Source organism: Trichomycterus rosablanca, chromosome 10 (genome assembly GCF_030014385.1).
Source record: "Trichomycterus rosablanca isolate fTriRos1 chromosome 10, fTriRos1.hap1, whole genome shotgun sequence".
Taxonomy (NCBI): domain Eukaryota; kingdom Metazoa; phylum Chordata; class Actinopteri; order Siluriformes; family Trichomycteridae; genus Trichomycterus; species Trichomycterus rosablanca.
Window position 1 is genome coordinate 36147843 of NC_085997.1, and position 141407 is coordinate 36289249.

General features: G+C 39.9%; 12 protein-coding genes and 2 long non-coding RNA genes across 22 annotated transcripts in view; 11 read left to right on the top strand and 3 right to left on the bottom strand.

Moving 5' to 3' along the window:
• The first annotated feature begins 3312 nt into the window (after window positions 1–3312).
• On the top strand, window positions 3313–19613 carry rundc3ab (RUN domain containing 3Ab). The gene is made up of 11 exons (XM_063003875.1): window positions 3313–3531; window positions 8089–8204; window positions 8736–8863; window positions 9122–9207; window positions 10270–10359; window positions 11146–11226; window positions 12022–12187; window positions 13251–13408; window positions 15372–15491; window positions 17087–17190; window positions 18289–19613. The coding sequence occupies exons 1-11, from the start codon at window positions 3452–3454 to the stop codon at window positions 18429–18431; spliced, it is 1272 nt and encodes a 423-aa protein (XP_062859945.1). The 5' UTR covers window positions 3313–3451; the 3' UTR covers window positions 18432–19613.
• A 2107-nt stretch (window positions 19614–21720) lies between these two features.
• LOC134322007 (cytochrome c oxidase subunit NDUFA4) lies at window positions 21721–24195 on the top strand. The gene is made up of 4 exons (XM_063003876.1): window positions 21721–21860; window positions 22444–22532; window positions 22757–22817; window positions 23891–24195. The coding sequence occupies exons 1-4, from the start codon at window positions 21819–21821 to the stop codon at window positions 23945–23947; spliced, it is 249 nt and encodes an 82-aa protein (XP_062859946.1). The 5' UTR covers window positions 21721–21818; the 3' UTR covers window positions 23948–24195.
• Window positions 24196–26535: 2340 nt separating this feature from the next.
• On the top strand, window positions 26536–39724 carry mto1 (mitochondrial tRNA translation optimization 1). The gene is made up of 13 exons (XM_063003251.1): window positions 26536–26613; window positions 27521–27755; window positions 28852–29051; window positions 29811–29928; window positions 30017–30315; window positions 31560–31672; window positions 32253–32443; window positions 34471–34601; window positions 34682–34886; window positions 35876–36047; window positions 36280–36389; window positions 37684–37841; window positions 39003–39724. The coding sequence occupies exons 2-13, from the start codon at window positions 27560–27562 to the stop codon at window positions 39102–39104; spliced, it is 1995 nt and encodes a 664-aa protein (XP_062859321.1). The 5' UTR covers window positions 26536–26613; window positions 27521–27559; the 3' UTR covers window positions 39105–39724.
• Window positions 39725–45505: 5781 nt separating this feature from the next.
• Window positions 45506–61931, top strand: LOC134321481 (WD repeat-containing protein 38-like). 4 transcript variants are annotated; one of them, XM_063003255.1, is made up of 12 exons: window positions 45506–45578; window positions 46714–46994; window positions 48077–48161; window positions 49977–50106; window positions 54882–55104; window positions 56159–56267; window positions 56360–56391; window positions 57574–57673; window positions 58951–59016; window positions 59164–59256; window positions 59920–60084; window positions 61598–61931. In XM_063003255.1, exons 2-11 carry the CDS (start codon window positions 46714–46716, stop codon window positions 60058–60060), a joined length of 1260 nt encoding a protein of 419 aa, XP_062859325.1. In that variant the 5' UTR covers window positions 45506–45578; the 3' UTR covers window positions 60061–60084; window positions 61598–61931. The 4 variants fall into 4 exon arrangements, with proteins under 4 accessions (XP_062859325.1, XP_062859324.1, XP_062859322.1 ...); XM_063003254.1 differs by having other exon boundaries at window positions 59920–60078; XM_063003252.1 differs by lacking the exon at window positions 61598–61931 and having other exon boundaries at window positions 59920–60111.
• Window positions 61932–63834: 1903 nt separating this feature from the next.
• On the top strand, window positions 63835–77637 carry LOC134321482 (sulfotransferase 1C1-like). The gene is made up of 7 exons (XM_063003257.1): window positions 63835–64481; window positions 68841–68963; window positions 69603–69706; window positions 71530–71656; window positions 71748–71842; window positions 74312–74492; window positions 76890–77637. Exons 1-7 carry the CDS (start codon window positions 64292–64294, stop codon window positions 77000–77002), a joined length of 933 nt encoding a protein of 310 aa, XP_062859327.1. The 5' UTR covers window positions 63835–64291; the 3' UTR covers window positions 77003–77637.
• LOC134321487 (uncharacterized) lies at window positions 68332–69807 on the bottom strand. The gene is made up of 4 exons (XR_010013862.1): window positions 69335–69807; window positions 68848–68963; window positions 68648–68687; window positions 68332–68450 (listed from the first exon to the last, which is right to left on the bottom strand). It is a non-coding gene; the product is annotated as an uncharacterized LOC134321487 (long non-coding RNA).
• Window positions 77638–79835: 2198 nt separating the features above from the next.
• On the top strand, window positions 79836–91187 carry LOC134321486 (sulfotransferase 1B1-like). The gene is made up of 7 exons (XM_063003262.1): window positions 79836–80045; window positions 84203–84331; window positions 84815–84912; window positions 88386–88512; window positions 88604–88698; window positions 89769–89949; window positions 90832–91187. Exons 1-7 carry the CDS (start codon window positions 79856–79858, stop codon window positions 90942–90944), a joined length of 933 nt encoding a protein of 310 aa, XP_062859332.1. The 5' UTR covers window positions 79836–79855; the 3' UTR covers window positions 90945–91187.
• Window positions 82526–85548, bottom strand: LOC134321489 (uncharacterized). The gene is made up of 4 exons (XR_010013863.1): window positions 85205–85548; window positions 84827–84893; window positions 84210–84325; window positions 82526–82645 (listed from the first exon to the last, which is right to left on the bottom strand). It is a non-coding gene; the product is annotated as an uncharacterized LOC134321489 (long non-coding RNA).
• Window positions 91188–95272: 4085 nt separating the features above from the next.
• On the top strand, window positions 95273–103439 carry LOC134321484 (sulfotransferase 1B1-like). Its single transcript, XM_063003260.1, has 6 exons — window positions 95273–95419; window positions 98845–98948; window positions 99459–99585; window positions 99677–99771; window positions 100040–100220; window positions 102605–103439. The coding sequence occupies exons 2-6, from the start codon at window positions 98871–98873 to the stop codon at window positions 102715–102717; spliced, it is 594 nt and encodes a 197-aa protein (XP_062859330.1). The 5' UTR covers window positions 95273–95419; window positions 98845–98870; the 3' UTR covers window positions 102718–103439.
• A 1069-nt stretch (window positions 103440–104508) lies between these two features.
• LOC134321483 (sulfotransferase 1B1-like) lies at window positions 104509–110307 on the top strand. Of its 2 annotated transcripts, XM_063003259.1 has the most exons (8): window positions 104509–105118; window positions 105386–105493; window positions 106578–106706; window positions 107786–107883; window positions 108488–108614; window positions 108706–108800; window positions 109090–109270; window positions 109584–110307. In XM_063003259.1, the coding sequence occupies exons 2-8, from the start codon at window positions 105406–105408 to the stop codon at window positions 109694–109696; spliced, it is 831 nt and encodes a 276-aa protein (XP_062859329.1). In that variant the 5' UTR covers window positions 104509–105118; window positions 105386–105405; the 3' UTR covers window positions 109697–110307. The 2 variants fall into 2 exon arrangements, with proteins under 2 accessions (XP_062859329.1, XP_062859328.1); XM_063003258.1 differs by lacking the exon at window positions 104509–105118 and having other exon boundaries at window positions 105242–105493.
• A 1426-nt stretch (window positions 110308–111733) lies between these two features.
• On the top strand, window positions 111734–120477 carry LOC134321485 (sulfotransferase 1B1-like). Its single transcript, XM_063003261.1, has 7 exons — window positions 111734–112683; window positions 115671–115793; window positions 117174–117277; window positions 117829–117955; window positions 118047–118141; window positions 118448–118628; window positions 119477–120477. Exons 1-7 carry the CDS (start codon window positions 112494–112496, stop codon window positions 119587–119589), a joined length of 933 nt encoding a protein of 310 aa, XP_062859331.1. The 5' UTR covers window positions 111734–112493; the 3' UTR covers window positions 119590–120477.
• Window positions 120478–121616: 1139 nt separating this feature from the next.
• LOC134321490 (sulfotransferase 1B1-like) lies at window positions 121617–130142 on the top strand. 5 transcript variants are annotated; one of them, XR_010013866.1, is made up of 10 exons: window positions 121617–121699; window positions 122166–122656; window positions 123621–123743; window positions 125317–125420; window positions 126278–126404; window positions 126496–126590; window positions 126896–127078; window positions 127667–127807; window positions 129669–129785; window positions 130054–130142. XR_010013866.1 is itself a non-coding variant. In XM_063003264.1 (7 exons), the coding sequence occupies exons 1-7, from the start codon at window positions 122467–122469 to the stop codon at window positions 127777–127779; spliced, it is 930 nt and encodes a 309-aa protein (XP_062859334.1). In that variant the 5' UTR covers window positions 121622–122466. The 5 variants fall into 5 exon arrangements, 2 of the variants coding, with proteins under 2 accessions (XP_062859334.1, XP_062859333.1); XR_010013865.1 differs by having other exon boundaries at window positions 121622–122282; window positions 122363–122656; XR_010013864.1 differs by having other exon boundaries at window positions 121622–122656.
• LOC134321491 (sulfotransferase 1B1-like) lies at window positions 129854–134833 on the top strand. Its single transcript, XM_063003266.1, has 7 exons — window positions 129854–130161; window positions 132262–132384; window positions 132652–132755; window positions 133032–133158; window positions 133250–133344; window positions 133847–134027; window positions 134558–134833. The coding sequence occupies exons 1-7, from the start codon at window positions 129972–129974 to the stop codon at window positions 134668–134670; spliced, it is 933 nt and encodes a 310-aa protein (XP_062859336.1). The 5' UTR covers window positions 129854–129971; the 3' UTR covers window positions 134671–134833.
• Window positions 134834–137167: 2334 nt separating this feature from the next.
• Window positions 137168–141407, bottom strand: part of atp2a1l (ATPase sarcoplasmic/endoplasmic reticulum Ca2+ transporting 1, like) — a 20430-nt gene continuing 16190 nt past the window's right edge. Inside the window, exons 18-23 of the mRNA XM_063003267.1 lie at window positions 141329–141407; window positions 140758–140843; window positions 140536–140669; window positions 139497–139614; window positions 139258–139375; window positions 137168–137462 (exon numbers count right to left, since the gene is read on the bottom strand). The exon at window positions 141329–141407 is cut by the window's right edge and continues 124 nt beyond it. Of these exons, the coding sequence (XP_062859337.1) occupies window positions 137452–137462; window positions 139258–139375; window positions 139497–139614; window positions 140536–140669; window positions 140758–140843; window positions 141329–141407 (546 nt within the window). The 3' untranslated portion in view covers window positions 137168–137451. The remainder of the gene's footprint in view (window positions 137463–139257; window positions 139376–139496; window positions 139615–140535; window positions 140670–140757; window positions 140844–141328) is intronic.

Sequence of the window (141407 nt, forward strand, 5' to 3'; positions counted from 1 at the left end):
GTAACATAAAAGCCTCCACAAGGGGGCGCTCATGTACAAGTTCATTTTGTGTTTATGTGCCTGTTAAACTTTTTTTATTTAATCATTTTTTTTAACCCTGCTGTAATATATTCAGACCTGTTTTAGTTCTGATTTGTGTCTTCATGCTGGAACTGTGTTTGTTCACTGTGTGAATATCAGAGGCGTTCGAGTTCTCGCTGGGTTCCTCTGCTGATCAGAATTCATTAGTCGTGGATATTTATTTCCTTCTGAGCTACAAATGAACCTGCAACATAGTTGTAATAAAAAGTTTGTTCTGCTTTAGCAAATCGATGCTGCTTGCTAAAAATTCTATTTTACAGGGATGTAATGATACACTCTACCCACAATGCGATACAATTCACAATACTGGATTCATGACAAATTGAAATTGAAGACAAATTATGACAACGTTTCCTTTTATTATTTCTTTTTAAAAATAAAGTAAAATACTGTATCTGTGATTATCTTTTATTTATCTAAGGTAAGGTAGGTACAAACTATGCAAAATAATGCTTATTGTGTAAAAAAACTGAAATGAAATTTAAAAACAAATCCAACATTATATAAATAAATGAATAATACAAATAAAGAAAGTATCCTCACATAAATACATATGGTTGGAAAATCCCCTACCTGGCAACTTTGTGAAGTGCCGTCAACCAGGCGACGTGAATAGCGCTACTGCCCTCTGCTGTTCAAAGTGAATATTGATTCATCCTAAATGAGTAACCGATTCACCTTACCATCACAGGATCCCACCGGTCCAGCAGGTCACCTTACCATCACAAGATCCCACCGGTCCAGCAGGTCACCTTACCATCACAAGATCCCACCGCTCCAGCAGGTCACCTTACCATCACAAGATCCCACCGTTCCAGCAGGTCACCTTACCATCACAAGATCCCACCGTTCCAGCAGGTCACCTTACCATCACAGGATCCCACCGTTCCAGCAGGTCACCTACCATCACAGGATCCCACCGGTCCAGCAGGTCACCTACCATCACAGGATCCCACCGGTCCAGCAGGTCACGTCACCAGATTTCTTTACTACTCGACTGAAACTGTGAGTGCTGTTATTGTAAAGTGGAAACACAGAGGAGCAACAACAGCTCAGCCATAAAACCACACAGACTCACAGAGCAGGAGCATCATGTACCAAGTTATGTAAGTCAAAACAATCTTACAATACAATACAATACAAGTACAGAAGTATAGACCTGGTACTCTCTGTGGATGATGTAGTGCCCTATGTAGTGGAGAGGGGTTGATTTGGGACAGACCCTGTAAAGGCAATTATGTAGTGCCCTGTGTAGAGAAGAGGGGGTAATTTGTTGAAGCAGTTATGTAGTGCTATATGTAGTAGACAGGCCCTGTTAAAGCAATTTTGCACTAGTAGTGTAGAGAGTATGATTTGGGACAAACCCTGTTAAAGTGATGATGTAGCGATGATGCAGTGCCCTGGGTAGTGGAGAGGATGTGATTTGGAACAGACCCTGTTGCAGAGATGATGTAGTGCGGTAGGGAGGAGGAGGTGATTTGGGACAGACCCTGTGAGGAGATGATGTAGTGCGGTAGGGAGGAGGAGGTGATTTGGGACAGACTCTGTAGAAGAGATGATGTAGTGCGGTAGGGAGGAAGAGGTGATTCGAGACAGATCCTGTAGAAGAGATGATGTAGTGGTAGGGAGGAGGAGGTAGAGGAGGTAGGGAGGAAGAGGTGATTCGAGACAGACCCTGTTGAGGAGATGATGTAGTGCGGTAGGGAGGAGGAGGTGATTTGGGACAGACCCTGTTGAGGAGATGATGTAGTGCGGTAGGGAGGAGGAGGTGATTTGGGACAGACCCTGTTGAGGAGATGATGTAGTGCGGTAGGGAGGAGGTAGGGAGGAGGAGGTGATTTGGGACAGACCCTGTTGAGGAGATGATGTAGTGCGGTAGGAGGAGGTGATTTGGGACAGACCCTGTTGAGGAGATGATGTAGTGCAGTAGGGAGGAGGTAGGGAGGAGGAGGTGATTTGGGACAGACCCTGTAGAAGAGATGATGTAGTGCGGTAGGGAGGAGGTAGGGAGGAGGAGGTGATTTGGGACAGACCCTGTAGAAGAGATGATGTAGTGCGGTAGGGAGGAGGTAGGGAGGAGGAGGTGATTTGGGACAGACCCTGTTGAGGAGATGATGTAGTGCGGTAGGGAGGAGGTAGGGAGGAGGAGTTGATTTGGGACAGACCCTGTTGAGGAGATGATGTAGTGCGGTAGGGAGGAGGAGGTGATTTGGGACAGACCCTGTTGAGGAGATGATGTAGTGCGGTAGGGAGGAGGTAGGGAGGAGGAGGTGATTTGGGACAGACCCTGTTGAGGAGATGATGTAGTGCGGTAGGGAGGAGGAGGTGATTTGGGACAGACCCTGTTGAGGAGATGATGTAGTGCGGTAGGGAGGAGGTAGGGAGGAGGAGGTGATTTGGGACAGACCCTGTTGAGGAGATGATGTAGTGCGGTAGGGAGGAGGTAGGGAGGAGGAGGTGATTTGGGACAGACCCTGTTGAGGAGATGATGTAGTGCGGTAGGGAGGAGGTAGGGAGGAGGAGGTGATTTGGGACAGACCCTGTTGAGGAGATGATGTAGTGCGGTAGGGAGGAGGTAGGGAGGAAGAGGTGATTTGGGACAGACCCTGTAGAAGAGATGATGTAGTGCGGTAGGGAGGAGGAGGTGATTTGGGACAGACCCTGTTGAGGAGATGATGTAGTGCGGTAGGGAGGAGGTAGGGAGGAGGAGGTGATTTGGGACAGACCCTGTTGAGGAGATGATGTAGTGCGGTAGGGAGGAGGAGGTGATTTGGGACAGACCCTGTTGAGGAGATGATGTAGTGCGGTAGGGAGGAGGTAGGGAGGAGGAGGTGATTTGGGACAGACCCTGTTGAGGAGATGATGTAGTGCGGTAGGGAGGAGGTAGGGAGGAGGAGGTGATTTGGGACAGACCCTGTTGAGGAGATGATGTAGTGCGGTAGGGAGGAGGTAGGGAGGAGGAGGTGATTTGGGACAGACCCTGTTGAGGAGATGATGTAGTGCGGTAGGGAGGAGGAGGTGATTTGGGACAGACCCTGTTGAGGAGATGATGTAGTGCGGTAGGGAGGAGGTAGGGAGGAGGAGGTGATTTGGGACAGACCCTGTTGAGGAGATGATGTAGTGCGGTAGGGAGGAGGTAGGGAGGAGGAGGTGATTTGGGACAGACCCTGTTGAGGAGATGATGTAGTGCGGTAGGGAGGAGGTAGGGAGGAGGAGGTGATTTGGGACAGACCCTGTTGAGGAGATGATGTAGTGCGGTAGGGAGGAGGAGGTTGAGCTGCTGGTGCTTGGTGGAAGTCGGCGGTGCTGAACGGACGGAGCGCGGCTGTCGGTGCCGCTGTGACCGCTGGATTCCCCCGCTGTACCCGCCATGGCGATGGGCGCTCAGGGTAAGAAGGCTGGTTCCAGGAACGTGGCTGTGGAGAGGAAGAACCTCATCACCGTCTGCAGGTGCGTTCCAGTTCATCCTCTCTGATTCATCTCTGCGTTTCTAGATACGCGTTCCCAACCCAAACACGCCACAATACATGAGATCATTTCATATTGTAACTGGTTCCGGAACCCTTCTGATTCCCTACGGTGCCAGGATGTCCTGGCACAGGATGGGCAGCCTGTGTTGTTTGGGGTACATCGTTTGAACACAGCTATTGTGGTGCACAAGGATGTCTAGAATTTTGGGGGGCACCGAGGACACCCCTACAGCGCATGACACATTTGGGATAATCAGCTGGACCTTCATTTGTTAGACCTTTTATGTACTATAGGGATGTCCAAAACCACACCCTGTTCACTACCTAGTGCACTACTTGTCTTAGGATAGCCCAACATTGTATTTACACTACATACTGTGGGTGTAAATGGGCTTGTTTGGGTTTCTGTTCGGGGGTTGTTCTGTACCTTACGCACAGTGTTTTCAGATGGCACCTGACACACCAAGACCCTGATCAGAATGAAGTGATTAGTGACAAATGCAGTGCATCAGGTCCTACGTGAAAGAATGTTTGGTTGCGGTCACATTGGGTTCTTCCACCCAAAAACACTGAGGTGAAGGACATCACACACCTGAGAGCAATTTATACCAGTCAATTCACTTCACATAATTTAGGGAGGAGAAAGGAAGAACATTCCAAACTCTGGTGGCAGATAGTGACCAGAAGTGAGGCGCTGATTTATATTATATGACACTGTATATACCTAGTGGTTAAGCTACTGGACTAGTAATCAAAAGGTCGCTGGTTCAAGCCCCATCACTGCCAGGTTGCGACTGTCGGGGCCTGAACCATCGATTGCTTACATAATATAATGTCACAGTTTTTTTTTTTTAATCAAAGCGTCTGCTAAATGCCGAAAATGTAAATATAAAGGTGGCACAGCTGGTAGTTTGGGTGTCACAAAGCAAGAGAGTCGTGGGTTCAAATATTGCCTTAATATTGTACAACATTCCATGATTTTTACTATGTTCTATCAGTTTGGGGAAGGCCCTTTGTGTTTCCAGCATTTCCAGAAAGACATGGTTCTCCAGTTTGGTGTGGAGGAACTCCAGTGACCTGTACAGAGCCCTTATATTAACTCTACTGAACACCTTTGGGATGAATCGGATGCCCAACCTCACAAGTGCACTTTTAATCAAACTGGCACAAATTCCCACAGACACAATGTCAAAAATGTTGTTGAAATCCTTACTAGAAATGTGCTGCCTTAAAAAAAGGATGGGTGGGGGTATAGCTGTAGACCTCTCTTCGTACTCAGGGGCATAATCATGCAGAAAGAGAAAGGGGAATTCCCCAAACTGTTGCCACAATGTTAAACAATGTAAAACAAAATATGTGGCAGAAATAACTCATTTTGATCATTAGGAGGGGTGTCCACATTCTTTTGGTCATCTATCAGATCAGGGTTGTCTAAACTTTTCTTGTTGGGGTCCAGATGGAGTAAAAAATAAAAATAATAAACACGGGGCCACAAAGTCTTTTGTAATAAAGCAAATAAAAATATAACAGAGCTTTAATTAAACTGGCACAAATTCCCACAGACGCATGTCAAAATGTGGTTGAAATCCATCCTAGAAATGTGCTGGCTTAAAAAAGGATGGGGGGCTCTACATTAGTAGTCATGGTTTTAGAAAAAAATAAACAAGCGAATGATCGGGTGTCCACATACTTTTGGCAGTGTGATGTATTTGGTGTATTTTCACGTTAGGCCACACAAAAGCTCACGGTTCGCGGGGATGCGTCACTAGCAGGCGACTCCTGGCTGCTCCCCGATGAGGTCGTTTCCATGACGACAACCTTCCCTCTTAGGGCAGAAGGACAGGCGCCGTCGGTGCCAGCTGAGACGCAAGGCGGTGGGCTGTGTCCCAAATCGTGCACTGCTCCCTACTCCCTACAGACTCCACAGAGTAAATCAGACAGTCCCAGCTGCGTGTGTGCTTTATTAGATAGTCTTTGTTCCCACATATATATTCACCGCTTGCACGTTCATGTATCTGTCCAGACTGCCGGTCATGTGGCAGCAGCTCAGTGTATAAAACCATCCAGACGTGGGTCCGAATCTGAGCATTTTATTTAAAATAATCTTCATTATTAATAATATTATTAACAATGCAATTGGAATCATGGTAGGTCTATCCCATGCTCAGGTGTCCATATACATTTGGCTATATAGTGTAGTTCCTCCAGTGTATGCGCAAGGCATGAGCTTTAGTGGAAGCATTTAGAAGCAGCTTGAAAATACAGGGCTGTATTCCAAATTGCTTTTTACTTCGATTACAGTTCAGGATGGCGCCTTAAGAAGATGAGATGAGAACAAATTACTCAGTCACTATTGGCCCACTTAGATTTTGTAAATCATCTGTGTGCAATTTACACCTTCAAGGTTGGCAGGTTTTCCCGGTGTGGAGCGCTCCGAGTCACAAGTTTGAGGTTTCTATTAAAAAGGACCCACATGTACGCTCAACAAAGAGCTGGTGACAGAAGATATAAGTTAATAAATTGTGTCAAATTGTATAAATGAAATTAGATTTTAGTAATCACAGGGTACTAATCCAACTACGAAGCTCGGAGAACACAGTTCAGTTATTTCCAAAAACAAAAAAACTTAGACAAAAGCAAAGTTGGACATCAGTCAATTTGAAGTCTGATGAGTTTAAGTTCAGAGAAGTCAACTGCATTTCGGAATGTTGTTGATATTTGGCTTCTGTTTTGTGTCAAACAATCAACCTGAATTTGCAGAAGCAGCAAGAATCTGTGTTTACTGACGACGGTTTTCCGAAGTGTTCTCAAATCCTTGTGGTTACATTAATTACAGAAGCATGTCTGTACCGGTCATTATTGGGTTTTGACCGTCATTTTTATGCCAGTGACCCCTCTTACTGTCTCAAGCTGCGTTCGAAATCACATAATTCCATAGTGAACAGTATGTGAAAGCAGTACGCGTGAGCGGGTACTGTGTCCGAATACGTAATGTTAATTAAACAGTACGCGAAAAGTACCCGGATGACCTACTGCATGGCCAGCCATTTTTGAGTATGCAAATGATGCACACTGTGGTTCGATAATCTATCCTATAATTCCACTGGAGCAAAAATTAAAAATGTTATGATTAAGTAGATTTTAAATAACGTTATGAGCAGCTTTGTGAAAAACGACAGAATTCATTTTGTCTGATTTTAAAATTGTTATAACTGTGGTGATGTGACGTCATGCATCACGTGACGTTGGTGAGATGGCAAACGTAGTACGTACAAGGTCGCGTGCATACTGCACACTTGCTGTTTGAGAGAGCGTACTGCTTTATCAGCCAAGCAGTGAGCACCGCCTCGAATTTAGTACGTACCGTTTAAGTACAGTACCAGTCAAAAGTTTGGACACACCTTCCCTTCAATGGTTTTTCTTGATTATTTTTATTTTCCACATTGTAGATTAATACTGAAGACATTCAACTATGAAGGAACACATATGGAATTATGTAGTGAACAAAAAAGTATTAAACAAACCAGAATATGTTTTATATTTTACCAACTCTACCTCTGCACAACACAACTGATGGTCTCAAACACATTAAAAAAGCAAGAAATTCCAGAAATTAACTCTTGACAAGGCACAAACGTTAATTGAAAACCATTCCAGGTGGCTACCTCATGAAGCTGATTGAAATGCCAAAAGTGTGCAAAGCTGTCATTAGAGCAAAAGGTGGCTACTTTGAAGAATCTAAAATATAAAACATATTCTGGTTTGTTTAACACTTTTTTGTTCACTACATAATTCCATAAACGTTCCTTCATAGTTTGGATGTCTTTAGTATTAATCTACAATGTAGAAAATAAAAAAAAAATCAAGAAAAACCACTGAATGAGAAAGCGTGTCCAAACTTTTGACTGGTACTGTATGTGATTTCGGACACAGCCTCAGAGATGCTTCAACCCGGCATATGACCAGAACGATTTGATTCATTTCATTTGATTGAAATGTTTACTATGGAAGCACTTCTGTAAGTCGCTCTGGATAAGAGCGTCTGCGAAATGCAGAAAATGTAAATGTAATGTAAAATGATTCATATAAAAGTACTTCAGGTTGTTATGCTGATCAGATCTGCTGCATTCAACACCTGAATTATAAGGGACCACCATCAGCCCCAATGTTAAACAGATCCCTCACTCTCACGCTCACCAGTGCTGCCAAACAGGCATCACCAGCACATATCTGGGCGCGGTTTAAATGTTTTGGCTCATCTGTACATTATATTACATGCACAACTTTGGAGAATCACTCACTTTCTAAGCCACTTATCCTAAATAGGGTCATGGGAGGTGCTGGAGTCTATGCCAGCTCTCAATAGGTGCATGGCACACAAAAACATCACGGGGAGAACATGCAAACTCCACACAGAAAGGACCCGGACCGCTCCACCTGGGAACCGAACCCAGGACCTTCTTGCTGTGAGGCGACCGAGCCGCTGTGCTGGTTTGAATATTGAGAAACTGACGTGACGTCTTTTGCATGTTTTTAGGTTTTCAGTGAAGACGTTGTTGGAGAGGTACACAGCAGAACCAATCGACGACTCATCTGAGGAATTCATCAACTTTGCTTTCATCCTGGAACACATCCTCAGCCACAGATTTAAAGGTACTTTATTATATCATATTTTTAATGAAATAAAAAATTGATAAGTGAACCGTAAAGGGATGTAAAATGTAGAGGAAAATGTTTTACTACTCACTAATATCAGTACTGTAGCTTTTTACATCATATCCACACACGGGGCACCAACTGCGTAGGAATATTCATCATAATTATGATAATTACTAGAGCTCATTAGGATTTAACATCATGTTTTACACACTTTGGTTACATTCATGACAGGACAGGTAGTTACTGCTTACACAAGATTCATTACTTTACAAGTTTTAATGTCACAGTCATGGACAATTTTGTATCTCTGATTCACCTCACTTGAACGTCTTTGGACTGTGGGAGAAAACCGGAGCTCTTGGAGGAAACCCACACAGACACGGGGAGAACATGCAAACTCCACACAGAAAGGACCCGGATCGCTCCACCTGGGAATTGAACCTAGCCACTGTGCCGCCCCATGTCCCCTACATAAAAATATTCTAGTTAAAATCATATATTTGTTTTGATGATTTTGTCCCTCAGGTGCAGGCAGCTGGTTTGATGGTCAGCGCAGTTTCTGGGACTTTGTTCGTCTGGCCTGCAGTAAAGTGCAGAACAGCTGCATCGGCAGCATCGAAAACATGGAGAACATCAACTCATCACGAGCAAAGGTGGGTTTCAGGAGTAATACGGTAAAATGGTTTCCTTTGTAATAGGCGGTAATATCATCCATTCTTTTCCGGAAGCTTTTCTACAAAACTTGGAGTGAATCTAAAGCAGTTTTTAAAAGAAATGTTGAGCACAAATTCCTCCACAGTCTTCAACTCAAATGTCATAACTGAGGCATGTAGAAAGGGGGGTAAATACTTTTTCACATCACTGTGTTTGCTTTGATGATGAAACTGAATGACTGCTGGTGTTGTTTGTAGGGCAGAGCGTGGATAAGAGTGGCGCTGATGGAGAAACGTCTATCCGAATACATCGCCACGGCTCTGAGAGACAGTCGCACCACCAGGTCAGACGCTGTTATATATAAATAATAATGTCAGATCTACTTTACAGTCTGCACTTCATGGGGTCCACATGTTGTGCCCTTTACACACCTTTGCACATTAATGAATTTGTGAAGCCAACACCCTACAGTTTTTGTTAAGACTTTGTTATTGCCGCTCTGTGTTCTGGGCACTGTGGGTATTTTAGGGATGGTACCACCACAACTTCAATCCATTGTTCCTCTTTGCTAATGATGCTTGTCCGTGTTTCAGATATTTTGTCCACGTCCTGCACACTGTTTTATGTTTGTGTGTGTGTATGTATGTATTTGTGTGTGTATGTGTGTGTATGTACAGGGCAGTTGTAGCTTAGCAGTTGAAGTACTAGACTATTAATCAAAAGGTTACTGGTTCAAATCCCACCCTTGAGCAAGGCCCTTAACCCTCAGGTGTTTAGACTGTGTACTATCACAGTACTGTAAGTGGCTTTGGATGTGTGTATGTGTGTTTATATTGTGAATGGAAATTTTATATTTTGTTAGTTATTTGCATTAAACTCATAAGTTTCTGCTTTCTTAGTTCAATTAGCAGAGGTAGAAGAGACTTTTGGAAGGTTTCTTAGGTCCAGAGATATGTTGACCTTGGCATGGGCTTCTTGCTTCCGTGGGAATGCATGGGTGTCAGGATTGTGTGTGCGGGGGTGCACGCGGGGTTTTGATAGTGGTGCGTTCTTGTGGAAGTACGCCATGTTTCTAACAAACTGACTATTCTTGTAGGATGATAAACAAGTTTAGTTTGGGAAGTTGACCTTGAGCTGGGTTGCTGAGCAGAGTTAGCCTGAAGGGGCAGTAAGCGGGGTATAAATACTGTGATAGGGCAGACAGAGTCGCCCTTTCTCTCCTGTAAAGGCATGTGTGCGTTTGCATTGAGATTGGCCCTCAGCTGAGTAATAAATTGATTATTTGCTTTTATCACTATCCCGGTTGTCTGTGTCAATCTTTAAGGGTTATTTTGAATTCCCACAACAATGTGTGCATGTATGTTTGTGTGTATGTGTATTTATGTGAGTGTGTGTGTGTGTTCAGGAGATTCTATGATGAAGGAGCCATCATGTTAAGAGAAGAAGCGTCTGTGCTGACAGGAATGCTGATCGGACTCGGAGCGATTGACTTCAGGTGAGAGGAGGGAACGATCAGAAGCATGTGGACACCTGTACATGTACACACACTCACCAGACACTTTAATAGGTACACCTGATTGTTCATGTCATCCTGTCAGCCAGTCATGTAACACCAGCAGCATAAAATCATACGGTCATGGATCAAGAGCTTCAGTTCCTGTTCCTAACAAACAAAAAAAACATCCAAAAGTTTGGGTAGAATGTTGTGGAAAAAGAAAAACATCCAGTGAGCTGCAGTTCTGCAGGAAGAGGAGAATGGCCAGGATGATTAGGGTAACTTATCATAACTTAGCCACAGGACAGCTACCTTAATAGTTGAATGTAAACCTAGAACATCCAGCGGCGATGTCTCAACGAAACTTCTCGCCCGTGTTTTGACCCCCTTGACATCTTGGACGTTTTGACTAAGCGATTGCTAACTGAATTGTTGTAGGATTGCTAGGACGCCTCATATTGCGAATTAACCAGTAAATGTGAGACACTTGGATGCTAAACGGATGAAAAAAGTTAAATCGTTAAATACAAACATTAAAGTCTGGATTTCACAGCAGATTGCACATTACACAGGAAACGTCTCATTTCACGGCCCATAAAACAATTTTCATGCCAGTGAATTAGGTAGGACCTTACGTATGACTGGCTAGCTATATAGGGACAAGGGCGTGTGTTTCTGATAAAGTGTCCAGCGAGTGTGTGTGGTGTGTACAAGTGTGTGTAGTGTGTATGGAAACGTGTTGAGATGATGAGACACTGACTCGGTTCTCCTCTTCCACTTCTCCAGTTTCTGTTTGAAAGGTGAAGCTCTGGATGGAAAAACGGAAGCGGTGATCGACTACACTCCCTATCTCAAGTTCACTCAGAGGTGAGGGTCGCGTTTACACCCCTCCTGCTTTGTCCTGCCAAACTAACATGGACTCTGTGTAATGTGGTAGGCCGAAAGTATGTGGACACCAGATTATAAAATTGCTCAGCATTCTTTTCAAAAATTAACATGCTAAATCAGCCTCCACTTCTCTGGAAAAGCTGTTGTATAAGATAATACAAGATTTTGTATCGTGTCTGTGGGGATTTGTGCCCATTTAGTCGAGAGAGTGTTTAATAGGTCAGGCAATGCATGTTCTGATGCATCTCAAACCTGTTTAGTGGGGTTGAGGGGCTCTATCTGGTCAAATCAGGTTTTTATGGACCTTGCTTTTTGCACAAGTCATGCTGGAACTGTAAAGGACCTTCCCTAAACTGTTGCCACATATTTGAAAGCATTTTATTGATTTTATACACCTGTTGGCGATGAATGTGGCTGAAACAACTTAACAATCAAAAGTAATGTCCATATATCTTCGGACATACACCAAGAGAACGGTACAGGTGTTAATGATTGACCTCTACAGTGTAAAAAGAATGTAAAAAGTTCTACATAGTTTGAACAGCCTTCGTGGCTGAACTTCTAACTCCTTATTGGTGATTATGTCCATATAGATAGGGTTAGTCTGCATCTAGTGACTGTACCCTTAAACTAAGTCACCAGCATTACAACGAGAAAGTCCAAGCTCTCAAGTCATAGGTTTTAAAAATGAGAAGTAGACAATGTGGCATACACCAAGAGGACGGTACAGGCCTGAATGCTAGACACCATACATTGTTTTTGTGTGTTTTTTAGCTACGATTACCTGAGTGACGACGAAGACTGTCGTAGCGTGGACAGCAGTAACAGCGACGACAGCGTTCCGGAACACCCCTACATCCCGTTACTGACGGACGACGAGAGCTGGAGTCACAAATGTCGCAGAATGGAGCAGAGGTTCAAGATCGTCAACGCCCAGAAGGTTAGAGCCGGTCAGCTCCGAAAATACTGGCACCCTTGGTAAAGATCAGTAAAAGGGGGCACGGAAAATGTACTCACAATGATGTTTTCAAATACATTTATTAGCTGCTTAATTATGATCAAGGCTGCAGTGGGTCCAGTGCCACCTGGACAAACTAGGCGCAAGGATGGAACGCAGGGCATCAGACGTTCACTCACTTACCCACTTACAGCAAGGGACAGTTTAGAGCAGCCTGTTCACCTTTTACATTGAGGTGAGGGAGAACTGGAGAACATACCAAACTACTAACAGATACTAACCAGAGACGAGGTTTAAACCCAAGACCGATCCCCGCTCTGATTGAGGAGAACGAAGCTAACGCACGCCCCCTCTGACATGTGGGCAGCAGCCGTATGCATGTTATCACCTACACTTTGACGAGTGCAGTGCAGCTCAACGTTGTGTACAGAGACACACACCCTGAGAGCACTCTTTTCTCATCTCTGTGCAGGCGCCATCAATCAGCCAGCAGAGGTCGTAATTGCACCTGTCATGAGAGAGAGACCCCATCCGGCTTAGTCCCGCCCATATCTGAACAACAGGCCAATCGTTGTTCATGTGGCCGCTCAGCCTTAGCCGGCAGGCAGAGCTGAGATTTGATACGATGTATTCGAGATCCCAGCTCTGGTTCCAGCGTGTGTTTTTACCGCTGCGCCACCTGAGCGGCCCTAAACCCAAGACTCTTTTGACTATATTGCCAAAAAATATGCAGACACCTAACCATGAGCTTGCTTCCACTTTGCGGCTGTACCGTCCGTCAAAGGCAGGACCCTCCCCAAACTGTTGGCCCAAAGTTGGAAGCATGTTCAATTTACAAGATTGATGTTGGCAGTCAAACCCAGCACTTGGAGAGGCGCATAGATTATTTCAGCCAGATAGTACATGTGAGTGTGATGCTGTGGAATTGATTGGCACTGGGCCCACTGTAACCCTGACCAGGATGTGTCCCTCGTTAAAAATGAATGAAAGAAAAAGCAGTACCTTTGGTTGATGTTTGCCCCTCACCCCCATCACTCTGGTGCAGGGTTACCTGGAGGAGCTGGTGCGGCTGAGGGAGTCCCAGCTGAAGAACCTGGAGATGGAGAACAAGAAGCTGAACAGGAAGCTGGAGGAGCTTCAGCTGCAGAACCATCAGGAGAAGAAGGAACTGGAGGGAGTTATACTGGAACTGCAGGAACAGCTGTAAGAACCACCAATCATCTTAAAATTACATACAGGGGTGTAAACAAGTATTTGCACCCTCTTCCTTCCTTTCTGGTTGCCGCTGTAGTTGCACATTTTAAACCCAACATGATTTTAACTAGGAAACATAATTCAACATAATATATATATATTAGGGTTGTCATATGGGAACTGAAACATAATTTATTAATATTTACACTGATCAGCCATAACATTAAAACCACCTCCTTGTTTCTACACTCACTGTCCATTTTATCAGCTCCACTTACCATATAGAAGCACTTTGTACTTCTACAATTACTGACTGTAGTCCATCTGTTACACTGCATGCTTTGTTAGCCCCCTTTCATGCTGTTCTTCAATGGTCAGGACCCCCACAGGACCACCACAGAGCAGGTATTATTTAGGTGGTGGATCATTCTCAGCACTGCAGTGACACTGTCATGATGGTGGTGTGTTAGTGTGTGTTGTGCTGGTATGAGTGGATCAGACACAGCAGCGCTGCTGGAGTTTTTAAACACCTCACTGTCACTGCTGGACTGAGAATAGTCCACCAACCAAAAATATCCAGCCAACAGCGCCCCGTGGGCAGCATCCTGTGACCACTGATGAAGGTCTAGAAGACGACCGACTCAAACAGCAGCGATAGATGAGCGATCGTCTCTGACTTTATATCTACAAGGTGGACCGACTAGGTAGGAGTGTCTAATAGAGTGGACAGTGAGTGGACACGGTGTTTAAAAACTCCAGCAGCGCTGCTGTGTCTGATCCACTCATACCAGCACAACACACACTAACACACCACCACCATGTCAGTGTCACTGCAGTGCTGAGAATGATCCACCACCTAAATAATACCTGCTCTGTGGGGGTCCTGACCATTGAAGAACAGGGTGAAAGCAGGATAAAAAAGTATGTAGAGAAACAGATGGACTACAGTCAGTAATTGTAGAACTACAAAGTGCTTCCATATGGTAAGTGAAGCTGATAAAATGGACAGTGAGTGTAAAAACAAGGAGGTGGTTTTAATGTTATGGCTGATCGGTGTATATATGAATCAATATTTTACAACAACCATGTGACCCTCAGGAAAAAGTATGTGCCCTCTAATAGGGCAGCAACAGCTGCAACTAAAGACGTGCAATAATTAAAGCTCATTGTTTCACGTCACTGTGGAGAAGCTTCAGCTTCACTTTTCTTTCCGAAACTGCTTCGTTGCTTCACACCGCCAGTATGTGCTGGGTTCCAATCTTGATTTCGGCTCAGCCACTCTAAACCCATTTCCACCTCAGCTTCAGCTCATGGACAGATGACCTCATGTGTTTTGTAATGATTTTCATTCCAATAGAAAGTGGGATTCTGGGCGCTTAGGTGGCGCGGCGGTAAAAACACGCTAGCACACCTGAGCTGACATCTCGAACTTGTGAGTTCGAATCTCAGCTCTGCTACCGGCAGGCTGGGCGCCTATACGGACACTGATTGGCTCGTCCATTAGGGTTGGATGCTTAATTCATATTTAAATTTTTAAAAGAAAGTGGAATTAGTCAAGGTCCTCAAGCAGTGAAGCAGTCTGACGTAGCAATAAGAACAGCCGATAATTGTGTCCATCACATTCGTCAGTGTCCTTGTTTTATTTTTACATTTTCTGCATTTAGCAGACGCTTTTTATCCAAAGCTACTTACAGTACTGTGCCAGTATACTGTCTAAGCAATTGAGTGTTAAGGGCCTTGCTCAGGGGCCCAGCCTGGCAATGGTAGGGCTTGAACCAGCTCCTTTTTGATTACTAGTCCAGTACTACAGTATAACCACTAGGCTACAACTGCCCATCAATTTGAATCCATTTTAAGGTGATTAAAAAGCGCATCACCTCTTTCAAAGCTGCCGGTGGGATGTAGACCAGTTTTAAGTGGCCAGCGTCACCCCACTATTATGTCTGTCTGTCTGTGTGTGTTTATTTATTAGGACCAACCTTATTCCGGGTGAAAGTCATCCTTTGTCTAAGGACATGTCCATTCCTCTGGTTAACCAGTGGCCATCGCTTCACACCTACAACAATCAGGAAGATTGCAAACTCTACAGAAGGTGAGAACTTCACCAGGGTTTGATATGGTGCATGAGTAGGGATGTAACGATACACTCTACCCACGATGCGATACGATTGACGATACTGAGTTCACGATATGATTTTTCCCGATTTTTTTAAACAAAATGAAATTGAAGACAAATTATGACAAAATTTCCTTTTATTATTTCTCTTAAAAAAATAAATAAAATCTTTTATTTATCTAAATAATGAATGTCCTTTTATTTCTGAGGTAGGTACAAACTATGTAAAACAATACTGCACATTTCCTTTTTTGTGTAAAAACAAACTGAAATGAAATTTTAAAATAAATCCCACATTAAATAAATAAATGAATAATAAGAAAAAAGTAAAGAAAGTCTTCTCACATAAATACATTTGGCTGGAAAATTCCGAACCTGGCAACCCTGTAGTGACGTCAACCAGGCGAGGTGAATAGCGCCAGCGCCCTCTGCTGTTTAAAGTGAATATCGCTTCATTGTACATGTAAACCGATTTGAATTGTTACACATGTGAATCGATTTGTAACTGTCTTGTGGTGCATCGTTACATCCCTATGCATGACAGAACCACAGAGCTCCACCTGATCTGTTACTGCTTAAAACTATGATTATTTTAGAGTATTGTTTGTACATACTATGTTTGTTTATTAGGATTTTAACGTCATGTTTTACACTTTTGGTTACATTCATGACAGGAACGGTAGTTACTCATTACACAAGATTCATCAGTTCACAAGTTTAATATCAAACACAGGCATGGACAATTCAGTATCTCCAATTCACCTCACTTGCATGTCTTTGGACTGTGGGAGGAAACCGGAGCTCCCGGAGGAAACCCACGCGGACACAGGGAGAACATGCAAACTCCACACAGAAAGGACCTGGATAGCCCCACCTGGGGATCGAACCTAGGACCTTCTTGCTGCGAGGCGACAGTGTTACTCACTTAGCCACTGTGCCGCCCCTACATAGTATGTACAATTAGTGCACTAATAATGGCGACACTACATTGATGAGCCAAAACAGCAGATATAAAAAGGCATTAAGACTTGAGGCTAGAGATGTGGGTTGAAGTGTGTCTGAAAGAGCGAGGGGTGTCAGAAGCAGCCGTGGTGAGCACCCACCATGTCTGAGGCACCAAACCACGAATTATTGATGCCAGAAGCCATGAAGGTTATAGCATCTGGTCAGAACTAACAGGATGCACCAAAGGACCACCTCACAGCGTAGAGAAGTTGTGGCCTCCTGAAACCAGAGACCACAGGACACATTTAAAGGTCTTGAAGAGTCCATGTACTGGTGGGGCAGAACTGTTCTGACAGCGTATTAGGCGGCTGGTCATTATGTTTCGGCTCATTGCGCTATGTAGTATGTGATTTGGGATGCAGCCTGTTAGTATTAGCATAGTAAGAATGCCATATTTTTGTGTCAGTCTTGGTTGTTTGTAACTGAATTTGATGGATTTAAGATCTTTGGTTTAATTTAATCAGATGAATATGATGAAGCTCTGTTAGGGTTCGAGCTGTGAAAGGGGTTTGGGGTCTCCAGCTGAAATGTCACAAACTCTCTACATTTCTGTCTAAATCTAACAGGGGGAGCTTCCCGAGCTCCGAACTTCTCTCGCCTCATGTCAGCTTGGACTCTGATTCCCAGAAGGCTGAGGGGAAGCCAAACGGCCAGCCCTGGTGTAAAGCAGGTACATCTTCAGAGATCGTCTGGACAGAAACCACAGTACTAATCGTAGTTTAATATAAATTGTTATTATAAATATGTTTTCTTATATGCTAACTGAACCACAAAAGCTGACCATTTATGGCTAAAATTGCTCCCAGGTCTTAGTTTAGAAACAGAAACACAAGAACTCGCTAAACCTTTTAATAATGTTATGGACTGTAGATGGTGAATTTAATATATTTATTGCGTTGTACATGTACATAAGGAAAACAGTGAGGTGTTTTGACCCAACTAAGTCTATTATAAATGTACTTTTTCACCCAATCATGACAGTACAGTAGACCCTTGACTTACGAATTTAATGGGTTCTGAAGGGCTGTATTTTTCCCATAAGAAATAAGAATTAATCTGTGCCAGACCTCCCAACCTTTTTTTATCTATTTTTCCCCTTGTGTCTCCCAATTTAGCGTAGCCAACCCACTTCTGGGGACTCCGACTGCATCCAAGGAGGGTGTGACTCCCTCTGATGTGTGTGCATCCACCAATCCTTTCTTATTCACCAATACTTGGATTTGCTGGATTTGCACATGAGGTCGGCTTCCTGTACGGAGAGCCACGCCCCGATCTCTGCACTCCTCCACTTTTTGTATAGGCGCCCTGGGCAACCAAAGTCCTTAGTCTGGCCTTTTCCCACACAGCAGACTAAAAGGCAATTTTGTCTGCTGCAGGCATTAGCCAGTTGTGCCTGCCAGAGGGCGCCCAGCCAACCGGTAGCAGAGCTGAGATTCGAACCCGGGAGCTCAGAATCTCAGCGCTGGTGTGCTAGCCCTTGCTTTCTGTTTCTATTTGCATTTTACGAATGGTTGGTATTCTGTCATTGGTAAATACAGCAAGATTCTTACTCTGTGTTCGTGTTAGTAAACATGGACTAGATGGTCAAAAGTATGTGGACACCTAATCATGAATTTGTTAGACGGCTTTTTATAAGATTTTGGAGTATGCTTATGGGAAGTAGTGCTGCCCAGTGATGTTTGACTGGATGGTCTGGCTTGCAGTTGATGTACCAGTCCTGTATGTTATTCCTAACAGATCCTTCTCTCTGTTTCCTGTCTCTCTGCAGATAAGGAGTACACTCCGTCCATTCTGGGTCTCTGTGGTTCCTTGGCTTCGTTACCCAGCTGTAAGTCACTTCCCAGCCTGAGGTCCACTGAGTGCCTGGTGAACATCAGCGCCGAGCCCAGTCCTGCTCTGACGCCCAGTTAGAACCCAGTATACACTCGTCCAGTTTCTTTAGCAGAAAGAACATTCAAAGACTAACGGCTACGCACTGTACACCATTCATTTGCCCTCTGTCAGTGTCTTTCACTTGCTTAATTGTATTTATTTTACCATGATTTCTACCTTCTAGCTGCTATCAATGTCTTTTAGTGTCTCAGTGTCTTTGCTTTCCGGGTTTCTCTGGACTGTGGACTATGCACCACCGACTAGCCTGACTCGCACCTCAAGCTAAAGAATGGCCACTTTATTAGCTGTTAGCATCTACTGGATGTTCTCCCTTTATGACGTCAATCTATAGTCGAAAACGTATGACAAAAAATGCACATAATTATCAAAATGTGGAGCTAAAAAAGAAAAACTGCCAAGAACTGCTGCCTTTTCTCTTTCAGATCATTCCTTTTCTTAATCCTTCCAACGTTAGGGGGTTTTGCTGATAGAAAGGGACCTGCCAGCCAATAGGACACCACATAAAGTCGTAAATTAACATCTTACCATCATCTCACAGACTACATATATACACAATATGACCGAAAGTATCTGGACACCAATTCTTATGAATAAGTTTAGGTGTTTAGGCCACCCACATCCATTGCAACAGTTCGAAGACTCTTTTCTGTTCCAGCAAAGTACATAAAGACATGGTCTGACCAATTTGGTGTGGAAAAACTACACACAGCCCTGACCTCAACCCCACTGAACAGCACTGAAATGCCAAATGTGTGCCAATCCTGCCAGACACACTCCAACATTACACTCCATATTAATGCCAATTGTTTTGAAATGGGATGTCCAAGATCATGGTCTGGGGGTCACATACTTCACGGCATATAGAGTAAATAATCTGGTCCAAATCCTGCTCTTTCCGAGTGTATGTTTGTATCATTATAACCTCCTTATGAACACGATCTCACAACATGAAGGTTTTCATCAGCAAATGAATGAATGAAGCTTTTCTTTCCGTCGCCGCATGATTGAAGGTTCTGTTGTGTTCTGTGTGAGGTAGAGGGAGTCACAAATTTGTTTTTCTTTTTTCAGTCATTGTTCTTAATGTTTATTAACTAACATACTTACAATTTGTAAATGATGTTAAAATGCTGTAATATTTATCACACCACTGGAAACTGCTGCAATAAAAAACTGCCTCTTTTTGGTTCCGTTTTCCTGTTACAGATGTGCAGTTTTATTTAAACACGTTCTTAATTTCTGATAATTAGCACTTTCTTATGTGGAATTTCTAAGCAACATGAAGCAACTGAGTTCCAATGACTTAATATTCGGTGTTCAGATTGCAGCTATGTCAGTAACAAAACATAGAAAATAATATAATGTCATACAAGGACAGACAGCATCAGCAAAGAGGAACAGTGGGTGCAAGTGGAAGCTCATTGACAGGGATCGAAACACTCACGCAGACATAGGGCCAATTTAGTGCAATTAATCCACCTTCTGCATTTTCATAGAAAAACAGAGTACTTAGCGGAAACCATCAACTACAGGAGCAACATATGCCAAATGATTCACAGATCGAACCCAGTTCCCTAGAATAAGATGCTCTGTGACAACTTGGGTCTGTTGTAGCCTAGTGGTTAAGGTACTAGTAATCGAAAGGTCATTGGTTCAAGCCCTTAAGCAAGGCCCTTTACCTTTTATTGCTTAAACAATATACTATCAAAATGCTGTTAGTCGCTTTGGATAAAAGTGTCAAAAGTAAATGACACCCACACTACCAGCTCGACAGCTGCACTTTGGGTACACACAGTATTAAACCATACAGGGGTTGGACAAAATAACTGAAACACCTGTCATTTTAGTGTGGGAGGTTTCATGGCTAAATTGGACCAGTCTGGTGGCCAATTTTCATTAATTGCACATTGCACCAGTAAGAGCAGAGTGTGAAGGTTCAATTAGCAGGGTAAGAGCACAGTTTTGCTCAAAATATTGCAATGTACACAACATTATGGGTGACATACCAGAGTTCAAAAGAGGACAAATTGTTGGTGCACGTCTTGCTGGCGCATCTGTGACCAAGACAGCAAGTCTTTGTGATGTATCAAGAGCCACGGTATCCAGGGTAATGTCAGCATACCACCAAGAAGGACAAACCACATCCAACAGGATTAACTGTGGATGCAAGAGGAAGCTGTCTGAAAGGGATGTTCGGGTGCTAACCCGGATTGTATCCAAAAAACATAAAACCACGGCTGCCCAAATCACGGCAGAATTAAATGTGCACCTCGACTCTCCTGTTTCCACCAGAACTGTCCGTCGGGAGCTCCACAGGGTCAATATACACGGCCGGGCTGCTATAGCCAAACCTTTGATCACTCGTGCCAATGCCAAACGTCGGTTTCAATGGTGCAAGGAGCGCAAATCTTGGGCTGTGGACAATGTGAAACATGTATTGTTCTCTGATGAGTCCACCTTTACTGTTTTCCCCACATCCGGGAGAGTTACGGTGTGGAGAAGCCCCAAAGAAGCGTACCACCCAGACTGTTGCATGCCCAGAGTGAAGCATGGGGGTGGATCAGTGATGGTTTGGGCTGCCATATCATGGCATTCCCTTGGCCCAATACTTGTGCTAGATGGGCGCGTCACTGCCAAGGACTACCGAACCATTCTGGAGGACCATGTGCATCCAATGGCGGTGCCGTGTATCAGGATGACAATGCACCAATACACACAGCAAGACTGGTGAAAGATTGGTTTGATGAACATGAAAGTGAAGTTGAACATCTCCCATGGCCTGCACAGTCACCAGATCTAAATATTATTGAGCCACTTTGGGGTGTTTTGGAGAAGCGAGTCAGGAAACGTTTTCCTCCACCAGCATCACGTAGTGACCTGGCCACTATCCTGCAAGAAGAATGGCTTAAAATCCCTCTGACCACTGTGCAGGACTTGTATATGTCATTTCCAAGACGAATTGACGCTGTATTGGCCGCAAAAGGAGGCCCTACACCATACTAATAAATTATTGTGGTCTAAAACCAGGTGTTTCAGTTATTTTGTCCAACCCCTGTATATAACCAATAATTCATTATTTTTAAATATTTGCTTTATTTTGATCAGGGTTGCAAATGGGGGTCTCATATTCTCTCATTTTCAAACAGGAGCAACCAGCGGAAACGAAGAACATACCAAACTCGCAGCCACCCACGCTATCTGTTTATCGATACGACAGAATCTGCACTGTATCGACTCCGAGCGATTCGGCTCTGAATCATTTACATATAATTTAAAGAATCGGTTCCGATTCGACTCGCTGTCAGCACGCTTTCAGACTCAGAGCAGGTCGCGGGTGGAATGGTCTACCTCTACCTTTTAAATAAATAAAATCTAATCATTAAAATCTTGTAATAATTTACAGACAGGATGCTGAACGTTGTGGCTAAACAGCTCAGAAGTCACCCGGCTGTAAGTATTCAGTATTTTTAATGTTTTTTTTTTTTTTTTATTTATTGTTGTAACCTGATTGACATTGAAACGTATAGATGTCAACATAATGAATGAATCATAGTAATATTAATTTATTAAATATTTAAATGAACATATTTTCATTGAAACGTTTTACATTTGTGTTATTTTCATGGTGGCTTTAATGTGAATAACTGAACAATATGCATTGCGGGGCGGTCACAGGAGGAAATTAAAGGCCGTATCACAAATGACTCTGTGCTCCCTACACTAGTGCACTACAGGAATACACTGGATTATGTAAATAGTAGGACCCCACTGGTCAAATTCCATGTTGTTGATTTTGAATGTGACCATAAAGTAAAAAATCCTCTACAGCAAGTAAAATGCATATTTACTGCAAAACTGTTGTTTATTTGCTGTATTTAGCATATTGAATAAAATAAATGATAGATTTTGGTATGCGCATAAATCATTTTAAACCATATTTTAAAGCCATTTTTATTTCTTTAATTTTTATCTGTGCCTCTATGTTCTGACTGCATCTAGACTGTCTGATTTTTAATTTTCATTTCTCTTTCAGCTGATCCCTCTGTTTGTGTTCATCGGTGGTGGAGCCACCATGTCCATGATGTATCTTGCCCGCCTGGCCCTAAAGAACCCAGAATGCTCGTGAGTGCTTACACTGTTTCTAGGGCCCAATACAATACACCTACTCTTATTACTTTTACATTACATTTCAAGGGTGTCTGTGTGTGATTTAGCAGTGTGCTTTAGTTACAGCATGAGCAGCTGAAAAAATCAATTACAATAGCGCTATAATAGCTGAGATAAATTAAGTACCCGATACAGCTTGATATAATCTCATGTTTTTAATCATATAATCTGTACCACAGATGGGATCGTACCAACAACCCCGAACCCTGGAACAAAATGGGACCAAACGAGCAGTACAAGGTGAGAAGAATCGTTTATTATACTAAACACATGTGACCAACTCATCATTTTTTACTTATTATTTAACCTTTATATTTAATTTAGCTCAGAATGTCCCAGTGGTGAAAGTCAATGAAGCTTCTAGGTATTACTGTTCTTAAAAAAAAAGTAATTGTCCCCTTTACTCCATAGCTGCTGGCACCTTTTCAACAGAAATGACCAAAACTGTAATACAAAAACACCTCATATAATATTAATCTTTAACATCACTGTATAGAATTTTAGTTCCATTGTTTCTCAAATCAGACACACTGTTGGTTTTGGGTGAGCACTTCTTGTTTCAGGTCTCGCCCTGCCATCTGACTAGTTTGTTCCAAATGCGATGCAAATCTACTTTTCCCAACCATTCAGATGTCATCTTGCTTTTGTATTTTTTATCTTTGTCCTGCTGCATAACCTAGTTTTCACCTCAGCTTCTCCTCACAGACACATGACCTCATGTTCTTCTACTGGGTCCCTATCAGGACTTTGACTAGAACCATCAGCCTTGTGAAAATGCTTTGTATTTTGGATCACTGTCCTGCTGCATAACACATTTAACTTCAGCTTTATCTCATGGACAGATGATTTTACATTCATCTTGGGAGTTTATCATGAAATACTAATAATTGGAATGAATTGGAATTGGGTCTTTAGACTAGATGGGTACACACAGTTACACTCCAAAATCTTGTGACGGGCCCTTCTTGCGGAATGAAACCTGTTGTAGCCAGAAAGTAGCACAACTCTGTGTTTACATTTACATTTTTGGCATTTAGCAGACACTTTTATCCAAAGCAACTTACTGTACTGTGACAGTATATATTGCCCAAGGAATTGAAGATTAAGGGCCTTGCTCAAGGCAGTGTTGGGGCTTGAATGAGCGACCTTTAGATTACTAGTCCAGTACCGCTGAGCTAAAACTGCCCTGTGTTAATGCCCAGTGATTTTGTAATAGAATGCCTAATCACGCTCATGATCCAGTCTCCACATACTCGTGCTCACATAGTGAAGAAATGATTTTTTAACGTGATGTTTTATTTTCTTCTCTGCAGCTCTTCTCAGTAAACATGGACTATTCCAAGTTGAAGAAGGACAGACCAGACTTCTAAACGACTTCTAAACCAATCTATATACTTGAAGTTCCTCAGAAACCAATCTGTATAAAATGTGTGTAAATTGTGGAATCATTCCAGCCACCCCTGTATACATCAATGTTTACCAGATGTTCTCATAGGTATAGGTACCAAGGAACCAGATGTTGGACATAAGAGAGACGGTTTGCTTTGATGTGTTGAACCTTCACTACTGAAACAACGGTGCATTAAAATGTATTATACATTAAAAACTTTTAATCTCAGTCACTTCTCAGGCTGATGTGTTTTGTCTAAGATAATGTATTTGTCAGAGCATCCTGGATCTAATTGTACATTTTATGTTGTATGAAACAGTAATGGCACCCGTTCTGTTTTTTTTTATTTATTTCAAACTGAATTATTTTATTTATTTGAGGAACAAACTTTTCAAACACCCACACTACCCTTGTGTAAAATGATTGTTTCCAGGCACATTCCAGCTCTCACTGCAGCATCCTAACTCATGACTGTGACTAGACGGCTCCAAAAAAATCAATTCTCATTTGTGTCATTTTGCTCTCGTATTTTAGCTCTCTCTCCTGCTACATAATCCAGTTCCACATCAGTTTAAGAGATTATATAATAAGAGAGTGAAATGTGTTGTTCCCTAACAGCAAGTCATTCATGTCACAAGGCAGGAAGTTTCCCTGGATTATCAAGCTTCCATCACCATGTTTAAGTGTTCCTAAAATGTTCCAACTATAAACTGCTGTATTTGCTTTGCACTAAACATAATGGGATTTTCCAATCCACCCGTCTGTACAAAATTACCCTTAAAGGATTGGGGATCATCAATGACTGATCAGTATTGATGTTTTTCATTAATGTTGGTTAGTAGTTTTTCTTTAGGTGTTTTGAGGACTCTTTTATGACATGATATTTCAGCTGGTCCTTTCTGTGTGGAGTTTGCATGTTCTCTCCGTGTCCGCATGGGTTTCCTCGGGGAGCTCCGGTTTCCTCCCACAGTCCAAAGACGTGCAATGAGGTGAATTGGAGATAATGAATGGTCCATGACTGTGTTCGATATAAACTTGTGAACTGATGAATCTTGTGTAATGAGTAACTATCGTTCCTGTCATGAATGTAACCAAAGTGTAAAACATGACGTTAAAATCCTAATAAACAAACAAACATATTGTGGAATATCTTTGAGTCTGTTGCGATGTTTGAACAGCTTCTAAAATGCACAAATCTGCATAAGAAAGAATTGAAAGTCTTAATATTTTGACTAGTGTGCTTATTTTTAAAAAGACATTCTCTGAACATGGCCATTTATAGCACATAGCGGGTGGCACAGTGGCTCAGCTGGTACAGCTGACCCACAGCTAAAGGGGTCTTGAGGACCTGGGTTTAACTCTCGCCTTTGGTCACTGTATAAACGGTCTTCCACAGTGTCTTCAAGTGTGTCATGATGAGCGATAAATTGGTGTCCTGTCTAGGTTGTATTTTGCCCAGTGATTCTGGATGGCTTCATACTCACTGCAAACCTGTTTAGGTTTAAGAGGTTAGTAAAAATAAATGAATTCCTTATTTAGTGTTAAAATATTTTCATGGGCTAGGAACAGAAAGATTGCAGTTATACCAGTGGTTTCCAGTTTCAGGTTTAGACCCACTAGAACCCTTAAAGGATGAACAGGGGACTGAATGAATGAATGAATAAATAACACCTGCTTTGACAATTTGACAACAGTTTGATAAATGTTGAATTAGAAGTAAAAAATGTCCAATCTGGAAACCCCAACTAGCATGGAAAGAAAATAATCTTGAGGTGTCTTGGTGCGTTGACGATGAAATGACGACTCCGCGGACACTACTTTATGTTCAATTAAGAAGTTTATTCATATCAAGATAGTGTCATACAAGCATTTCGCGATCATGCTCGGAGTAGGGCAGCCGATTCCCTCTCTGCCTTCCTTACGCCAACCTTAGGTTTAAATACCCCAGCGATTTACATACAGCACATCTGTTTCCACTTTGATCTCTCAAATACTGAGAGAGAGCTAAGCCCTTTGTCCATAGGAACACTGGCTCCCAACTTCCAACAGCACCAGGAGAACCTTATAGTTCACATACTTTGAAGTCAGAAAGGCCTCCCAATGATGTGTTCCATATGTGGGGACATTCCTATACGGGCCTCTCTATGGAATGCTCACTACAACTCACTAACCCCTACTAATTCAACTAGAAATGAATATCACATATGAACTAATATTAATAATAAGAAATAGAAATAAAATATTTCATATAAAACTTCCAGATACATCAATCTGTTGACTGATTATTTAAATTAAATTAATTAACTCTTATGAATTAAATACTGCTTTCATTACAAACAAATAATAAACCAAATTGAAAGCATACAAGGGCAAAACGTCTCGACACCTTCTACTACATGTATTACGGTAACAACAACACTATAATGGCGGCCTGCAGCATGTGCTTCTGAGGCGGCGGTGTTTCAAACAGACCCATAATCCCTACATCAGCACACTACATTATGCATTATACAATATCCTTCTACACCCTATCTAGTGTGCCTCTAGTGCAATTGTTATTCTGGACGCGTTTTCGGAACACTGTGCAACGAAAGAATCCTGTCACAAGGAGATTTAAAAACATGACCCGACCGGATGATTTCTGAGGTATAAAATACTTAAAACGAACTTATTTTGGTTCAAGGTACACATGTCCTGTGGTAAAATTAAAGTAATAATGATGTAGACTGTGTCTCACTGTAATTGACCGGTTTGTCGTATACAGTAGGTTCACAGTGTTCCGCACACTTTTATACTTTTAAGCACTAGGGTGGGTCACTTAGTTGTGTTTTAAATTTTATTTTAAATTTGCCTACTTTCGAGCAGTCACATTCAAAAGCAAATATACACACGCTGACTGGTAACTGTTACAGTCATTAAAACTGTAAAACTAAAATGAAAACTGTGTGACTGTTGTTCCTGCTGCTTTCCGGTCGTCCTGTAATTGCCTGCTGGCTTCTTCCCCTTATATCTCCCTTACTATGAGTCTTAGAGGGCATTGTGCTGGTAAAGTAACTAAGGGGGGCGTTTATTTTTTCACAGCACCAGTTAACTTCTTGTCCTTCACTCCTGACCAAGGAGAGCCGTAACTAACACACGTCCCCTCCAAGACGTGTGCACGTCTTTTCACCTGCATGATGCTGGTTCATATGGGGATCCGTATAGTGCACGGAGAGACACGCACCGATCCCTGTTATTCCATGTCTCTGTGCAGCACCGTTGATCAGCCAGCAGGGGTCGTAATTGCAGCAGTTATGAGGAGTCCCTACGGCATCCCTTCCTTGAACTGCCCAGTGTTTGAACCATTAGCAGAGCTGAGATTTGAACTCGATATTTTTGTGGTTTCTGAGGTTTTTTAAGTCTAAATAGATCTAGATAAAACGTAGCTGTAAGATCTGTAACCTTTAAGTTTGACAAATGTGCAAAATACTTTTCAACAGCATGTGAAAGACCTCACAAGGTGTAACAACACTAATAACCGACTTGTTCTTTCTTTCTCTCTTTCTCTTTTAAGCCTTCAATCTCCATGATGACAGTTCAGTAGCAGTTTCCCATGATACAAATACAGAGGCTCCTTTTCCGACATCATTTCCTGCCCTGCTGCCTCATTCGGCAAGCCAGTGTCATCGCTCGCCGAAAATATGATGTGGTCGTTGTGGGCGGTGGCCACGCTGGGACAGAGGCGGCAGCCGCAGCGACGAGGATCGGAGCCGAGACGCTGCTCATCACACAGAAAATACAAACCATCGGTGGGTCAAGAGCTGATCATGTCAAAGCATAATAATCAGTTTATTTCTATGCAGTGAGGTGCCAATATTTATTCACACTGTATACTGCACATATAGTGTACTGTATATCACAATATATATCAGTGGAAAACCCTTAATGATATACCTTAGAGACTGGATTCTGAGTTGAAAAGAGTTTTACTGTTGTCTGCAGAGAAGGATTGCACTCACATGTAGACCCACATATAGACTCTGTAAATGCGATAAGACGGAAAGAAAATAATCACCCTTTATACTCCCATCAGTTGAAGATTACACCGTTCACAGATATTTCTTAGCTAGAACAGGAACTAAACCAGCTAGGACTGGGTTTTGGACGTCATACAATGTAATTGATGCTCTTCAGTGTAATTCCATTGTAGCAGTATTCTTGGAATATTGGAATATGACTACTGGCAGTCATGCCCTAAGTATATCTACATGTTCTAGTGTGAATTAACATTTTTTTCTCCCACACAATAGTGAGCCAGACTTTCTCCTTCAAACATCAGTGCCTGACCTCACAAATGGTCTTTGAACTGAAAGTGCACAAATTCCCACAGACACAGTCCAACATATTGTAAAATGCCTTTTAGAAGAGCGGAGGCTCCTACAGTCACTTCATATTTTGCTCATGAAATCCAATGAGCTGATGGTCAGTTACACTATATGGCCAAAAGTATGTAGACACCTGACCATACGTGTTTCAAAAACTACTGGCTAATAATATGGAGTTTGTGGAATATATCTGTGTGCACATTCAGTTACAAGAGCATTTGTGAGGTCAGTCCTGGCTCTCAGTCTAGGGTCCAGAGGTCATGGCTCTGTGAAGGCCACTGGAGTTTCTCCTCATCCAGTCACATCTTTATGGACCTCGGTTTGTTCACAGGGGCCCAGTCATGCTGCAACAGGAAAGGGCCTTCCCCACACTGTTGCACACATTACAGTTATTCTGTATTATTGATTGTATAAACCTGTTAGCCATGGACAGACTCAGTCATTAGGAGCTGTGTCCGCATACTTTTGACATCGTGAGAACATAATCAGACCCGTGTTTCATTCTGGTTTTTTTTTACAGGGGCGCTTTCGTGCAACCCATCACTGGGAGGAGTGGGTAAAGGGCAGCTGGTGAAGGAGGTGGACGCTCTGGATGGCCTGATGGGTCGAGCAGGAGACCACGCCGGAGTTCACTTCACCATCCTCAATCGTAGTAAAGGGCCTGCAGTGTGGGGCCCGAGGGCCCAGCTTGACCGCGTCCGGTACAGAGAATTCATACAGGTAGCAATCTAAGGATTTAAGTCCTGTGTATCCGCATGAACACTTGAGCCATTCTGGTGAGGTACCTCAAAGGTGTATCCTGGGCTCTTTTTATCTAGCTTTTTTTAAGTTTCTACATGTGAGGTATCATACAGGGTTGAAATGTGTCCACCACATGCCTCTCAGGTGGAACAGTGGTCCAGTGTGCTTGCCCGCCACCTCTGAGATCCAAATTTGAATGATGATTGGCTGTGTCTGTCGGGAGGGGCGGTCGAAGGGATTCCTGTAACTGCTGCAACAGCGGCATCCACTGGCTGGCTGAGGCAACTGTACCGAGATGGTAAATAATAAAAAGCAACGCGTGACTGAACGCAAAGCTGCTCTCTGTGTAATATCATCCCTGGCAGGTAAAAAGAAGTGGTTGGAAGCTGCACGGCCCTTCTCGGCTGGGGTCGGGGTCTGCAACAGTAGAGAAAAGATACATCTGGGGAATTAGATACGACTAATTCAGACTAATTGCTGAGTAGTGATTACAAGTGTACACACCCAAATTTTGTGTGATGATTTTTAATAGAAGTGGATTGTTGGGATACCTCAATGGTGTATTCTAGGCCTCCTTTTGTTCCAGTTTTTTTTCACGAAGTTTCAAGTGAGGTATTGATACAGGGTTCAAAATTGTCCTTCGCACATACATCTGATGATTATTACCAAAAATGGCTTGGCGGGGTACCCCAGGGGTGTATCTTGGGCCTGTTTTCAAATCTAATCTTACTTTTTCAGTCAGAGTTGTTGAACATGCCCAGACTGACTGTGATCGAGGGATCAGTGGAGGATCTGATACTGTCCCCCGCTGATCCAGAAAAGCCCGGGAAGCACAGAGTGAGCGGAGTTCGAATGGGTGAGGAACGACCCCTGAATTACGCTCCCGAAATTACGTATTTCGCATTGGGTAACGAACACGGACGTAATTCTTTTCTTTGTTTCAGCTGGTGGAGGCGGTGAAGTCCGTTCCAGTTCGGTCGTCATCACCACCGGCACTTTCCTCTCCGGCTCCCTCTTCATGGGCAGGACCACGTCTCCGGGAGGAAGGATGGGTGAAGCGCCGTCCTGCGCTGGCCTCTCGCACACTCTGAGAGAAGTGCTGGGGTTAAAACTCGGCCGGCTGAGGACAGGAACTCCGCCTCGGATTCTTAAAGACACGGTCGATTTCTCGCTGGCCGAGCTTCGCCTTCCTGACCGGCAGCCAACGCCGTTCAGTTTCGTCAACAAACACACCTACTGCAAGGTAACTTGTGTTGTTCACACAGACATACATGTGAGGCTAGCACACCAGAACTCTAATTGGAGTGCTAAGTCCACCAGAGTTGCATGTAGGTCGCACACACAGCGACTTCAGACTCGACTCGGACTCGTTTCAAATGACTCGGACTCGACTCGTGACTCGCAAAAAATGACTCGTGAACAACAAGAGTCACTAGCGTCAGCATGTGTTAACATTAGTTACGTGTGACTATTATTATTATTATAAATATTTTGCTCTCTAATAACGCTCCGGCCGTCTTAAGCCGCAACGCACGCAATGGGTAAATGTTCCAGCCAGCTTCCGGCGTAGTGATGAAGCGTCACTCCCTACTCCCTACACAGTTCACTTCATTTGAACATTTTCGTTACCTTTGGATTGGAATCTCACTTAAAATGGTGGAATACCCCACGTAGTGCACTTCACTGGAACAACCGGGGTGAATGGAACGCTCCTACAGAATTGGCGCTAATGATTGTAAGAACGCTTTCTGAACCAATCAGAGCTTCTGATTGTAATTGTTAGTAAGAAATGCTGTTATTTGCATGTATTCAGTTTGCATCACACAGATGATTGTTAATGAAACGCTCGATCGGCTTTCTAACGAGTTTTACTTCACAACCGGGAAAAGTTTGGAGGTTTTTAATTATAAGCACATTTACAAAATAACGGATTCTATTCCTAATGGGACACACGCTTATAAATGTAATAGCATCTGGAGGAACAGAAGCTCAGGTAAGCAGTATTATGGATTTTTTGCTGTGTTTTGGATTTTGGCCGCTGTGCTGTGATTTATCGCCGCTTTTGGAACCTTCTCGTTGCGGAAATTCTTGTTACATTCATTTGCACAATGACTAGGAAAGTAAAGGCACGAAGTAAAACAGCTAAATACAGTCGCTAATCTGTTGTTGTTTTTTTATCTGAACTTACAGATTATTTGTTTATTTCCACGCTACATTTCCAATATATTTTATAGATTATATTATATGTTTTGTGTAGATTATATTGACTTGTGACTTGACTGGGACTCGTATTTTGTGACTTGTGAACATCTCTGCTGTCCACAAACTTTTGCCCCTATAGTGTAGCTCAGAGGTGCACAACTCCGGTTCTGGAGTGCTGGTGTTCAGTCTAGCTTGATAACCAGGTTTAACGTGTGTCCGAACAGGGAAATCTCTCTAGGACTCCTGTATTCCTGTCATGCTAATTTTTCTTCTTTTGGTTTGAAGCCTGAAGAGCAGCTGCCCTGTCACCTCACCTTCACCACACCCGGGGTGGAGCAAGTGGTTCAAGAGAGTCTAGACGTGAACTCGCACATACAGCAGGACACCAAAGGACCCAGGTACTCGTAAACCCATCCACATACACTACATGGCCAAAAGTATGTGGACGTTCCTTTTAATGATTACATTTACGTTCAGCCACGCGTATTGCTAAGAGGTGAATAAAATCAATTTTGGGAAAAGAAATAATACACTTTAGGGCAAACAATATGGGGAAGGCTCTTTCCTCTTCCATCATAATTTGGCCATGTGGACAAAGCAACGTTCGGGAAGAATTGAAATGTCGATTCCAAGCCTGACCCCACTTCAGGTCACACAGACACCCTTCAGAATCTAGTGAAAGCTCAGTGGTGTAGGTGGGACTAGTAATTATAAGACTGCTGGTTCAAGCCCCACCACTGCCAAGTTGGCACTGTTGGGCCTCTGAGCAAGGCGCTTAACCCTTAATTGCATTAAAAAAAAGCATCTGCTAAATGTAAATGTAACGTAAATGTAAAATCCAGTGGCCTTCCTAAAAGAGTAGAGGCTGTTATAGCTACAAATGAAGGGTGGTCCAGGTGTCCACATACTTCTGAGCATATTGAGTTCAAACAACGTATTTGTACGTCACTGCACTCTAACGGATCTCTGTTCTCTTAGGTACTGTCCATCTATAGAGTCCAGGGTGTCGCGCTTCCCAGGACGCCAGCACCAGGTGTGGCTGGAGCCGGAGGGTTTGACCTCTGACCTGGTGTACCCCCAGGGTCTGTCCATGACGATGCCCCCGGATGTGCAGCTCCGCCTCCTGCGGGAGATTCCTCCACTGCGGCGGGTGGAGATTCATACACCAGGTACCCGTTCAATCTTTTACATTCCAGAGCACCGTGAAGGGCCGATACAGAATACCCAGAATGCATTGTGCTGTTTGTATTATGCATGACTGTGTGCCATACAACTTTTGTGCCAACACTTTGAGGAAGCTCCTTTTCTGTTTCCTCATGACAAGCTTATGTGGCCTATGTATTGCATAGGGTGTGTGATTTAGGACACTTCCACATTGAACTGATGATGGTTTGTAATGCTGTTTATGTGGCCTGTATAGTTAATAGGATGTAATTTGGGACACGTCTACAGTAGGATGATGATGGGTCGTGATGTTGTTTATGTGCCCTATGTAGTGAATTGAGTGTGTGATTTGGGACACATCCACAATGAACTAAAGATGGTTTGTGATGCTGTTTATGTGCCCCATGTAGTGAATCGAGTGTAATTTAGGACACCTTAATAAACTGAGAATGGTTTGTGGTAGAGATGGGACGATCGATCGGCTATGAATCGGTATCGGCCGATTTTTAATCAAAATATGCTATCGGCGATCGGCCGATATTTCCTAAAAGTAGCCGATCCGATCGTGTGATATATAAAGATCATGTTAAGTTAACAGCTCAGTGGATCGATCCAGACTTTGAGCTACGAAGCACCAACCATCACATCACCATTCATCAACCATCGTACAGAAACCACAGTGAAAGCTCTTCATGACCTAAAATAACATCATTAACGTTGTGCATCATACATACGATGTAATTTTGCTGATTGTAATATTTACTTTAAAAAGATAATTCAACCCGGTCACATCTGAGTCGATTCTATCAGCACGTTATATAAACTCCTGGTTCACTTTGGTAAATCGTAAGCGGTTCTTACTTGTGATGTAGATGAGAACAGAAAACGTTACAGAGCCAATCAGAGGCAAAAGTTTATTCATTACCAAATTCGTTAGTTCAGGATCATCTGCTGAACTTTTAGCTCCTTAGACGGAACGAGTCTGACGGTCGGTTACAGATCTGTGGTAATAGCAGTTTAATTAAGCTTTTTAATGAAGCTTTTTAATGTAAGAGAGTCACACAGAATGTTCTGTAGTAGTTGGTGTTTATTTAAAACCACGACATTTAATTAATAACAGTAAACACGGAGAGATAACTGAGAAGAGAAACTTACGCTTCGCGAAAAATGACTCGTGAATCAATGAATCACTTATAGAGATACTGTGAACAAAGCGTCTGAACAAAACACACACACACACACACACACACACGCGCGCGCGCGCTGCTCCGGTTTATCTTCACTGTGAGGCTCTTTTTAAGTTTATTTATTTTATTTACCCCCCCCCCCTTGTCCCTGAAAGGAGATCGGAGATCGGAATCGGTGCCAAAAACCCCGATCGGTACATCTCTAGTTTGTGGTGTTTATGTGACCTGTGTAGTGAACCGGATGTTATTTGGGACACATTCACAGTGGACTGATGATGGTTTGTGTCGCCTGTACAGTGAATAGGATGTGTGATTTGGGACACGTCCGCAGTAGACTGGTGATGGTCGTGGTGTTTGTGTGGCCTCTGTAGTGAATAGTGCGCGTGATTTGGGACACGTCCGCAGTAGACTGGTTATGGTTTGTGATGTTGTTTATGTGCCCCATGTAGTGAATGGTTTGTGGTGTTTATGTGACCTGTGTAGTGAACAGGATGTAATTTGGGACACGTCTACAGCGAACTACAGAAGGTTTGTGATGCTGTTTATGTTTCCTATGTAGTGAATAGGGTGTGTAATTTGGGACATATCCACGATAAACAGAGAATGTTTGTGGTGTGTGTGTGGCCTATAAAGTATGGTGGTTTGTGGTGTTTATGTGACCTGTGTAGTGAATAGGGTATGTAATTTGGGACATGTCCACAGTAAACATAAGATGGTTTGTTATGCTGTTTATGTGGCCTGAGTGGTGAGTGAATAGTGCATGTGATTTGGGACACGTCCACAGTAAACAGTTGGTGGTTTGACCCGTGTCAGACAGTGTGATGTGTTTGTACTCATTTCGGCAGGTTACGGGGTGCAGTACGACTTTGTGTGCCCCATGCAGCTCTTCCCTTGGCTGCAGGTGAAGAGCGTTCAGGGACTCTTCCTGGCCGGTCAGATTAACGGCACCACCGGCTACGAGGAGGCAGCAGCACAGGTAAACGTCTCACCGGATCCATCGAGAAGCCTTCAGAGATCCATCGAGATGAATCCACTTATCTGTTTGTTTCTGATCAGGGCCTGTGGGCGGGAGTCAATGCAGGGAGGACGGCCCGCTCTCTCCCCCCGGTGTCTCTGTCCCGCACTGAGAGCTACATCGGGGTTCTGATCGATGACCTGGTGAGTCGCGGGGTGACCGAACCCTACCGCATGTTCACCAGCCGCGCCGAGTTCAGAACCTCGCTCAGACCGGATAACGCTGACCTCCGACTCACACCCAGAGGTACTGTGTGTTTACTGGTCCAGAACGTTTATTAAGTCCATTTTGCTATTCGCTTCATCCTGGTCAGGGTCTCAGGGGGTTTAGGGCTTCCCAAAAAGACTCAACAAGTCAATGAAAAATCTAAATGATTTACTACTCAAATAGTTTATTAGGGTATGGTACTGGACTAGTAATCGAAAGGTTGCTGGTTAAAGCCCCACCACTGCCAGGTTGCTGCTGTTGGGCCCTTGAGCAAGGCCCTTAACCCTCAATTTCTTAGCCAGTATACTGTCACACTACTGTAAGTCGCTTTGGATAAAAGCGTCCGCTAAATGCTGAAAATGTAAAATGTAAATATGAGTTGTGGAATGCATGGGGATGCAGCTGGCAGAGTGGGTGCCACATAAAAATGGGGGTCCTAGGATTCTGGGTTTGAGCTTTGGCTCTAGTCACTGTGAGGAGTTTCCTTGGAACTGGTTCTCTAGGTTCCTCTCACCTCTCTAAATATTTCTGCGTTCCTGATGTATTTCCTTATATTTTGGAGAAGGGGCACGGTGGCTCACAGCAAGAAGGTCCTGGGTTCGATTCCCAGGTGGAGCGGTCCGGGTCCTTTCTGTGTGGAGTTTGCATGTTCTCCCCGTGTCTGCGTGTGTTTCCTTCAGGAGCTCCGGTTTCCTCCCACAGTCCAAAGACGTGCAAGTGAAGTGAACTGGAGATACAAAATTGTCCATGACTGTGTTTGACATTAAACTTGAACTGGTGAATCTTGTGTAATGAGTAACTACCGTTCCTGTCATGAATGTAACCAAAGTGTAAAACATGACGTTATAATCCTAATAAATAAATAAAAATAACTAAATATATCTTGGAGAAGGGGTTTCATGGTAGCTGGACCCACCTCTCCCCTGACCAGCTTGATGCGGTTGGTAAAAGTGAATAAATAAATAAACAGACCTAAAGGTAGTGAGAACAACCAGTGGAGTCGAGATGATGCGTGTGGTTTCTTTCAGGGTTTGAGGAGGTGGGTTGTGTATCCTCGCGTCGCTACGATGAGGCTGTTAGAGTGAGCGGCCGTCTGACCGATGCTCTCGCAGCCCTGCGGTCACTCTCGCTCTCGTGCGTCCGGTGGACGGAGAAACTGGGAGACGTTGGGATCAGCCAGGCTAAAAGCACGCTCATCAGGTAATAATACTGGGTGTATCGCACTAACCCACAATCGCTGAGACCGGGGTTCGAATCTCAGCAGTGCTGTCGGCCAGCCAGTCTTCTACACAGACACGATTGGCTATGTCTTACGGAGGAGGGTAGGCTAAGCTCTGTGATAGGTTGACGCCCTGTCCAGGGTTTTTTTTCCCCCATTTTCCCATAATGCATTGTTGCAGCTGTAAATGCGCCTCTGGTGTGTGTTGTGCAGTGGAGAAGAGATGCTGCAGTATAAAGACGTGACGTTTGAGATGCTGGCTGCTGCTTTCCCTCACATCCTCTCTCCATATCTAGAATTCTCACCACGGATCAAAATTGAAGGTGAGTGTTTTTTTGGGGATCGTTCCTGCTTTGATGCACCACACACACACACTCATTAACACACACAGACACACACACACACTGTCGGCTGAGCGAGGTCTAAACCAGGTAGTGTGGGTGGTCTCTATGGTCTTGACACGACCTGGGTTCTGACTATGCCTCCAGTCGCTCTCCACATGCCCACAATGGTTTCCTCTAAGGACATGCAGAAGGTGGATTGGCTGCTGTAAATTCCTCGTTGGTGCGCAAGTAAATAAACAAACGAGTGTGTAAAGCCTTGCGATTTATTTGTACCTGTCGGGGCTGTTCTTCCAACTGCGGAACAAATAAAACCGAAATAAAGAAGCCACACAAGATGACCAAAAGTATGTGGACACCTAATTAGGAAAGTTTTAAACGTTCCATTTCAAAACTACACCCTAAGGGCGCATTTACATCATTTATAGTGACAATAAAGTACATGAGAAGTGGCAAAACCGCTTTGGCGCCGGTCGTGCTGTTGTTTCCTATGGAGTGTGGCTTGCTGTGTTATACTCGAGATTTTTGCACTTGCTGTGCCGCTTATAGTTCATCTGATTGAACTTTGACCCAGTTTGCCACGGACCTTTTCAAAGCTCCTCCAATGAGACGAACTGTTTGATACGATGCGATAAAAGCGTCTCGGGTCATATGAACAACGCTTAACGTGAACATTGCTTAACGTGACTTATTGTACTAAAACAGCGAGTGAGGAATTTCATTAGTGGAGAGAAACTTCTGAGCAGTAATAATGAAGAGAAGTTTAGTGCCCCTGTCTCCTTCTTTTACTACATTAAACCATTTTAGACTCTGGGAGAAGTTGATTCTGATTCTCACAATTTCTCAGAACCTCGAGTAACTCAAGTTTAAAAGTGAAACAGTGAGGAAAATCCAGATAAACACAGATACACGTGGAGCTTTCAGACTGGATCTGATGGTTATTTCACACAACGTCTTACCGCACCGCTCAAGACAGAGCAAAACGCAAAACGCTTCTCATATGAATGCACCCTAACTCCACTCCCCCTCTTTCCAACTTTGCCTGTGAATTTGTGGCTGTTCGGTCAAATAATCGCTTGTGAGGTTGCGCACTGACGTAGGCGAGTGGGTTTGATTCACAACAGACGTTCACGTTTGGGATGTGTGTGTATCTACAAAAGTTTGTGAACCCCTGGATTGAATACGGGATGTCTACATATTTACATACAACTAATGTAAATGACTTCATATGATTGTTTTCCCCGTGATTCACATGTGCCGTGTTCTTTTCCTGCAGCGGTGTATCGTCCACACTGTGAGATCCAGAAAAGAGAAATGGAGAGGATGAGAGAGGAGGAAAGTCTGTCTCTACCACAGGATATAGACTACCTCTCACTTCCTGTCTCTCTGTCGGACGAGGTGAGAGAGGTACTGGACCGAGCTCGGCCCGACACGGTGAGAGACGACGTTCTGGTAACGATTCGGCAGCGCTTTGGTTAGAAATGCGGTGTTTAGTATTACAGAAGATCAGTGGTCAGAGATTTCACCTTTATATTCAGACGACTGGATCTAAAAGGAGGCAAAAATGTGTCCATTAAAAGTTTTGACTCCCTGGAAAAGGTGAAAAATGTCACTGTTAATGTTGTATAAAACCTCAGAACTTTAAGACAGTAATGATTATTGTGCTTAATTTCATGTTTACATTTGAATGAACTGGCTGTATGTGATCGTTGAGTGAAGGGGATGTATGATGATGCCTAATTGCTGCCTACTGGGCTGATATACTCATGAGTTTTCACTTTGTGTTATAAAAACACTGGTGTGATGAGATTTTTTTCCCCAAATGGAAGGAAACAAACTTTTGAAATGGAAAACTACAGAGGAACCTCGATTTAACGGACAAATTCTGGTCCGATTGTTCAGAATTCCTGTGAGAAGCGAACCAAGACCAGTAGTTCAGTAACCGTCTGCTAGCTGGCGCACGTCTCTTTGTTTACATGAGTAAAAGGCTTTCTTTTGTCGGGAGGCACGTTTTGTTCTCGCCCTTTTCTCTGTGTTTTATGCTTAATTTTTGCAAGTTCTAGTGCTTAGTTGTGGCTTTGAAAGACAAGGAAAGTGTTAAGCAAAGAAGGGAGCATCTAGCTATTGCGGAAAAGTTAGAACTTTGACTCGCATATGTGAGGAATTTGTTGTAAAGAAACAGACAGTGAGTGATATACTTCACTTTTTTTTTTTTTTTAAGTATGTCTGATGTCAATCAAAAAAGCCACAAATGTTTCAGTTTATCCTGAGGCTGTTTAGTGGGGTGAGGTCCGGGCTTTAAACCGAGCTTTTCTTTATGTCTTTATAGAGCTTGCTGAAACAGGAAAGGGCCTTCCTTAAACTATTGCTGCAAAGTTTGAAGCATATAGTTTTCTTTTGATTTATTACACCTGTTAGCAATTGTTGCTGCTAAAATACATGAATTCCAATATTAGAAGGGGTGTTTCAGTACTTTTGTCCATATTGTGTATGTAAACAAGGCATGAATGAGTTCCAACTTTTCATTTGACGTTGCACCACATGTTTCTGCGTGTTCACCTCCTTTTTACTCTCTGTGTGTGTTTTTTCTTTAAGCTTGGAGCGGCTACACGTCTGCCGGGCGTCACTCCAGCCGCCATCGTCCACCTGCTCAACTACGTCAGCAAAACGGAGCGCAAAAAGACTCAGAAAGCATAAAAAGCTTTAAACCCAATGCACACAAACGGGACATGAACCTGATTAACCACAGACACGGAGACTCTGGTACTCTGGTGTTGCTGGTTACAGCGAGGCTGCACAATAGAACTAAAAGTTCTCAGTGAGGTAGAAGAACAAGAGTTCATTTAATCCTGCTTTACTCCACATCCAGTTCATCTGCACCTCCGGAGAAAAACCCAAACGGGAACTTCCATTCAGGACGGGGCTCAGCCCTGGGGGGTTCTGGGTAAATGCTGGTATCGGAGAAAATCACCTCAGTGGTGAGAGGGAGAGCAGAAATGATGGGACACTAGAACAACAAGACAAAGTGGATCAGCTCAAAAAGTTTTGGACAATTTCAGCTATTTTATTTTACATTTATTTGAATGACATCATGTAGCTAAACTAGTGATGGTGGTCTTTATTTGAAAACGGACACAAATAAATGTCTGGTCAAAGCTGGTTGTATAAAAAATTGATTTTATTTAACAGTAAACAATTAAAATATAAATTGAGATCCAATCTGCCAACGAAAAAAGGTGCAACACCAACAGTATAAAACAATTTCAGAAAAGTTGGGACAGGATGTACAATGCAAATAAAAAACAAGACATTTAAAACTGTTATTTTACCAACTTTTAATTGTTCTAAGCAAGATATGGCAATGTAAGTGTAGACACTTTGTAAAACGTCCTAAACACAGTTCACAGTAATGCATGTTGACCTGATCGTCATCAGTGTTTTATAATTCTTTTATCTAGATGTTCGTGTACATGATTATTTAATGGGATTAAATGATGAATTCCTTCTAAAGACCCCTGAGGAACAGAATCAGATGCACTGTAGAACATGAAGTTTTACTGTAGACAATACATACTTTAATTGTATTTTAACTGTAGAGAGAGGGCAGAGAAAATCAAGTTTTCACCCATAAATTCCTACCTAATTTGTGTTCCAATCAAAAGTTTGTGTCAGTTTTTAAATTATTCTATGCTTTTTTTTTTTTATTGGATTTTATTGCAGGCAAATTAGGAATTTACACTCACAGCACTTCATTAGAAACATCTACTGGTACTTACAATCAATTATTTATTACCCCGTTTATCAATTAAAACATCAAAATAAGACATTTGAAATGAGCTAGATTGAAGTTTTGCTTCCCACATTTACAGGACGATAAATAAAAAAACACAAATAAAACATCCAAAATTGTTTAAACACACAAGCAAAGCTCTAAAACGTTTAAATATAATTTGTAAAAAGTTACAATAACTAATTAGCTAACTGAGTATTAAACTCCTGAGTGTCTAATTTAATAAAATATATGCTCAGTTAGCTTGTATTGAGGGCGGCACGGTGGCACTGTCACCTCACAGCAAGAAGGTCCTGGGTCCTTTCTGTGTGGAGTTTGCATGTTCTCCCCGTGTCTGTGTGGGTTTCCTCTGGGAGCTCCGGTTTCCTCCCACAGTCCAAAAACGTGCAGCCAGGTTAATTGGAGACACTGAATTGCCCTATAGGTGAATGTGTGTGTGTGTGTATGTGTGTCTCCCCTGCAATGGACTGGCGCCCCGTCCAGGGTGTTACTGTGTGCCTTGCGCCCATTGAAAAGCTGCGATAGGCTCCAGCAGCGACCCTGATTGTATAAGTGGTAGTGATGGGTCGGTCGCGAACGATCCGGCTCTAAGAGCCGGCTCTTTAAAGTGAACGACGGGGGGGTTTTTTCTGTCAAAACCGCACGGTCAAGATACGTGGTGGTGTTTGTGTGTTTACACTGAGCAGGAGGGGAGGGGTTACACACACACACAGACAAACAGCGTGCACACGAACAGGAGGGAGAGAGAACTCAGCGCTTTACACAAATCAAATCACTTTACTGTCACGTCACATTAACACAGGTGTGAAAGGTGAGTGAAATGCTCAGGTGCTCAGTCCCCTCACAGTTCCAATACACATTAATTACAAAAAATATACACGTTAACTTACACAGCCAGACATTACGCGCTGGAAAGGTGAGGAAAATGAGTGAGAGGAGACATAGTAAAGTTTGGACACGAGAAGCCCCACTGAGCTGGTGGGAGACCATGTGATCAGTCTACCCACATCTTCTACATGTGATGGCACATAGACTGTGTATCTGTCCCCTCAGAGAGAATCTTTTTTAACAGGGCAGATCATAACAGAAAAGAGAAACAGGATCATCAAAGATGAGCTCCTTGGTTTTTCTGAATGCTAATCTTCACTAAATACTTACAAATACTGTCACCTGGATGCTGATTTTTCTTTTTGTTTTGTTTTATTTTGTTGAGTGATGCTTCGTTGATGTTGTGTTGTTTCACTCTAGATCAGGGGTCACCAACCTTTTTGAGACCGAGAGCTACTTCAAGGCTACTGAATAATGCGAAGGGCTACTTGGTGATACAAACTTCCTGAATAACATAAAGTTGCACGGTTCACCTTTAATGATATTATTATTATTTTTATTATTATTATCAATATTCATATATATGAAGAGACTGTCTGATATGTTAATGTTAATGATTCCTCAGAATAATTATTAACAACGATTTACCATGGTAGGAAACATATTTCAACATGTAACATTATTTATCTCTATTAATCTAGATCTGTCAGAGCTATCACATCTTTGATATTTTTGTAAATATCTGTCTTGACAGTTTTTTATGAATGAGCACATACAGGGGTTGGACAAAATAACTGAAACACCTGTCATTTTAGTGTGGGAGGTTTCATGGCTAAATTGGACCAGTCTGGTGGCCAATCTTCATTAATTGCACATTGCACCAGTAAGAGCAGAGTGTGAAGGTTCAATTAGCAGGGTAAGAGCACAGTTTTGCTCAAAATATTGCAATGCACACAACATTATGGGTGACATACCAGAGTTCAAAAGAGGACAAATTGTTGGTGCACGTCTTGCTGGCGCATCTGTGACCAAGACAGCAAGTCTTTGTGATGTATCAAGAGCCACGGTATCCAGGGTAATGTCAGCATACCACCAAGAAGGACAAACCACATCCAACAGGATTAACTGTGGACGCAAGAGGAAGCTGTCTGAAAGGGATGTTCGGGTGCTGACCCGGATTGTATCCAAAAAACATAAAACCACGGCTGCCCAAATCACGGCAGAATTAAATGTGCACCTCAACTCTCCTGTTTCCACCAGAACTGTCCGTCGGGAGCTCCACAGGGTCAATATACACGGCCGGGCTGCTATAGCCAAACCTTTGGTCACTCGTGCCAATGCCAAACGTCGGTTTCAATGGTGCAAGGAGCGCAAATCTTGGGCTGTGGACAATGTGAAACATGTATTGTTCTCTGATGAGTCCACCTTTACTGTTTTCCCCACATCCGGGAGAGTTACGGTGTGGAGAAGCCCCAAAGAAGCGTACCACCCAGACTGTTGCATGCCCAGAGTGAAGCATGGGGGTGGATCAGTGATGGTTTGGGCTGCCATATCATGGCATTCCCTTGGCCCGATACTTGTGCTAGATGGGCACGTCACTGCCAAGGACTACCGAACCATTCTGGAGGACCATGTGCATCCAATGGCGGTGCCGTGTATCAGGATGACAATGCACCAATACACACAGCAAGACTGGTGAAAGATTGGTTTGATGAACATGAAAGTGAAGTTGAACATCTCCCATGGCCTGCACAGTCACCAGATCTAAATATTATTGAGCCACTTTGGGGTGTTTTGGAGAAGCGAGTCAGGAAACGTTTTCCTCCACCAGCATCACGTAGTGACCTGGCCACTATCCTGCAAGAAGAATGGCTTAAAATCCCTCTGACCACTGTGCAGGACTTGTATATGTCATTTCCAAGACGAATTGACGCTGTATTGGCCGCAAAAGGAGGCCCTACACCATACTAATAAATTATTGTGGTCTAAAACCAGGTGTTTCAGTTATTTTGTCCAACCCCTGTATGTAGCATTTTGATCAAGCATTTTTTTTTTTACAAATGATCATCACACTTATTATGGATTTACTGATCTTTATTATATTTTAATATAAAATAAATATAAAAGGATTTTTAAAAAAACAATGTTTGTAGGAGGTAAGGGACGTTAATTTTGTATATAAAAATAGTTTTACGTTAATTCATGAAATTATACAAGATAAGATTATTATTATATAAGATTTTAATAGATTAATTTATTTGCACAGTAAAATTATTATAAAATAAATATAAAAAATAATTTAAAAACAAGGTTTGTAGTAGGTGAGGAAGATTGATTGTATATAAAAATGCTAAAAAAAAATTCTTGAGATCTTTATAGATTTATTTATCTCCATTATACATTTTTGACAATTTTTTTTCATACTTTATTGATACTTTAAAATTAATGGAAAATTAATACAAACGTTATTTTTGAAAAAATATCATTACAAGACTTTAATGGATTTATTTGTCTGTAATAAGTGATAGCTCAGTGGTTAAGGTACTGGACTAGTAAACAGAAGGTTGCCGGTTCAAGCCCCACCACCACCAAGTTGCCACTGTTGGGTCCCTGGGCAAGGCCCTTAACCCTCAATTGCTCATCGTGTTCAGCTCATTGTCTTTGGATAAAAGCATCTGCTAAATGCTGAAAATGTAAATGTAATAAGTGCAGAGTAAATGTCTCCTACGTGTTTCTGTTAGTTTGATGACGCTCCCTAACTCGATGGATGAAGTGGGAGCTTGATAAACGGTTTCATTATAACCTTTCTGTAAATAAATACATGTAATCTTAAAATTACCATAAAATAGCTTTTGTAGTATGTTACCTACTTTTATCTGTGTATGAAATCATAAATAAAGTAGGTGTTAGGTGTTTTTTCAACCATTTATAAAGATCGAAATGATCGAATGTCAAACGAATGTTGAATATTAAACTTTACCGCAGTAAATACTGTCCTGTTTGTACTTCTCACCTTTACAACATTTTAGAACAAATCATGTTTATTATCAGTTATGTACGATTTAAAAAAAAATCTGCGGTTTACAGGGAAGTTTTTGTAACACGTACTGAAGTGTCTCTCCACATTCCTCCCAATCATTGTGAAAATATTAAGTTTTTTTTCGCTTTTCTTGTGTTTTTTATTATTATTTTTTCATGGTAAAACCCGCATCTCGCTCCGTGTCGTAGCTGCGCATGCGTAGCTCGCTCGTCTCAGCGTTATGCGAACGTTTTAAAACTCCGCACTCCGAGATCAGAGCTCAAATAAACATCAAACAGTTTTGTTTTTTAAATGTTATATTCAGTATTGTCATTTTAAAATGTACATCAATGCAAGTGTTATTGATTCAAAAAGAACAGCAACACAAATACAATTTTTAGACGGAGCTCCATAGTCACTAGTGCTATTTTGGAACATGCCCGCGGGCACCGTGTTGGTGACCCCTGCTCTAGATGCTTGTTTATTTTGTTTTGTTTATTAGGATTTTAACATCACGTTTTACACTTTGGTTACATTCATGACAGGAACGTTCACCTCACTTGCATGTCTTTGGCTGTGGGAGGAAACCGGAGCACCCGGAGGAAACCCACGCGGACACGGGAAAGACATGCAAACTCCACACAGAAAGGACCTTCACCTGGGGATCGAACCCAGGACCTTCTTGCCGTGAGGCGACAGTGCTACCCACTTAGCCCCACTCTAGATGCAAATTTACAAATAATATACACAATCAGATCTTTTTGTCTAATTGAGATTGGTCTTTGTTTTTGTATTTTATAATTTATTGTTGGAGCACTCTGTTCCATGTTGAGTATATAAATAAAGCCATTTAAATAATAAACATTTGATACAATGTTTTTTTTACATTAGTAATTCATTTTACATGTAATTTGGCAATAAATTAATTTAAGCAACAAAAAAATCTAAGAAGCCACTTGGGAGCCGAAAGAGCCGGCTCTTTTTAGTGAGCCGAGCCAAAAGAACCGGCTCTCTAAAAGGAGCCGAAATTCCCATCACTAATAAGCGGTTAAGAAAGTTAGTGAGTGAGCTGGTATCGATTCAAACCAGACGCCCAACCGTCATCATGGTAATGCTAAGGCTGTGTTCCAAATGTACTCTACCGTACTATATAGTAGCCGTCTCATTGCTGGAACATCAGCATCAGTAGTGCACTAATATAGCACACTAAGTAGTGCAGTAGTATGAGATTTAAGACGCAACCGATGACTCCTAATCTAGAGTTCTCCACAAATTAACAGGTTTTTATATTCCGATACGTTCGTTTGATTAATACATTTGGGATATATTATCAATAAACGATTAAAATGAGTAAAAAATAAGTTAATAAATATGTTTTTATGAAAAAAGCGAGAAAGTCCGTTGCAGCCCGAATCAAACCACGTGACCGTGTTGCTAAGCAACTGTTGTTGTTGACGAGTTTAAATCTTCTGCTCGATATTAGAAAGAAAAACAAAATAAAAGCAGCAGAACCAAAACTAAGATTTCTTTACAGGTAAGTGAGCTAAGTACTTAAAATCAGGGTCGCGGTGCGTCTGGCGCCCCCTTAAACACTAGGTGCAAGGCAGAAATACACCTTGGAACGGGCACTTAGAGTTAAAACCGAAGAAACTCACACTGACGTAGGGTGAACATGCAAAACTCCATACAGACAGTTATCAGGGGCGAGGATCAACAGGACTCGTGTTGCTGTATGTAGCTATCCTGATCAAAAAAACATTATATAGCACTATAGAGCATAATATGATTTGATGCCTCCATACAGTCTCCACTCTTCTTAAAAGGCACCAGGTTCACAAGATTTTGGAGTGTATCTGTGCAAATTTGTGCCCATTGAGTCAAAAAAGCAGCTCAGTGTTCCAGTGTATTCCAAAAAATGTTTAATGGGCAATCAGTGGGGTTGAGGTCAGGGCTCTGATGGCTCTGATGACATAAAGCCAAATAATATAGGCTTTATAAATAAATGATGCTGATGGTATGTAGTGTTTATATTTGATCTCAGACTTACCTTATCATAATTTCAATGTGACGGTTGTGAATGTTTGTTCTTGACCAGCTGTAGTTGTGGCAACATAACTCGTATTTGTCTCGTCTGAAGTTTAATTAACTGCATAAAGCCCAGACAATAAAATCTAGGAAATACATGACGGGCCACATTTGATTGAGCGGAGGGCCGTATACGGCCCGCGGGCCGGAGGTTCCCCACCCCTGCTCTACACCATGACCTTGCTTTGTGCACAGTGACAGTCATGCTGGTACAGAATAGGTTTTTCCTGATTTACATTTATTTACAGTACTGGGACAGTACACAGTCTGAGCAATTGTGGTTTAAGGGCCTTGCTCAAGGGTCCAACAGCAGCAACCTGGCAGTGGTGGGTCTCAAACCAGTAACCTTCTGATTACTAGTCCAGTAACTTAACCGCTAGGCTACACCTGCCTTTTCCTCAAACCGATGCCACAAAGTTGGATGCATATTGTTTATATAATTAAATCTTTACACATGTTAACAATGTGCGTGGCAAAAAACGGCAAATTTAATAAATAAGGAGGTGTCCACATACTTTTGGCAGTCTTTTATAGCATTTTCATTTTGCCGCTTCATATACAGGTATCTGATTTAATCCACCCAGATGTCAAACAGCAGGCCAGAACATCCAGCAGCTGAAGACGAGGACCAGAAATGGACAAACGTCAAAGCCGCTTATCCAGATCTTCTCAGCATGTCGGATTCTGATTCAGACGAGGTGGAAACAGACGGAGAACCTGAGAGCGAGACTGAGAGCGACTCAGAAACCGAGACGCGAATCCCTCGGTCCACTCCAGATCTCAGCTCTGCCAGCACCCACAGAGAAGAACCTGGTGCTCAAACCCAGCCTGAAACTGATGGAGATCTCCACATACATGCTGTCCTGTGAGTATAACCTGAAGCTAACTGTGTTTAGATTCCTCCATCTCTACCTGTAGATGTTTTAAGGGAGTAAAAAGCATACAGTTGAGATCAAAAGTTTACATACTCGTGAGGGACATGAATGTTCTGCTGGAACACAGATCAGTTGCGTCCAAGATTCAAGATTTTGAAGGTAATCGTTGTTCTTTGTTATTCATGGCAAAACAACCCCAAGGTTTAGTACTACCACCATCATGCTTTACGGTAGCCACAGTGCTGTTGGGTTTGAATGTGTCCTTCTTGCTCTGATGATGTGAAGTCTGCTTGACTGTGGACATTAAAACTTGTGATCCAGCATTTCCAGTTGATAGCAGATCTATTTTATATGGTTCTTGGATGACACTGGATTAATGGGAGAAAATTCCTAATATATAGCATAAGGTGGCAGTTTGTTTTCTGCCTGGCTATCCTGGCATAGAGACCACTGTTCCATGCATGTTATGGATAGATGTTTGTACAGATGCTCTTCCTGAGAATTGGCTTGAAGTAGGAAAAAAATCCCTTGGGATTAATAAAGTTCTGTCTGTCTATTTTGGATCTCTGACCCGCTTTCCAACAGAAACATTCCTCATCAAACTAGCCCTGTTTGTATGGGCACAGAGAAGACACCAACTATAGTTGGTATAATCACTAGAGAAAAATGACATGTTCATGTTCGGCATTTAGCAGACGTTTTTATCCAAAGCAACTTACAGTATACAGTCTAAGCAATTCAGTGTTCAGGGCCTTGCTCAAGTGCCCAGCAGTGGCAACCTGGCAGTGGTGGGGTTTGAACCAGCAACCATCTGATTCTAGTCCAGTACCTTAACCGTTCGGCTACAACTGCCCATAAATAATTATGAGATTATTGCCCAAAAGAAAATGTTAGACTAAAAAAGCTCAGATTTGTGAAGGTTTGTTCCATTCATTCATCCAGTCTTTCAGTCACAGAAAAAGTACTGATGCAGAAATCACTCACATACCATGACAAGTGTATGTAGACTTTTGACCATTAACATCCACACCCTAACATTTTGGATTCACATCCACTCTTGGTTCTGTTGCAGAAAGTGCGGCTGTGATGTCATGACCTGTCAGTTTAGTAACGATGGGACTCTGCTGGCTGTCGGACTCTCTGATGGCTCCATCAAGGTTTGTGTGACGTTCCTAAACACTGAACACTAAACATTGTGGCAGAAGATTTAAGTGTGGTGATGGACAGAATAATGAAAACATTACGGGAATAAAAAAAAAAAAAGAGCTTCAAAAGAGCTCTGATAATTAGCACTTGAATGTTTGATATTTTAAAACAGCATGTGGTGTGGGCACTAGGGTGGCATAGTGGCAAACCAGGGTAACTGGATATGACTAGATTGGGAGAAAGAGGGCAAAATGCTTAAATAGAATTTTTTACAGAGTTCCCCGAGGCTCAATAGTGAGGGCTTAAACTGTTCAAGTATTAAAATGTGTGGCAGTGAATGTCAAACACTGACAGACCGCGTCAGCAACATGGAACAGTTGGAGCACTTGGAGGCTGACTGACGGGGACAGGAGTGTTCGGATTAAGTCTGGTTTTACAGGGCAGCGCACCCTATGGCGCACTCTGATAATGTTCCCATATTCCAGATGTTACTGTGCCTATACTCCTCAGTCAGCTGATTTAAAAACCATTACAGCTTTGTAGAAGTTCTGAAGTGCAGACTGTGAAGTAGACCCCCTCCCCTTCATTTCTCTAACAACTGCAAGATTTTCTTCTTAAAGAAGCACCAACGTCCCATCTTCAACTAATACTTTTTAACAATTTTTATGGTTGCACAGAAGTCTTACGGCTCTTTTGGAGGTAAATGAACCGAATCCTCGTCAGGTCTTTAAAATACAGCGGCACCTTGAAACTCAACATCAGTTGGTTCTGGGAGTGGCGTCGAGTTTAAAAAGACGTTGAGTTTCAAGGTATTTTTCCCCTTAAGGATGTTTGGGAAACCTGTTAATGCGTCCATGGTCCCGTGGACCTGCATATATTTTAGGCTAATGTAAAATAATGAGTTTTTTTTTTTTACACATATACACTGAAAATAACACAAATATAATATAAAAACACTGAAATACAATTAAAAACAGTTAAGTACAATAAAAGCTGCTCTTTAGTTACTTCTTTATTGTTTCCTTATGCTTCTTAATGGTGGTGATGCTTGATCTTGGAATACCGTATTCCGTTCAGTACCGGCGCATTCATATGAGAAGTGACAAAACTGCTTTTGCGCTGCTGTGCCGAGTGTGACGGCGGTGCACAAAACTTAACGTGACTTATTGTAGTAAAACAGCGGGTGAGGAATTTCATTAGTGGAGGAACTTATGAGCAGTAATAATGAAGAGAAGTTTAGTGCTCCTGTCTCCTTTTACTACATTAAACCACGTTAAGCTTTATTTTAACGATAAATGTTTTAGAGTCTGGGAGAAGCTGATTCTGATTCTCACAGTTTCTCAGAAGCTCGAGCTGTAACACAAGTTTAAAAGTGAAACAGTGAGGAAACTACAGATAAACACAGATACATGTGGGGCTTTCAGACTGGATCTGATGGTTATTTCACACTAATATATAAGATTCGTCTCATATTCACACTTTGATGACGTTTTACTGCACCGCTCAAGCCAAGCGCTTAAGGGAGTTTCAAAGATTTCGAATTTAGTTGACGTAGAGCTACAAGGTACCACTGTAAATACACTTTATGACCAAAAGTATTCCGACACCTAACCCTGAGCTGGTTGGACATGGCATTCTACCAGAAAGGCTTTTCACAAGATTTCTCTGTGTCTGTTGCAATTTCACTCAGTCAAAAGAGCAAAGATCAGCAGGACCAGGCACTGATGTTGGACCCAAAGATGCTCAGTAGGGTTGAAAGTCACTGAAAGTCCATCACACCAAACCTGTCAGACTTTTTTGATCGCCTATATGTTTTGTGTGTGAAGGTGTACAGCATCGAGCAAGGTGAGCTGGTCCAGACTCTGAGAGACAGAGAAGGCGTCGTTTTATCCCTGCCAGTCACCGGTTTACGCTTCGTACACACCGGGCAAACACACTGCACCCTGCTGGCCAGCTGTGAGTACAACATCAGCAATACACATCAGCACATGTGCTCCTTCATACATCCACATACAACCATACAGCTTAACACACCTGGGCGGGACATAAATATGTGGACACCTATTCTGATTATCAAGGCCCGGTTCCAGCACGACTGAGGTCCAAAGACACGTTTGGGAGGTTTGGTGTGGTGGACCTGCACAAGGTGTTGAACTGAACCCTACTGAACACCTTTGGGATCAATTGGAAAGTTGATTGCTGGCAAGACATTCTTGCAAATGCTTCTTTGACTGAATGGGCACACATTCCCATAGATACACTCCTGTGACTCGGACCAACCGCCATCTGCACAGGTTCTTTCCTCAGGCCATCACCCTCCTAAACAAGGACCATTTCTACATCCCTCTGTTTTCAACCACTGCACATGCACTCGCTGTGTGTACATATGTAACGTCTGTATACATCATGCCATAATTCTCCTGAACACATATGGGTCATTCCTACAATTCAGTGCCTTTTGCGTCCCCAGTACTGATCACTGTATTTATTAGGTAAATTCTAAACAATACAATTTCTAAACATCTTATTGAAATAATGAACACATTTAAATACTAAACAAAATGTTTTCTACCCCCCCCCCCACCAAATAAAATAAAATAAAATGACTTTATACATACTGTTTTTATCTGTTAAATAGCAGAGGTTTCCCCATGATCCCCAGTGCTGTACATTCTGATTTAGTGATGATATATGAGGTTAAATCATGAAAATATCTCAGTCTTTCAATACTGTTTAAAAGGTTTGCTTAAGTTCCTCTAAACCCTGGATTGTTTTTCTTTATGACTTGATTTTATTGCTGATTTTAAGGGTTTTTCACACGTCCCTCAAGTTGCCATCTACCCTGTTATTTCTTACTACTGTCTCTTAAAATGAAGAGCTGTTTTACATACTGACATCATTTCCCAGAGCTCACATGATCTTTTTGGAGGGAACACCACTGTGGAAGATGAGCAGCTTATTAAACTCCTCATTTTAATGTTGTTTTTTCCACATTTTATCCTAAAAGTCTTATATGGTCAATTATATGGTCAATTATTATGTCCACCCTGTTATGGGATATATGCGAAAAGCAACACGATTTGATCATTTTAAAAATAATCACACTAAAAAGCAGAGAATTCTTTGTCTGAATTCACTTTTATGCTAGCATGGTTTTGCTCACTCGCTAGCTAATGGCTAACTTTATGTCAGAATGTCCACCCTGTTATGGTCCACCCTGTTACAACCTAATACGTAACAGGGTGGACGTCACAGTGTATACTGTTATAATAATAACAGAAATATTGATATTATGAGTGCATCCTTAAAGAATACCCTTAAGTGCAGCTGAAAGACAGAAACACAACAGTTATGCATTTGTCCGTAACAGGGTGAACATCCTGGGTCAGAGACTGCATAAATATAAATAAAACCTACAGTTTGTGTGCTTGAACTTGACCAATATTAGTTTGGGAAAGTATAACACATGCTTTTTATAATAAAACTTGAAAAACAAATAAAAACTGTGTTTCATTTTCAAAAAGTTTTAAGGTCCAAAAGGCACCCAATCCCAGGAATGACCCATGTGCACCTTACCTACTACTTAAAATAATAATTACTTCAATATCTACAGTGCACAGTTTTCTACTTTGTTAGTTTACGGTGGGGTTACAGGGAGAGGCCCTGAATTGGTTCATATCTTATTTTAAGAATAGAACCTTTTCAGTGAATATTAGCAGCTATTTCTCTTCTTCTGCTGATGTCTCTTGTGGTGTTCCACAAGGGTCCATACTAGGGCCCCTCCTTTTTTCTCTCTATATGCTGCCATTGGGTCAAATAATTAGGAAGCACAATGTCAGCTTTCACCTGTATGCTGATGACATACAGCTTTATCTTCCCATTAGACCGAATGACAAGGGCTCGTTAACGTCTCTTAGCAGTTGTCTTGAGGACATAAAGAGGTGGATGGCTGACAATTAGCTGAATGAAAGCAAGTCAGAGGTTATCATTTTTGGGGGTCCTCATCACATCAATAGTGTCTCCAATAACCTTGGTCACTTGTCTACATGTGTCAAAACATCTGTGAGAAATCTTGGTGTTATCTTTGACTCTGACCTCCGATTTGATAAACAAATCAACTCTGTGGTAAGGAATAGCTTCTTCCAGCTCAGAAATATTGCGAAGATTAAGCCTTTTCTCTGCTATTCTGACCTGGAAAAAGTTATTCATGCATTCATTTCTGCAAGAATTGACTACTGTAATTCTCTGTATATTGGGATTAGTCAGTCTCTGTTGCGGCGCTTACAGGTGGTCCAGAATGCAGCAGCAAGGTTACTGACTAATACCAAGAAAAGAAACCATATTACACCAGTCCTTGCCTCACTACATTGGCTGCCTGTTCAGCACAGGATTCAGTTTAAAGTGCTTTTATTTGTTTTTAAAGCGCTTAATGGTCAAGCCCCGGCTTATCTCAGTGGTACGCTTTCTCCCGCAACCGCACAGCGATCTTTAAGATCAGCCACTCAGAACCTGTTGACTGTTCCTAGGGCTCGTTTGAAGCTAAAAGGTGATCGTGCATTTGCAGTTTATGCTCCAAGGCTATGGAACACTCTACCTCCTAATATTCGACAAGCACCTTCGGCCGCTGTTTTTAAATCACTCCTAAAAACATACCTTTATAAGCTGGCATTTGAACAGTGAGGAGCCGTGGTAATTATAATTGTTTAGTCTATTAAACATAATGGTGTCTTATGTATGCTTGTTCGATGTACAGCACTTTGGTCAATGTAAGTTGTTTTAAGAGTGCTTTATAAATAAAATTTACTTACTTACTTTTATATTTCCATTCCTATGTTTCTTTTTAACTTAAAGTGTGTTAGTGTACTGTATTTATGTTTAAATAAATGTTTATATAGTACAGGTCCTTCTCAAAAAATTAGCATATTGTGATAAAGTTCATTATTTTCCATAATGTAATGATAAAAATTAAACTTTCATATATTTTAGATTCATTGCACACCAACTGAAATATTTCAGGTCTTTTATTGTTTTAATACTGATGATTTTGGCATACAGCTCATGAAAACCCAAAATTCCTATCTCAAAAAATTAGCATATCATGAAAAGGTTCTCTAAACGAGCTATTAACCTAATCATCTGAATCAACGAATTAACTCTAAACACCTGCAAAAGATTCCTGAGGCTTTTAAAAACTCCCAGCCTGGTTCATTACTCAAAACTGCAATCATGGGTAAGACTGCCGACCTGACTGCTGTCCAGAAGGCCATCATTGACACCCTCAAGCAAGAGGGTAAGACACAGAAAGAAATTTCTGAACGAATAGGCTGTTCCCAGAGTGCTGTATCAAGGCACCTCAGTGGGAAGTCTGTGGGAAGGAAAAAGTGTTACAGAAAACGCTGCACAACGAGAAGAGGTGACCGGACCCTGAGGAAGATTGTGGAGAAGGGCCGATTCCAGACCTTGGGGGACCTGCGGAAGCAGTGGACTGAGTCTGGAGTAGAAACATCCAGAGCCACCGTGCACAGGCGTGTGCAGGAAATGGGCTACAGGTGCCGCATTCCCCAGGTCAAGCCACTTTTGAACCAGAAACAGCGGCAGAAGCGCCTGACCTGGGCTACAGAGAAGCAGCACTGGACTGTTGCTCAGTGGTCCAAAGTACTGTTTTCGGAAATCAAGGTGCCAGAGTCTGGAGGAAGACTGGGGAGAAGGAAATGCCAAAATGCCTGAAGTCCAGTGTCAAGTACCCACAGTCAGTGATGGTCTGGGGTGCCATGTCAGCTGCTGGTGTTGGTCCACTGTGTTTTATCAAGGGCAGGGTCAATGCAGCTAGCTATCAGGAGATTTTGGAGCACTTCATGCTTCCATCTGCTGAAAAGCTTTATGGAGATGAAGATTTCATTTTTCAGCATGACCTGGCACCTGCTCACAGTGCCAAAACCACTGGTGAATGGTTTACTGACCATGGTATTACTGTGCTCAATTGGCCTGCCAACTCTCCTGACCTGAACCCCATAGAGAATCTGTGGGATATTGTGAAGAGAAAGTTGAGAGACACAAGACCCAACACTCTGGATGAGCTTAAGGCCGCTATCGAAGCATCCTGGGCCTCCATAACACCTCAGCAGTGCCACAGGCTGATTGCCTCCACGCCACGCCGCATTGAAGCAGTCATTTCTGCAAAAGGATTCCCGACCAAGTATTGAGTGCATAACTGAACATAATTATTTGAAGGTTGACTTTTTTTGTATTAAAAACACTTTTCTTTTATTGGTCGGATGAAATATGCTAATTTTTTTAGATAGGAATTTTGGGTTTTCATGAGCTGTATGCCAAAATCATCAGTATTAAAACAATAAAAGACCTGAAATATTTCAGTTGGTGTGCAATGAATCTAAAATATATGAAAGTTAAATTTTTATCATTACATTATGGAAAATAATGAACTTTATCACAATATGCTAATTTTTTGAGAAGGACCTGTATATCTTTATCTATATTATTTTACTACATCTAAATATTGACACCTGCACCAAGAGAAATTCTTGTACACCTGGTACTTGGCGAATAAATAAAGATTCTGATTCTGAAAAGCCTTCTCAGTGAATGGTTTTGGAACGAGATGTTCAGCAAACACATGACCAGGTGTCCTCTTATTTTTGGCCATTTAGTATATACGTGACAGAATTGTATCCTCAAGGCCACCGTGTATACTGTACTGTACTCTTTTGCAGATGCCAGGGGGATGGTACGGTGTTGGTACTTGTGGGGTGGGCAGTGTGTGTGGTGGCAGAAAGAAACGACAGATGACGGAGCAGGAGAAAGAGAGGCGCAGCGCCAAACCCTCTCCTTATCTGTCTCACCCTCCGAGGACCGAGCACTCACCGGCGGCTCAGATTCAGCCATCCATCTGTACGATCTCAACACTCACCAGAGACTGCAGATCTTCACGGCCAGGTGGGTGTCCGAGGATTAGCCTATTATAACAATTCATTAAAACGGTCAGGTGTCCACATACTTTCGGCTTTTCCTGGATTTTATTATAGCATTAAAAGACATTTGTTTTTTTACTGGACAGTAAATGTAGAGGTGTTAGCTACACCAAACCCTGGGTGGAGCCGGAAAAAATGGGTCATAGAGAAAAAATAATAATTAAATAAACTTGTACGTGGACGCCCCCCTAGTGGAGGCTTTATGTTACAACCCACAGTAGGACCAGATTGTACAGTAAGATGCATTGTTTGTGTTGACTGAGTCGTGTGAAAAATCATGGACAAAATGTGGGTCACTTGAAGTTTGAAAAACCCTGATGTACACTATATAGTCAAAAGTATCTAGACACCTAACCATAAGCTTGTTGGACGTCCCATTTCAAAACTACAGACATGAATGTGTACAGACTTCACTCTTTTGAAAAGACTTTCCACAAGGTTTTAGGGTGTGTCTGTCAAAATTTGTGCCTATTCATTCAAAAGAGCATTTATGAGAGTTGGTACTTGTTGAACTAGAAGGCCTGGCTCACAATCGACGTTCTATTTCATCCCAAAGGTGATTTACAAGGTTGAGTTGGACAGGGTTATACAGGCCACTGGAGTTCCTTCACACCCAAACAATGTCTTTGTGCATAGAAGCACAGTATTGCTGAAACAGGCAAGGGCCTTCCCCATACTGTTACCTCAAAGCTACAGGCATATCATTTGTTTGACATAATTGATTCTATACATGTGAGCAATGGATGTGGCTAAAATAAGTGAACTTAATCATTAAGACGGGAAGAATTGTATTATACTGCTCTGACATGACGAGCTGGAGATAAACACACTAAAACTCTATTTCAAACATTATAAATAGTTCCCTGAGACATTTTGGAATGCAGTATAGCATAAAATAGCATTAGGGATCTGTGTGATTGTGTTTTATTATGTTCCTAGCCTAACATTAGTGAAGAATAAATAATAAACATCAATTTGATCAATTTGTGAGAAATATAATTTTTAACCCAATTTTAAAGCTCGAGCAAGACTGTGATGGATGGTCACTGCCTTCGAGTCTTTTCCGTGACCTTTCATCCTGACAGAGAGACACAGTTCATATCAGGAGGATGGGACAGCACTGTTCAGGTGGATAATATTTAAGTTATATGTACTGTAGCATTTTCATTCTAATGTCAGAGTAAAAGATTCACATTGTGCTTTGTTTTGTTCTTTTTTAGTTTTGGGACACCAGGCAGCAGCACTCAGTCAGGTACGTCACATTTAACATGTTTATAATGTTCTAATGCAGGTAGGGGGGTGGCACGGTGGCTCGGTGGGTAGCACTGTTGCCTCACAGCAAGAAGGTCCTGGGTTTGATCCCTAGGTGGAGCGGTCCAGGTTTTTTTCTGTGTGGAGTTTGCTTGTTCTCCCCGTGTCTGTGTTTCCTCTGGGAGCTCCGTTTTCCTCCGACAGTACAAAGACTTTCAAGTGAGGTAAATTGGAGACACTAAATTGTCCATGACTGTGTTTGATATTAAACTTGTGAACTGATGAATCTTGTGTAATGAGTAACTACCGTTTCTGTCATGAATGTAACCAAAGTGTAAAACATGACGTTAAAATCCTAATACACACTTTGCTTACATTCATGACAGGACAAGTAGTTACGGCTTACACAAGATTAATCAGTTTAAGTCTTTAATATCTCTAATTCTCCTCACTTGCACGTCTTTGGACTGTGGGAGGAAACTGGAGCTTCCGGAGGAAACCCACACAAACACAGGGAGAACATGCACAGTCGCACAGAAAGGACCTGGACCAACCCACCTGGGAATTAAAAATAGAATATAAAAGAATAGAATAGAATAGAATAGAATAGAAAAGTATAGAATAGTATAGAATAGAATCTTTATTGTCACTATACACAGGTACAATTAAATTTTGTATGGCATCTCTCCAATAGAGGTAATAGCAGCAGTAAAGAAAATAGTAGCAGTAAAATTAATAATAAAATAAATAAATAAATAAAATTATTTACAGTCTTCAAGATTAAAAAAGTAAGAAATTACACGCTGCAAAAGTAATGTACATGTGCATTTATAAATATTAAATATTGTATTAAACCCAGGACCATCTTGCTGTGAGGTGACAGTGCTACCCACCGAGCTGCCTTTATGTTTTATATGCTGTATGTGTAATAAGTAAAGCTTGTCTGAATGTGGACAGTGACACCTGTGTTCCAACAGCTTCTAATTCATGGCAGACCAATACTGTGTGTGTATGTGTGTGTAGTTCTTTGATTATGTGTCCATTCTGACAAATTAATGAATTGGGTTTTATTTGTGACCTTGGCAAGCAGACCACCGTTCCACATAGATCATTTATTTTGTTAAAGAAATGTCACACTAATGTAGCGCTGCTTACTGAGACGTTTGGTTTCTTTGTCTCTCAGAATGTTGTCCGGGCCACATGTGTGTGGTGACGCCCTTCACATCCACCCATCAGACAATCAGATTCTGTCTGGTTCCTGGAGAAAAAACAACACACTGGAGGTAGGAAACATCAGCACAGTTTATGTGGTGCATTTAAACCAGGTCTGAAACTATATAACAGTATTTAATGCTATAAAGTGGCCTGTTATTAGAGCTCAACAGTGAGGTTCTTAAAATATAATATTATTTATTTACCCCAGGGAGGGCGGCACGGTGGCTAAGTGGGTAGCACTGTCGCCTCACAGCAAGAAGGTCCTGGGTTCGAACCCCAGGTGGGGCGGCCCGGGTCCTTTCTGTGTGGAGTTTGCATGTTCTCCCCGTGTATGCGTGGGTTTACTCCGGGTGCTCCGGTTTCCTCCCACAGTCCAAAGACATGCAAGTGAGGTGAATTGAAGATACTAAGTTGTCCATGACTGTGTTTGATATAACCTTGTGAACCGAAGAAACTTGTGTAATGAGTAACTACCGTTCCTGTCATGAATGTAACCGAAGTGTAAAACATGACGTTAAAATCCTAATAAACAAAAACCCCAGGGAAAATTTTTATATTAGTAGTTTTATTTTTTTTATATAATACATGTATGTATATTTTTTAATATAATGTATTTTATATTAGTATTTTTTAATATTTGTATTTTCATATTCGAAAAATCTTATCTGTCTGTCTGTCTGTCTGGCCGGCCGGCGTCCGGCTATTTATCAGTATGTCTGTCTGTCTGTCTGTCTGTCTGTCTGTCTGTCTGTCTATCTATCTATCTATCTATCTATCTATCTATCTATCTATCTATCTATCTATCTATCTGTCTGTCTGTCTGTCTGTCTATCTATATGCTCTTTCAATTTGGACATTTTCATATCTCTAAAGCACTTGCAACCTCCTCCTCTACATGTACTTCACCCATGCTGGCAGAAAAGGTCCAGGGGCTAGCACACATCTCCTCCTTCATGAGTAAAGCTGCTGACCAGTGAAATGAACCTTCCTACAGTGAGCTTTAACAAGTGTGGAGGAACACGCTGCATGCTGCTTTCCCCCACCACCTGAGCTTCTTAACCTAGTACAGGATACATTGTTGTTGTGGCAAAGAAGTGACATCCAAGCTATCATTTTCTCCCTCAGACACAGCCAATCATGTCTGTAGAGCTCCTGTTTAAACTGGTGACCTGCTGAGACCTAAACTGGGTCTCCCTGATTGTGGGCTAGCACATCACACCAGTGCATTACACTGAGCGTCTGATGGTTTTGCTTTGTTACTGTCCAAGAAATAACATTTTAAAACAGAATTGATTCATTTTGTATATTTATTTAATAAATAAATGACTCGGGCTTTCTCTTGCAGGTGTGGGATTATGATTCAGGTAAAAAAGTAGCAGATGTTCCACCAGACCCTCATGGGGAGAGCAGAGTGAGTGTTGGAAACTTCGAAATTAAACCCAATAAATAAGAACTGAGCTGAATTTGCTGATGCACAAATAAGAAGCTTTTTAATGTAAACCAGTTGACACAAATCATCCGGGGACTGACCGATATTCATTTCTGAACCTAAATCCAGATCTACACGTGTCAGTGGTTCGATCAGGATCGCATCATAGCTGCAGGAGGTCACATCAACATGCTGAGGATCATCAATCGCCACAGTCTGACGGTCAGCGTCATTTACTCTGATAAGATCTAACATTAGGTTTAAGGTGTGTGAATATACATTATGTTGCCAAAAGTATGTGGACACTTCATTACTGCCCACTGCCACCAGCTGTAACACCATGAATGTGTCTCTATGCTTTTAGTGGGACATGGTTTGTCAAACCCACTGAACACAGTTTGGATGAATTGGAATGTTGATTGTGAGCCAGGCCATCTCATCCAACAACAGTGCCCAACCTCACATATGCACCTTTGAGTAAACATGCAGAGATTTTCATAGACACAGTCCAAAATCTTGTGAAAAGTCTACCTATAAGAATAGAGGCTGTGACAAGGGGGGGGAGGGCAACTGTGTAATAATGCGCATGGTTTTGAATGAGATGTCCAACAAGCTGTCAGTCAGGTGTCCACATATTTTCGGCTATGTAGTGAGTACGTACACCTACGTAGTACATTCATTTATTAGCTGTTTTATATTTTGGAAAGGGGCCGGCACGGTGGCTTAGTGTGTAGCACTGTCGCCTCACAGCAAGAAGGTCCTGGGTTCGATCCCCAAAGAATGAATGAATGAATGAAGATTTTATAAAAGGGGGTTGCCAGGTTTCTCCTGTGTGGAGCTCTCAAGAAATGACTTTTCATCTTGTTTTTTGTTCCTCTCACTCAGACGGAGTCGAAGTTGTTCGGTCTGTCCTCTGCCGTATTCAGCTCCTCTACCTGTCCTGCTGGGAAATGGGCGGGGCTTATAGCAGCCACATCAGGAGACAGAGTGTTCCTATTGGACAGAAAGAAGAAACGGCCCCAATGAGAACCTCACAGATACACAGTAATCGTAATACAACTGACATTCATGACCTTACCACTGAATCAACTTATACTCTCACTCACTCACTTTCTTAACTGCTTATCCAATTAGGGTCGTGGGGGGGGGTGTTGGTGCTGGAGCCTATCCCAGCTTTTCAATGAGCGCAAGGCACACAGTAACACCCTGGACAGTCCATCACAGGCCAGACACACGTACACACCCCCCCATTCACCTATAGGGCAATTTAGTGTCTCCAATTAACCTGACTGCATGTCAGGACTCTTCCAGGACCACCACAGAGCAGGTATTATTTAGGTGACATGGTGGTGGTGTCACTGCAGCGCTGTACCAATTCATTTCAGAGTTGTTCAGGTGTTAAGTTTGGACTCTGTGCAGGCAGACCCTCCACACCAAACTCGTCCAGTTATGTCTTTATGGACCTTGCATTGGGCACAGCTGCGCATTTATACTGACAGAGAAAAGGGCCTTCCCAAAACTGTTGCCATAAACCTAGACATACATCATTTTCTCTGTGTCTGATTGATTTTAGATACCTTTTTTAAATGAGTGGCGGAGACACCTACAATCAATAATTAAGATAATACTTTTGACCATATAGTGATTGTACAATTGCTGGCCACAAGACATAAATACACCCTGGACATGGTACTGATACATCCCACAACAATATACACTGATCAGCCATAACATTAAAACCACCTCCTTGTTTCTACACTCACTGTTCATTTTATCAGCTCCACTTACCATATAGAAGCACTTTGTAGTTCTACAATTACTGACTGTAGTCCATCTGTTTCTCTACACACTTTTTTAACCTGCTTTCACCCTGTTCTTCAATGGTCAGGACCCCCACAGGACCACCACAGAGCAGGTATTATTTAGGTGGTGGATGATTCTCAGCACTGCAGTGACACTGACATGGTGGTGGTGTGTTAGTGTGTGTTGTGCTGGTATGAGTGGACCAGACACAGCAGCGCTGCTGGAGTTTTTAAATACCGTGTCCACTCACTGTCCACTCTATTAGACACTCCTATTTAGTTGGTCCACCTTGTAGATGTAAAGTCAGAGACGATCGCTCATCTATTGCTGCTGTTTGGGTTGGTCATCTTCTAGACCTTCATCAGTGGTTACAGGACTTGGTGTACTATTCTCTGTCCAGCAGTGACAGTGAGGTGTTTAAAAACTCCAGCAGCGCTGCTGTGTCTGATCCACTCATACCAGCACAACACACACTAACACACCACCACCATGTCACTGCAGTGCTGAGAATGATCCACAACCCAAATAATACCTGCTCTGTGGGGGTCCTGTGGGGGTCCTGACCATTGAAGAACAGCGTGAAAGCAGGTTAAAAAAGTATGCAGAGAAACAGATGGACTACAGTCAGTAATTGTAGAACTACAAAGTGCTTCTATATGGTAAGTGGAGCTGATAAAATGGACAGTGAGTGTAGAAACAAGGAGGTGGTTTTAATGTTATGGCTGATCGGTGTATATTCATAGACTCAATCTGTTACTAGTCTTTGTGTAGGAGGAGCAACTAACAGAGGTCGTCAGAGTGCACAGGGAATTTCTGCATACCAAACTGGGCCAGAACAAAAAGGAGGAAAAGAAAAAACACTTAATTTTAAACATGTGTAATACGATATATATATATATATATATATATGATCTGTTTTTATTGCTGTTATAAACTGTATGATTCTCTCACGATTACAGGCTCTGAGTGTAGTGTGTAGGTTCTGACTTTATTTCTTCACCACCCATAAAAAAATTCCTCTCTTTCTATTTCATTAATTTTTCTTCTTTTTTTTCTTCACATGGCTGAAATAAAGAACGTCGTTGGATGTGGTACGTGCTTGTGTGTTTGGCAGCCTGTTCTTTTTCCTGTAAGGGAGGGGAGTTCGACTTTTTGTCACCTCTCCTGGGATGGTAAATTTGCTGATTGTTCAAACAGTTCAAAGATCAGCCTGCACCAGGGACGGTCTGCAAAATGCGTTAAACTCTAGAAACTAGACTCCTGGAATTGTTTGCGGCTTCAGCATGGTTTAATAATTCAGCATTCCGCTATTGGAAACCAGAACTTTTTAAATCGTTAGAACCAAACTTTACTTCTGAAGGGTTTTTATTCAAAAACAAGGAGTTGCTGTATGTACATGATCAGGCATAACATTATGACCACCTCCATTTTATCATCTCCACTTACCATATAGAAGCACTTTGTAGTTCTACAATTACTGACTGTACTCCATCTGTTTCTTTACATACTTTTTTAACCTGCTTTCACCCTGTTCTTCAATGGTCAGGACCCCCACAGGACCACCACAGAGCAGGTATTATTTAGGTGGTGGATCATTCTCAGCACTGCAGTGACAGTGACATGGTGGTGGTGTGTTAGTGTGTGTTGTGCTGGTAAGAGGGGATCAGACACAGCAACGCTGCTGGAGTTTTTAAACACCTCACTGTCACTGCTGGACTGAGAATAGTCCACCAACCAAATATATCCAGCCAACAACGCCATGTGGGCAGCGTCCTGTGACCATTGATGAAGGTCTAGAAGATGACCAACTCAAACAGCAGCAACAGATTCGCGATCGTCTCTGACTTTACATCTACAAGGTGGACCAACTAGGTAGGCGTGTCTAATAGAGTGGACAGTGAGTGGACACGGTATTAAAAAACTCCAGCAGCTCTGCTGTGTCTTATTCACTCATACCAGCACAACACACACTAACACACCACCACCATGTCAGTGTCACTGCAGTGCTGAGAATGACCCACCACCTAAATAATACCTGCTCTGTGGGGGTCCTGACCATTGCAGAACAGGGTGAAAGCAGGTTAAAAAGGTATGTAGAGAAACAGATGGACTACAGTCAGTAATTGTAGAACTACAAAGTGCTTCTATATGGTAAGTGGAGCTGATTAAATGGACAGTGAGTGTAGAAACAAGGAGGTGGTTTTAATGTTATGGCTGATCAGTGTATATTTGTGACCCAGCATATTTAAAAAAACAGCCAAAGATCTTTTAACAGTGGATAAAGGGAATAACAGTGATTATAAAACGGATAGTTCCGGTTCTAAAATCTGATTGGCTGAGCCGCATTCAAAGCTGTTGTAAAATCCCTGATAAACGCACACCTTGGACCACCTCACATCATTCCATATTAATACGCCACTGAAAAGAAAAAGTGAATGTTATGTTCGCCCTCATGTTGCCTAGCAACACTGTTAACGGACTACGTGATTTCGCGGAAGAATGCTTTTTGTAAGTGTTTTTGTAAATAAAAAACATTTATTTATTGAACATTGTTGTATTTTATTATATTTTATGTTGACCACCATTTTATAAAAGCAATAAGCCACTCAAGACCGTGCATTACTGCTGTGATTTTATCATGGGGAAAGACGTTTAAAACCACCTTCCCCGTGATAAAATCGCAGTAACGCTCCCGTGGTTTATTGCTTTATTAATAACCAGTTGGATTTAATTCAACCACAATTCCAAAAATGTTGGGACATGCAGTAAAATGCTAATAAAAACTGAAAATGTTGATTTATAAACTTGGTTTTTAACTGATTTTAACTTGGAATTTAACTGATAACAGCACAAAGAAGGAATATAATTTTTAACCTTGCTTGATTTTCACTAAGTGAGCAGCACTTTGCTTATCATGTGTACTCAGCTAGAGGCCAAAGCAGATAAACATTGTCAAACTGAGCCTTGTTCAGGAACCCAGCAGTGGCGAACTGGTGTTGGTGAGGCTTAAACCAGCAACGTTCAGCCAGGTCTGTATCAGGAAATCAACATTAAAATTAGCTTGAACTCGAGCAGGACTTTTCTGGCAGGACTTTGTTTTAGTAGTGTGTGAAAGTTGTCTTGCACTGGCGTGTCTGTATATGCTGATGAGCTGACCTGTGGGACCTGACTGGCTCCAGTGTGGATGTCTTGCTAAACTTTAGGACGGAGGAGTTTCTGCACTTATCTCTGAGCTGCAGGATGTCAGACACTCCCTAAACTCCAGACTAAAAGAAAAAACCATACATGTACTGTGTTTGGAGAAAATGGGACGTTGGTAAAGAACTGAAGGACTGTGAGGTTTATGACAGAAAAAAGACCTGCAACTGAATCCTGAAAAATTCCCAAGCTTAGATAAGGAACCACGAGAAGAATCAGAAGCCGGATTTATTTTAGAAACTCTGAGAGATACGAGATGGATAAGAAGGAGGAACCCATGAGTTATTCAGAAGCTATAAGCAAGGCTGCCAGTGCAATCTATCGTTTTCCTTTAATAGAGGTGCAGGGCGTCCCCCTCATGAACTGGATCACCAACAGCTGGAGCCTGATTTCAGCCTTCCAACCAGATCCATCCGATTTACTCATCGCTACCTACCCCAAAGCAGGTAAATACACCAACACATCCAAACAAAAACAAAAAAATACCCAGATCTCGGTCCCATTTCTTATACTTGTCAATAATTTAATCTATTTCTAAATATTTACCCTCTTTAAAAATAGTTACAAATATTTTATATCACTTGCAGATTAAAAAAAAAATACATTAAAAGCTTGATTATCTGCCAACAGAAGATTATTTACTATATGATATGCAGGGGCGGAGCCAAGGGGTGGCCAGTGGTGGCCATGGCCACCATAAATGAATCTTCGGCCACCCCTCCGGCCCCCCCATCACCGGCAACTTTTTTTGCGGAAGCATTTCTGCACGCAGGTGTTCTCACAGGGACGCAATTCAACAGCGCACCTCAAAGAAGTAGTTCTCCACCAAAACAGTGCAGTAATACACTGGACATAAATATCAACCACCAACACAATTACAGAAGAAGTACTACTTAGTGCTACTAGTACTACTATTACTATTTAGTAGTATTTGTGGCGAGCTACGAGTAAAGGCGCCAGCTGGCTCTGCGCGTTCCAGTGTTGCCAGATTGGGCGGTTATCATCCTAATTGGGCGGATTTGGTTGGAAAACAATTTAATAGCAGTTAAATAACACTTCTATTTAAAAGAATATATTCCGTTTAAAGAAGCTCCAGCATTGTAGAAGGCTATTAAAAGTAAAGTCTATTTTTAATGCTGATTTGGCTTAATAGTGTTGGTCAGTCTGTATCATATTCTTGAAAGAAAATTAAAATTTGTTTTCCATGCATTCACACTAGCATGTTCTGGGGTTCAAATGAGTCTCATCAGTACACACAAGTTGGCAGCCAAATGATAAAGTATTGCAAAGGAATATCTTTCCTCATAACGTTAAGGTTATAGGCTATTTTGGTTTTTCACTTGTCAGAGAAAATGAAGAGAGGAAAAAAAGCTTATTATTCTTCGTGATGTAATTCTACATGGCACTTACTGCCTGTATAGGTAAATGAGTGAGTGACCACATAAAAAAAAGGTATCAGTTTCTGTGCCACCCCTGTGTGAGCAATGGTCTCAGTCTGGCCACCCCTATGAAAATTGTCTGGCTCCGCCACTGATGATATGGTAAGTAAAAATGTCTTGAAATGGTTTCAACTAATAACAAATGATTTGGGGTGACTTCGGGGATCATATCACCTGACTGTGTAAACTTAACCACAATGAAAACATCTCAGACATAAATCACTCATCATACGTTCTTGGGTTTTATGGTGGAATCACCTAACACTCTCAGACTTTCCACAAACCGACTGTTGTAGAATAACGTCATAATTTGATACATTTAATTAAAGAAAATAATGGATACGTTTTATTACATTTCTTTAAATTCTTATGGAAAAATTTGGACACACTTTTATTGATTTTTGATGTGAAGTTGATGTGGTTTACAGTACTGCAGAAGGGTTTGAAGGCTATGATTTGGGGTTAGGATTAGAGATCGAGATCGGGTTAGAGTTACAGTGGGGCCAAAAAGTATTTAGTCAGCCACTGATTGTGCAAGTTCTCCTACTTAGAAAGATGAGAGAGGTCTGTAATTTTCATCATAGCTACACTTCAACTATGAGAGACAAAATGAGAAAATCCAGGAAATCACATTGTAGGATTTTTAAATAATTTTTTTGTAAATTATGGTGGAAAATAAGTATTTGGTCAATAACAAAAGTTCAACTCAATACTTTGTAACATGACCTTTGTTGGCAATGACAGAGGTCAAACGTTTCCTGTAAGTCTTCACCAGGTTTGCACACACTGTAGCTGGTATTTTGGCCCATTCCTCCATGCAGATCTCCTCTAGAGCAGTGATGTTTTGGGGCTGTTGCTGGGCAACACGGACTCCACAAATTGTCTATGGGGTTGAGGTCTGGAGACTGGCTAGGCCACTCCAGGACCTTGAAATGCTTTTTACAGAGCCACTCCTTCGTTGCCCGAGCGGTGTGTTTGGGATCATTGTCATGCTGGAAGACCCAGCCACGTTCCATCTTCAATGCTCTCACTGATGGAAGGAGGTTTTGGCTTAAAATCTCACGATACATGGCCCCGTTCATTCTTCCCTTAACATGGATCAGTCGTCCTGTCCCCTTTGCAGAAAAACAGCCCCAAAGCATGATGTTTCCACCAGCATGCTTTACAGTAGGTATGGTGTTCTTGGGTTCTTCTTCTTCCTCCAAACACGACGAGTTGAGTTTTTACCAAAAAGTTCCATTTTGGTTTCATCTGACCACATGATATTCTCCCAATCCTCTTCTGGATCATCCATATGCTCTCTGGCAAACTTCAGACGGGCCTGGACATGTACTGGCTTAAGCAGGGGGACACGCCTGGCACTGCAGGATTTGAGTCCCTCTCTGTGTAGTGTGTATACTGATGGTAGCCTTTGTTACTTTTTGACCCCACTGTAGCTAGGTTAGGGTTAGTGGTAGGAACTATGGTACGGACTAGTGGTTTGAGGTTCAGATTATTTAAGACATTTATCCAAATCGATTTACAGTTGTCTCTGAATACAACTTGAGCAACTGAGGGTTAAGGGCCTTGCTTAGGGGCCCAACAGTGGCACTTTTCCTGTGGTGGGGCTTGAACTAACAATCTTTTGATTACTAGCCCAGTACCTAAACTGCCAAGCTACCACTGCCCACTAAAGATTTATGTAATTTAAGCATGTCTGGGATTTGAACCCTGGATCTAGATCTCAGCAGTAGTGGTATAGAATACTTTACAGATGTGCCACCCAAACACAACCCAAGTTTAGAGGTTAAGATTAAGAGTTTGAGGTGTGTTAGAAATTAGTATGAAGTATGGCTAGGCCTTATGTGTTTGGGGTTTTGGATGTGTTAGGTTTAGGAGTTTGGATTTAAAGTAATGTTAAGGTTACAGCTAGGGGGTTAGGCTAGAGCAGGGGTGGGGAACCTCCGGCCCGTGGGCCATATACGGCCCCCCGCTCAATCAAATGTGGCCCGCCATATATTTCCTAGATTTTATTGTCTGAGCTTTATGCATTTAATTAAACTTTAGATGAGACAACAGACATAACAAATACGAGTTATGTTGCCACATACCATTTGCGCATTGCCACGACGTCATTGCCCCCAGATATTCCACAGCTGGTCAAGACCAAACATTCACAACCGTCACATTGAAATTATGATAAGGTAAGTCTGAGATCAAATATAAACACTACATACCATCAGCATCATGTATTTATAAAGCCTATATTATCTGGCTGTATGTTGCGTCATTGTAGTCTGTGGCCCGTGACCAGATATGTAATTATTAATCTGGCCCTCAGTGGGTAAAAGGTTCCCCACCCCTGGGCTAGAGGATTATTGTTTAGATCAGGTGTTACGGTTAACAGTAGGCTCTGGGGCTTGGAAGTTATGCTTGGGTTAGATGATAGGATTAGGAGTTTGGGTTTAGGGTTATGTTAAGTTTATAGTTAGAGAGTTGAGTTAGAAGGGTATTTTTTGGGTGTTAGGGCTAAGGGTAGGCTTTAGGAGTTTGAGGTTATGCTTTGTTAGGAATTAATGTTAGGGCCAGTGATAGCTCAGTGGTTAAGGTACTGGACTAGTAAACAGAAGGTTGCCGGTTCAAGCCCCGCCACCACCAAGTTGCCACTGTTGGGTCCCTGAGCAAGGCCCTTAACCCTCAGTTGCTCATTGTGTAAGTCGCTTTGGATAAAAGTGTCTGCTAAATGCTGAAAATGTAATGTTGATGGTTATTCTTGAAAATAGTTCAATATTATTTCCTGTAAGGAGTTTAGGTTAAACTGCTCAGGTTATATCTGCATGTTTAAATATCAGCATGTTTAAAATATCACCTACCAATTCAGAGGTTTCATCTTCACAAATCAATAAAATCAACCAAATACAAATGTGGATGTATTTGTACTGACTTTCTGATCTTCTGGCTCAGTAGGTTGCTTACTAAAATCAGTGTATTATCATTCTGAAATCATAAGTAAACAAATCATAGATTACAAAGTAATATCTAGTAGCTTTAAAATAAACTTCTTAAATGTTTAACTCTACTGTCAGCACTTTAACTGACGCTTTAAGAAATAAAGGTAACATAAATCACATTCAGAACTGTAGCATGGAAAAACCTGGCTTGGAATGATACAGTTAGAGGAACAATGAACAAACCATTAGAAAGCCAGAAGATCCACACCAAAAACAGGATCATCTGGAGGAACACAAATCCCACCAGGAGTGAAATCAACATGGAATAATAATAACAGGTGACACATTAGCAAGTAAAATCTCTTTTTTTTTCTCTACAGTTTTTTATTCATGTGATTTATTAACAAGTTCTTATATTTTTGTTTTTTTAAAACAGGAACTACCTGGACTCAGGAGATTGTGGATCTGCTGCTGCATGATGGAGATGCCGAGGTTTGTAAGCGAGCACCTACTGCTGTACGCATCCCGTTCCTGGAGATCCAATCTCCTCCACCAATTCCTTCAGGTAGATCAACAAGATCAAATATTACTTCTTTTATTAAACAGCTGAGTATTACATGCTATAAAACCCTAAATCTAGACCTGTTCACACCTTGGTTTGTCTGCTCACAAAATGAAAAGAAGTAAATTTTTTTGTTCTTCACTACAAATACTGTTATGAAATCATTTGGAATTCGGCAGGCTGTACATGATTTATCTAATTAAAATCCTCTACTGGACTTTGTGGAGGCCAGTCCATGACTGTCAGTCTTTTATTAACAGTGTGGTTGGGATCATTATTATGTTTAAAAATAAAACCATTCCCAATCAGGCGCTTTCCAGAAAGAGCGACATGATGAATTAAAACCTGTTCAGCACTCATGCAAGCACCTATTCTTCCTTCTCTCTCCATGTCTTTAGCATATCTTAGCATTTTCTCTTTGTCCCCCTTTGGTATATGTGGTTTCTTGGCTGCTCCCCTTCCAGAAAGACCATTCCTGACCAAGCTTCTTCAGATCGTAGAAGTTGCCAGATAGCTGCTATACAGTAGCTCAAGTATAATGGGAGGTTCCATTGGGAGGCACATTCTTTTAGCTATGCAGTGTCTGTAAAAAAGTATGTTACACTCAGATCAGATTGAAATCCATTTCCCACCCACCTTCAGGTCTGGACTTACTCAAAACAATGAAACCTCCAAGAGTCATCAAGACACACCTGCCCATACAGCTAGTGCCTAAAGGATTCTGGGAAAATAAATGCAAGGTCAGTATGAACACTAATGCTGGTTTGGGATCTAGAAGGATCTGTCACATCTGCACCCAGAGTTTACATGATATGATTAAGATTTACCCCGTCTCAGATCTGCATATAATGGTTATGGAGAATAAATCATTTTAATAATTGCTAGGAAATAAGCATAGAGAAGTGTTAAATAAAGAAGTGTTAAATAAAGAAGTGTTAAATAACGAAGAAGTGTTAATTATAGAAGTGTTAAATATAGAAGTGTTAAATAACGAAGTGTTAATTATAGAAGTGTTAAATATAGAAGTGTTAAATAGAGAAGTGTTAAATAAAGAAGTGTTAAATAGAGAAGTGTTAAAAATAGAAGTGTTAAATAAAGAAGTGTTAAATAAAGAAGTGTTAAATAAAGAAGTGTTAAATAAAGAAGTGTTAAATAAAGAAGTGTTAAATAGCGAAGTATAAAATAAAGAAGTGTTAAATATAGAAGTGTTAAATAGAGAAGTGTTAAATAGAGAAGTGTTAAATAAAGAAGTGTTAAATAAAGAAGTGTTAAATAGAGAAGTGTTAAATAGAGAAGTGTTAAATAAAGAAGTGTTAAATAAAGAAGTGTTAAATATAGAAGTGTTAAATAAAGAAGTGTTAAATAAAGAAGTGTTAAATATAGAAGTGTTAAATAAAGAAGTGTTAAATAAAGAAGTGTTAAATAAAGAAGTGTTAAATAGCGAAGTATAAAATAAAGAAGTGTTAAATAGAGAAGTGTTAAATAAAGAAGTGTTAAATAAAGAAGTGTTAAATATAGAAGTGTTAAATATAGAAGTGTTAAATATAGAAGTGTTAAATAAAGAAGTGTTAAATAAAGAAGTGTTAAATAAAGAAGTGTTAAATAAAGAAGTGTTAAATATAGAAGTGTTAAATAAAGAAGTGTTAAATAAAGAGGTGTTAAATATAGAAGTGTCAAATAAAGAAGTGTCAAATAAAGACGTGTTAAATAAAGAAGTGTTAAATAAAGAAGTGTTCAATAGAGACGTGTTAAATAAACACGTGTTAAATAAACACGTGTTAAATAAAGAAGTGTTAAATATAGAAGTGTTAAATAAAGAAGTGTTAAATATAGAAGTGTTCACTAAAAACGTGTTCAATAAAGAAGTGTTAAATAAAGAAGTGTTAAATAAAGACGTGTTAAATATAGAAGTGTTCAATAGAGAAGTGTTCAATAAAGAAGTGTTAAATAAAGAAGTGTTAAATAAAGAAGTGTTCAATAGAGATGTGTTAAATAAACACGTGTTAAATAAAGAAGTGTTAAATAAAGAAGTGTTCAATAGAGAAGTGTTCAATAGAGAAGTGTTCAATAGAGAAGTGTTCAATAGAGAAGTGTTCAATAGAGAAGTGTTAAATAAAGAAGTGTTCAATAAAGAAGTGTTCAATAGAGAAGTGTTCAATAGAGAAGTGTTAAATAAAGAAGTGTTAAATAAAGAAGTGTTCAATAAAGCAGTGTTAAATAAAGAAGTGTTCAATAAAGCAGTGTTAAATAAGTATGACATGGAACTCATGTTTAGGCACAAGAGATTCTTTACATTTAGCCAGTATACATAGACTTATCTAATCAAACTAACTTTGTTCTTTTCCAAAGTTCCTTTGTTTTCATCAACACTTCAGACACCAAATATTTCAGACTTTAATCTGGTGAAGGTTTAAATCTAATCGAGAACAGTCCAGTAAGCTTTAACTTTGTTTAATATTAAACAGAAATCGAGACCCAGAGAATTATCTCAGGATGTTCAGTCACCTGTAATCATAAGACACGATGTTCTTCTTAATTTTCACCTTCATCACGTTTTTTTTAGGTGATTTATGTGGCTCGGAACGCAAAGGACAACCTGGTCAGCTATTACTACTTTGATCGAATGAATCAGACTCAGCCTGAACCAGGTCCATGGGACCAATACATCCACAAGTTCATGAGGGGAAAATGTAAGATTTAGAAAATGCTGTAAAATTCAGAAACATCAGGGATTACTACATTAGTTCTTTAGGGGTTTTGTTTCTTCTTCCTTACCCACAGTGCCATGGGGCTCCTGGTACGACCATGTGAAAGGATACTGGAGGGAAAAAGAAAACAGGAACATCCTCTACCTGTTCTTTGAGGACATAAAAGAGGTACAACATGTTTTAGACATCAGTTCAATACATTTCATTTTTTCAAGTAAAACTTTCATAATTATTTACATTTCCTAAGCAATTGAGGGTTAAGGGCCTTGTTCAAGGGCCCAACAGTGACAACCTGGCAGTGGTGGGGTTTGAACCAGTGACCTTCTGATTACTACTCCAGTACCTTAACCACTAAGCTACAGCTGCCCTGTATTATACAATAATAATTATGATAGAGGAAGGCCGTGGCTGCCTCACGCCCCCACAAGCCTCAACCTGCCATCCAAGATCGTGCAGACGCCTCGATCCGTTGGCACAGATTGTAATCATAAAAAGCAATGAGGAACCCTGTTTTGACCACTGTCCCTCCCCCTACAGACACGTAGCCAATCATGTGTCTGTGTAGGTGCCAGGCTGACTGATAGCAGAACTGATATTTGAACTCGGCTCTGTATTTTGTAATGTTTTCTTTTGTATTTTTTAAATAACCTTAGCTTTGAGTAAGAACTAAAAAACACTTATAAGATTGTTATGGAATGAAGTAAAGTACAATTACTGTAACCTCTGTATTTTTTTTAAAACAAGTATGTTGGGTAACAGTAATTTTTTTTATTTTTTTTTTTATTGAGAAGTAAAATAGACATTACAATAAAATGACAAATTGTATAACAAACAATAGGCATTACAGTAAATAAAATAAGCTTAGCCTCTGAATTTTAAACTACCTCAAAAAAAAATTTTTTAGTGAAACATTAAACCCTAAAGCTACTACCACACGCGCTCACACACACACACAGACACAGACACACACAAACACAACAAAGGAGGGGAGAGGGGAATCAGTCAGCCGGCACTGTTTCAAGCAAGTTGAAGAATAAAAGAAAATAATTCCATTTAAAATAAAATGCGGCAGTGTTACCTTTCAGCGTGAGTCTTATCTTTTCCAATTTTAGAAAGTGCAAAACATCATGGAGCCACTGTGATATTGAAGGTGGTTTTGCAGATTTCCACAATATTAATATACGTCGTCTTGCCAATAGAGAAGTAAAGGCTAAAATGTCTGCTTGAACACGAGTTAATGAACACGATCCGGCAGGTAAACCAAATATTGCAACAGAAGGGCAGGGAGAGATGCTAATACCTAAAACCTTTGAGATAACCTCAAAGTAGTCTGACCAAAATTTGTGTAATGAAGGACAGAAAAAAAACATATGACTTAAGTGACATGGTGAGGCAGAGCATCTGTCACACTGATCATTAAAGGCATTTGGATAAAATTTGGAAAGTTAGAGCGATGGATCCTGTGCAGAACCTTAAATTGGATCAGCTGAAGTCTAGCACAGGGTGCACTGAAACGTATTTTATTAATTACCTTGTCCCACCACCACTCTGGAAACACTGTAGCTAATTCTTGTTCCCAAGCACTTTTAACTTTTTTAAGGCAGTTTGCATCCCAAGTCATGAGATTTATATATATCTTGGATATAAGTGACTTTTGGGAAAAGTCCATACTCATAAAATCATCCCATAGCTGCCCATTAGGAAGACATGTGTAATTCGAAAACTGGGAAGAAACAAAGTGCCTCACTTGAAAATATCGGAACACGTGTGAGGAGGGCAAATTAAACTCAGTAGATAGTTGGGCAAAACTTCGAAATGTGCCATCTTCATACAGATCAGAGATAGATCTAATACCTCTATTGCACCACACTTTAAAAGCAGGATCACTCAACCCAGGGGGGAACAGATGGTTGTCTAAAATAGGCATTTTGGTGGATGATGACATAAACTTAAAATGACGTCTAAACTGAAACCAAATACGTAAAGTGGAAAGTACCAATGGGTTGCTAGAGCACTTTGATAGCTTATGTGACAAGGGGGATGTGAGCAGTGCAAGAACAGAAGATGGCGAACAAGAATGTGTCTCTAACCTGCACCATAGCAACTCTGGTGTATGAAGCCAATGGAGTGCTTTTTGAATGTGAGCCGACCAGTAGTAAAATAGAAAATTGGGAAGGGAAAGCCCAGCATCGGACCTAAATCTCTGTAAAAGTGAATTTTTTACTCTTGGGACCCTCCCATCCCAGGGTAACAGTAATTTTACTGAAATAATTATGTTAAATTTATTTACTCAAACATTTATTTAAACAATTATTTTTACACAGCAGCAATTTCACTATTACTTTTATAAGCAACAGCACTTTTTCTTGTTTCATTTTAGTGTACCACAAAGTTCTGTACTTTTACTTCAGTGTTTTTTAGTGTATTAAAATAATAATCGAGTTTATCTTTTTAAATAATGATACATTTACAAGTAATTTTTAAACAGCAGAACTTTTAGTTGAGTTGTTATTTTTATGTTATTTTTGAGTAACGTTTTGGCTCCTTTGCTGACGTTTCCAACTTTGAGTCCAGATCTGGGACAGACACCTGTGTTCAGCTCATAATCTAGCTCGTGTTTTTCACTCCTGAATCCAGAACCCTCGTCGAGAGATATTAAGGATCATGCACTACCTGGACTTGTCACTACCTGATGACATAATTAACAAGATTGTGCAGTTGACATCTTTTGAAGTGATGAAGGACAATCCAATGGTCAACTACACCTTCATTCCAAATACAGTGTTTGACAGTTCCATCTCTCCCTTCATGAGAAAAGGTCTGTATGAACTACAGTGTATCACAAAAGTGAGTACACCCCTCACATTTCTGCAAATATTTCATTATATCTTTTCATGGGACAACACTATAGACATGAAACTTGGATATAACTTAGAGTAGTCAGTGTACAGCTTGTATAGCAGTGTAGATTTACTGTCTTCTGAAAATAACTCAACACACAGCCATTAATGTCTAAATAGCTGCAACATAAGTGAGTACACCCCACAGTGAACATGTCCAAATTGTGCCAAAAGTGTCAATATTTTGTGTGACCACCATTATTATCCAGCACTGCCTTAACCCTCCTGGGCATGGAATTCATCAGAGCTGCACAGGTTGCTACTGGAATCCTCTTCCACTCCTCCATGATGACATCACGGAGCTGGTGGATGTTAGACACCTTGAACTCCTCCACCTTCCACTTGAGGATGCGCCACAGGTGCTCAATTGGGTTTAGTCCATCACCTTTACCTTCAGCTTCCTCAGCAAGGCAGTTGTCATCTTGGAGGTTGTGTTTGGGGTCGTTATCCTGTTGGAAAACTGCCATGAGGCCCAGTTTTCGAAGGGAGGGGATCATGCTCTGTTTCAGAATGTCACAGTACATGTTGGAATTCATGTTTCCCTCAATGAACTGCAGCTCCCCAGTGCCAGCAACACTCATGCAGCCCAAGACCATGATGCTACCACCACCATGCTTGACTGTAGGCAAGATACAGTTGTCTTGGTACTTCTCACCAGGGCGCCGCCACACATGCTGGACACCATCTGAGCCAAACAAGTTTATCTTGGTCTCGTCAGACCACAGGGCATTCCAGTAATCCATTTTCTTGGACTGCTTGTCTTCAGCAAACTGTTTGCGGGCTTTCTTGTGCGTCAGCTTCCTTCTGGGATGACGACCATGCAGACTGAGTTGATGCAGTGTGCGGTGTATGGTCTGAGCACTGACAGGCTGACCTCCCACGTCTTCAACCTCTGCAGCAGTGCTGGCAGCACTCATGTGTCTATTTTTTAAAGCCAACCTCTGGATATGACGCCGAACACGTGGACTCAACTTCTTTGGTCGACCCTGGCGAAGCCTGTTCCGAGTGGAACCTGTCCTGGAAAACCGCCGTATGACCTTGGCCACCATGCTGTAGCTCAGTTTCAGGGTGTTAGAAATCTTCTTATAGCCCAGGCCATCTTTGTGGAGAGCAACAATTCTATTTCTCACATCCTCAGAGAGTTCTTTGCCATGAGGTGCCATGTTGAATATCCAGTGGCCAGTATGAGAGAATTGTACCCAAAACACCAAATTTAACAGCCCTGCTCCCCATTTACACCTGGGACCTTGACACATGACACCAGGGAGGGACAACGACACATTTGGGCACAATTTGGACATGTTCACTGTGGGGTGTACTCACTTATGTTGCCAGCTATTTAGACATTAATGGCTGTGTGTTGAGTTATTTTCAGAAGACAGTAAATCTACACTGCTATACAAGCTGTACACTGACTACTCTAAGTTATATCCAAGTTTCATGTCTATAGTGTTGTCCCATGAAAAGATATAATGAAATATTTGCAGAAATGTGAGGGGTGTACTCACTTTTGTGATACACTGTATATTAATAACATGTAACCTGGTACTTCCAGTATTCTTAACTACAGGCAAGTCAACCCTGCAAATACGCTATATGGCAAAAATTATGTAATTCAGGCAAGAATACAGCCATGGTTTCTCATGCACAAGCACAGACAGTAGAACAAGTCAAACTGAAAAGCACAGTGGCTTTTGGTGTGGTAGTGTCACATGAATCAATCTGTCAATTTCTGCTTCGATAAAATATAAGTTCTGTTGTTGTAAATTAGAAACCTCCAGGAGCAACAACAGCTCAGCTGTAGAAGAGAACAAGACCACTGAGTATTGTATAGCATAAAACTTAGGTCACCTCAGTCGTAACACACTCCATACCAAGTTCCAAACTGCTTTTGAAGGTTTAGTTGGATGGATTTGGCTTTCATGGCCAAGCAGTTACATACAAGCCTAATATCACCATGTACAACACCAAGACTTGACTAGCGTGGCACAAAACACCATTATTGGTCTCTAAGTTGTGGAAGTCTAATAAACAAATCTGGATTTGGGTAGTTGTAATTGAAATGGCTTGGTGAGTTTGGTTTGGAAGAACTTGGTCTGCACATAACCTTGAAATGACCGAGATCCAACATTTATGTGATGAATCTACTGCAAGTCTTGTTCAACATCTGTAATTTATTTTTCTAATGGCTGAATAGAATAAATCCATGGTCCAAAGGAGTTTATCTGGGTTAATGTCTGTGGATTATATAATGTTTAGGTGTGCACAAACAAAATGTTGAAGAACTCACTAGTCCCGCTTGATGTGTTTTCTAGGCGAGGTTGGAGACTGGATTATTCATTTCACCCCGGCTCAATCCAAAATGTTTGATGAGGACTACACAAGACAAATGGCGGATGTGGACATTCCCTTCCGTACTAGCATATAATTCAGGGACAGATGATGAGCGGTTAGCATCAACAATGTACGCTGGATATACAATCACAGACGTGATGTTATTTGTGATATCACATGACATCACATGCTTTATTTCACCAAATCAATAACAGGAAAAAGCAAAGAAACCAAAACAACTAAAATATCTATTAAAGAGATGTAGTTCCAAAAGTTGCTTTTGCTGTTTAACAAAACAACATAAACAAATACAGTGTTAATTGTTCCTTCATTTTTCTAATTACTTAATTTGCTGCAATTTCCTTTCGGGGATCAATGAAGTTATCAATCAATCAATTAATAGAGTAATGTCATATAAGTACAGTATAAGGGTCTTAAATAATATGTGTAGCCTAAAATAAAAAAGGAAATGCAGTGCATCTTAAACATCTTAATCCTCTCAAGGTTTCTTCCTGTAATTTTAAGGGAGTTTTTCCTTGCCACTGTCGCCCTCGGCTTGCTCAACAAGGTTTTGGTCTGTTGGTCCTAGATTCTGTAAAGTTGCTTTGAGACAATGTCTATTGTAAAAGCGCTATACAAATAAAGTTGACTTGACTTGAAACAGCAAGTTTCAGAAATATGAAATCCTGTCTGATTATTTTGATGAAATAAAATCTGGACACCCCTGTTCGATGTCTTTGCGTGATTTCACCGCCAGGTGGCGCTAATATAGTTCTCTATATTGTGTCCGTTCTCTGAATAAATGCTTATTTAACTGTAATTGTCTGAAGACATGTTTATTTACAGCACCATTAATATTTAGCCAACTACAGTATTTCGAAGCGAGGGCTGCTGTCCAATCTGAAGGTATCATCCCTATTGAGGGCACTTGGAAGCTTCCACAGCTTTATAAAGTGTTAGTAATGTAGTGTTTCTACGGCGTCGAAGACGAAATGGGATGGGAAATCAGCTCTTTTCGTGACCATGCAACTAACCATGCAGCTAATAACTGCACAGCCCAAAACCCAAAGCCATCTCTGCATTATTCAGCACAGCCAACCCCATTCCCAGTGCTGAATAACACGGTCACGGTGGATCTTGTAACCATAGCCGCAAGTCCTTCTGGGTAAAGCTCCGCCCCCTTCTCAGCCACAGCAGCGGGTCGCTACAGTAATATTGAAAGTTATTTATTTATTTATCTACATGTATTTACTTTTTTAGTGATTGAAAACGAATCATTAAGTCCTCACTTCAGAGTATGTACACTACAGAGGGGTTAGGGCGTAGGGAAGATCACCTCCGAATGGACCTCGGCCAGATGTCAGTTCTGCCTAGCAACAGCACCCAATTGGTTACAGGGCCGCCTGACTTCATTTAACTTCTTAAATTAACTTTTAAATTAAAATTTCACTGTAATATAATTGCTGAAATATAATATTAATTTACAAACAAGCTTGTAATTTATATTTGAAAGTGGTGGTGTGGAGATTTACCGTCCCTAGTGGACGAAATGCCCTTGCACTGTTTATTGTTTTATTTTATATTTTTTATTTATAATTACTTTAATAGCAGGTTATGACAGAACTTTTAAAACATTTTAAAATCACCAGTGAAGCACAGCCACATAAGAAAGTAATTATTTCTCAAAGTTTCAGCTTCAGCTGAATAAATGAACGTCTTATCAAACACAACAACATAATCTCAATGTTATCACGAACACTAACTCTGCACAGTTGTATTAATGTTATTAGAAAGTTAAATTGTAGAGGCTGTAACAACATTTTCACTCTCATTTCTTAATATTTCCTATTTATTTTGTCATCTGCAATATTTTCACATTTGTCAGTCAAGATAAAAACAGATTAAAAGTCCAAAGAACCCAAATGAAAAGAATCTCTGTACAGAAGGTAAAAGGAAAAAAAGTCTCTGCTGATTAATGATCAGCTGGATTTAATACAACCCCAATTCTGAAAAAGTTGGGACATGCAGTAAAATGCAAATCAAAACAGAAAGCGTTGATTTGTAAACTTTCACAGCAATTTAACTGATAACAGCACAAAGAAGGAATATAATTTTTAACCTTGCTTGGTTTTCACCACTGAGAGTATCATGACAAGCTGCATCACGGTCTGGTACGGCAGTGCCACAGCTGCTGAACACAAGGTCCTTCAGAGGGTGGTGAAAACTGCCCAGCACATTACTGCAACTGCACTCCCACCCATACTGGACATTTACAGCAAAAGATGTCTGAGGAAAGCCAGGAACATTTCCTCTGACCCCACACACCCCAGCCACTTCCTGTTCCAGCCACTACCATCTGGGAAGAGATACCGGACCATCTGAGCCAGAATTACCAGATTTAAGAACAGTTTTTATCCACGGGCAGTTAAACTGGTAACTCCTACAACTCCAACCAGAACATAAGCATACCTCTCACTGCACCTGCACTTTATTGAGACTTTGTTTACCTTAAATCTAAGCTGCTAATCCACTACCTCAGACCTGTCTATGCACATTGTCCTTGCACCTTTTTTTTGTCTTTTGTCTTGCACTATTGTCTTTCGTTGTCTACACTGGAGATGTAACCTGACAGTGTTTCGTCATACTGTAGAACCCTCTACTGTATAATGACAATAAAGTTTAATTGAATATTTTACTAAACTTTAGAACGAGTTTCTCCACTCTTCTCTAAGCTGCAGGATGTCAGACACTCCCTAAACTCCAAATTGAAAGAAAAACTAATATTGTGTTTGGAGAAAATGGGACATTGGTGAAGAACTGGAGGACTGTGAGGTTTATGACAGAAAAAGACCTGCAACTGAATCCTAAAAAATCCCCAAGCTCAAATAAGGAACCAACGAGAAGAATCAGAAGCCGGATTTATTTTAGAAACCCTGAGAGATACGAGATGGATAAGAAGGAGGAACCCATGACTTATTCAGACGCTGTAAGCAAAGCTGCCAGTGCAATCTATCGTTTTCCTTTAATAGAGGTGGAGGGCATCCCTCTCAGGAGCTGGATCGCCAACAGCTGGAGCCTGATTTCAGCTTTCCAACCAGATCCATCTGATTTACTCATCGCTACCTACCCCAAAGCAGGTAAATACAACATTCAAAATAAAAAAATAAAATAAAAGTATTTCAGCTATGGGAAAAGATCTTGGTCACATTTCTTATACTTGTCAATAATTCAATCTATTTCTAAATATTTACTAAAATAGTTAAAATATTTTATGTAACTTGCAGATTTAAAAAGCTTCATAATCAGCCAGCAGAAGATTATTTACTATGATGTGATTCAACAGATAAGTTAAATTTTTAAAAATAATTTCAACTAATAATATCAACAAATATTTGATAGATTCAGGGTGACCTGGCTGATATCAGCTGACCGTGTAAACACAACAAAGAAAACATTACAGACATAAATCACTCATCGTATGTTGTGTTTTTATGACTAAATGACTTCAAACATTTACATGGTTTTACAGTGACACTTTCAGACTTTCCACAAACCACCTGATTTGATTTTGTGTTACCAAGTAGATGTAGTAGAATGTATGTAATAATTTTTTTTATTATTTTTTAATAATTAGAGAAATGTATTCAAGTCAAATGTATGTACAGTGTATCACAAAAGTGAGTACACCCCTCACATTTCTGCAGATATTTAAGTATATCTTTTCATGGGACAACACTGACAAAATGACACTTTGACACAATGAAAAGTAGTCTGTGTGCAGCTTATATAACAGTGTAAATTTATTCTTCCCTCAAAATAACTCAATATACAGCCATTAATGTCTAAACCACCAGCAACAAAAGTGAGTACACCCCTAAGTGAAAGTTCCTGAAGTGTCAATATTTTGTGTGGCCACCATTATTTCCCAGAACTGCCTTAACTCTCCTGGGCATGGAGTTTACCAGAGCTTCACAGGTTGCCACTGGAATGCTTTTCCACTCCTCCATGACGACATCACGGAGCTGGCGGATATTCGAGACTTTGCGCTCCTCCACCTTCCGCTTGAGGATGCCCCAAAGATGTTCTATTGGGTTTAGGTCTGGAGACATGCTTGGCCAGTCCATCACCTTTACCCTCAGCCTCTTCAATAAAGCAGTGGTCGTCTTAGAGGTGTGTTTGGGGTCATTATCATGCTGGAACACTGCCCTGCGACCCAGTTTCCGGAGGGAGGGGATCATGCTCTGCTTCAGTATTTCACAGTACATATTGGAGTTCATGTGTCCCTCAATGAAATGTAACTCCCCAACACCTGCTGCACCCATGCAGCCCCAGACCATGGCATTCCCACCACCATGCTTGACTGTAGGCATGACACACTTATCTTTGTACTCCTCACCTGATTGCCGCCACACATGCTTGAGACCATCTGAACCAAACAAATTAATCTTGGTCTCATCAGACCATAGGACATGGTTCCAGTAATCCATGTCCTTTGTTGTTATGTCTTCAGCAAACTGTTTGCGGGCTTTCTTGTGTAGAGACTTCAGAAGAGGCTTCCTTCTGGGGTGACAGCCATGCAGACCAATTTGATGTAGTGTGCGGCGTATGGTCTGAGCACTGACAGGCTGACCCCCCACCTTTTCAATCTCTGCAGCAATGCTGACAGCACTCCTGCGCCTATCTTTCAAAGACAGCAGCTGGATGTGACGCTGAGCACGTGCACTCAGCTTCTTTGGACGACCAACGCGAGGTCTGTTCTGAGTGGACCCTGCTCTTTTAAAACGCTGGATGATCTTGGCCACTGTGCTGCAGCTCAGTTTCAGGGTGTTGGCAATCTTCTTGTAGCCTTGGCCATCTTCATGTAGCGCAACAATTCGTCTTTTAAGATCCTCAAAGAGTTCTTTGCCATGAGGTGCCATGTTGGAACTTTCAGTGACCAGTATGAGAGAGTGTGAGAGCTGTACTACTAAATTGAACACACCTGCTCCCTATGCACACCTGAGACCTAGTAACACTAACAAATCACATGACATTTTGGAGGGAAAATGACAAGCAGTGCTCAATTTGGACATTTAGGGGTGTAGTCTCTTAGGGGTGTACTCACTTTTGTTGCCGGTGGTTTAGACATTAATGGCTGTATATTGAGTTATTTTGAGGGAAGAATAAATTTACACTGTTATATAAGCTGCACACAGACTACTTTTCATTGTGTCAAAGTGTCATTTTGTCAGTGTTGTCCCATGAAAAGATATACTTAAATATCTGCAGAAATGTGAGGGGTGTACTCACTTTTGTGATACACTGTATATATAGCGCTTTTTACAATAAACATTGTCTCAAAGCAGCTTTACACAATCCAGGACCAACAGACCCAAAACCCCTGTTGAGCAAGCCGAGAGCAACAGTGGCAAGGAAAAACTCCCTTAAAATTACAAGAAGAAACCTTGAGAGGAACCAGACTCAGCAGGGACCTTGGGTGGCCTGGAGAATCATTTGAATTAATAGGATTAACACAAATCATACAAACAAAATTAAAATGAACTAAAAATTAAAACTAGCAAAAATAACTGGTCATTATTCAGTCCAGTCTGTGATAAAGTCTGTAGTGAGTTCTTGACATTCTTGGTGCAAACATGCCTGATATCTGTCACATCTGGCAGGAGCAGCATTGTTGGCACGGCAGTCTTGACTTCATTCCTTAACCTCGGGTGGGTAAACAGGTTTTCATCAGAAGCACCTTGGGGTAAAACAACAGAAAATGTAGTTAAAATGTGAAATGTGAATTGAGTAAGATGTCAGTTTTACAGAGAGTAACTTTAGACTCCGGCACCCCTAATTATTACAGCATAATCACAGGACATTAGCGCCCACCTCCCCCATCGCCATCAAACCTGAGAGATCGGGATGGGCAGCTCCGGTCCCAGAAACCAGAAGCCAGACGCAGCCAGAAGCCAACACGCAGCGCCAGCAAATCTGACAAAACATGTGAGCACCAGACCGCCCAGACCCCAGACGTCCAGGACCGGAGTCACACACCCCTAGTTTTAGAAAGACTAATCAAAAGCCTGAGTAAATAAATATGTTTTGAGTCTAGACTTGAACATCGAGACGTGTCCAAATCCCGAACAGAGGCAGGAAGATTATTCCAAAGTTGTGGAGCTTTGTAAGAAAATGCTTTTTCACCAGCCGTGATCTTTTTCATTCTTGGAACTATGAGTAACCCTGCATCTTGTGAGCGAAGTGAGATAATAGAACAGGACTAATATGATCAAACTTTCTAGTTCTGGTTAACACTGGAGCTGCTGCATTTTGAACTAACTGGAGTTTCTTTATGGATCTACCAGAGAATCCAGTGAGAAGAGCATTACAATAATCTAACCCAGAAGTTATAAACGCATGGATCAGAGTCATTAACAGATAGTATATTTCTTATTTTAGAGATATTACGCAGATGAAAGAAAGCAACTCAAGTAAAATTATTAACGTGTGTATCAAAGGAGAGTCTAAATCTATTGTCACCCCCAAGTTCTTTACATCTGAGCTGGGAGTGTTAGAGGTTAGTGGAAGTATGACTAGGGCTTAGGTGTTTGCGGGTTTGGATGTGTTAGGTTTAGGAGTTTGGGTTTAGGATTATGTTAAGGTTACAGCTAGGGGGCTAGGCTAGAGGATTATTGTTTAGGATTAGGTGTTATAATTAGTGGTAGTCTTTGGGGATTTAACGTTATGGTTGAATTAGGAGTTTGGGTTGAGGGTTATATTAAGATTACAGTTAGTGAGTTGAGTTAAAGGGGTATTGTTTGGGTGTAAGGGTTAAGGGTGGGCTTTAGAGGTTCAAGGTTATGCTTGGTTAGGGATTAATGTTTATTTATGTTTAATGATGTTTATTGAACCTGAAAATATCGTCTGCATATTTAAAACATTAAAACTCACTAGTTCAGAGGTTTCATCTTCACAAATCAATCCAATCAACAAAATACAAAATGTGGCTGATCTTCTGGCTCAATGGGTTGCTTACTAAAATTGGTGTACTTTTAAATAATAAGTGATTAACATTTTATTAATAATTCTGAAAGTAAACAAATCAAAGAATTTAAAAAATATCTAGCAGCTTTGGAATGCAGGAGTGGAATCAACATGGAATAATAATAACAGGTGAAACATTAGCAAGTAAAATCTCTTTTTTAATCTCTAGAGTTTTTTTTATTTAAATGACTAATTAACAAGTGCTTATATTTTTGTTATAATGTCATATCTTAATCATAATCAATCATATTTATTTTGTTTTTTAAAACAGGAATGACCTGGACTCAGGAGATTGTGGATCTGCTGCTGCATGATGGAGATGCCGAGGTTTGTAAGCGAGCACCTACTGATGTACGCATCCCGTTCCTGGAGATCCAATCTCCTCCACCAATTCCTTCAGGTAGAGCAACAAGATAAAATATTACTTCTTTTATTAAACAGCTGAGTATTACATGCTAAGAAAAAGCTTTATGTTGTAGTTACGTATATTATAAAATAATTTGGGATTCGGCAGGCTGTACATGGTTTACTGTATCAACATAAAACCTCACAAAGGTTAAAAACGTATGGTTCTGTGAAACATACTGCACTGTCACTCACCCTGACAGTGTTGCATTAATGTGACAACCAGTTATAAACTATAAAAATAAAGATATTAATTTAAAGACGGGAGAAGAAAAATGACTTTGGAGCGATTTGCCTACAGAAGTTCTTCTTTATGTTTTTTATAACATTTATTTAACCATTTATTTAGCAATAACTGTGCCTTTAACTCCGAAAATCAATTTTTAGAATGGGTGTCCACATCCTTTTGGTAAAATACTGTAGTGTAAAGTATGTTACACACAGATCAGGCTGAAATCCTTTTCCCACCCACTTTCAGGTCTGGACTTACTCAAAACAATGAAACCTCCAAGAGTCATCAAGACACACCTGCCCATACAGCTAGTGCCTAAAGGATTCTGGGAAAATAAATGCAAGGTCAGTATGAACACTAATGCTGGTTTGGTGTTTGTGTTTAGACAAGAGATTCTTTACATTTAGTTTAAGCTTCAATATGCATAGACTTATTAAATAAAACTAACTTTGTTCTTTTCCAAAGTTCCTTTGTTCCCATCCACCCTTCAGACACCAAATATTTCAGACTTTAATCAGTTCAAGGTTCAGCTCTAATCAAGACCAGTCCAGTAAGCTTTAACTTTGTTTAATTTGTTTAATTTTAATATCAAACAGAAATCGAGGCCCAGAGAATTATCTCAGGATGTTCAGTCACCTGTAATCATAAGACACGATGTTCTTCTTAATTTTCACCTTCATCACGGTTTTTTAGGTGATTTATGTGGCTCGGAACGCGAAGGACAACCTGGTCAGCTATTACCACTTTGATCGAATGAATCAGATTCACCCTGAACCAGGTCCCTGGGACCAATACATCCACAAGTTCATGAGGGGAAAATGTAAGATTTAGAAAATTCAGAAACATCAGGGATTACTACATTAGTTCTTTAGGGGTTACGTTTCTTCTTCCCTACCCACAGTGCCATGGGGCTCCTGGTACGACCATGTGAAAGGATACTGGAGGGAAAAAGAAAACAGGAACATCCTCTACCTAATATTTGAGGAAATAAAAGAGGTACAACATGTTTTAGACATCAGTTCAATACATTTCATTTTTTCAAATAAAACTCTAATTATTATTTACATTTTCAGCAGACGTTTTTATCTAAAGCAACTTACAGTATACAGTCAATTAACAGAAAACAGGATCATCTGGAGGAACACAAATCCCACCAGGAGTGAAATCAACATGGAATAATAATAACAGATGACACATTAGCAAGTAAAATCTCTTTTTTAAATCTCTAGAGTTTTTTTATTTACATTATTTATTAATAGGTTCTTATATTTTTAATTTTTAAAACAGGAACGACCTGGACTCAGGAGATTGTGGATCTGCTGCTGCATGACGGAGATGCCGAGGTTTGTAAGCGAGCACCTACTGCTGTACGCATCCCGTGCCTGGAGATCCAATTTCCTCCACCAATTCCTTCAGGTAGAGCAACAAGATCAAATATTACTTCTCTTACCACCTCTAACGTCAGATTTTTATTAAACAGCTAAGTATTACATGCTATGAAAATCTAAACCAAAACTGTTCACACTTTGGTTTGTCCGCTTACAAAAAGAAAAGAAGTGAAATGTGTTTCTGTTCCTAAATCTGTTTTATCACTACAAGCTTTATATTACAGTTATATTATGAAAGAATTTGGGATTCGACAGGCGGTACATGGTTTATTTTAGCAACATAAAACCTCACAAAGGTTAAAAACGTATGGTTCTGTGAAACATACTGCACTGTCACTCACCCTGACAGTGTTGCATTAATGTGACAGCCAGTTATAAACTATATAAATGAAGACACTTATTTAAAGACGGGAGAAGAAAAATTACTTTGGAGCGATTTGCCTACAGAAGTTCTTCTTTATGTTTATTATAACATTTATTTAACCATTTATTTAGCAATAACTGTGTCTTTAACTCCACATTAAGGTCTAGGTGTCCACATTCTTTTAGTTACATAGTGTCTGTAAATAAAAAGTATGTTACACTCAGATCAGGCTGAAATTCTCTCGCACTCGTGGAAGACGGTCGCACTTCTCCCTCCTCCCTTATCTTCCCTGCTTGGCTTCTCCTGTATCGTCTTGTCTCGTCTACTCTACTCTACAGAGGTTTTCTTAGCACAGCTCCTCAAAGAACAAATTATGGAATTGGTTAAATGGTCTCTGAATGCTATTGACACCATCTTCTCATCGAGAAGTTCGGGTTCGGGGGAACCCACATGCCCCGACGGAACGCAGATGGCAGGATACGCGATGGACTCGTGGGAGAAGTGGAGGGTCGTGTGCCTGGCACCTCTTTCGTTGGAGGATGTAGAGGATGTTTACCTATTCGGAACTTTGATTGTGGGGTTTTTGCTGATTGGATTAGGCTTTACCCTGCTGTATCGGGAAATTAAAAAAGTTGGGTCAGTTGTCAAAGGTCCCCAGAAACTGCCCAAGTTGATTGATATGGTGGGTAGAGCTGTAGGAACTCAGACTGTGGTTATTAATCGCAATATGGATTCCATTTTGGAGAAACTAACGGCTTTGCGAAATGAGATGAACCAGAGACGCATTCATTCTGAGAGTTTGTGGTAAATTTGTATTAGTGCTCAGACAAAACAACTAGTCATTATCTGCTATTCGGCTTCTCCTGTTATCAGCTTCGGCCTTGCTGATAGGAAATCCCTCCAGAAGACCTGTTGCTATGGTTATCTCGTATCTACCCTCCCCTGCTCCCTGACTGTTTTTTCATTCTGGTTAGCAACTGCTGCAAACGCCATCTTATCGCGAACTTTGTACAAACTTTTTGCTACGGGAATGAATGACTGACAGATTATTTCCCCAACCCCCAACCCAACGTTTTCCACTCTTAGCTTAATTCCACCAACACGGCAGGACAGGTCTGTAGTGCGCGCTGGTTTGGCTGCGAATCACCAGATGGCTGCTTGTCGCAGTTGGTTACTCTTGATCCCCTCATCCCTACCCGTGGCTGGTTGTGTGACTATGTTATGTTTTGTTTACATGTGCTTGTGTGCTTAAGGAGCTTTTTTTTCGTGTTACCATAATGTGCTCCTCAGGGAGCACAATCTGGTTGCTGGTTTTTTTTTTATCTCCTATCCTCCCAATGTGTTTATTATTTCTTGTTTCTTATCCTGTCTTCCCGTCCTGTCCCCCCCCCCCCCCCCCCCCCCCCCCCCCCCCCCTTGTCATATTGAATGTTTGGACGGGTGGATGGCTAATTTCGCTGTAATTGTACTTGTTGCAATTTATAGTGACAATAAAGTTCTACTACTAATCCATTTCCATTTCACGAGTCATCAAGACACACCTGCCCATACAGCTTGTGCCTAAAGGATTCTGGGAAAATAATTGTAAGGTCAGTAAGAACACTAATGCTGGTTTGGGATCTAGAAGGATCTGCCACTGTGCACTTAGAGTCTACATGATATGATAAAGATTTACCCCGTCTCAGATCTGCATATAATGGTTATGGAGAATAAATCATTTTAATAATTGCTATTTAAAATATAGAAGTGTTAAATAAAAAAGTGTTAAATAAGTATGACATGGAACTCAGTTACAAGAGATTCTTTACGTTTTGTTTTAGCTTCAGTATGCATAGACTTATCTAATCAAACTTACTTTCTTCTTTCCCACCCTTCAGACACCAAATATTTCAGACTTTAATCTGGTGAAGGTTTAAATCTAATCGAGAACAGTCCAGTAAGCTTTAACTTTGTTTAATATCAAACAGAAATCGAGACCCAGAGAATTATCTCAGGATGTTCAGTCACCTGTAATCATAAGACACGATGTTCTTCTTAATTCTCACCTTCATCACGTTTTTTTTAGGTGATTTATGTGGCTCGGAACGCGAAGGACAACCTGGTCAGCTATTACCACTTTGATCGAATGAATCAGACTCAGCCTGAACCAGGTCCCTGGGACCAATACATCCACAAGTTCATGAAGGGAAAATGTAAGATTTAGAAAATGCTGTAAAATTCAGAAACATCAGGGATTACTACATTAGTTCTTTAGGGGTTACGTTTCTTCTTCCCTACCCACAGTGCCATGGGGCTCCTGGTACGACCATGTGAAAGGATACTGGAGGGAAAAAGAAAACAGGAACATCCTCTACCTGTTCTTTGAGGACATAAAAGAAGTACAACATGTTTTAGACATCAGTTCAATACATTTCATTTTTTCAAGTTAAACTGTAATAATTATTTACATTTTCAGCATTTAGCAGACATTTTTATCCAAAGCCACTTACAGTCTAAGAAATTAAGGGCCTTGCTTAAGGGCCCAACAGTGACAACCTGGCAGTGGTGGGATTTGAACCAGCAATCTTTTTATTACTACTCCAGTACCTTAACCACTAAGCTACAGCTGCCCTGTATTATACAATAATAATTACGATAGAGGAAGGCCGTGGCTGCCTCATGCCCCCATGAGCCTCGACCTGCCATCCAAGATCGTGCAGACGCCTTGATCGGTCGTCAGAGATTGTAATCGTAAAAAGCAATGAGAAACCCTGTTTTGACCATTGTCCCTCCCCCTACAGACACACAGCCAATCATGTGTCTGTGTAGGTGCCTGGCCAGTTGATGGCAGAGCTGAGATTTGAACTCGGCTCTGTATTTTGTAATGTTTTCTTTTGTATTTTTTTCAAATAACCTTAGCTTTGAGTAAGAACTGGGAAGCACTTCAACTAATTAATTATTTTTAGGAAAACGTCTTGTTGTCTTGTTATGGAATGAAGTAAAGTAGAACTTTAACCTCTGTATTTTATTAAACAAGTATGTTGGGAAACAGTAATATTACTTAAATAATTATGTTTCATTTATTTACTCATTTATTTAAACATTTATTTAAATAATTATTGTTAAATAACAGCAGTCACTTTATTAAAACAGCACTTTTTCTTGTTTCATTTTAAAGTATCACAAAGTACCAGAACTTTTACTTTAGTGTTTTTTGCTACTGTATTAAAATAATAATTGAGTTCCTTTTTAAATAATGAACAAATACTTTTACTTTACAGTACTTTAACTTGAGTCGTTATTTTTATATTGGTTGAGATGTTATCTTCGAGCTCCTCTACTGACGTTTCTCACTTTGAGTCCAGATCCGGGACAGACCATGACTGTGTGTTTAAGACAAGACACATTTACGAACTCCAACCTGTATTCAGCTCAAACTCTAATTCATGTTTCTCACTCCTGAATCCAGAACCCTCATCGAGAGATATTAAGGATCATGCGCTACCTGGACTTGTCACTACCTGATGACATAATTGACAAGATTGTGCAGCTGACATCTTTTGAAGTGATGAAGGACAATCCGATGGCCAACTACACCTTCATTCCAAATACAGTGTTTGACAGTTCCATCTCTCTCTTCATGAGAAAAGGTCTGTATTAACTATATTAAGGATGTAACCTGGTACATCCAGTATTTCTGCAAACTGCTGGCAAATCAACCCTGTAAATCGCCCATGTGGCCAAAATTATGTGAATGGTCCTTCTAATTCAGGCAAGAATACAGCCATGGTTTTTCATGCACAAGCACAGACAGTAGAACAAGTCAAACTGAAAAGCACAGTGGCTTTCGGTGTGGTAGTGTCACATGAATCAATCTGTCAATTTCTGCTTCGATAAAATATAAGTTCTGTTGTTGTAAATTAGAAACCTCCAGGAGCAACAACAGCTCAGCTGTAGAAGAGAACAAGACCACTGAGTATTATGTAGCATAAAACTTAGGTCACCTGAGACGTAACACTCCATACCAAGTTCCAAACTGCTTTTGAAGGTTTAGTTGGGTGGATTTGGCTTTCGTGGCCAAGCAGCCACATACAAGCCTAATATCACCATGTACAACACCAAGACTTAACTAGCGTGGCATAAAACACACCATTATTGGTCTCTTAAGTTGTGGAAGTCTAATAAACAAATCTGGATTTGGGTAGTTGTAATTGAAATGGCTTGGTGAGTTTGGTTTGGAAGAACTTGGTCTGCACATAACCCTGAAATGGCTGAGATCCAACATTTATGTGATGAATTGGTGCACCTACTGCAAGTCTTGTTCAACATCTGTAATTTATTTTTCTAATGGCTGAATAGAAATAAATCCATGGTCCAAAATCTAAAATAAATAGTCTTTCTAGAAGAAGGAAAATCAGAGCAGCAAAGGAGTTCAACTGGGTTACTGACAGTGGATTATACAGTATAATGTTTAGGTGTGCACAAACAAAATGTTGAAGAACTCACTAGTCCCGCTTGATGTGTTTTCCTAGGTGAGGTTGGAGACTGGATTAATCATTTCACCCCGGCTCAATCCAAAATGTTTGATGAGGACTACACAAGACAAATGGCGGATGTGGACATTCCCTTTCGTACTAGCATATAATTCAGGGACAGATGATGAGCGGTTAGCACAGATATCATCAACAATGTACGCTGGATATACAATCACAGACGTAATGTTATTTGTGATGTGGTCTGTTGGTCCTGGATTCTGTAAAGTTGCTTTGAGACAATGTCTATTGTAAAAGCGCTATACAAATAAAGTTGACTTGACTTGAAACAGCAAGTTTTAGAAATATGAAATCCTGTCCTTGATTATTTTGATGAAATAAAATCTGGACCCCAGGTGGCGCTAATATAGTTCTCTATGTTGTGTTCGTTCTCTGAATAAATGCTTTTAACTGTGTTATTAGTCTGAAGACATGTTTGTTTACAGCACCATTAATATTTAGCCAACTACAGTGTTTCGAAGCGAGGGCTGCTGTCCAATCTGAAGGTATCATCCCTATTGAAGGCACTTGGAAGCTTCCACAGCTTTTTATAGGGTCGTTACAACAGAAAAAGTGTTAGTAACATTGAAAGTTATTTATTTATTTATTTATCTATTTACTTTTTTAGTGATTGAAAATGAATCATTAAGTCCTCACTTTAGGGCTTAGGGTTAGGGCGTAGGGAAGATCACCTCCGAATGGACCTCGGCCAGATGGCAGTTCTGCCTAGCAACATCACCCAACTAATTACAGGGTGATTTCTGGGCCGCCTGACTTTATTTTAACTTCTTAAACTTCTTATTGTGTTAACATTAATATCAAATTATGATAGCGTATTGCTGCCACACAGAAATGTCGTTAAAATGAGAAAGTATGTCGTTATAACGAGAAAGTATGTTGTTATAACGAGAAAGTTTGTCGTTATAACGAGAAAAGTTCATTAGCTTAAATGCTGCATAGCTGATGGAAGCGTATCTGCTGATGGAGAGACAGTTTGCACACATGCATGATGCTGTAACTTGTGTAACCTTGCAGGATGCCGTGCTGATCAAGATTCTCCTTTAGGAGCAGCAACAATGTCTAAATTTTAATATTCAGCATTTGTCTGACATTCTGCATTATGATCTAAATAAGTGGTTAAAAAAACATCTAAGACCTTCTTATATTATTTACATTTTCAGCATTTAGCAGATGCTTTTATCCAAAGCGACTTACACAGTGAGCAATTGAGGGTTAAGGGCCTTGCTCAGGGACCCAACAGTGGCAACTTGGTGGTGGCGGGGCTTGAACCGGCAACCTTCTGTTTACTAGTCCAGTACCTTAACCACTGAGCTATTTTATGATTTCTTACACGAATAAAAATAGTCAACATATTACCAAAACAATTTTATGTTCATTTTAAGATTATGTTTATTTATCTAAAGCAAGGTTATAATGAAACCGTTTATCAAGCTCCTTCATCTAATGAGTTAGGGACCGTCATAAAACTAACTGAGAAACGTAGGAGACATTTACTCTGCACTTATCCAGACTAATAAATCCATTTAAATCTTGTATGATTTGTATTTTTGGAAATATAATTTGTATATTTAAAATATAAATTTATTAATGATTCATTAATCTTTATTTAAATGTAATGTAAAATAAATACTATGCTATTTAAAAAAATAAGGTTTGTGTAGTAGGTGATACCAGTGGTGTATAGTAACGAAGTAATAATACTTCGTTACACTACTTAAGTAGTTTTTTTAAGTATTTGTACTTTACTGGAGTATAAAAATTTTCGGCAACTTTCACTTTTACTCCACTACATTTTCTAAAGAAATGGTGTACTTTTAGTCCGTTACATTCGCTGTATGTAAATTCGTTACTCGTTACTACAGAATGAAAGTTAAATGATGTGAGCTGTGTGACGGACTGCACGCTGGTTTAGACGGTGGTTAAACACATTAATGCGCATGTGCAAACGTTCTCTAAACGCTATCGGAGTTTTCTAAAAGTGCGTCGTTCACCCAAAGACACGCAAATATGGAGATTTCAGAAGCTCCAACACACTGATGTAAGTTAACAATGATTAACAAAGTAAAGCTGCAGCATCAGCGTTTTATTCATATTATTAGCATTAACATTGTTCAGATATCTACCTACCATTTTTACCGATTACATTCGAACCACAAATAAAACGTTTCATAAATCATTACATTTGTTTGGAATTCACTGACTGCAAAACTCATGAAGACACGTCCATTATTTTTAAAAACTCACCTACAGACAAATATTTCCTCAGATAACTTCTGTATTAGACCAGTAGAGGAGAGATTCATGGTGCTGAGGAACATGCAGCACGTCTTTAACCCTGTAATCATCTCAACAAGAACTCAACTTATCCAACTTATTATTTATGATTTTTCAGCTGTTAGCTTCAAGTTAGAAATGGTGTTTTCTTAAAGTAAGAATACCAATATTTTTTTAGTTTAACACATGCCATTCATTGAGTAGATACGGCCCCAAAGAATATTATTTAAATACAGCTTATTTTACTCAAATATTTTGATTTAAAATAATGGTTGAACAGATGATTAAAGGGATAAAAGTGACACACGTTTTGTTAAACTCTCTTGAGTTTTGCTTTAAATTAATTATGCCAAAATTATTTTTTGTTATTGAAATATACTACCCAAATAAAAAAATGGGACAGTATAGAAAATGCAAATAAAATAGATGCAGTGTTTCTTACATTTACATCAACTCATTCTAAAAACGTTAGAACAGGAACGTTTAGGGCTAGTAATAAGTTAAAAAAACAACTAAATAATGTCATGATTTCAAACAGGTGATGTCAACAGTTGATTATGATCATTAATTGGCACAAATCATGTTCAGATGAAAGGAAGAAAACAGGTTAATTGTTAAGGTGGTTTACAGGCTTAAAAGAACAATCTTTATATTTAAAATGACCGCTTCCATTTATACTAACTGCATTTACTTTTACTTCTACTTTTAATACTTAAGTACATTTAATATCAAATTACTTTCGATACTTAAGTACATTAAACATCAGAGACTTTTAGACTTTTACTCAAGTAATATTCTAAAAGGTGACTTTTACTTCTATCAAAGTAAATTTCTGGTAAGATACTTGTACTTTTACTCAAATATGGCCTTCCGGTACTTTATACACCACTGGGTGATACTGCAAGGTTACACAAGCTACAGCAGCCTTTCTCAACCGGGGTGCCGTCTGGCTTCGTCAGGGGTGCCGTCAAAAATATTCTGACGTTACTGATATTATGAAATAAATGTAAAATACAAAAAAGTCAACTTATCATGAAAATGTAGACCATTAGCCGCCTCAAACATCAAAATTTGTCTCACACGCCCCTTTCCCCATGATACAACGTCAACGATTCTGTTGAACGGCTCTTTAAAATGAACAAAAGGAACCGAGTCGCGCCTCTAGGAGCCGCTATATATATATATATATATATATATATATATATATATATATATATATATATATATACGTACATTTACCCTCATTAAAATAGTTACAACAGTGGCTGCATGGCAGATATGGGATTTGAACACTCAACCTTATACTCTGAAAGCCCAAAGCTCTACTTACTAGACTACCACTGTCCCTTTTGATGTAGTTTACAGTAACCTACAGAAGGGTTTAAAAGTTAAAACTGTGTTACAGGTTTAGGGTTAGGATTAGAGATCAAAGGTTAGAGTTAGCTAGGTTAGGGTTAGTGGTCAGGAACTATAGTATGGACTAGTGGTTTGTGGTTAAGTTTAGAGGTTAATATTGAGAGTTTGAGGTGTGTTCGAGGTTAGTATGAAGTATGGCTAGGGCTTATGTGTTTGGGGTTTTGGATTTGTTTAGGAGTTTGGGTTTAGGATGATGTTAAGGTTACAGTTGGGGGTTGGGTTAGGAGATTATTTTTTGGGTGTTAGGGTTAAGGGAAGGTTTTAAGAGTTCAAGGTAATGGTTAGTTATAGATGAATGTTTTAGTGTTGATGTTTATTATGCCTAAAAATATCGTCTGGATGTTTAAACATCACCAACAAATCCAGAGGTTTCATCTTTACAAATCAATCAAATCAACCAAACACAAATGTGGATGTATTTGTACTGACTTTCTGATCTTCTGGCGCAGTAGGTTGCTTACTATAATTGGTGTAAATCAATTCATTTAATGTTTCTACTGCCAGCACCTTATCTGACGCGTTAAGAAATAAAGGTAACATAAATCACATTCAGAACTGTTTTCTGGAGAAGCTTTTAATGGTTTGTAGATACAAGTAGAGGAACAATGAACAAATCATTAAGAAGCCAGAAGACCTGAACAGAAAACTGGATAATCTGGAGGACACGATTTACACCAGGAGTGAAATCAGCATGGAGTTTTTTTATTCACATGATTTATTAACAAGTTCTTATATTTTTGTTTTTTTAAAACAGGAACTACCTGGACTCAGGAGATTGTGGATCTGCTGCTGCATGATGGATATGCCGAGGTTTGTAAGCGAGCACCTACTGCTGTACGCATCCCGTGCCTGGAGATCCAATTTCCTCCCCCAGTTCCTTCAGGTAGAGCAACAAGATCAAATATTACTTCTTTTATTAAACAGCTGAGTATTACATGCTATAAAAACCTAAATCTAGACCTGTTCACACCTTGGTTTGTTCGCTCACAAAATGAAAAGAAGTCAATTTTTTTTTCTTCACTACAAAGCTTCATACTGTTATGAAACCATTTGGAATTCGGCAGGCTGTACATGATTTATCTAATTAAAATCCTCTACTGGACTTTGTGGAGGCCAGTCCATGACTGTAGGTCATTTATCAACAGTGTGGTTGGGATCATTAATGTGTAAAAAATAATTAAAACCATTCCCAATCAGGCGCTTTCCAGAGCGACATGGTGAATTAAAACCTGTCTATTATTCACCATTCATAATCACATTAATTTGGACAATATCGCCAACACCACTGGCACAAATGCAGCCCCAAACTAGGACAGACCCTTCACCCCGTTTCACCAAGGGCCAAAAGCACTCATTCTTCCATCTCTCTCCATGTCGACAATAATACTCTATTCCACTGATCCTTATTCCACTCTCTTTGAGCTTTAGCATATATTAGCCATTTCTCCTTGTTCCCCTTTGGTATATGTAGTTTCTTGGCTGCTACCCTTCCAGAAAGACCATTCCTGACCAAGCTTCTTCAGATCGTAGAAGTGTAAACTTGGCATCCTGATGAAGTTTCCAGATAGCTGTGATAGCTCAAGTGTAGTTATACTTCCTCTTTACTGATGCCAATCCCCGCCCTGATTGAGGAGAGTGAGACTGACACACACACCCTACGACCAGAGGCAATTTAACCTGCCTGTGGGCCCAGGGGCTACGGCTGGTTGTGGGCCCCCACGTATAGTTTTCATAAAATCAGTACAAAAAAACCCACCAATCAGAATTACAATAAGCCCATGCATTATATCGCCCCTGCCTACGACACGTGTGCAGTACCGACTGCACCTTTTCACCTTGTCAAGTGAGTTTATATGCGGATCAGCGTTGTGTACACACTGTAATCAGAACATTATTCCAATGAATTTAAAAAGTCAGCTCTGGTGCACTAGTGTGTTTTACCACTGCACCACCTGTTATCAATGGCTTTGCCTTTTACTTAGAAAATTAATTAGTAGTCGTAGGACTGGACGATATAACTCCTAATTTCGGTCGATACGATATAATTCCGATATCGTCCGCAAATGTCAGAAAAACTGCCAGGAACACCAACATTGAAAGGCTGTACCTGCAAACCTCTGAACCCTGCAAAAGTCTATGAAATCTCACCCTTTACAACTACATAATATTTTAGAAATAATAATAATAATAATACAAATAAATTAGCTTTTACCTTTTACTTGTATTCAGCATTTGTATACAGACAAAAACACATCATTCTCAAATAAACATAAGCTTTGACAATATATAATATAATATATTAACATATGTCTTAACCAGAGGTGGAAAGAGAACTAAAATATTGTACTCAAGTAAAAGTACTATTACTTTCATGAATTTTTACTTAAGTAGTCTAAAAATCTACTCAAGTAAAAAGTAACTAATTTAAAATGTACTTAGAGTAAACGTTACTGAGTTACTTGTTTAACAGCGGGGGGGGGGGGTCTCTTCTGTGTAATGCAAACATGACAAGTGGATATAAATCTCACAGTTAGGGCTGGACGATATGGCTAAAATTTATATCACGATATAACTCCTAATTTTGGTCGATACGATATAATTCCGATATCGAAATGAATAATACAAATGTCAGAAAAACTGCCAAAAACACCAAAATTGGATGGTGGTACCTGCAAACCTCTTTTCTGGTTTCTGGCAAGAAATACAAGCTGAATACACCACTGAATTAGTCCTTCCTCTCTTATCAGCTATTTCATCTGCTTCTTTTTCAACTGTGGACAGTGGCAAAGTCAGACAATTTCCATAGGGGTGGCCAGACTGAGACCATTGCTCACACAGGGGTGGCACAGAAACTGTCTGATACCTTATTTTTATATGTGGCTAGTAGCTGTTGATCTAGTAGTGTTTTGGTCACTCACTCGTTTACCTATACAGGCAGTGAGTACCGTGTAGAATTACATCAAGCCTTAAGATATTCCTTTGCAATACTTGATCATTTGATTGCAAACTTGTGTGTACTGATGAGACTCATTTGAACCCCAGAACATGCTAGCGTGAATGCATGGAAAACAAATTTTAATTTTCTTTCAAGAATATGACACATTCTGACCAACACTATTAAGCCAAATCAGCATTGAAAATTGACTTTACTTTTAATAGCCTTCTACAATGCTGGGGCTTCTTAAAACTGAATATTTTCTTTTAAATAGAAGTGTTATTTAACTGCTATTAAATTGTTTTTGGAAAAAAAAACGCCCAATTAGGAGGAAAACAGCCCAATCTGGCAACAGTGGAACGCGAATATCCCGTTGGTGCCTTTATTCGTAGCGCGCCACAACTAATAAGAAGTCATATTAATAACTGGTATTAGTACTCAGTACTAGTACTTCTTCTGTAATTGTGTTGGTGGTTGACATTTATGTTGAGTGTGTAACTGCACTGTTTTGATGGAGAACTACTCGCTTGAGGTGCGCTGTTGAATTGCGTCCCTGTGGAAACACCTGCGAGCAGAAATGCTTCCGCAAAAAAGTAACACGGGCAAAGCGCACTGACGTTATGCATATCGATCGAATTTGTTTAAAAATCATATCACCGTTATTGAAACATTTTCTATCGCGATATATATCGATATCGAATTATTGTCCAGCACTACTCACAGTAGTTGTTTTTAATTCAAATATAATAGGAGAAACATGTTGACACAACATTTAAAACATTTAGGGGTGTGTAATGTGTCATTTTAGTCCCATAAAACCTTTTCAAACTGTATAACCACTAGTAATGTGTCGTAGAATGATTCGAATCTATTGAACGGTTCTTTAAACTGAAATAAAGGAACCGCTGCTGGGAGTCGTTATGTATATACGGCTCTTTAAAGGAACCGAGACAAAAGATTCGATTCCCCGTCACAGAATTCACTGCAGCAGTTTCCCAGACGCGATTTCTTTAGCGTTTTTATTTTACTCAGTAACGGATCGCCAATTACAATTCCTAATACAAAACATACTTGAGTAAAAGTAAAATTACAGGCTGTGAAATCTACTTTAAAAAGTATAAGTACACAAAAAAACCCGTCATGCCTGTGGCGTACGTCATCACGCACTGACGTATGCATATCGATCGAATTTGTTTAAAAATCATATCACCGTTATTGAAACCTTTTCTATCGCGATATATTTCGTTATAGAATTATTGTCCAGCACTAAGTAGTCGTAGCTTTATAATGAATTACTATTTGGTAACATAGTGTCTGTAAAAAGTTATGTTACACTCAGATCAGGCTGAAATCTTTTTTCCACCCACCTTCAGGTCTGGACGTACTCAAAACAATGAAACCTCCAAGAGTCATCAAAACACACCTGCCCATACAGCTAGTGCCTAAAGGATTCTGGGAAAATAAATGCAAGGTCAGTATGAACACTAATGCCGATTTGGAATCTAGAAGGATCTGGCACATCTGCACCCAGAGTTTACATGATATGATTAAGATTTACACCATCTTAGATCTGCATATAATGGTTATGGAGAATAAATCATTTTAATAATTGCTAGGAAAGAAGCATAGAGAAGTGTTAAATAAAGAAGTGTTAAATAAAGAAGTGTTAAATAGAGAAGTGTTCAATAAAGAAGTGTTAAATAAAGAAGTGTTAAATAAAGACGTGTTCAATAAAGACGACATGGAACTCAGGTTTAGACACAAGAGATTCTTTACATTTAGCCAGTATACATAGACTTATCTAATCAAACTAACTTTGTTCTTTTCCAAAGTTCCTTTGTTTTCATCAACACTTCAGACACCAAATATTTCAGACTTTAATCTGGTGAAGGTTTAAATCTAATCGAGAACAGTCCAGTAAGCTTTAACCTGTAATCATAAGAGTTCTTCTTAATTTTCACCATCATCACGTTTTTTTTAGGTGATTTATGTGGCTCGGAACGCGAAGGACAACCTGGTCAGCTATTACTACTTTGATCGAATGAATCAGATTCACCCTGAACCAGGTCCCTGGGACCAATACATCCACAAGTTCATGAGGGGAAAATGTAAGATTTAGAAAATGCTGTAAAATTCAGAAACATCAGGGATTACTACATTAGTTCTTTAGGGGTTACGTTTCTTCTTCCCTACCCACAGTGCCATGGGGCTCCTGGTACGACCATGTGAAAGGATACTGGAGGGAAAAAGAAAACAGGAACATCCTCTACCTGTTCTTTGAGGACATAAAAGAGGTACAACATGTTTTAGACATCAGTTCAATACATTTCATTTTTTCAAGTTAAACTGTAATAATTATTTACATTTTTAGCATTTAGCAGCAACTTATTCATTCAAAGCAACTTACAGTATACAGTCTAAGCGAATAAGGGTTAAGGGCCCTGCTTAAGGGCCCAACAGTAACAACCACCCTGTATTATGTGATTGTCTCACAGATCTGGGACCAATTCCAACCTGTATTCATCTTAAACTCTGATTCATGTTTTTCACTCCTGAATCCAGAACCCTCGTCGAGAGATATTATGGATCATGCGCTACCTGGACTTGTCACTACCTGATAACACAATTGACAAGATTGTGCAGCTGACATCTTTTGAAGTGATGAAGGACAATCCGATGACCAACTACACCTTCATTCCAAAGACAATGTTTGACAGTTCCATCTCTCCCTTCATGAGAAAAGGTCTGTATGGACTATATTAATAACATGTAACCTGGTTCATCCAGTATTCTTAACTACAGGCAAGTCAACCCTGCAAATATGCTATATGGCTAAAATTATGTGAATCAGGCAAGAATACAGCCATCGTTTTTCATGCACAAGCACTGGCAGTAGAAGTCAAACTAAAAAGGACAGTGGCTTTCTGTCTGGTAGTGTCACATGATGCAACATTTCAATTAGTCAATCTGTCAAATTTCTGCCCCAGTAAAGTGTAAGTGCTGTTATTGTAAAGTGGAAAGCTCTAGGAGCAACAACAGCTCAGTTGTAGAAGAAAAGTAATCTAAGACGTAACATACCAAGTTCCAAAACCGCTTTTACAAGTTTCCATACGGTAAATGGAGTCGGCTTTCAAGGCTAATCAGCCACATAGAAGCTTTATATTACCATTTGGAACTCCTAGAGTGGCATTAAATACACCACTATTAGCCTCTCAAGTTGTGGAAGTCTAATGGACAAATCTGGGTTTGGTTCATTTTGATAGTTTGGGCTAAATGTACAGTGTATCACAGAAGTGAGTACACCCCTCACATTTCTGCAAATATTTTATTATATCTTTTCATGGGACAACACTAGACCTGAAACTTGGATATAACTTAGAGTAGTCAGTGTACAACTTGTATAGCAGTGTAGATTTACTGTCTTCTGAAAATAACTCAACACACAGCCATTAATGTCTAAATAGCTGGCAACATAAGTGAGTACACCCCACAGTGAACATGTCCAAATTGTGCCCAAAGTGTCAACATTTTGTGTGACCACCATTATTATCCAGCACTGCCTTAACCCTCCTGGGCATGGAATTCACCAGAGCTGCACAGGTTGCTACTGGAATCCTCTTCCACTCCTCCATGATGACATCACGGAGCTGGTGGATGTTAGACACCTTGAACTCCTCCACCTTCCACTTGAGGATGCGCCACAGGTGCTCAATTGGGTTTAGTCCATCACCTTTACCTTCAGCTTCCTCAGCAAGGCAGTTGTCATCTTGGAGGTTGTGTTTGGGGTCGTTATCCTGTTGGAAAACTGCCATGAAGCCCAGTTTTCGAAGGGAGGGGATCATGCTCTGTTTCAGAATGTCACAGTACATGTTGGAATTCATGTTTCCCTCAATGAACTGCAGCTCCCCAGTGCCAGCAACACTCATGCAGCCCAAGACCATGATGCTACCACCACCATGCTTGACTGTAGGCAAGATACAGTTGTCTTGGTACTTCTCACCAGGGCGCCGCCACACATGCTGGACACCATCTGAGCCAAACAAGTTTATCTTGGTCTCGTCAGACCACAGGGCATTCCAGTAATCCATGTTCTTGGACTGCTTGTCTTCAGCAAACTGTTTGCGGGCTTTCTTGTGCGTCAGCTTCCTTCTGGGATGACGACCATGCAGACCGAGTTGATGCAGTGTGCGGCGTATGGTCTGAGCACTGACAGGCTGACCTCCCACGTCTTCAACCTCTGCAGCAATGCTGGCAGCACTCATGTGTCTATTTTTTAAAGCCAACCTCTGGATATGACGCCGAACACGTGGACTCAACTTCTTTGGTCGACCCTGGCGAAGCCTGTTCCGAGTGGAACCTGTCCTGGAAAACCGCTGTATGACCTTGGCCACCATGCTGTAGCTCAGTTTCAGGGTGTTAGCAATCTTCTTATAGCCCAGGCCATCTTTGTGGAGAGCAACAATTCTATTTCTCACATCCTCAGAGAGTTCTTTGCCATGAGGTGCCATGTTGAATATCCAGTGGCCAGTATGAGAGAATTGTACCCAAAACACCAAATTTAACAGCCCTGCTCCCCATTTACACCTGGGACCTTGACACATGACACCAGGGAGGGACAACGACACATTTGGGCACAATTTGGACATGTTCACTGTGGGGTGTACTCACTTATGTTGCCAGCTATTTAGACATTAATGGCTGTGTGTTGAGTTATTTTCAGAAGACAGTAAATCTACACTGCTATACAAGCTGTACACTGACTACTCTAAGTTATATCCAAGTTTCATGTCTATAGTGTTGTCCCATGAAAAGATATAATGAAATATTTGCAGAAATGTGAGGGGTGTACTCACTTTTGTGATACACTGTATATGTAAATGGTTTGGTGAATTTGGGTTTGAAGAATTTGGCCTCCATAGAATCTTGTAATGACTAAAACCTAACATTTCTGTGGTTAACTGGTTCAACATCTGTAGTTCATTTTACTAATGCACCAATGGTCCGAAATCTATTTGGATATATAATGTGGATTATATAATGTTTAGGTGTGCACATACTTTTGGCCAGGTGGTGTACAAACAAAAATGTTGAAGATCTCACTAGCATCATCTTAATGTGTTTTTCTAGGTGAGGTTGGAGACTGGATTAATCATTTCACCCCGGCTCAATCCGAAATGTTCGATGAGAACTACACAAGACAAATGGCGGATGTGGACATTCCCTTCCGTACCAGCATATAAATCAGCTACAGATGATGAGCGGGAGCGTGTTAGCACCAGTAACATCTACACTGCAGCATATACAAAGTTGATTTGCTGTTTAACAAAACAACATAAACAAATATGGATGGGCAGTTTAATTTTTCCTTCCTCTCTCTAATTACCTAATTAATATAATCGTCAAATAATTACAGTCTTAAGGTTTTAAATAATATGTTTAGCCTAAAATAAATAAGAAAGTGCAGTACATCTTAAACAGAACGTTTTAGAAATATGAAATCCTGTTCTTGATTATTTTGATGATATAAAATCTGGACACCCCTGTTTGATGGCTTTGTGTGATTTCACCGCCAGGTGGCGCTAATGGAGTTCTATAATGATGGGTTTAAGCAACAATACACAGTTTGTGTTCCTGTTTTACACTTAATAATTACCATATACTAACATAATATTTACAATATGTCTATAAATATGCAAATAAATACAGCAAAATCAGACAATCATGTCACTGTAAGCACTTCCACATGTTCTCTCATGTTTACCTCAGTTCAAACCTGGGAAACAGTTCTGAAATCAGATCTAATATATAATTTTCTCTAAATATATGCTTAAGACATGTTTGTTTAAATCACAATTGAGATTCCTTCAACTGTTTCGAAGCGAGGGCTGCTGCCCAATCTGAAGGTATCATCCCTACTGAGGGCATTTGGAAGCTTCCACAGAAGACACCTTGTAGGATTGTTACAGCTGGTAAAGTGTCAGTAACATTAAAAGTTAAGTTATTTTTATTTTTTATTTATTTATTTTTGAAAAATAACTATTAAGTCCTCACTTCAGAGTATGTACACTACAGAGGGGTTAGGGCGTAGGGAAGATCATCTCCGAATGGACCGCGGCCAGATGTCAGTTCTGCCTATCAACATCACCCAACTGGTTACAGGGCCGCCTGACTTCATTTAACTTCTCACATTAACTTCTTAAACTTCCGATTGTATTAACATTAATATAAAACAAATTCCTAAAACATTTAACCATAATATAATTGCTGAAATATAATATTAATTTACAAACAAGCTTGTAATTTATATTTGAAAGTTGTGGTGTGGAGATTTACCGTCCCTAGTGGACGAAATGCCCTTGCACTGTTTATTGTTTTATATTTTTAATTTATAATTATTTTAATAGAAGGTTATGACAGAACTTTTGAAACATTTTAAAATCACCAGTGAAGCACAGCCACATAATAAAGTAATTATTTCTTAAAGCTTCAGCTGAATAAATGAACGTCTTATCAAACACAACAACATAATCTCAATGTTATCACGAACACTAACTCTGCACAGTTGTATTAATGTTATTAGAAAGTTAAATTGTAGAGGCTGTAACAACATTTTCAGTCTCATTTCTTAATATTTCCTATTTATTTTGTCATCTGCAATATTTTCACATTTGTGAGTCAAGATAAAAACAGATCAAAAGCCCAAAGAACCCAAATAAAAAGAATCTCTGTACAGAAGGCAAAAGGAAAAAAGTCTCTGCTGATTAATGATCAGCTGGATTTAATACAACCCCAATTCTGAAAAAGTTGGGACATGCAGTAAAATGCAAATCAAACCAGAAAGCGTTGATATGTAAACTTTCACAGGAATTTAACTGATAACAGCATGAAAGAAGAAATATAATTTTTTATCTTGCTTAGTTTTCACTAAGTGAGCAGCACTTTGTTAATTATGTGTACTCAGCTAGAGGTCAAAGCAGGTGGACAATTAAACTGAGCTTTGTTAAGGAGCCCAACACTAATAAACTGTTGTTGGTGAGGCTTAAACCAGCAACGTTCAGCCAGATCTGTATCAGAAAATAAAAAAAATTAAACTCAACCAGGATTTTTCTGGCAGGACTTTGTTTCAGTAGTGTGTGAAAGTTGTCTTGCACTGGCGTGTCTGTATATGCTGATGAACTACTAATGGAAAACCACTTAAAAATAATGAACAATTAAAGTCAAAGTAAACTTTATTGTCATTCAGACTATACTATAGAGTGTTGTATGACACAGCTGAACGAGATTGCGTTTCTCAAACTCCAATGTGCAAATATAACAAGAGCATATAGATGTAAGACAACAGAAAGACATACTAGACATCGTTTAGTTAAGTAATAGCTGCATTATGAAGATATTAACTCCAATAAATATGTTTAGACAGTCTGTGTGTTTAGGAGTTGTGATAGGCTGGCATGTAGTGTATTGTTAATAAATTTAGGTAGTTTGATGGCCTGATAGGCTGGTATGTTGTGTGTGTTGTTACAGGGAGTTGAGTAGTCTGGTGTCTTGTGGAAAGAAGCTCTTGCTGAGTCTGGTAGTCTTGCATCGCATGCTGTGGTAGCGTTTGCCAGAGGTCAGAAGGATGAACGGTCCATAGGTCAGGTGGGTGTGGTCTCTAACTAATTATATTGTGCTAAAATGGGGCGTTGGTGAAGTACTGAAGGACTGTGAGGTTTAAGACAGAAGAAACACCTGAAACTGAATCCTAAAGAATACCACCCTCAAATAAGGAACCAACGAGAAGAATCAGAAGCCAGATTTATTTTACAATTCCTAAGAGATACAAGATGGATGAGAAGGAGGAACCCATGAGTTTTTCAGAATCTTTAAGCAAGGCTGCCAGTGCAATGTGTCGTTTTCCTTTAATAGAGGTGCAGGGCGTCCCCCTCATGAACTGGATCGCCAACAGCTGGAGCCTGATTTCAGCCTTCCAACCAGATCCTTCTGATTTACTCATCGCTACCTACCCCAAAGCAGGTAAATACACCAACACATCCAAAATAAATAAATAAATAAAACCATTTCAACTAGTGAAAAGATGTTGGGCACATTTCTTATACTTGTCAATATAATAATAGCTTATAATTATAATATAATTAATAATTCAATCTATTTCTAAACATTTACCCTCATTAAAATAGTTACAACAGTGGCTGCATGGCAGATATGGGATTTAAACACTCAACCTTATGCTCTGAAAGCCCAAAGCTCTACTTACTAGACTACCACTGTCCCTGTTGATGTAGTTTACAGTAACCTGCAGAAGGGTTTAAAAGTTAAAACTGTGTTACAGGTTTAGGGTTAGGATTAGAGATCAAATGTTAGAGTTAGCTATGTTAGGGTTAGTGGTCAGGAACTATAGTATGGACTAGTGGTTTGTGGTTAAGTTTAGAGATTAAGATTAAGAGTTTGAGGTGTGTTCGAGGTTAGTATGAAGTATGGCTAGGGCTTAGGTGTTTGGGGTTTTGGATTTGTTTAGGAGTTTGGGTTTAGGATGATGTTAAGGTTACAGCTGGGGGTTGGGTTAGGAGATTATTTTTTTGGGTGTTAGGGTTAAGGGAAGGCTTTAAGAGTTCAAGGTAATGGTTAGTTATAGATGAATGTTTTAGTGTTGATGTTTATTATGCCTAAAAATATCGTCTGGATGTTTAAACATCACCAACAAATCCAGAGGTTTCATCTTTACAAATCAATCAAATCAACCAAACACAAATGTGGATGTATTTGTACTGACTTTCTGATCTTCTGGCACAGTAGGTTACTTACTATAATTGGTGTAAATCAGTTTATTTATTGTTTCTACTGCCAGCACCTTATCTGACGCGTTAAGAAATAAGGGTAACATAAATCACATTCAGAACTGTTTTCTGGAGAAGCTTTTAATGGTTTGTAGATACAAGTAGAGGAACAATGAACAAATCATTAAGAAGCCAGAAGACCTGAACAGAAAACTGGATAATCTGGAGGACACGATTTACACCAGGAGTGAAATCAGCATAGAGTTTTTTTTATTCACATGATTTATCAACAAGTTCTTATATTTTTGTTTTTTTTAAAACAGGAACTACCTGGACTCAGGAGATTGTGGATCTGCTGCTGCATGATGGAGATGCCGAGGTTTGTAAGCGAGCACCTACTGCTGTACGCATCCCGTGCCTGGAGATCCATTTTCCTCCCCCAGTTCCTTCAGGTAAAGAAACAAGATCAAATATTACTTCTTTTATTAAACAGCTGAGTATTACATGCTATAAAAACCTAAATCTAGACCTGTTCACACCTTGGTTTGTCTGCTCACAAAAAGAAAAGAAGTCCATTTTTTTGTTCTTCACTACAAAGCTTCATATTGTTATGAAACCATTTGGAATTCGGCAGGCTGTACATGATTTATCTAATTAAAATCTTCTACTGGACTTTGTGGAGGCCAGTCCATGTCTTTTATCAACAGTGTGGATCATTAATGTGTTAAAAAAAAAAAAAAAATCCCAATCAGGCGCTTTCCAGAAAGAGCGACATGATGAATTAAAACCTGTCTGTATTATTCACCATTCATAATCACATTAATTCAGACAATATCACCAACACCACTGGCACAAATGCAGCCCCAAACTAGGACAGACCCTCCACCCCGTTTCACTGAGGGCCACAAGCACCTATTCTTCCATCTCTCTCCATGTCGACAATAATACTCTATTCCACTGATCCTCATTCCACTCTCTTTGAGCTTTAGCATATATTAGCCATTTCTCCTTGTTCCCCTTTGGTATATGTGGTTCCTTGGCTGCTACCCTTCCAGAAAGACCATTCCTGACCAAGCTTCTTCAGATCGTAGAAGTGTAAACTTGGCATCCTGATGAGGTTTCCAGATAGCTGCGATAGCTCAAGTGTAGTTATGCTTCCTCTTTACTGATGCCCTGATTGAGGAGAGTGAGACTGACACACACACCCTACGACACGTGTGCAGTACCGACTGCAACTTTTTACTTACATGAGGTGAGTTTATATGTGGATCAGCGTTGACACACTCTGATCAGCACATTATTTCAATGAATTTGAAAAGTCAGCTCTGGTGCACTAGTGTGTTTTACCACTGCACCACCTGAGCGCATATATAATTTATTAAACTGCCTGTTAGCAATGGCTTTGCCTTTAAATTAGAAAATTAATTAGTAGCCGTAGCTTTATAATGAATTACTATTTGGTAACATAGTGTCTGTAAAAAAGTATGTTACACTCAGGTCAGGCTGAAATCTTTTTCCCACCCACCTTTAGGTCTGGACGCACTCAAAACAATGAAACCTCCAAGAGTCATCAAAACACACCTGCCCATACAGCTAGTGCCTAAAGGATTCTGGGAAAATAATTGCAAGGCCAGTATGAACACTAATGCCAGTTTGGAATCTAGAAGGATCGGTCACTGTGCACCCAGAGTTTACATGATATGATTAAGATTTACCCCGTCTCAGATCTGCATATAATGGTTATGGAGAATAAATCATTTTAATAATTGCTAGGAAATAAGCATAGAGAAGTGTTAAATAAAGAAGTGTTAAATAAAGAAGTGTTCAATAAAGAAGTGTTCAATAAAGAAGTGTTAAATATAGAAGTGTTAAATAAAGAAGTGTTCAATAAAGAAGTGTTCAATAAAGAAGTGTTAAATAAGTATGACATGGAACTCAGGTTTAGACACAAGAGATTCTTTACATTTAGCCAGTATACATAGACTTATCTAATCAAACTAACTTTGTTCTTTTCCAAAGTTCCTTTGTTTTCATCAACACTTCAGACACCAAATATTTCAGACTTTAATCTGGTGAAGGTTTAAATCTAATCGAGAACAGTCCAGTAAGCTTTAACTTTGTTTAATATTAAACAGAAATCGAGACCCAGAGAATTATCTCAGGATGTTCAGTCACCTGTAATCATAAGACACGATGTTCTTCTTAATTTTCACCATCATCACGTTTTTTTTAGGTGATTTATGTGGCTCGGAACGCGAAGGACAACCTGGTCAGCTATTACCACTTTGATCGAATGAATCAGACTCAGCCTGAACCAGGTCCCTGGGACCAATACATCCACAAGTTCATGAGGGGAAAATGTAAGATTTAGAAAATGCTGTAAAATTCAGAAACATCAGGGATTACTACATTAGTTCTTTAGGGGTTACGTTTCTTCTTCCCTACCCACAGTGTCATGGGGCTCCTGGTACGACCATGTGAAAGGATACTGGAGGGAAAAAGAAAACAGGAACATCCTCTACCTGTTCTTTGAGGACATAAAAGAAGTACAACATGTTTTAGACATCAGTTCAATACATTTCATTTTTTCAAGTTAAACTGTCATAATTATTAACATTTTCAGCATTTAGCAGACATTTTTATTCAAAGCAACTTACACTATACAGTCAATTAAGGGTTAAGGGCCGTGCTCAAGGGCCCAACAGTAACAACCACCCTGTATTATATAATGATAATTATGATCGAGAAAGGCTGTGGTTGTCTCACAGATCTGGGACCAATTCCAATCTGTATTCATCTTAAACTCTAATTCATGTTTCTCACTCCTGAATCCAGAACCCTCGTCAAGAGATATTAAGGATCATGCACTACCTGGACTTGTCACTACCTGATGACATAATTAACAAGATTGTGCAGCTGACATCTTTTGAAGTGATGAAGGACAATCCGATGACCAACTACACCTTCATTCCAAAGACAATGTTAGACAGTTCCATCTCTCCCTTCATGAGAAAAGGTCTGTATGAACTAACACTAACACTAATTATTAATAACATGTGACCTGGTTATTTCTGTATTCCTAACTACAGGCAAGTCAACCCTGCAAATACACTATATAACCAAAGGACAGTGGCTTTGAAATGAAATAAAAATGAATCCATGGCCCAAATCTGCTTAAATAAATAGTCATTCCAGAAAAAGTAAGATCTGAGCAGCAAAGGAGGTTACATGGGTTACTGCCTGTGGATGTAATGTTTACTATACTGGTGAGTTATTTAACAAAAAAATGTTGAACATCCCACTAGTATCCTCTTAATGTGTTTTTCTAGGTGAGGTTGGAGACTGGATTAATCATTTCACCCCGGCTCAATCCGAAATGTTTGATGAGGACTACACGAAACAGATGGCGGATGTGGACATTCCCTTTCGTACCAGCATATAAATCAGTTACAGATGATGAGCGGGAGCGTGTTAGCACCAGTAACATCAACACTGTGCTCTGGATATACAATTACAGACGTGATGTTTCACACGTTGCTTTTGCTGTTTAACAAAACAACATAAACAAATATGGATGGGCAGTTTAATTTTTCCTTCCTCTCTCTAATTACCTAATTAATATAATCGTCATATAATCACAGTCCGAAGGTTTTAAATAATATGTTTAGCCTAAAATAAATAAGAAAGTGCAGTACATCTTAAACAGAACGTTTTAGAAATATGAAATCCTGTTCTTGATTATTTTGATGATATAAAATCTGGACACCCCTGTTTGATGGCCTTGTGTGATTTCACCGTCAGGTGGCGCTAATGGAGTTCTATAATGATGGGTTTGAGCAACAATACACAGTTTGTGTTCCTGTTTTACACTTAATAATTACCATATACTAACAAATAATACTTACAATATGTCTATAATTATGCAAATGAATACAGCAAAATCAGACAATCATGTCACTGTAAGCACTTCCACATGTTCTCTCATGTTTACCTCAGTTCAAACCTGGGAAACAGTTCTGAAATCAGATCTAATATGTAATTTTCTCTAAATAAATGCTTGTTTAACTGTAATTGTCTGAAGACATGTTTGTTTAAAGCACAATTGATATTCACCCAACTATTTCGAAGCGAGGGCACTTAGAAGCAGGGCTCTCAAGTCTCACGCATTTCAACAAGCTCACACGCCACACATGGTATTTCTCACTCAGAAATTATGAACTACGCCGCACAGTAATGACTAGTGTATAACCTGTCCTACATACGAGTCAAAGGCAGATTACTGCGCTCATACAGCTGTCTTGAATTAGCGACCTATCGGCCAATCAGATAATATAATTTCTCAGCCAATCAGAAAATAGAATTTCTTGTTGCTGGGTGAGGTCTGTGCACATAGTTGTAGAAGAGCTGGAGGTGGAAGAGAACCGTCAGGATCATCAGCTAATATCTTCATTTATTTTAATCTTTCATTAGTTACTATAGTTTTCCTACTCTTTGTATAAGACCTATACTCAGCACACACCCATTGACATGAGCAACTTAATAACTGCAAAATATAAAATAAAAATATGTAGGAATGTAATTGCGCTTCCTTGGTTCATACTTTTGAAAGGTGACTGGTATGAGCAGATTTCTGAGGATGTCTACAATTGCCAAACTGGTATTAGTTCTGCCACACTCAAATGCAGATGCAGAGAGGGTTTCTTCCATGGTGGGGCTTAATAAAACCAAAACCAGGAACACGTTGGCTCTGGATGGAACTCTGTCATCCATCACGACCGTGAAAATGGCTGATATTAAACCACAGTGCTTTAAATGGGAGCCCCCAATATCGGTCATCAAGGCATCAAAATCTTCCACAAACACTTACAACACTCATAAACACAAACACACACAGAGGGACAGAATAACCACCACTGTTCAAGGGGCCCATTTGTTTTTCTTTATTTAATTTGTCTTTTTTTGTTTGTTTGTTTAGAAAAGCATAGCTAAAACAATTTATTTAATATTACAGAATTTAGTGTAAAGTGAAGAGACAATGACCGCTGCTGTTCAAGGGGCCCATTTAAGGCAAATTGTGTTTATGCTGATGGGACACTGGAAGGGGCCGCACACCTTCAACCCCCAACGACCCCGAACCCCAGAACTACAATTGTTGATATTAACAAACTGTTGTCTGTTTACGAGATATGACCTTAACCACAAAAGGGCAGTACCAGTGATGTTGACAGAGGATTCAAGGCGGGACAGAAGAATGGAGTGATTAATGGTGTCAAAAGCTGCAGTAAGATCAAGGAGGACGAGAATATTAATTTGTCCAGAGTCTGAGGAAAGAAGAAGGTCATTTGTGACTTTGAGGAGGGCTGACTCAGTGCTGTGCTGGGGGCGGAAACCAGACTGAAATGATTCAAATAGATTATTGGAATTTAGGTGATCTTTGAGCTGTGAGGCAACAACACGTTCCAGTATTTTTTTAATACAACCCCAATTCTGAAAAAGTTGGGACATGCAGTAAATTGCAAATAAAAACAGAAAGCGTTGATTTGTAAACTTTCACAGGAATTTAACTGATAACAGCACAAAAGAAGGAATATAATTTTTAATTTTGCTGGGTTTTCAACAAGTGAGCAGCACTTTGCTTATCATGTGTACTCAGCTAGAGGTCAAAGTAGGTGAACATAATCAAACTGACCCTTGTTCAGGAGCCCAGCAGTGGTAAACTGGTGTTGGTGAGGCTTTAACCAGCAACGTTCAGCCAGGTCTGTATCAGAAAATAAAAAAAAACTTAAACTCGACCAGGATTTTTCCGGCAGGACTTTATTTTAATAGTGTGTGAAAGTTGTACTGCACTGGAGTGTCTGTATATGCTGATGAGCTACTAGTGGAAAACCACTGGAAAATAATGAACCAACCGGTGGGTGGGTTCTCTAACTAATTATATTGTGTTAAAATGATCCATGGTGGGACCTGTGTGGCTTTAGTGTGGATATCTTGCTAACCTTTAGGATGGTGCAGTTTCTCCACTTTTCTCTGAGCTGCAGGATGTCAGACACTCCCTAAACTCCGAACCTAAATATTGTGTTTGGGGAAAACTGGGCATTGGTGAAGAACTGGAGGACTGGGAGGTTTAAGATAGAAGAAACACCTGCAACTGAATCCTAAAAAAATCCCCAAGTTCAAATAAGGAAACAACAACAAGAATCAGAAGCCAGATTGTTTTTACAAATCCTAAGAGATACAAGATGGATGAGAAGGAGGAAACCTCGAGTTTTTCAGAATCTGTAAGCGAGGCTGCCAGTGCAATGTGTCGTTTTCCTTTAATAGAGGTGCAGGGCGTCCCCCTCATGAACTGGATCGCCAACAGCTGGAGCCTGATTTCAGCCTTCCAACCAGATCCTTCTGATTTACTCATCGCTACCTACCCCAAAGCAGGTAAATACACCAACACATCCAAAATAAATAAATGAATAAAACCATTTCAACTAGTGAAAAGATGTTGAAAAGATTTCTTATACTTGTGAATATAATAATAGCTTATAATTATAATAATTCAATCTATTTCTAAACATTTACCCTCATTAAAACAGTTATAACAGTGGCTGCATGGCAGATATGGGATTTGAACACTCAATCTCATGCTTTGAAAGCCCAAAGCTCTACTTACTAGACTACCACTGTCCCTGTTGATGTTTACAGTAACCTGCAGAAGGGTTTAAAAGTTAAGACAGGTTACAGGTTTAGGGTAAGGATTAGAGATAGAAGGTTAGAGTTAGCTAGGTTAAGGTTAGTGGCAGGGGCGGCTCGTTCATTAGGGCGATCGGGCGACGCACCACCAGAGGGCGAAAGCGAAGAAGTTTTTCTATCACATTCAACCAGTGTTAAACTAGCTGTGACTGTGCTGGAGTCTGTCTTGCCTCGGAATATCGTAGTCCAATCAGCGTCGAGCTGTGTTCCGTACAGTACCGCCCCTTTTGGGGCAACTGCAGTCCAGAGCCGTAGAGAGAGAGTTGCGACACTCCTTGATCTCGCCGCTACGCGGTCACGTGGTTCATGTAACCCTCCAATAGTTCCAAACAATCATGGCGCTGTCATGTTCTCATATGGGACAGGCAGCAGTGAATGACATATTAAACGCTAAATAATAAACATTTGTACAATTTCTGGGTTTTTTCACCTGCCTTTACATTTACTGCATCTGCTTTAATGTCAGTTTGGTATATGAAGTGGAAGATTGATATGACTTTATAATGACTTGTTAATAGGTCGTTCTTGTTAACACAGTACATTATATCAGCATACATTACATAATGCCATATCATTAAGTAGTAGAGACAATATACAGTACAGAGATTAAAGAGTTTTTTTGTTTTGTTTTTTGCATAAACTAATCTCCCTTCACTTTCCTGAGGATTCATAATAATAATCATTTTGGCTAAACACTAAGCCATGTGGCTGGATTCATAAGGTTTACCTGCACTGAATGAACAGATTCATAAACACACTACCGTACCTTTAACATTATAGTGCAGGTACATGAAATAGCATTCATTCATCTCTTATTTCATGAGTGATTAATCATTGATTCCTACATGTAATACATGAATGAATTTATTATGAATATGCACAAGTTCATTTTGTCTAATGTAAGTGGTGGACAAGGTACACAAACCATGTAGTTGAGTTAAAGTAGAGATATCCAAGGTGAAATATTACTCCAGTAAAAGTACTAGTAAAAGTAAAAAATACTCTACCTCCACTTGAGTAAAAATACTGAAGTATTTACCTTCAAATGTACTTAATTATGAAAGTAAAAGTAGCATGATTTATAATGGCTCTTATGTTTTATTATTATTTCTGTAACAAGACTCTTGATTAATCAACTCATTTTAGGTAAATAGACTCTAGTGTCATTAATTTAGCTTAACTAAGCTAAATTCAGTTATACCTATTAATTAAGATAAACATGTAACATTATTATTTTAAGTAGTGTCCACTTTTAGTCTTAGTAACGCCGTGTGTAGGGCGAAAGTAAAGTAACACAAACAGGTCCGGCACTTTTCTCACTGCCCCCCCTAAGCAACGCAGTCCAGAACCGGGGCTGCATGTCAGTGTGAAGATGGATCATGTAAAAATGTTGTTTGCACTATTGAGAAAAAATATTACATGATGTTCTTTATGTTGTTTTGTCTAAAATATGGTTCTGATTTATTATTATAAAGAATGAAAATAATAAATGTTAAACAGCCTAAATAAAACATGTTCCCATGACGGTGTAAGACCCGTTATATTTTGTATAGGTGCAACCCTAACCGCCTACAAATCCCCCCCCCACACACACCCCCGCTCCCGCTCAGGTAAACACCTGCCATCCAACCCTCCACCCTATGCCTTCCGTCAGCCCGTCAGCCCAGGGTGTTCCTTATTTCCAGTTCTGAAAGTTGACAACCCTAATTGGAGCAGCCAGCACCTAAAATAAAATGCTGATGATGACTGAATTAAATTGTTATGGTGAGAGCTTTACTTAATTTTATGATTAATGGTAAAGCTGGTCTCTCTCCATGTTCTAAGTTATTTGTGAGGGCAAACTGACAGATGACTTAAGATGTTAATTATTTAAGCTTTAATTTACCCATTGAACGGATCACCTTGGCCATCATCGCAACAATTGCCCCCCCTGAGAGATTTGGCAGGAGCCGCCACTGGTTAGTGGTCAGGAACTATAGTATGGACTAGTGGTCTGTGGTTCAATTTAGAGATTAAAATTAAGAGTTTGAGGTGTGTTAGAGGTTAGTATGAAGTGTGGCTAGGGCTTAGGTGTTTGGGGTTTTGGATTTGTTTAGGAGTTTGGGTTTAGGATGATGTTAAGGTTACAGCTGGGGGTTGGGTTAGGAGATTATTTTTTGGGGTGTTAGGGTTAAGGAAAGGCTTTAAAAGTTCAAGGTAATGGTTAGTTAGAGATGAATGTTTTAGTGTTGATGTTTATTATGCCTAAAAATATCGTCTGGATGTTTAAACATCACCAACAAATCCAGAGGTTTCATCTTTACAAATCAATCAAATCAACCAAACACAAATGTGGATGTATTTGTACTGACTTTCTGATCTTCTGGCGCAGTAGGTTACTTACTAAAATTGGTGTAAATCAATTCATTTAATGTTTCTACAGCCAGCACCTTATCTGACGCGTTAAGAAATAAAGGTAACATAAATCACATTCAGAACTGTTTTCTGGAGAAGCTTTTAATGGTTTGTAGATACAAGTAGAGGAGCAATGAACAAATCATTAAGAAGCCAGAAGACCTGAACAGAAAACTGGATAATCTGGAGGACACGATTTAAACCAGGAGTGAAATCAGCATGGAGTTTTTTTATTCACATGATTTATTAACAAGTTCTTATATTTTTCTTTTTTAAAACAGGAACTACCTGGACTCAGGAGATTGTGGATCTGCTGCTGCATGATGGATATGCCGAGGTTTGTAAGCGAGCACCTACTGCTGTACGCATCCCGTGCCTGGAGATCCAATTTCCTCCCCCAGTTCCTTCAGGTAGAGCAACAAGATCAAATATTACTTCTTTTATTAAACAGCTGAGTATTACATGCTATAAAACCCTAAATCTAGACCTGTTCACACCTTGGTTAGTCAATTTTTTTTCTTCACTACAAAGCTTCATATTGTTATGAAACCATTTGGAATTCGGCAGGCTGTACATGATTTATCTAATTAAAATCCTCTACTGGACTTTGTGGAGGCCAGTCCATGACTGTCAGTCTTTTATCAACAGTGTGGATCATTAATGTGTAAAAAAAAAAAGAAACCATTCCCAATCAGGCGCTTTCCAGAAAGAGCGACATGATGAATTACAACCTGTCTGTATTATTCACCATTCATAATCACATTAATTCAGACAATATCACCAACACCACTGGCACAAATGCAGCCCCAAACTAGGACAGACCCTCCACCCCGTTTCACTGAGGGCCACAAGCACCTATTCTTCCATCTCTCTCCATGTCGACAATAATACTCTATTCCACTGATCCTCATTCCACTCTCTTTGAGCTTTAGCATATATTAGCCATTTCTCCTTGTTCCCCTTTGGTATATGTGGTTTCTTGGCTGCTACCCTTCCAGAAAGACCATTCCTGACCAAGCTTCTTCAGATCGTAGAAGTGTAAACTTGGCATCCTGATGAAGTTTCCAGATAGCAGCGATAGCTCAAGTGTAGTTATGCTTCCTCTTTACTGATGCCAATCCCCGCCCTGATTGAGGAGAGTGAGACCTGCCTGTGGGCCCAGGGGCTACGGCTGGTTGTGGGCCCCCACGTATAGTTTTCATAAAATCAGTACAAAAAAAATCAGAATCAGAATTACAGCAGTTAGAGTTAGAGTTTATCTGGCCAATCCACAGTCAGAAATATGAATAACGTGTAAATGATTTACAAAATCATTGGTTTGTAAGCTTCCCCATTCTTATTAACCAAAATAACTAACAAAATAAATAAAAAATAAAACAGCCAATCCGGGGCCCTCAATTATTCGGGGCCCCTGGGCTGAAGCCCAGGTAAGCCCATGCATTATATCGCCCCTGCCTACGACAAGTGTGCAGTACCGACTGCACCTTTTCACCTTTTCAAGTGAGTTTATATGCAGATCAGCGTTGTGTACAGAGAAACACACTCTAATCAGCACATTATTCCAATTAATTTAAAAAGTCAGCTCTGGTGCACTAGCGTGTTTTACCACTGCACCACCTGAGCACATATATAATTTATTAAACCGCCTGTTAGTAATGGCTTTGCCTTTTACTTAGAAAATTAATTAGTAGCCGTAGCTTTATAATGAATTACTATTTGGTAACATAGTGTCTGTTAAAAAGTATGTTACACTCAGGTCAGGCTGAAATCTTTTTCCCACTGACCTTCAGGTCTGAACGCACTCAAAAAGATGAAACCTCCAAGAGTCATCAAAACACACCTGCCCATACAGCTAGTGCCTAAAGGATTCTGGGAAAATAAATGCAAGGCCAGTATGAACACTAATGCCAGTTTGGAATCTAGAAGGATCGGTCACTGTGCACCCAGAGTTTACATGATATGATTAAGATTTACCCCGTCTCAGATCTGCATATAATGGTTATGGAGAATAAATAATTGTATTAATTGCTAGGAAATAAGCATGGAGATAAAAAATTTATTTAAGCGTGTTAAATAAAGAAGTGTTAAATAAAGAAGTGTTAAATAAAGAAGTGTTAAATAAAGAAGTGTTAAATATAGAAGTGTTAAATAAAGAAGTGTTAAATAAAGACGTGTTAAATAAAAAAGTGTTAAATAAGTATGACATGGAACTCAAGACACAAGAGATTCTTTACATTTAGCCAGTATACATAGACTTATCTAATCAAACTAACTTTGTTCTTTTCCAAAGTTCCTTTGTTTTCATCAACACTTCAGACACCAAATATTTCAGACTTTAATCTGGTGAAGGTTTAAATCTAATCGAGAACAGTCCAGTAAGCTTTAACCTGTAATCATAAGAGTTCTTCTTAATTTTCACCATCATCGCGTTTTTTTTAGGTGATTTATGTGGCTCGGAACGCGAAGGACAACCTGGTCAGCTATTACCACTTTGATCGAATGAATCAGACTCAGCCTGAACCAGGTCCCTGGGACCAGTACATCCACAAGTTCATGAGGGGAAAATGTAAGATTTAGAAAATGCTGTAAAATTCAGAAACATCAGGGATTACTACATTAGTTCTTTAGGGGTTACGTTTCTTCTTCCCTACCCACAGTGTCATGGGGCTCCTGGTACGACCATGTGAAAGGATACTGGAGAGAAAAAAAAAACAGGAACATCCTCTACCTGTTCTTTGAGGACATAAAAGAGGTACAACATGTTTTAGACATCAGTTCAATACATTTCATTTTTTCAAGTTAAACTGTAATAATTATTTACATTTTTAGCATTTAGCAGCAACTTATTTATTAAAAGCAACTTACAGTATACAGTCTAAGCAATTAAGGGTTAAGGGCCCTGCTTAAGGGCCCAACAGTAACAACCACCCTGTATTATGTGATGATAATTATGATCGAGAAAGGCCGTGGTTGTCTCACAGAACTACCCAGATCTGGGACAGATTCCAACCTGTATTCATCTTAAACTCTGATTCATGTTTTTCACTCCTGAATCCAGAACCCTCGTCGAGAGATATTAAGGATCATGCACTACCTGGACTTGTCACTACCTGATGACATAATTGACAAGATTGTGCAGCTGACATCTTTTGAAGTGATGAAGGACAATCCGATGACCAACTACACCTTCATTCCAAAGACAATGTTTGACAGTTCCATCTCCCCCTTCATGAGAAAAGGTCTGTATGGACTATATTAATAACATGTAACCTGGTTCTTCCAGTATTCTTAACTACAGGCAAGTCAACCCTGCAAATATGCTATATGGCTAAAATTATGTGAATCAGGCAAGAATACAGCCATCGTTTTTCATGCACAAGCACTGGCAGTAGAAGTCAAACTAAAAAGGACATTGTCTTTCTGTCTGGTAGTGTCACATGATGCAACATTTCAATTAGTCAATCTGTCAAATTTCTGCCCCGGTAAAGTGTAAGTGCTGTTATTGTAAAGTGGAAAGCTCTAGGAGCAACAACAGCTCAGTTGTAGAAGAAAAGTAATCTAAGACGTAACACTACATACCAAGTTCCAAACCCGCTTTTACAAGTTTACATACAGTAAATGGAGTCGGCTTTCAAGGCTAATCAGCCACATACAAGCCTTATATTACCATTTGGAATGCCTAGAGTGGCATTAAATACACCACTATTAGCCTCTCAAGTTGTGGAAGTCTAATGGACAAATCTGGGTTTGGTTCATTTTGATAGTTTGGGCTAAATCTATATGTAAATGGTTTGGTGAATTTGGTTTTGAAGAACTTGGCCTCCATAGAATCTTGTAATGACTGAAATCTAACATTTCTGTGGTTAACTGGTTCAACATCTGTAGTTCATTTTACTAATGCACCAATGGTCCAAAATCTAAAATAAAAAGTCTTTCCAGAAGAACGAAGGTCTGAGCAGCAATAGTGTTTACCTGGGTTAATGCCTGTGGATTATATAATGTTTAGGTGTGCACATACTTTTGGTCAGGTGGTGTACAAACAAAAATGTTGAAGATCTCACTTGTCCCGCTTGGTGTGTTTTTCTAGGTGAGGTTGGAGACTGGATTAATCATTTCACCCCGGCTCAATCTGAAATGTTCGATAAGGACTACACAAGACAAATGGCGGATGTGGACATTCCCTTCCGTACCAGCATATAAATCAGCTACAGATGATGAGCAGTTAGCACCAGTAACATCAACACTGTGCTCTGGATATACAATTACTGATGTGATATTATTTGTGACATCACATGACCTCACATGCTTTATTTCAAAGATACCAAAACTACTAAAATATCTGTTTAAGAGATGTAGTTCCACAAGCTGCTGTTTAACAAAACAACATGAGTAAATACAGTGGATGAGCAGCTTTAATGGAACCTTCCTCTCTAATTACTTAATTAATATAATCGTCATATAATTACAGTCTGAAGGTCTTAAATAATATGTTTAGCCTAAAATAAATAAGAAAGTGCAGTACATCTTAAACAGAATGTTTTAGAAATATGAAATCCTGTTCTTGATTATTTTGATGATATAAAATCTGGACACCCCTGTTTGACTGATTTCACCGTCAGGTGGTGCTAATGGTGTTGTATAATGATGGGTTTGAGCAACAATAGTGTAGCGTCGGCACAGGCTTTACCCAGAAAGCCTTGCGGCAGTGGTGTCTAAGCTCACCGTAGCCGTGTATCCCGTTGTTGGGAGTGGGGTGGCTGCGGTGAGGGTTGGGTAAGTAGCTTATATGTTTGTCTGTTGTATGTATGTATGTGTGTATGAATGGGTGTCTGTCCCTAAACCACTGAATGAACTGCGGCGCCACAATATACTGTAGTTTGTGTTCCTGTTTCAAACTTAATAATTACCATATACTAACAACTAATACTTACAATATCTCTATAATTATACAAATGAATACAGGGAAATCAGTCACTGTAAGCACTTCCACATGTTCTCTCATGTTTCCCTCAGTTCAAACCTGGGAAAAAGATCTGAAATCAGATCTAACATGTAATCTTCTCTAAATAAATGCATATTTAACTGTAATTGTCTGAAGACATGTTTGTTTAAAGCACAATTGAGATTCCTTCAACTATTTCGAAGCGAGGGCTGCTGCCCAATCTGAAGGTATCATCCCTACTGAGGGCACTTAGAAGCTTCCACAGAAGTTACAGCAAGCAGGTAAAGTGTCGGTAACATTAAAATGTAAGTTATTTTTATTTATTTATTTAAAAAAAAAAAAGCTATTAAGTTCTCACTTCAGAGCATGTACACTACAGAGGGGTTAGGGCGTAGGGAAGATCACCTCCGAATGGACCGCGGCCAGATGTCAGTTCTGCCTAGCAACAGCACCCAATTGGTTACAGGGCCGCCTGACTTCATTTAACTTCTTAAATTAACTTTTTATCTTATTTCTGTATTAACATTAATATAAACACATTCTTAAAACATTTAACCATAATATAATTGATGAAATATAATATTAATTTACAAACAAGCTTGTAATTTATATTTGAAAGTGGTGGTGTGGAGATTTACCGTCCCTAGTGGACGAAATGCCCTTGCACTGTTTATTGTTTTATATTATATTTTTTATTTATAATTACTTTAATAGCAGGTTATGACAGAACTTTTAAAACATTTTAAAATCACCAGTGAAGCACAGCCACATAAGAAAGTAATTATTTCTCAAAGTTTCAGCTTCAGCTGAATAAATGAACGTCTTATCAAACACAACAACATAATCTCAATGTTATCACGAACACTAACTCTGCACAGTTGTATTAATGTTATTAGAAAGTTAAATTGTAGAGGCTGTAACAACATTTTCAGTCTCATTTCTTAATATTTCCTATTTATTTTGTCATCTGCAATATTTTCACATTTATGAGTCAAGATAAAAACAGATTAAAAGCCCAAAGAACCCAAATGAAAAGAATCTCTGTACAGAAGGTAAAAGGAAAAAAGTCTCTGCTGGTTAATGATCAGCTGGATTTAATACAACCCCAATTCTGAAAAAGTTGGGACATGCAGTAAAATGCAAATAAAAACAGAAAGTGTTGATTTGTAAACTTTCACAGGAATTTAACTGATAACAGCATGAAAGAAGGAATATAATTTTTTATCTTGCTGGGTTTTCACTAAGTGCTTATCATGTGTACTCAGCTAGAGGTCAAAGTAGGTGAACATAATCAAACTGAGCCTCGTTCAGGAGCCCAGCAGTGGTAAACTGTGGTTTTTGAGGCTTTAACCAGCAACGTTCAGCCAGGTCTGTATCAGAAAATAAAAAAAACTTAAACTCGACCAGGATTTTTCTGGCAGGACTTTGTTTCAGTAGTGTGTGAAATTTGTATTGCACTGGCGTGTCTGTATATGCTGATGAGCTACTAGTGGAAAACCACTGGAAAATAATGAACAATTAAAGTCAAAGTAAACTTTATTGTCATTCAGACTATACTATAGAGTGTTGTATGACACAGCTGAACGAGATTGCGTTTCTCAAACTCCAATGTGCAAATATAACAAGAGCATATAGATGTAAGACAACAGAAAGACATACTAGACATCATTTAGTTAAGTAATAGCTGCATTATGAAGATATTAACTAGAAATAAATATGTTCAGACAGTCTGTGTGTGTGTTTAGGAGTTGTGATAGGCTGGCATGTAGTGTATTGTTAATGAAGTTAGGTAGTTTAATGGCCTGATAGGCTGGTATGTTGTGTGTTGTTACAGGGAGTTGAGTAGTCTGGTGTCTTGTGGAAAGAAGCTCTTGCTGAGTCTGGTAGTCTTGTATGGCATGCTGTGGTAGCATTTGCCAGAGGGCAGACGGCTGAACGGTCAATAGGTCAGGTGGGTGGGGAACTAATATAACTAATTATATTGTGCTAAAAAGTTGGTGAAGTACTGAATAACTGTGAGGTTTAAAACAGAAGAAACACCTGCAACTGAATCCTAAAAAATACCAAGCTCAAATAAGGAACCAACGAGAAGAATCAGAAGCCAGATTTATTTTACAAATCCTAAGAGATACGACATGGATAAGAAGGAGGAACCCATGAGTTATTCAGAAGCTGTAAGCAAGGCTGCCAGTGCAATGTGTCGTTCTCCTTTAATAGAGGTGCAGGGCGTCCCCCTCATGAACTGGATCGCCAACAACTGGAGCCTGATTTCAGCCTTCCAACCAGATCCATCTGATTTACTCATCGCTACCTACCCCAAAGCAGGTAAATACACCAACACATCCAAAATAAATAAATAAATAAAACCATTTAAACTAGTGAAAAGATGTTGGGCACATTTCTTATACTTGTCAATATAATAATAGTTTATAGTTATAAAATTTCAACATTAGACTACCACTGTCCATTTTTATGTAGTTTACAGTAACCTGCAGAAGGGTTAAAAAGTTAAGACTGTGTTACAGGTTTAGGGTTAGGATTAGAGATCAAAGATTAGAGTTAGCTAGGTTAGGGTTAGTGGTCAGGAACTATAGTATGGACTAGTGGTTTGTGGTTAAGTTTAGAGATTAAGATTAAGAGTTTGAGGTGTGTTCGAGGTTAATGTGATGTATGGCTAGGGCTTAGGTGTTTGGGGTTTTGGATTTGTTTAGGAGTTTGGGTTTAGGATGATGTTAAGGTTACAGCTGGGAGTTGGGTTAGGAGATTATTTTTTGGGTGTTAGGGTTAAGGGAAGGCTTTAAGAGTTCAAGGTAATGGTTAGTTAGAGATGAATGTTTTAGTGTTGATGTTTATTATGCCTAAAAATATCGTCTGGATGTTTAAACATCACCAACAAATCCAGAGGTTTCATCTTTACAAATCAATCAAATTAACCAAACACAAATGTGGATGTATTTGTACTGACTTTCTGATCTTCTGGCGCAGTAGGTTACTTACTAAAATTGGTGTAAATCAGTTTATTTAATGTTTCTACTGCCAGCACCTTATCTGACGCCTTAAGAAATAAGGGTAACATAAATCACATTCAGAACTGTTTTCTGGAGAAGCTTTTAATGGTTTGTAGATACAAATAGAGGAACAATGAACAAATCATTAAGAAGCCAGAAGACCTGAACAGAAAACTGGATAATCTGGAGGACACGATTTAAACCAGGAGTGAAATCAGCATGGAGTTTTTTTATTCACATGATTTATTAACAAGTTCTTATATTTTTCTTTTTTAAAACAGGAACTACCTGGACTCAGGAGATTGTGGATCTGCTGCTGCATGATGGAGATGCCGAGGTTTGTAAGCGAGCACCTACTGCTGTACGCATCCCGTGCCTGGAGATCCAATTTCCTCCCCCAGTTCCTTCAGGTAGAGCAACAAGATCAAATATTACTTCTTTTATTAAACAGCTGAGTATTACATGCTATAAAACCCTAAATCTAGACCTGTTCACACCTTGGTTTGTCCACTCACAAAATGAAAAGAAGTAAATTTTTTGGTTCTTCACTACAAAGCTTCATACTGTTATGAAACCATTTGGATGCAGGCTGTACATGATTTATCTAATTAAAATCCTCTAGTGGACTTTGTCTTTTATCAACAGTGCGGTTTGGATCATTAATATGTATAAAAAAAAGAGCAATATGATGAATTAAAACCTGTCTGTATTATTCACCATTCATGATCACATTAATTCAGACAATGTCGCCAACACCACTGGCACAAATGCAGCCCCAAACTAGGACAGACCCTCCACCACCTTACACCAAGGGCCAAAAGCACCTATTATAAAACGGATAGTTCCGGTCCTAAAATCTGATTGGCTGAGCCGCGTTCGAAGCCGTTGTAAAATCCCCGATAAACGCACACCTAGGACCACCTCATATCATTCCATATTAATACGCCACTGAATAGAAAAAGTTAATGTTATTTTCACCCTCATGTTGCCTAGCAACACTGTTAATCGAACTATTTTGCGTCGTGGAAGAATGCTTTATTGTAAGTTTATACACAATAAATACATTTATGAATTAAACATTGTTGTATTTATCATATTTTATGTTGACCGCCGTTTTATAAAAGCAATAAGCCACTCGAGACCGTGCGTTACTGCTATGATTTTAGCATGGGGAAAGAAGTTTTAGGCACTCCGCTTCGCGTCGTGCCAAAAACGTCATCCCCGTGCTAAAATCACAGTAATGCACGGCCTCTCGTGGCTTATTGCTTTATTCTTCCATCTCTCTCCATGTCGACAATAATACTCTATTCCACTGATCCTCATTCCACTCTCTTTGAGCTTTAGCATATATTAGCCATTTCTACTTGTCCTCCTTTGGTATATGTGGTTTCTTGGCTGCTACCCTTCCAGAAAGACCATTCCTGACCAAGCTTCTTCAGATCGTCGAAGTGTAAACTTGGCATCCTGATGAAGTTTCCAGATAGCTGCGATAGCTCAAGTGTAGTTATGCTTTCTCTTTACTGATGCCAATCCCCACCCTGATTGAGGAGAGTGAGACTGACACACACCCCCTCCGACACGTGTGCAGTACCGACTCCATCTTTTCACCTACATGAGGCGAGTTCATATACGGATCAACTTTGTGTATGGAGAGACACACCCTGATCAGCACGTTATTCCTCGACTCTGTGCAGGTGCCATCAAACAGGAATTCCTATCCAGATTGCAGAGCTGAGTTTCGAACTGATGAATTTAAAAAGTCAGCTCTGGTGCACTAGCATGTTTTACCACGAGTGTGTTTTACCTGAGCACATACAGTATATAATTTATTAAACTGCCTGTTCGCAATGGCTTTGCCTTTAACTTAGAAAATTAATTAGTAGCCCTAGCTTTATAATGAATTACTATTTGGTAACATAGTGTCTGTAAAAAAGTTATGTTACACTCAGATCAGGCTGAAATCTTTTTCCCACTGACCTTCAGGTCTGGACGTACTCAAAACAATGAAACCTCCAAGAGTCATCAAAACACACCTGCCCATACAGCTAGTGCCTAAAGGCTACTGGGAAAATAAATGCAAGGTCAGTATGAACACTAATGCCGGTTTGGGATCTAGAAGGATCTGGCACATCTGCACCCAGAGTTTACATGATATGATTGATTTACCCCGTCTCAGATCTGCATATAATGGTTATGGAGAATAAATCATTTTAATAATTGCTAGGAAATAAGCATAGAGAAGTGTTAAATAAAGAAGTGTTAAATAAAGAAGTGTTAAATAAAGAAGTGTTAAATAAAGAAGTGTTAAATAAAAAAGTGTTAAATATAGAAGTGTTCAATAAAGAAGTGTTAAATATAGAAGTGTTCAATAAAAAAGTGTTAAATATAGAAGTGTTCAATAAAGAAGTGTTAAATATAGAAGTGTTAAATAAACAAGTGTTCAATAAAGAAGTGTTAAATATAGAAGTGTTAAATATAGAAGTGTTCAATAAAGAAGTGTTAAATATAGAAGTGTTAAATAAACAAGTGTTCAATAAAGAAGTGTTAAATATAGAAGTGTTCAATATAGAAGTGTTCAATATAGAAGTGTTCAATAAAGAAGTGTTCAATAAAGAAGTGTTAAATATAGAAGTATTAAATAAAGACGTGTTAAATAAGTATGACATGGAACTCATGTTTAGGCACAAGAGATTCTTTACATTTAGCCAGTATACATAGACTTATCTAATCAAACTAACTTTGTTCTTTTCCAAAGTTCCTTTGTTTTCATCAACACTTCAGACACCAAATATTTCAGACTTTAATCTGGTGAAGGTTTAAATCTAATCGAGAACAGTCCAGTAAGCTTTAACTTTGTTTAATATTAAACAGAAATCAAGACCCAGAGAATTATCTCCTGTAATCATAAGACATTTTCACCTTCATCACGGTTTTTTAGGTGATTTATGTGGCTCGGAACGCGAAGGACAACCTGGTCAGCTATTACCACTTTGATCGAATGAATCAGACTCAGCCTGAACCAGGTCCCTGGGACCAATACATCCACAAGTTCATGAGGGGAAAATGTAAGATTTAGAAAATGCTGTAAAATTCAGAAACATCAGGGATTACTACATTAGTTCTTTAGGGGTTACGTTTCTTCTTCCCTACCCACAGTGTCATGGGGCTCCTGGTACGACCATGTGAAAGGATACTGGAGGGAAAAAGAAAACAGGAACATCCTCTACCTGTTCTTTGAGGACATAAAAGAAGTACAACATGTTTTAGACATCAGTTCAATACATTTCATTTTTTCAAGTTAAACTGTAATAATTATTAACATTTTCAGCATTTAGCAGACATTTTTATTCAAAGCAACTTACACTATACAGTCAATTAAGGGTTAAGGGCCATGCTCAAGGGCCCAACAGTAGCAACCACCCTGTATTATATAATGATAATTATGATCGAGAAAGGCAGTAATTGTCTCACAGAACTACCCAGATCTGGGACAGATTCCAACCTGTATTCATCTTAAACTTTAATTCATGTTTTTGAATCCAGAACCTGATTCCAGAACCCTCGTCAAGAGATATTATGGATCATGCGCTACCTGGACTTGTCACTACCTGATGACATAATTAACAAGATTGTGCAGCTGACATCTTTTGAAGTGATGAAGGACAATCTGATGACCAACTACACCTTCATTCCAAAGACAGTGTTAGACAGTTCCATCTCCCCCTTGAGAATGGGAAAGGTCTGTGAGAAAAGGTCTGTATGGACTATATTAATAACATGTAATCTGGTTCTTCCAGTATTCTTAACTACAGGCAAGTCAACCCTGCAAATACACTATATGGCAAAAATTATGTGAATCAGGCAAGAATACAGTGGCAGTAGAAGTCAAGGCTTTCAAGGCTAATCAGCCACATACAAGCCTATTATTACCATGCGGAACTCCTAGAGTGGCATTAAATACACCACTATTAGCCTCTCAAGTTGTGGAAGTCTAATGGACAAATCTGGGTTTGGTTCATTTTGATAGTTTGGGCTAAATGTATATGGAAATGGTTTGGTGAATTTGGTTTTGAAAAACTTGGCCTCCATAGAATCCTGTAATGACTGAAATCTAACATTTCTGTGATTAACTGGTTCAACATCTGTAGTTCATTTTACTAATGCACCAATGGTCCAAAATCTAAAATAAAAAGTCTTTCCAGAAGAACGAAGGTCTGAGCAGCAATAGTGTTTACCTGGGTTAATGCCTGTGGATTATATAATGTTTAGGTGTGCACAAAAAAAATGTTGAAGATCTCACTAGTATCCTCTTAATGTGTTTTTCTAGGTGAGGTTGGAGACTGGATTAATCATTTCACCCCGGCTCAATCCGAAATGTTCGATGAGAACTACACAAGACAAATGGCGGATGTGGACATTCCCTTTCGTACCAGCATATAATTCAGCTACAGATGATGAGCGGGAGCGTGTTAGTACCAGTAACAGCTACACTGTGCACACCAACACCACCCAACTGGTTACAGGGTGATTTCTGGGCCGCCTGACTTTATTTAACTTCTTAATAATAATAATAATAATAATACATTCAACTTATATAGCGCCTTTCATAATACCCAAGGACGCTTCACATAGTAGTTACAGTCAAGAACAACAATCAAATAAAAACACGAGAATGAAAGTGTTGAGTAAACAAAAACGTTTTAAGAAGAGATTTAAACTCAGAGAGAGAGGAAGAGAGACGAAGAGGGAGAGGAAGAGAGTTCCACAGTGTCGGGGCAGCAACACTAAATGATCTACCACCCATGGTGGTCAACCTAAACCTGGGTATAACAAGGAGACCAGCATCAAACGATCTTAGCCTGCGGGAAGGGACATAGCGATGTAAAAGATCAGCCAGATACAAGGGAGCCAGACCATGAAGTGCCTTGAAAGCGAGCACTAAAATTTTATATTGGATACGTTTTTTGACAGGGAGCCAGTGGAGTTGAATTAAATTAACTTCTTAACTTATTTCTGTATTAACATTAATATAAACACATTCTTAAAACATTTCACCATAATATAATTGATAAAATATAATATTAATTTACAAACAAGCTTGTAGTTTATATTTGAAAGTGATGGTGTGGAGATTTACCGTCCCTAGTGGACGAAATGCCCTTGCACGGTTTATTGTTTTATTTTATATTTTTTATTTATTTAATTATTAATTATTTTAATAGCAGGTTATGACAGAACTTTTAAAACATTGTAAAATCACCAGTGAATCACAGCCACATAAGAAAGTAATTATTTCTCAAAGTTTCAGCTGATGCTTAATAAACTACATAATCTCAAACTCTGCACAGTTGTATTAATGTTATTAGAAAGTTAAATTGTAGAGGCTGTTTTAACATTTTCAGTCTCATTTCTTAATATTTCCTATTTATTTTGTCATCTGCAATATTTTCACATCTGTGAGTCAAGATAAAAACAGATTAAAAGCCCAAAGAACCCAAATGAAAAGAATCTCTGTACAGAAGGTAAAAGGAAAAAAAGTCTCTGCTGATTAATGATCAGCTGAATTTAATACAACCCCAATTCTGAAAAAGTTGGGACATGCAGTAAAATGCAAATCAAAACAGAAAGCGTTAATATGTAAAGTTTTACAGGAATTTAACTGATAACAGCATGAAAGAAGAAATATAATTTTTAATCTTGCTGGGTTTTCACTAAGTGAGCAGCACTTTGTTAATCATGTGTACTCAGCTTGAGGTCAAAGCAGGTGAACACAATTAAACTGAGCCTCGTTCAGGAGCCCAGCAGTGGTAAACTGGTGTTTTTGAGGCTTAAACCAGCAACGTTCAGCCAGGTCTGTATCAGAAAATAAAAAAAACTTAAACTCGACCAGGATTTTTCTGGCAGGACTTTGTTTCAGTAGTGTGTGAAAGTTGTCTTGCACTGGCGTGTCTGTATATGCTGATGAACTACTAATGGAAAACCACTTAAAAATAATGAGCAATTAAAGTCAAAGTAAACTTTATTGTCATTCAGACAAAAAAAATAAATATACTATAGAGTGTTGTATGACAGCTGAACGAGATTGCGTTTCTCAAGCTCCAGTGTGCAAATATAACAAGAGCATATAGATGTAAGACAACAGAAAGACATACTAGACATCGTTTAGTTAAGTAATAGCTGCATTATGAAGATATTAACTAGAAATAAATATGTTCAGACAGTCTGTGTGTGTGTTTAGGAGTTGTGATAGGCTGGCATGTAGTGTATTGTTAATGAAGTTAGGTAGTTTGATGGCCTGATAGGCTGGTATGTTGTGTGTGTTGTTACAGGGAGTTGAGTAGTCTGGTGTCTTGTGGAAAGAAGCTCTTGCTGAGTCTGGCAGTCTTGCATCGCATGCTGTGGTAGCATTTGCCAGAGGGCAGAAGGATGAACGGTCCATAGGTCAGGTGGGTGTGGTCTCTAACTAATTATATTGTGCTAAAATGGGGCGTTGGTGAAGAACTGGAGGACTGTGAGGTTGATGACAGAAAAGGACCTGCAAGTGAATCCTAAAATAATCACCAAGCTCAAATAAGAAACCAAGAAGAAGAATCAAAAGCCAGATTAATTTTGGAAACTCTGAGAGATACGAGATGGATGAGAAGGAGGAACCCATGAGTTTTTCAGAAGCTGTAAGCAAGGCTGCCAGTGCAATATATCGTTTTCCTTTAATAGAGGTGCAGGGCGTCCCCCTCAGGAGCTGGATCGCCAACAGCTGGAGCCTGATTTCAGCCTTCCAACCAGATCCATCTGATTTACTCATCGCTACCTACCCCAAAGCAGGTAAATACACCAACACATCCAAAATAAATAAATAAATAACATAAAACTATTTCAGCAAGTGAAAAGATCTTGGTCACATTTCTTATACTTGTCAATAATTCAATCTATTTCTAAATATTTACTAAAATAGTTAAAACAGTTTATGTAACTTGCAGATTTAAAAAGCTATTATAATATGCCGCTCAGGTGGCGCAGCTGTAAAAACACACGCTGTTCATCAGAGCTGAGATCTCGAATACATCGTATAGAATCTTGGCTCTGCCTTGCCGGCTGAGGCTGAGCAGCCACATGAACAACGATTGGCCTGTTGTTCAGATATGGGGCGAGATTAAGCCGTATGGGGTCTCTCTCAGACTAGTGCGATTACGACCTCTGCTGGCTGGTTGGTGCCGCCTGCGGAGATGGGAAAGCAGTGCGGTAGAGGGTGTGGCTTTTTGTACACAGCGCTGTACTGCACTGCACTCATCAAGTGTAGGTAATAAGATGGGTGGCCTGGAGAATCATTTGAATTAATAGGATTAACACAAATCATACACACACAAAATTTAAATTAACTAAAAGTTGTAACTAGCAAAAATAAATAACGAGTTATTATTCAGTCCAGTCTGTGATAAAGTCTGTAGTGAGTTCTTGACATACTTGGTGCAAACACGCCTGGCCGCCTTCACATCTGGCAGGAGCAGCATTGTTGGCAGAGCAGTCTCAACTTCATTCCTTAACCTTGGGTGGGTAAACAGGTTTCTATCAGAACCACCTCGGGGTAAAACAGAAAATGTAGTTAAAATTTGAAATGTGAATTGAGTAAGATGTCAGTTTTACAGAGAGTAACTTTAGACTCCGGCACCCCTAATTATTACAGAATAACTAAAAGGGAGAGCGAGCAGGTAACAAGGTCATGAAGGCTTTCACAGGACATCAGCATCCACCTCCCATACCCAAACCTAAGTGATCAGATAAGAGAGGCAGAACGACAGCAACCCAACATCCCTGATCACCACAAGTTTCTATGACCAAGAACCCCCAAGCTCTGCGCCTTTGTCTATATTCGGGGTGGGCAGCTCCGGTCCCAGAAACCAGAAGCCGGACGCAGCCGGTGGCCAACATGCAGCGCCAGCACATCTGACAACACATGTGAGCACCAGACCGCCTAGACCCCAGACGTCCAGGACCAGAGACACACACCCCTAGTTTTAGAAAGACTAATCAAAAGCCTGTGTAACCTGCAGAAGAGTTTGAAGGTTATGACTATGTTAGAGGTTTGGGGTTAGGATTAGACATCGAGGGTTAGTGGTAGGAACTATGGTATGGACTAGTGATTTGAGATTCAGATTATTTGACACATTTTGCATAACAGATTGCATAACAAATACACAGATTGCATAACATGCAGCAGTGAAAATAATGATGAGAGATTTTACTGCTCGGGAGATATTACACAAGACCCTGCTACCACCAAAGTTAAAGCAGTCACAACGCACCTTCTTACATTTCTACACTTAATCTTAGAAGGAGATTGCACATTACTCATTAAGTCTCAAGCACCAATATCTATTGCACAATCCCTTATCATATAATAACAAAAATTGGGTTCAACAGAAATAGGGATCCATAAGAATAAGAAAAAAACAAAAAAATATAAAAGGGACAAAAAATAAAGTAAAAAAACCAGTGGCTACACCAGTCTCAACTATTGTGTCCAGTCCCCTCCTCTGTACCAGCTACTTTGACTCTGTTGATGCCCAGGGAAAGCTTTCTCCGTCACCAACCTCGGTAATTTGCTTTACAATTCACCTTTGCTCTTTAATACTACTCAGTGGAGAAAACAGCCACTCACCAGTACTGCACCCAACGTTTCTAGTGCACTCTTAACAGAAAGTCGGGAAAATCCAGATTGCTGCGGCGTTCTAAGCGTGTTTCTCCCCTGCTCCAACAGATTGTCTCTTTCCCCAGGGTCCTTGTGCTCTACCTACCTCCTTACAACTGGGACCTAGTGTCGCAGGCTACATTTATTTAAATGACTAATTAACAAGTGCTTATATTTTCGCTATAATGTTATATCTTAATCATAATCAATCATATTAATTTTGTTTTTCAAAACAGGAACTACCTGGACTCAGGAGATTGTGGATCTGCTGCTGCATGACGGAGATGCCGAGGTTTGTAAGCGAGCACCTACTGATGCACGCATCCCATTCCTGGAGAGCCAATATCCTCCACCAATTCCTTCAGGTAGAGCAACAAGATCAAATATTACTTCTTTTATTAAACAGCTGAGTATTACATGCAAAGAAAATCTAAACCGCTACAAAAAGAAAAGAAGTCAAATGTGTTTCTGTGTTTTTATTATAACATTTATTTAACCATTTATTTAGCAATAACTGTGCCTTTAACTCCGAAAATAAATTTTTAGAATGGGTGTCCACATCCTTTTGGTAAAATAGTGTAAAGTATGTTACACACAGATCAGGCTGAAATCCTTTTCCAACCCACCTTCAGGTCTGGACCGACTCAAAACGATGAAACCTCCTAGAGTCATCAAAACACACCTGCCCATACAGCTAGTGCCTAAAGGATTCTGGGAAAATAAATGCAAGGTCAGTATGAACACTGATGCTGGTTTGGTGTTTGTGTTTAGACAAGAGATTCTTTACATTTAGTTTAAGCTTCAATATGCATAGACTTATTAAATAAAACTAACTTTGTTCTTTTCCAAAGTTCCTTTGTTCCCATCCACCCTTCAGACACCAAATATTTCAGACTTTAATCTTTTCAAGGTTCAGATCTAATCAAGATCTAATCTAATCAAAATACCTCAGGATGTTCAGGCTCCTCTAGTACACAATGTTTTTCTTAATTTTCACCTTTTTTAGGTGATTTATGTGGCTCGAAGCGCGAAGGACAACCTGGTCAGCTATTACCACTTTGATCTAATGAATCAGATTCACCCTGAACCAGGTCCCTGGGACCAATACATCCACAAGTTCATGAGGGGAAAATGTAAGATTTAGAAAATGCTGTAAAATTCAGAAACATCAGGGATTACTACATTAGTTATTTAGGGGTTAAGTTTCTTCTTCCCTACCCACAGTGCCATGGGGCTCCTGGTACGACCATGTGAAAGGATACTGGAGGGAAAAAGAAAACAGGAACATCCTCTACCTGTTCTTTGAGGACATAAAAGAGGTACAACATGTTTTAGACATCAGTTCAATACATTTCATTTTTTCAAATAAAACTGTAATTATTATTTACATTTTCAGCAGACGTTTTTAGCTAAAGCAGCTTACACTATACAGCAAATAAGAGTTAAGGGCCCTGCTCAAGGGCCCAACAGTGACATCCTGGCATGAGTAGGGGTTTGAACCAGCAACCTTCTGCTTACTAGCCCAGTACCTTAACCACTAAGCTACAGCTTCCCTGTATCATAAGATTATAATTATGATTGAGGAAGGCCGTGGCTGTCACGCGCCCCCACGAACCACAACCTGCCATCCATGTGCAGCTGCTTCCCATGCAGACGCCTCGATCGGTCGGCAGTGGTTGTAATCATAAAAAGCGATGAGGAAAAGTACCAGTATTTTTGAGTAACGTTTAAGCTCCTCTGCTGACGTTTCCAATTTAAAGTCCAGACTCCAACCTGTATTCAGCTTAAACTCTAATTCATGTGTTTCACCCTCAAATCCAGAACCCTCGTCGAGAGATATTAAGGATCATGCACTACCTGGACTTGTCATTACCTGAAGACATAATTGACAAGATTGTGCAGTTGACATCTTTTGAAGTGATGAAGGACAATCCAATGGTTAACTACACCTTCATTCCAAATACAATGTTTGACAGTTCCATCTCTCCCTTCATGAGAAAAGGTTTGTATGAACTATATTAATAACATGTAACCTGGTTATTTCTGTATTCCTAACTACAGGCAAGTCAACCCTGCAAATACACTATTTAAGCCATTAAGGGGCAGTGGCTTTCTATGGGGTAGATTCAATCTGTCAGATTTCTGCCCTGGTAAAGTGTAAGTGCTGTTATTGTAAAGTGGAAACCTCTAGAAGCAACAACAGCTCAGTTGTAGAAGAAAAGTAATCTAAGACATAACATTGAATACCAAGTTCCAAACTGCATTTTCAATCTTACATAGATGGATTTTGGCTTTCAAGTCTAATCAGCCATATACAAGCCTAATATTACCACACACCTTAAGTGGCATAAAACACCACTATTGGGCTCTTGTGAGTTTGGTTTTTAAGAACTTGACCTCCACAGAACCCTGTAATGACTGAAATCCATCCATCCAATCCATTTTTGTGTTGATTTGAAGCACTTTTCAACATCTACATGTGTACAAAAATGTTGAAGATCTCACTAGTATCCTCTTAATGTGTTTTTCTAGGTGAGGTTGGTGACTGGATTAACCATTTCACCCTGGCTCAATCCGAAATGTTTGATGAGGACTACACAAGACAAATGTCGGATGTGGACATTCCCTTTTGCACCAGCATATAATTTAATAACATCACCACTGAGCACAGCTTATACAATTACAGACGTGATGTTATTTGTGATATCACATGACCTCACACTTGCTTTATTTCACAAAGTCAATTAAAGGAAAAAGCAAAGGAACCAAAACTACTAAAATATCTATTAAAGAGATGTAGTTCCTTAAGTTGCTTTTGCTGTTTTAACAAAACAACATAAACAAATACAGTGTTAATTGTTCCTTCCTTTTTCTAATTACTTAATTGTTGCAATTTCCCTTCAGGGACCAATAAAGTTACCAATCAATCAATTAATAGAGTAATGTTATAATTACAGTCTGAAGGTCTTAAATATGTTTAGCCTAAAATAAATAAGAAAGTGCAGTACATCTTAAACAGAATGTTTTAGAAATATGAAATCCTGTTCTTGATTATTTTGATGATATAAAATCTGGACACCCCTGTTTGATGGCTTTGTGTGATTCACCGTCAGGTGGCGCTAATGGAGTTCTATAATGATGGGTTTGAGCAACAATATGTTTCGTCCTCCTGTTTCAAAATGAATGCATTTAATAATTACCATATATTAACAAAAGGATGTCTAGTACAATACTACAGTATTTCTATACACATGCACACTTTTATCTGTGCACACATGTCACTGTAAGCACTTCCACATGTTCTCTCACGTTGACCTCAGTCCAAACCTGGGAAAAAGTTCTGAAATCAGATCTAACATGTCATTTTCTACAAGTGTCCGTTGTCTAAATAAATGCTTTTTAACTGTGTTATGTTAAATAAGGTTATTAGTCTGAAGACACGTTTGTTTATAGCACCATTGACGTTCACACAACTATCTCGAAGCGAGGGCTGCTGTCCAATCTGAAGGTATCATCCCTACTGAGGGCACTTGGAAGCTTTCACAGTACAGACATTTTATAGGGTCGATACAACAGAAAAAGTGTTAGTAACACTGAAAGTTACATATTTAATTATTCATTTTTGAAAACGAGTTATTAAGTCCTCACTTCAGAGTATGTACACTACAGAGGGGTTAGGGCGTAGGGAAGATCACCTCCGAATGGACCGCGGCCATATGTCAGTTCTGCCTAGCAACATCACCCAATTGGTTACAGGGCCGCCTGACTTTATTTCACTTTATTATTTAACCATAATATAATTAATGAAATATAATATTAATTTACAAACAAGCTTGTAATTTTAAATTGTTTGGTTGAAACCTGTGGCGTGGTGCCTTACCGCCCCTAGTGGATGAAATACCCTTGCACTGTTTATTGTTTTATATTATATAGTTTATTTATAATTATTTTAATGGCAGATTATAACAGACCTTCATAAACATTTTAAAATCACCAGTGAATCACAGCCATATAGGAAAGTAGTTATTTCTAAAAGTTTCAGCTGATGCTGAATGACAGTGGGAGCCTAGTAGGTAGAGATTTGAGCTATCAATCGTAAGGTTGAGGGTTCGAATCTTAGCTCTGCCATGCAGCCACTGTTGGGCCCTTGAGCAAGGCCTTTAACCCTCTTGTACAATGGTTAGCCTAGCTTCCAAACGAGCTGGGATATGCGAAAAAAGAATTTTGTTGCACTGTGCACCCGTATATGTATACATGACAAATAATGGCGTTCTTTTAAATGAACGTTATAGTAAACACGACTACATAATCTCAATGTTATCACAAACACTAACTTTGCACTGTTGTATTAATGTCATTAAAAAGTTGAAACAAAGCACTTTGTAAAAACATTTCAATCTTATTTCTTAGAACAAACTTTATATTCCGTATTAATTTTGTCACCTGCAATATTCTAACATTTGTCAGTCAAATTAATACAATTAACTTCTAAACAGAGGTCTTGCTATCTAATAGCATTGAATTTTATGGCTGATCCTGTATTTAGGCATTGCCACAATGGATAAATCTGATCCGCATACTTAATTTGCTGTCTTTATGCTCGAAGCCTTTCCTGATGCAACCCTCCTTATTTTATCTGGGCTTGGGACCAGCACTGAAAACAGACTGACAAGTGAACCTCCCAATTCCTAGGCTGTTCACTCACTCATCCCTTGACATAGCCAGTCATATCTGTCAAATCTGTGTGGATGCCGATCTGGATGACAGCACCGCTGAAATCCAAACCCCAGTTCTCAGTGGGCCGCCATGTTTTACTGCTGAGTCACCCGATTTTTAAGCCACGTAATGCTCTTTACTAAAACTATATACATATACATATGTGTACCAGACAGGTGGACACAAAGGTGAATGATCAGAAAGGTTGGTTGTTTATGTATGTTGACAGCAACTCACAGGTTTCAAAACTGAAATTTTCTTGACTGATGATATGAAGACACAATGTTATACTGGGACCAACCTGAATGTTACACATTTGCAATGTAAATAAGTGAATGTCATGTGATGTTGCCTGGAGGTTGTGTGTTTGCTGGAATATTGAAGATATGAAGTATATGTGTAAGAAAAAGACAAGAGAGGACAGTGTACAAGTTTAACAAAAAATGTAACTTTTATTAATAGCTTTAAGAATAAAATGACTCAGCATTCGAACACTAATTTTACCTATATATTAATTTTATTACTTCCCATAAACATTTTTAATAGATTTTCCGTCAGTTTTTATAGATTTTTTTAAAAGAGATTTTCCTGTTTCGTCCTTTCTCCCGTCGGTGGATGGACTCATAAGGGCTTGACTCTGCCTCGATGTGATCTCTCAACTTATGTCAAGTCGTCCCCTTCGCTCGCTTCTTTCACTCCACAGACAATATTTAACACCTTCCTAAAGTGAAGAAAGTATCCAATTAGACAGTAGTGGGTTTTTTTATTTGTGTAAACAAAATCGCATATATTGTAGGATAGGCAAGCAAGCAGGTTTAATTTTTTTTATAATTCTTTATGTTCAATTTTTAATTTTCATATTTTCCACATAGCATTAAGCTGCATTTGCTTGAAGGGGGCATTAACTTTTCCTTTTTGTACACATGAGCTTACATTAAATCTCTTTAAAAACCAATGAGCCATTTTTAATTATTAACACTAATTTTCTTTAGATATTATGCCCATAATAACCAAATATTTAAGGTAGAATATGAATAAATTATTTTGTATATTAGTTTCTGGCACCTAATAGTAATGTTCATTATCTTTCTAATAGGAATAAATAAAGATACATTTCAGCTATAATGCTTGATTGACCAATGATAAGGTAAACCTCAAAAGCTTGTACCACTTGGAATCTGGTTCCACAACTATTAGCCAAATGCGAAAAAATTGTTTTGGGTTTCTTTTGGATGGATAGTAGGGAATATTTAAAGGCAAAATAGCATGTCATGATACACTGGGAAACCAATATACAATCTATTAATAAATAAATGTTATTCTTAAATGCTGTGCCAAAATTACTGGACTGTACGACTGTCATAGACGGTCTACCAACTACAACTACAACTACCAACAATACTCGTACCCTGACCCAAATCCATTATCAACAGCACAAGGATATAAAACTGCAACTCGCATTACTAATCTACAATAAACATGAGCTTTGTGTTTGGAGTCTTTTCCATTCAGAAAGAGGCCGAACTGCAGCAGAGACCAGACAAAATAAAGCATGTTTATGCTTCAGTTTGCATCCAGTCATCACATTCTCTCTCACAGATACACAAAAATACAGACACATACAAGCACACAGGTACGACCAGAGCACACGGAGGGGTTCAGATACCTTGTTTTTGTTACTTGGTAACTGAGGGAGGAACTGATTTAGGCTGGAATTAAACATAAGAAGTTAGTGAAGGATGCATGGAAGGTGAATGGTGAGAAAGTTAAAGAAGGATTGATGGGATATATGTAGTCATTAGAGGAATAGATTAATAGAGATAGATACAGCTTACATACATTTGTAATTTTGATGTTTTCTGAATTGTTTTTTTCTGTGACTGAATAAATATAGCACCAACTTTTAATAAGTTATTTTCTTTAGAAGAAAAGCTTGGAAGCTCTAAACAGATCTCAGCAAGATAATCCTGAATTTTAATAATCAGGAACATCTATTAGAGCTCTTTCTAAGCAACTTCAGATCTCAAGACTGTACAAACAACTGCCCATAATTACAAAGTACACAGATCTGTGGTCTCTTTGACAAAGGTTTAAAGAAAGCCCAAACTGTCACCTCATACTAGAAGGAAACTTGCTAGTATGGTCAGATATGATTAACAAACCACCAACAATCAGGTCCTCTAAGCTCTAAGCCGGGCTTCTCAACCTTTTTGGCCAGTGACCTCAATATAACCCTGTAAATCATTTAGTCACAGAAAAATAACCATTGCAAAAAATCATAAAATTGCATGATGGCAGTGATACGTGTATGTAAAGCTTAACCCTCAACTGTAGATTGATTAATTAATTGATTTAGTTAATAGGTATTAGATATTAGTTATCAATACAACAATCTCATTAATAAACATCTTCACCAGTTCAACATTAAATGAATTAATACAAAGTAGTTACAATAATAAAATAAGGTATTTTAGTAACATTTGATTAATAAATCAGGTTGTTTTTATTGTTCTTACTCTCCAGGTAGTTGCGGGCAACGAACTTCAACACCTCATCAATAAGGATGACAGGGAAGGAAAGCTTCAACACCACCATCCACTGATCAAAGTTCAAGTGGGTCAGCTTAAAGACCATCTGTAGTACGACAGAATGAAAGGAGATAAATATGTATTAGCACCTCATCGCTTCAGGTGACAGTGTGATGGGAAATGGTGATCAATGAACAAGATAGAATAGACTTATAAAAGAGTCTTACGGGCAGGGGGTCCACGTAGATGATCATGAAGTGCAGGGACATGGAGAGGGTCATGGCGGACAACAGCCAGATGTTGCTCCATGGTGGCATACGCACCAGAGACTGGTTCTCAGACAAGCTGAAGAAACACAGACAAAGAAAATACATCAATTAGAAAAAAACAAAAGTGACACCAATCACAACCAGTTACGCAATATTTTCCAGCAGACCTATTACATATATACATTTGGGCCATAAGTTCATAAAACCAATCCCAATTACACCATATAGGCCATAAATTCATAAAACCAATCCCAATGAAACCTTATGGGCCATAAATTCATAAAACCAATCCCAATGAAACCTTATTGGCCATACATTCATAAAAAATACCAATCCCAATGAAACCGTATAGGCCAAAAGTTCATCAAACCAATCCCAATAAAACCTTATGGGCCATACATTCATAAAAAAAACAATCTCAATAAAACCTTATGGGCCATACATTCATAAAACCAATCCCAATGAAACCGTATAGGCCAAAAGTTCATCAAACCAATCCCAATTAAACCTTAAGGGCCATAAATTCATAAAAAAACAATTTCAATGAAACCTTATGGGCCATACATTTATAAAAAAAACAATCCAAATTAAACCTTATGGGCCATACATTCATAAAAACAATCCTAATGAAACCTTATGGGCCTATAATTCTTAAAGATCAATCCCAATAAAGCCAACAGTGTCATTAAGTCCTGCAAACAAATTCCAGTGTATTAATTGGGCCATCATTTTTTGGAAACTCGTCTACATTTCCTTAACGCCAATACAACATTAACTAGCTGAACCAAACATTTTCCTAAATTAAGTGCTTCTGCCTGGTTCTACCCAAAGCACCAAACAAACAAATGTTGTATAATGTTGAAACAACTAACAGAGATCCACTGGGGGTCTAAAATAATCTCTGGATTTAAACCCATGACTCTTAGGGGTTTAGGGTCTGATATTACCACAGAACCTGTATTAAACTGTCTGTTTTGAGATGAGGACGAGCTTTAACCTGTTGAGGGCGTTGCACATCTCGATGGTGACCAGCACAGACAGGGCCATGGTCATGGGAGGAGCAGCCTCAAACACCTCGCATTCGATGCCAGCGAAGTCTTCGTTTTCATCGTGGCACTGCATGAAGTGGGACTGGACGACAAAGCAAGATCGGTTTAATTATTAATTATGGTTTAATTTAGGAAAATGATCACACACTGGAAAGGAGATAAAGGCTCACCAGCTGGTAGTAGGTAACTTTTGGACCCTCGTCATCGTACAGGAACCAGTGAGCGGCAGCGCCAACGGTGGCAGCACCGACGTATCCTATCAGAAATGGAAAGGAAGAATAGCTAAGTTTTCGAACAGTTAGTTGTTGGGTTAAATTTCATTCACAGCGTGCTTTATATTAGAAATTTAGCAGAAGGGAAACTGATATGTGGACACCAACTTTGATTACTTAAATTTACACCAGTTGCTAACGGGGGTATGACATCTTTCAAACTGGTCAGTCAGCAATAACCTCAACCCCACACAACACCTTTGAACATGAATTGGAACTTAGATTGTAAACCAGGCCTTCTTGTCCAACAATGAAACCTAATCTCACAAATGCTCCAAAATGGAAATGGTTTTGAACTGGAATGTCCAACAATTTCATAGTCAGGTGTCCATATACTTTTGGCCGTATTGTCTATTTGGCCTGATCTTTGGCAAACAGATGTTGCTTTTATTGAAAGTATTTGCTTACAATATTGATTATAAAAGGTACAGATTTATCAAAATATTCCTGTAGTCCCACTCTCACTTACCACCAATGGCCAGGTATCTGAAGAACAGCCAGCCAGAGATAAGGGGCTCCTTGGGGGAACGGGGTGCCTTGCCCATGAT

Bases quoted from the DNA above. Each gene is read 5' to 3' on its own strand.
- LOC134321490 (XM_063003264.1), top strand. From the start codon at position 122,467: ATGGATAAGAAGGAGGAACCCATGAGTTATTCAGAAGCTGTAAGCAAG. The intron at 126,405-126,495 runs GTAAGATTTAGA...CCCTACCCACAG, and splicing joins CAAGTTCATGAGGGGAAAAT to TGTCATGGGGCTCCTGGTAC. The intron at 127,079-127,671 runs GTCTGTGAGAAA...TTTCTAGGTGAG, and splicing joins CCCCCTTGAGAATGGGAAAG to GTTGGAGACTGGATTAATCA.
- LOC134321485 (XM_063003261.1), top strand. From the start codon at position 112,494: ATGGATGAGAAGGAGGAAACCTCGAGTTTTTCAGAATCTGTAAGCGAG. The intron at 112,684-115,670 runs GTAAATACACCA...TTTTTAAAACAG, and splicing joins CGCTACCTACCCCAAAGCAG to GAACTACCTGGACTCAGGAG. The intron at 118,142-118,447 runs GTACAACATGTT...TCCTGAATCCAG, and splicing joins TCTTTGAGGACATAAAAGAG to AACCCTCGTCGAGAGATATT.
- LOC134321484 (XM_063003260.1), top strand. From the start codon at position 98,871: ATGAAACCTCCAAGAGTCATCAAAACACACCTGCCCATACAGCTAGTG. The intron at 99,772-100,039 runs GTACAACATGTT...TCCTGAATCCAG, and splicing joins TCTTTGAGGACATAAAAGAG to AACCCTCGTCGAGAGATATT. The intron at 100,221-102,604 runs GTCTGTATGGAC...GTGTTTTTCTAG, and splicing joins CTCTCCCTTCATGAGAAAAG to GTGAGGTTGGAGACTGGATT.
- LOC134321491 (XM_063003266.1), top strand. From the start codon at position 129,972: ATGGATGAGAAGGAGGAACCCATGAGTTTTTCAGAAGCTGTAAGCAAG. The intron at 130,162-132,261 runs GTAAATACACCA...TTTTCAAAACAG, and splicing joins CGCTACCTACCCCAAAGCAG to GAACTACCTGGACTCAGGAG. The intron at 133,345-133,846 runs GTACAACATGTT...CCTCAAATCCAG, and splicing joins TCTTTGAGGACATAAAAGAG to AACCCTCGTCGAGAGATATT.
- LOC134321486 (XM_063003262.1), top strand. From the start codon at position 79,856: ATGGATAAGAAGGAGGAACCCATGACTTATTCAGACGCTGTAAGCAAA. The intron at 84,332-84,814 runs GTAGAGCAACAA...ACCCACTTTCAG, and splicing joins TCCTCCACCAATTCCTTCAG to GTCTGGACTTACTCAAAACA. The intron at 88,699-89,768 runs GTACAACATGTT...TCCTGAATCCAG, and splicing joins TCTTTGAGGACATAAAAGAA to AACCCTCATCGAGAGATATT.
- rundc3ab (XM_063003875.1), top strand. From the start codon at position 3,452: ATGGCGATGGGCGCTCAGGGTAAGAAGGCTGGTTCCAGGAACGTGGCT. The intron at 8,864-9,121 runs GTGGGTTTCAGG...TGTTGTTTGTAG, and splicing joins TCAACTCATCACGAGCAAAG to GGCAGAGCGTGGATAAGAGT. The intron at 10,360-11,145 runs GTGAGAGGAGGG...CCACTTCTCCAG, and splicing joins CTCGGAGCGATTGACTTCAG to TTTCTGTTTGAAAGGTGAAG.
- LOC134321481 (XM_063003255.1), top strand. From the start codon at position 46,714: ATGTCAAACAGCAGGCCAGAACATCCAGCAGCTGAAGACGAGGACCAG. The intron at 48,162-49,976 runs GTTTGTGTGACG...TTGTGTGTGAAG, and splicing joins TCTCTGATGGCTCCATCAAG to GTGTACAGCATCGAGCAAGG. The intron at 56,268-56,359 runs GTGGATAATATT...GTTCTTTTTTAG, and splicing joins GATGGGACAGCACTGTTCAG to TTTTGGGACACCAGGCAGCA.
- LOC134321483 (XM_063003258.1), top strand. From the start codon at position 105,304: ATGGATGAGAAGGAGGAACCCATGAGTTTTTCAGAATCTTTAAGCAAG. The intron at 106,707-107,785 runs GTAAAGAAACAA...ACCCACCTTTAG, and splicing joins TCCTCCCCCAGTTCCTTCAG to GTCTGGACGCACTCAAAACA. The intron at 107,884-108,487 runs GCCAGTATGAAC...CGTTTTTTTTAG, and splicing joins TCTGGGAAAATAATTGCAAG to GTGATTTATGTGGCTCGGAA.
- LOC134321482 (XM_063003257.1), top strand. From the start codon at position 64,292: ATGGATAAGAAGGAGGAACCCATGAGTTATTCAGAAGCTATAAGCAAG. The intron at 64,482-68,840 runs GTAAATACACCA...TTTTTAAAACAG, and splicing joins CGCTACCTACCCCAAAGCAG to GAACTACCTGGACTCAGGAG. The intron at 71,843-74,311 runs GTACAACATGTT...TCCTGAATCCAG, and splicing joins TCTTTGAGGACATAAAAGAG to AACCCTCGTCGAGAGATATT.
- LOC134322007 (XM_063003876.1), top strand. From the start codon at position 21,819: ATGCTGAACGTTGTGGCTAAACAGCTCAGAAGTCACCCGGCT. The intron at 21,861-22,443 runs GTAAGTATTCAG...TTTCTCTTTCAG, and splicing joins AGCTCAGAAGTCACCCGGCT to CTGATCCCTCTGTTTGTGTT. The intron at 22,818-23,890 runs GTGAGAAGAATC...TCTTCTCTGCAG, and splicing joins GACCAAACGAGCAGTACAAG to CTCTTCTCAGTAAACATGGA.
- mto1 (XM_063003251.1), top strand. From the start codon at position 27,560: ATGATACAAATACAGAGGCTCCTTTTCCGACATCATTTCCTGCCCTGC. The intron at 27,756-28,851 runs GTGGGTCAAGAG...TTTTTTTTACAG, and splicing joins ACAGAAAATACAAACCATCG to GGGCGCTTTCGTGCAACCCA. The intron at 34,887-35,875 runs GTACTGTGTGTT...GGTTTCTTTCAG, and splicing joins CCTCCGACTCACACCCAGAG to GGTTTGAGGAGGTGGGTTGT.